Raw genomic sequence first — 139,743 nt, 5'->3', positions numbered from 1 at the left:
AAACACAGAGGTTATTCTAAACTCCCTTATTTGTCAACTTTTAGCTGGCTCACTAGTTTTTATAGAGAAGTAGCTAAACTTTGGGGATTTCATAAACATGCCAGGATTTCTGCCTTCTTTTCCTGAACCAAGCTTAGGATCTAAGTACACATCCAGTGTTTATAGTTGTATTATCTGTGGATTAGAAACTAATGGTAGAAGATCAGTAATATTTCTAACTTGTACTCTGGGCTCAAGTTCATTGAGCCGATGTACAAATTGTTGGAAACTTCCAATGCTCTGGCCAAAAATCAAGTCGTTTTAATGACTTTCCATTTCAAAATACTAAGTCACGCTTTTCAGAACAAATACCAGGCATGCCTCCAACTTATCTGAAAACATTTTCTTTATTTTAGTTTCAAGGGGGTTCAAAATCAGCCATATGTGGGAGGAACTGAAAAGGAGGCTGTTTCAGAACTAGAAGGTAACAGAGAAAAGCTGACACTCAAAACTGAGGTTGTTTTGATATGTCATGACAAACTTTCTTTAGACTTTGCACATCATCCTCTGTATGTACAGACTGTATCTAGAAAATTTCAGGATACAATGAATTTCTAAGCCAGAAGGTTAAAATGAGGCTTTATAGAGCGATCTTCAAAGAAGATACATTGCCTTTGTAGAGCTGCTGAACAATTGTGTCTGCATGTAGCCTAAAGTCATTGCCTGTTCATGGATTTGGCAAGAAAAATAACCTAAAGCTCTTTCTGGAAGAAATCAAGATATTTTATAATACCGTGTTTTCCAGAATTAATCTCATAATGTAGGTGTTATAATAGCTCTGTATTTGTGATCTTTTAGGAAGATAATGGACCCCCTTTTCCTTTTTCAGGGAACAGACATGAGGATATGCTTCAAAATGCCCTAAGACGAAGGAAAGATCTCCTGCAGGAGCTTAGGGTAAGAGCCTTCTGTGTTGTCAGGTGACTATATGGAGAGTGCAGCTTAACGTGATGAACATAGTAGTAGGCTTTGAAGGGTAAAATTAATTGTTACCCTAAACAAGCAACAAAGAGTGGAAGAGAACTTCCCTCTGTTTAGAAGGAGAAATGAAGTGCAGCAAATGAGCAGACTTTAGGAGGCTTTTAATTATCCTGTCATGCCCTGCGAACCTCGTCTTGAGAAACAAGTAGTGATGTTGCCTTCCCTCTTCCCCATGCAAATCTCCATAGTTCTTGGAGATAGTTTTCTAAAACAAGGAGAAGGATTCCTCTGCTGTGGCTGGGGAACTGCTGTGCAACTACTGCTGCTGCCCTGAGACCATTGTGCCTGTCTGGGGACCTAGAGAGGGGAAAGATCTCTGTGGATGGAAACAACAGAAGAGGCCACGTTAATACTGAAGAAGGAAATTGCACAAAGTCTGCACATCCACTATCCATGTGGATTCAGTTCTTTTCTGTCCTTTAATTCTTTGGCTGAGCAGTATTCGTCCTCTGCTCTACTGGACTATATAGGCTGGGCTTGGCTAATCAGGGGGAAGAGCTGAAGAGCAGTATGTTTTTCCTTACTACAGTTAACAAGGCTTGCACTGACCTCAATTTGTTCGTGTGTTGATTCTGTTTATCCTGAACTGCTGTATCATAAGCTCTTGGAGTAGTGCCAAAACGCAAAGTTTGTGGGGGTGATCAACCATTAATGAAACATTTTCCCAGACTTTCAGTGGGTTCTTTTTCCACTATTTTTGGCCCTTTGGCTTACACTGAAAATCTCATGTCCTAGAGGCATGTGGGGAAAAAAACCACTTTCTTTGTACTTGTTCCAAGTCTGGCTGAGTGCTTCTCTACATGCGGAAGTCACTTGTGTTCTGCCTGTTAGATACAGCAGTGATGGGAGTTTCTGTAGCAATGTTTTGGTGAGATAGGCTGCGCTCCTCTATGGGGTTAGAAGGGCTTATCCCAGTTAGTCCAATGAGTGTAACTACATTGTCCTCCTTTCTATGATGAGATTTTCTTTAAGAAGATACTTGATCTTGCAGGAGCATCACCTTTTGGAAGAACTGTCACAGCCGCCTGTGCCAGCTGGAGGATACTGTAAGAACTACAGAGCTGATCCTCAGCACCTGATCTACCAGCTGCCTTTTCCAGCTCCCCGAGTGGAGCCACCAAGGATCATCCAACAGACGGTAAGGAGTCTCCATCCTCATTCCTAGGAAACACTTACTGGCACTGTGCCTGTCAGATACAACTATAGCAAACAGAGGGACCTGGGATCTGTATGGAAACACTCATCCCACCAAAGTGAAGATATGCTTCTTGCTGCTGGATGGGACTCTTACTCATCTAGGTGAAACCTAAGGGAAATCCTCTTCCACTTTAGAAATAAGGCACAAAGTTAACAGAGTGAACGGTTAACCATTGGAACAAGTTACCAAGAGGAGTGGAAGCATTATCTACCTCTTAAGGTTATCATGGCTAGGAATGATTTTTGGGAAGACAGGCTTTAGTCAGAAGCAAGCTATCAGGCTCAAGGCAGGGAAGTGGCTGGCATTCTCTGGTTGGGTTCATATAGTAAGTTAGAGTAGAGGATTTAACGATCCCATTTGGCCTTAAAAATATGAGACTCATCGACTGACAAAAGGATAGTGATAAGGCTTTGGAAATGGTCTTGCTGCTTGACAGCCTTATCATGGATAAATGATTTGTTTGAAGATAGAAAACTGAGAGTGGGAGTTAATAGTCAGTTCCAGCAGCAGAGGAAGGTCTTCAGTGGAGGCCTGCAAGGGTCTGTGCTGTCCAGACATGATGTAAGTGGCTCCGAAAAGAGGGTGAGCAGTTAGTCGATAGTTTACTGCTGGTATTAAATTAGTCAAAATAGTAAGGGCATAACCGTTCTGTGGAAAGATCTTATAAGCCTAAGTGAGTGACTGGGAAAAAGGTAACAGGTGATATCCAGCGTATATAAGTATAAAGTGATGCACAGGAGCAAAAACAAAGCCAGCTTCACTTACAGAATGATGGGCTCTAAGCTGCTCATAACCACTGAGAAGAAAGATCTTGAGCCTATGATACGGAGTTCCATTAAAATATCACCTCAGTTCTCAGTAATGTTCAAAAAAACCAAATCAAGTATTAGGAATTATATCGGGGGAAGGGAAATGTGAATGTCATTATTTTACTATATGTAGTTCCAGCCCCTCTTCTGTAATCACTCCTTCTGACTCACTCCTGTTTGAAGGTGTGGGGATAGATGTTGGGATTTAGTTGTTTGCATTTATTGCTGTGTCTCAGAATTTCCTTTTGAGACTTCTCTTTAGATACTTCTAAGAGGCTCTTAGACAACAATATGCTTAATTAGATCGGTAATTCAGTAGTTGAAGAAGAGAAAGCATTGTGCATTTTGGACAGTATGATAGAGGCTGTATCACTGCATCGTTGGCACTGATGTATTCTGGCACCAGTAACTGCAATAACTTTCTATCTTTAAACAAATTATTTATCCAAGCTAGGCCTGCCAAGCACCATCACCATTTTCAAAACCTGATCACAGGTCTTTCTTCAGTTGATGTGTCTCATAGAGGTTTTTTTGTTAGTTTTTTTTTTGGGGGGGGAGGGGGGTGAGACAGGGAGAAGGATTATTCTCTAATTAACAGAAATGTTATCCCAGCTCTATTAACATACGGTTGGAAGGCTCCTCAATCCTGACTGCAACTCATGGTGTACTTCTTACTAGGAACTACTAACCTTCACTGAGACCCCCCCAGCAAAGTACAGCATGCTGGCTCCAGGTCTGCTGGGCCAGTCCGCAAGTACGTTCTTCCTTATGGCTGCACGCTATAGCATGACACAAAATTTGCTGCCAAAGACACCAGGAGAACAGTAAAAACTATAGGCTTTCCCACCGGGATGCAGGACAGGTTGTACGTCTCGCGCTTCAGTGAGATCTGAGCAAGGCATACAGAGCCTGCCATTTGAATAGTCCTTAGGTCTTTTTTCAGCAGCAAAACAGATACTGTCACAGAGAACTTATTAAAAAAGGATGCACTTTGATAGTGCTACGGGGGATAGCATAACAGCAAATTCGTGTCAGAGGGATATGACAGGGGCGTTAAGGGCTTCCCAAGACAGTTCAGCTAGCTTGAAGCCAGTTTGGAGGGAGTCTGCTGGAAACAGGCTGTGAGTCAAAAGACTACTGGCTCTGGCAACAGCATACCCTCTACAGGCCTCTCTCCTCCTATGTGACAGTAATCTAACGCTACTCCTGTGGCATCAAAGGATCTGCTCAGGCGCCACATCCTGCTTCTTGCTTCCTTCCCTCCCGTGAAAAGCAGCAGTCAGGAGCCAGATATTGCCAGCACAACTCATCCATTTTCGAGTCCATTCCCTGCTGAGGTGAAGCAGTGACCGAGAAAGAGGTGGTTACAGCCTGTTTCTCACAGCTGCCAGATTCTCCCCTTCTTCCCTGTGATTACCCTGGTGCGTATCTGTTCTGCCTCCTGCCCTGCCTCGTGCAGATACCCAAATTAGCTCTAAACAAGGGAGGATTCTGGTAGGTGTTGTGTCGAGAGTTTTATGTAGGATGTTAGGGAAGAGGAGGCTCTCACATGTTTGATGTGATCATGACAGCAATGCCAGAAATTTGCTTTTGCTTAGAAAACAGGTACCTCTGGGTTCTCAGGTGTGTAAGTAGGTTAGAAGATTTTATTTTGTCATTTCAACTTAAGGATGTAAATTCTATCTGAATTGCATGCTTAGCACTTAACCGATGTTTTAAACCCTGTGGTAGGGTTTTTATAAGCATGGGTGAATTATGCGACAGCAAGGCCGGTGGTGTGCTTTCTATTCTATTACAGCCAGTGCTAAACGCCTAAATGCTGACATGGATTTTGGTCTTTGTGCATGCTGTATCCATATGGAGACAGTTCTAGAGTAACCGATGTACTGAATTTTTGCCTCTGACCCAACTACAATATGAGAGAGAACCCTGGAAAACACCTCCTCTTGGGCAAAACGGACAAGGGAGAACAATATGCTCTGAGGAAGAAATAAAGCCTGAATCTTTCAGTATCCAGACATGTTCCTTTCAGGCCTGAAGTGAAAATGCTGAGGCTACACTTAAAAAGCCAGCTTATCCTCTGATAGCTATGACTGAGGGCATGAACAAGTTAGAAATAGTCACTCTGCAGTGACTGCTTGTGTGCAAGGTAACTTGAGGTAGCATCCTCCTGAAGAAGAGCCTAAAGCTCGTAGGTGAGACTTAAAAGGGAGGAGCTGATGAGCCTGTTCACGTACTAGTTCTGCCAACGGAAACTTGCTCCTTGCCATGACCCTAACTCTGATTCATCACACAGTGAGCTTTTTCCTATTTCCTGTGCAACTTATCTTTTACAGAAGCTGCTTAAAAGGGGGGGGGGGGGAGAAAGGAGGGGGCTGTATCTACCTGTTGTATTTCGCTGTGCTCTGTGCCAGAGTGAACGTTCATGCAACGTGCCTACGTGTGTTGTGGTTTGCATCAGTGTGGTTTAACTGTTCTAGAGATCTGAACAGTGCAGCTGCTGGTGTTCTCCCCGGAACAGTGTCTCAGAACAGGCATATGCAAAACTCCCCTGTTTAAAAAATTTTCCACGCTCATTGCCTAACACAGGAGTGCAAAGCTGAGCGTGGTACCTTCAAGCTACTATTTGGACACCCAGTTTGTCTTACTTCATATATAGCTTGGGGTCAGCTGCTGTCAATGTGAAACAGGTGCCAGAGGTGACAGACGGATCAAGATGCTGAGCCCAGTAACCCAAAGATGAGGGATCTGCTTGCCAAGAACAACCTTGACTTTCTCCACTTTCCTTTCTTTCTCAGATGCCTCCGCAACCTGCTACTATCATCCAACAGTTACCTCAGCAGCCCCCACTAATAACACAGATCCCCCCTGCCCAGCCTTTTGCAGCCCCTCACTCTGGAAGCATTAAAGAAGGTAATGTTTTCTCAGTCTAGCAGCCAGTTCCCGTTGCTGGCATCCTAAGAAGGCCAGAAAGGTATCACTGTAAGGGGAAGGATGCATGGGACAGCATCCAAGTTACTTAGCAGTGGTTTGTTTTACAGTCAGGCTGCTGTTGGAGCTGTGGGAATTGTACTTCATAGAACTATATACCATTTCTCAGAGACCTTCAGACAAACCCTTTTTGCTAAAACTAAAGAAAAGAGTATATACTCAGCAACTATACTAAGCTGTAGAGGAAACTTGAGGAACTAAAACAGCTCAATCCAAAATGCTGAGTAATATTAACAAGAATAATTGCAGGTAAAACTTATGCAAACAGATGATTCCAAAATCAACAAACAGGCTTCTAAAAATCTGTTTTATTCTTTTGTTTCCTTTTAATCTGCTCTCCAGTCTCCTTTGAAAAAATATAGGCTTTTATTAGGTAAATGAATGCCCTGTGTTTGGAAACAAGACAGAACAGCTGAAAGTGCTGTTCCAAATGTAGTACTCTGCCAACAGAAAACAGTCTGGTGTTTCTAAGCATAGGTGGATGTTACTGTGAAATAAAACATGAACTAAAAACTGGGCTGACTTCCCTGGCTCAGCCTTCAGCCAAAGGTTTCTGCATGCTACAAAAAAATTTCCAGTCACTAAATTGCAGTGTTTTTTCATGATTTCATAACTTGAGTCTCTGGATTTATTTGAATCAGAGTTTATTTTCATAAACAGACTAGTCCCAATTGATGCAAGTCTCTTCTGCAGCTGATACATTTAAAGTAATCTCAATATGGCCAGTTAATTAAAAAGATTTGCTTTGATTGTTTTAATCTCATAGTTAAATTAGTTCTACTGCATAGGTCCTCATGATCAGGACCCAGACGTGGAGAGTGGTTCTGTTCTCAAGTACACATGGAGTGGATTTTCAGGGTGGCACTGCAGTATCATGTATAGTTGAGGAAGCCTCTTATGGGGGAAGCAATGATCCTGAGCCAAAGCCATGGAGAACGCCAGAAGGACTCAGTCCCTGCTGGACTGAGCTCCACTGGACAACCTTTTTCCACCCTGTCAGTGAGCGTTGCCAAGGGGGTGGGTTTGTAGTGAAGCTAACAGACAGAAGATGCTCAACAACAGCTTCACTGTAGAAGGGAGGAGAAAAGGGAGAGCTGGCCTGTGTGATCTGATTCACAGACAACCATTCTGCGCTGTCTGGCCAAATAATGCTAATATTCCTTTGAGAGTCCCTTTCAGCAGCTTTGTCTCAGTAGCAGTGACCAGTCTGTGTGCTGGAGAGCAGTTCCTACTGAGGTGCCTTTGCTGTTTGTCTGTTGCTGGTAAAGCTCTTACTTTCTTCTTTGGGATGACCTCTTCCCAGATATGGTAGAGATGATGCTGATGCAGAACGCTCAGATGCACCAGATCATCATGCAGAACATGATGCTGAAAGCTCTGCCACCGATGGCATTTGCACAGCCGGCTGGACCCAGCTCTCTCCTGTTTCAGCATGCACAGCAGGTAAAGACACCAGAGTTTGAAGAGCACCCTTGCTCAAACAAAGCAGCGGCTAATCTCCTTGGGAGTGTGTGGGGCCTGGGTAATGCCAACAGGAAATCTGGAACATCCGACAGCTGTGTTCCTCTTTAAATCCCTCACACCAGAAGCCTATCATTGGGCAAAGGACATCCTGGCTGTTTTTGGCTGCACCATATATGGTAGATGTTGCCTCATTTTGAGGTGTTCTGTGTAGCTGAACCAGCCCAGCTGGGGTATCTGAAATTTTCTTCATGGGGAGAAGAGTTGCTTCAGTGCTGCTCCTTAGTAGTACCTGTGGCACATACTCTCTCCCAGCCAGAAAGGGCCAGTTCTGCTGCCCGGTGCCATGGTGTTGCCTGGCTCTGGTCTCCTGCAGGTCTTGCATGCAGTTCTGTTTAGCACTTTGTGGAGACCTGGCAGAAAAATGCCTTATGCACAAGAGCAAACTGGATTCAGTCCAGCTCTGGAAATATTTTTGCCCTGTACAGTTGAACCACTAACAGACTATGTGTGGAAGAGATCTATACTGGGCATCTGCTGCTGCATCTGGAGCCTTAGGATTCTAAAACCTGCTGATTTTCACTGACACAACATCTAGTATGGTGCCTCCAGGAGCTACCACAACACCAGCGATTCACCTCTAGTCAGAATGTAGCAGCAGAGGTTGGCTTTTGCAGGTGCAGGTCCACTTGCTGCAAACAGCAGGGCAACATTGGTGTTACAAATCCCGTCATTTGTAAAATTTGACCTGGCAGTCTAAAATGGGCTAGAGCTGAAACGTGGATATTGTGATCCTACTTGGAGCCCCACTGCGCTAGTTATTGTCCCACTGAAAATCAATGGGTTCCACGTGCCAAAAGGACAGTTTTTAAAGATATTTAGGTGTGTAGGCACCTCTAGGGTTTTTCCAAAACACATCAGTGTCTAGTGCCTAATAAGAGGTAGGTAATTTTGAACATATCCTGAAGGTGCCCAATTCCTAAGCTATTTCTAACAATCTGATATAGATCCGTAGCCTTCTTAAATGCTTTGGAAAAATGTATTTCTAGTCTCTACTCTGAAGAGTTTATTATCTAAGAAGCAAGGACAGTTAATCTTTGGGGAGAAGGGAATGTATCTTGTGTTGCAAAGACCTCCCTTACACTTTTTCACCCTCTGCATATTCAGATTCATGATGACTTTCCCCTGTGCTGTAAGAAAGATTCTGTTTTCTTTTTCTTGGATATTAAGACTGTCAGGTGTTAAGAAAGTAACTCCCATCCTTCTGCAGTAGTTGACCGGTTCACTAACACCTTTCCTGCATGCTATTTGCAAAAGTAATAAATAGCTTAAAACCCCAAAGCCCTCTGTTTAACTGTTGGAGGTAGGAAATACAATACTCCTCCATACCCCATCATTTAGCCCGGAGGGAGGTGACAGTTTTGCACCTGTTGAGACCAAATGTCTACTTTAGACAGAAAGCATTTGGTAGCAGCTGCTGGCTCTCATGTTTCAGGGCACTGAAATCTCAGAAGCTGGCATCGGTCACAGCCAGCAGGCCGCCTGTGACACAGACGGGATAATTTATTTCCTCGCCGACTGCTCCAGGATAGATTTGTTGTGGAGATGGCGGGAGGTGCTGGCGTTGCCACGTCAGAGCTGTGCTGAGTGTTATCTCAGACAAAGGAGGCGGGTACTTTTGGGGTTACAGAACACGTTTTACTCGTATTGAAAAAGCAATCATAACATGCTGCTTGAAAGGGGAAGCCACACCGCTCTAGTATCCTATTTTCCCAGGAGAAGGCTCTCTGATGTCCCCTGTTCCCTCAGCCCATTAGTCCTTTCCGTTTTTCCTTAAACTTTGCTCTCTCTTGTTTCTTTCTTTAAATATTCTTTCTCTGAGTAGTGAAATAGCAGGATCTTATGTGTTGTTTCACCTAACCCTGATTATGCCTCACCATGGGGGAGATTTCTGAGGGAAAAGGTGATTCTGGGTGAGCAAGCAGACTAATATCAGACTTTCTATGAAGCAGTCTGCTTCTAAGAGAAAATAGCAGAGGAAGAGAGTGCATCTCTTAGTCCTCACCTCTATCTCCAGGGTCATTTTGTTCCCATGGGCTTTCGTTGTGTAGAGCAGTGGAATAAACTGTTTTGAGTGGGGCTTGAGTGTTGCCGAATATCTAGGTGAAATTTTGAATCACTGGACATTTGCTGGATCTGTTATATTTGAGCCTGTGAAACTCATCTCCAGCCACAAGATGAAGAACTCTCCTTACTAAGAGAAGACTGAGCGGAAACTCAACTGCTCAGCCAGAGTTGCTGGCACTCTCTCGTTGTGGCGGTAAGAATTTAACAAATTGCCGTTTGTCCCTCTCCAACAAGGATCCGCAGCTTCCTGCTCCCGTGGTTGTGAAAGCAGAAAGGCCCAGGCCATCCACAGTGCACCACCATCACCATTACTCTCCCCCAGGGGTGCTACCCCCCATTGGATATTCTGTGTGGCCCCCAGCAGTACAGTCCGGTCTCATGGGACAGAATGGAGCATTCCCATCCATGGTGCATCATTTGCCCGGAAGCACGCTCCCTGTGGTGCATACGTAAGTAAAAGGGCTGGCACAGCGTGCCCTGTTTTAACCCTTCCTCCTGCAGATGTGAGGTAATAAGATAGAACGGAAAAGCTCATGCCTTCAGGTTACTCTGGCTCTTCACTAAGGCCAGACCAGAATATTGTCCTTAACATAAAAATAGAATTAAGGAGACTTAGACAATGATCTGATAAACTAAATCTTATGAAATAACTTTGCTAAGTCATTAACCCTCACTTACTATGGAATAAACATGAGAATCAGACAAGGTCTACAGATGCTACCAGGTAAGAAATAAGTCTTACTCCCATGTCCAGCCTGCAGGTGGCATAGCCATAGCTCAACAGTGCTGGGCTGCTCCAGTCTGCGATGGCTGTTCCCCTAGGTTTTGGGTATCCGTGAGAATCCAGCTGAAGCCTGCTAAATGAGGGCTGACTGTGATCTACATTCAGGCTAACGTTTCCAGTAGTATTTATATCCTTAAAATACTGTGGAGGCATTTGCTAATCAAAAGTTCCAAAAAAGACTGTCACTAAGAAAATCTGTATAGAGGGAGGGAAGAATGTATAAATAAAGCTGAGCCTTTTGGCACAAGCTTGTGCTTGCAACTGGGGTGTTTTTTTCAAGTGCAGAAATGGATGGACTTCTCCCCAGGCTGCCCCCGGGTCTGTAGAGCCCTCAAGCCCTTAGCAGAGGTAAGCAGCCAGCTCCTCCCAGTGCTCACCTGCCTCTGTCTTCCCTGCTATCTCAGAGCTTGTCTTGAACTGCTTTCTAGATGTTGGCAGATCACTGCCAGGGACTAGCTTTCAAATGAGCAATCCCTCTGCCCACCGTAAGCCTCCCATAAGCCAGTCTGTGAATACCAGTGGCAGGAGGGGACGTTAGCAAGGATCCCAGCAAAGAGAGAGCAATGGTCTTGCCATATGTCTCAGGAAGAGATAGCAAGACAGGAGGCACAGAAGCAGAAGTGCTAGAAAGTGCTCATGTGCTGATGCTGGTAAGGAATACCATTGCTAGAGTGCGGTCTGTGGCTGGGGATTTTGGCACAGGGAGACACTGCTGCTTTTGTCAGAACACAGCTTTTATTTCTGTGCTGCTTCTCTTTCAAAGGCTTAGTAAACAGAAGCCACGGGATGGAGGAGGCTGTATCATCAGGCATGGGGGATCTTCTGGTATGGGTATCTGTATGGCCCTCTTAAGCGTGGGATTTGAATTCCTGAACAGATGTTTAGCTAATGGGATTGTAAAGGCTAAACATTTCTACCCCTTTCACTTTTGCATGGGTTTGTAATCTGTACAGGTACACACCTCTCAGCTGCTTCCAGCATCAGTGCAATTAGCTGTTGCTTACCTATTCGCAGAAATCAGCAAAGGGAGATCTTGTCAAAGCTTTTAAGCTGGTGTCTTTCCCCCTCTTCAGCTACCTTCCATCATGAATTCTGAGCTCCTACACATCTATGCTGTCCTTTTGCAGCTGCAACAAGCGCACGTTCTTGGTTATCACCAAACCCAATAAAGCCATTTTTCTTGTTACAGGTGGCCTGAGTACTGACAGTACGTGTTTCTCTACAAGTGGACCATGGCCTCACTGAGGTCAACTTCCACAGAACAGTTCCTGAATAGTCTGACAGCCTAATGTCTATACAACTGCACGTTGCTGGTGCAAGAAGTGAGCAGGAGAAAGACCACAGATCTTCAGATGTACCACGCACCTGTGGTCAGCTCACCAGTTTCAGCTAGTTCGACTGTTTCTTCTCATCTTCCAAGCCCAGAGCAGCAGCGAATGGTCACCATTCTTTCACCCTCTTTCCCAAACCCAAGAAATCCTGTCCCAAAATGTTCTCCAGGCCTGATATCTCACAGTGGCCCCAGGGCATGAAATGAGCTTAACACCAATATTGTTTGAACCGTTACAAATGAGTATGACCTAGCTGCAGGGATAAGAGTCCCCTTCACATGTGATTCAGGAAAATGCGCTTTACAAAGGAGACAGCTGCCTGCCTCCGGAAAGATAATGCAAACAGACCAAAGGATTCCTGAATAAGGTTTTAGTCACCTAAAGTCATCAGCCTAAAGTGTTCTTCTCTCAAGGTTTTTAGTTTTGCTCTGACTAATTGCCTGTCTGGGGAATCACAAACTAGAGAAACCAGACAACTGCGAGTTACCTGCATAATAGATGAAAACACTGGCATTGTATTTTCCTAAAAATTAAGACTTTCCCCAAACTCTTTGAGTTGCTTTTACAAGGCTTGTAGTATATGGATAGATAAATCTCAGTGGAGAAGAAAAAGAAAAAATCTGTTTCTATTTTTTTTTTTTTCCTCAGGACTGTTGTTTGATTTAAATGTTTAAAATACGATGCCTGCACCCACATCTAACTGCAGTTCACTACTTCTGCCTCAGGAGGGCTCTGACTCTCAGTCTCGTCTTGTATTTGTAATGCTACCCACGGTTTTCTTCTCAAACACCTATTGGAGACTGATTTAAGCAGTCTGGAATTGTGTATATGTGTTTCATTATTCCACAATCTTTCCTTCATATATTCAGGGTTTAGATTTGGTTAAAAAAATCGGAGGTTATTCCTTGAATATTAATGTCTCTTTCTTCAGTGACATATTATAAATCAAGACCTTTCCCTTCTTTACTTTTCCCACTAACTTTCAGGTGGCAGGCTTTAATCTGAGCTCATGCTATCTTGTTCTTTTTGCCATCTTTTAGAATTCCTTGGAAGACTCAGAGTTTCATTCAAGTGACATCTTTTTCATGGCCTTCAGCAATCATTGTGTTTAATGCAAAAAGATGAACAATGGTTAGTAGCACTTTCTAAGTGTCTTGTCATCTTGTCCGTTTTTTAAACGGGATTTATCTGATGCATCATGAAGGAGTTTATTGATTCAGAATGCTGGCATCATCGTTGAAGTATTCCACCAAAATTAAAAAAAAAAAAGAAATCTTTACACTGGTTTTGCCTGATGAAATTTGTGACCAAGTCTGATGAAGAAAACCAGGAGACTTAAATTTTGTTTGGAATGGTTACCCAGAGGAAAAGGTATTACACTGGACATAAATAATCCCCGATTTGTGAAGTTTAGTCTGTTTTACCAAGAACTATTTTCAGTAGCTAAGTTTGGCAGAAATAAGCTGATCTATATCATCTTGGAAGAAAAAAGCTTTCAAACTGTAGCAGTGGTCAGAGTCTCCGTTGCATTTGGGGTATTTAGTTCAGGGTAGGTGAGTGATCCCTAAAAATATCCATCTTTGAAAATGCATTTCCAGATCAGAAGTCAGGTGTTTTCAACTGCATTCCCAGAGAGATATTTTATTAACTGAACAAATAAGAGAGGGACTTTCACAAATGGTGTTTTACTTGCTCTCTCTCCCAAATCTTTTTACTGGTTTAGGTAAAATTTTAGCCTGTTAAAACACTGCACATCTCAATGGATATTCTGGTATGGATGGACCTTTCCAGCATTACAGAGATTAAATGGCTGAGCTATAGAGAACGAGGCTCTGCTAATAATGTGATCTGTGGCATTTCAAAGAAATGTTTTCTAACGCAGGCTTACAGGGTTAGGCCTGAAGCTTCTGCAAGGAACATTTAGCTCTTCCTGACCTTTCATTTCTTCTTAGATGGGTCATTAAATTTGAAATAGTCCTTAAATGCTGGACAATCCTGTGAATATTTATTTCAATATTTAATTTTGTTCAGCTCCTGGTCTGCGGAGGCCTTTTTCTTTATTATGTATTGCTGCCCATTGATGAATTGGATGCTCTCCGCACACTATGGTGCCTCCTGCTTCTACAGGAGGACTGTTGCCTGGTCCACCTGCCCCTGGCCTTCGCTCTGCACTGCCTACACCAGGACCAGGTGGGAGGCAGTGGCAGATGGGCATGCCGGCACTGTGTAAGGGAGGAGCGCGCAGCTTGCACTTGAGCTCAGGAACAGCCAAAATGCTGCCTCCCCTGCAGACACTATATAACCTTCTTTTCCTCCAGTCCCCCTATCCGCTTCAGTTTCCATGAGTGTCTGTTCTGCCTCTAATAATAACAAGCTCTGCCCTTGACATCCTCTCTACCTGCGTGTTTGGCTCCCTCTAAACACATTGCTCTCCCCCCAGAAAGTATTGAAAGATCACCAAGGTCACAGAATCATGGCTGAGGCTGCTCGTGCAACCCTAATCCAGTCATCCAAGGAAGCAGTATTATCAGATCAACTTTAATTACATGATTCTATACTGTGTTATCCACGGGAGATCATGAATTAATTAGCATATCTTAAAATGTGGTTATTAAATTGGTAAGCCACAGTGCTGGAGTAATCTGTAAAGCCTACAGCACAAATATTCAAAGGGTGCTGTGAGTGAGATTTCCAAATAATAACTGTCACTGCTGGAAGCTAACGCTTTGCTGTCTGTGCTCTGAAAACAATTCATGAATAATTTTACTGCTAATTACCATGTAAAACTTACCTTGCTCTCTGGCTTCCCCTCCTCCACTTTCTATGCCTCTTTATCGTATGCAGGCTTTGTGGGTGGGATGAGAAGAAGTGGGCTTGAGTACCAAAAAGGGCAATTTAGGCTAGGCAGGAAAGCTTCCTAACTGTAAGGATAACAGCACGCTAAAATGGATCATCTGGAGAGAGAATGAAATCTCCATCCTGGGAGGGCTCTTAGAGCAATTTAGACAGGTATATAGGTATCATGTAAATAGAGTTGATCCTGCCTTCAGGCAGACTTTTTAGTTCTGCTTTCTTTGATGTAGACATGTTAGCCAATCAGATAGTATAAATCAGTTCACTGTTATGTAGATCAGGGAAAACTACTGGAGCATCTTCAGTGGTGACTTATTTATATGAAACATCAGGGCCCTGCCCGCACTAATAGGTTTTAATTGTCCTGACCAGCCTCACCTAGGGCCACAGGAGCCCCATTTAAGTTCAGCCCTGGGCCTTTGGTCCTTGCCTGAGCTATGCTATAGGTATCCTTGTCTCCTGCATGGTTGCAGTCATGCCTATGCCTTGCTGTGGAGCTTGTTGGTCCAGACCCCGACCCGTGGACTGACTTTATGGCCTGATCTTGGACCTGCCTTGTCATTATGGACCTGCCTGGTGATCACTGAGCTATGTCTGACCCTGGTTACTTTCACTCGGCCTGATCATGACCTGTAGATTGACTTCCTGTCTCGACCTCAGATCTACCTCAGACGTGTCCAGCCACTCAGACTTTTGGTTGATCCTGGCTGCTCTCCTGAGGCCTGCCTGCTTGGGTGCTGTGTGGTGGGGCCCTGGCTGGTGAGGCCTCTGCCCTGCTGGCTGCAGTGTCCTCCTTGGCTCCCCAGATGTTAGGCAGCAGTCTGCCTGTGCTGCACCTTGATGTGCAGTGGAGAACTGTGCTGTGCTTGTGCAGGTTTCTGGTCTCTCTCCTTCGAGGGAACTCTGTTGCTCTGGGCTGTGTATTGCAGGGTTTGCAGTGAGTGGTGGTTAGTGTACACAACTTATGCGTTTTCACTGACTGTTATTGCATGTAGGCTGTAATCTAGATACTGCTGGAGTAGTGGAGAACTGAACTTCAACATGGCCTTAATTCTTTTTTTTTTCTTCAGATCATGGACTGTATTTATTCTTGGATAAGAAAGCATATTTGTCCCCTGCTTTAGGACAAGCAGCATTCTAATGCTTATTCCTGAACACCTTGCGTGTGTGAGCACTCAGCAAAAGCCAGGTGGCTGCAATTCCTCCTGCTCAACACAGGCACAGAGGCTGAATTTTATTGGGGTGGGAGGAGAGTGAAGCTTGAAAACTAGAATTTCTTTACAAATTTCAAAAGAGGCCTTATAACAAAGCCTTGTTAAAGAACACTACAGTCATACTAGGGCAAATGAGCAGCTCTTCATGCAAGGCTCAGTGTGGCTAGTGATATTGCCAGGCTGATTCACTGGGGGTCTGAGGTGGAAGTGAAAATTTGATTATTAACTAGGGCAGAAGAAAGAGGGCATGACTCAGCCACCCACTTCCTTTCCTTTCTCCTCCCCTCTAGCAAATGTAGCACATCAGCAAAGTGAGAAGAGGCATTGGTCTCTCCAGGCACAGTAGCAGTAAAAATTTGCTCCTTGGAGGCTGTCACAACAATGAAGCCCAGTGATAAACAGGGGAAGAAAGTCGCCATTGTCGGAGGTGGTCTGGTAGGAAATGCGTTTTGTCTCTCATTTGATTGCATTTGGCAGGGAGTCAGGGCTATGACAGTGTCGCTTGGTTATAGGTTGGGTGAATGCTCAGTTGAGCTGAGCTTAATATGAAGTTTTCTGGAAAGGCAGCTACAGCAATAAAAGTGAGCTTGTCTATGCAGAGAGTAAATGCAGCAGGGACAGGTCAGTGACAGCTGAGGGAAGATATGCAGATGTTTGAAATGCAACCAACTCCTTTGTCTACTTTATCTTTCTCCTTTGTGTTAGGTTTGCTTGCTCATAGCACAGTTCCTTCGCTGCTTTGTTTTGCAAATTAAGGAAAAAATATCTCCTCTCTTGAGTTCAAATCTCAATGCAACCTTTTTTTCTGCCGTGTTTTTCTTAAAATATTCCTCCTTTGCAAGACAGGGTATTATCAAGGAGTTGGTTGAGTTACCACTGTGGGAGGTAGCAAGACTTTTTGTGCAGCTAGGATGCCCTGCTAAGAGAATTGCTCTTTGAGGTAACCTTAGAGACACCACAGGTGTCTGTGGTAGACACTAGTGTAAGTGAAACACATGTCTGAGCCCAGTACAAGAGCTGCAACACCTTGCCTAGAACGATGCAAGCAAATAAATCCTGCTGCCCGAAGAGTGCTTTTCTCAGGGGAAGGGATTTGTGAAGTGGAATAGTAGTGCCTCAGGTACGCCAAGTTACAGCCCTTGTTTGGGCATTAGGCACATAGCAGCACAGAGAGTCGTTGCACCTTTAGAGCTCTGCTCTTTCTGCACAGCCATGCCACACGTTGGGAAAATGCATGTTGGGTTCTGCCCTTTCAAAAAGCATTAAACGGGGCTAGCTGTGAGATCTTCTGGCCCCTTGGCTATTTCTGGTTTTAACCAAGTCACTTGCTAACGTGAAATGCTTTACAGGGACTGCGACTTGGTTACCTTCCTCCTAACGTAGGCCTATAATTACTGGGCTAAGAGAAAATACTGTCCTCTGTCCACTCTTTGGGCACAATTTCCTTCCTTTGCTAGCTGCAGAGTGGACTGACTTTAAAAGACAGCATGGAGTATCAAAACACCTAATTCTCTCTTTGGACTTTTTATTTGGCCATTGGCTTCTTAGTCCCCATGCTGCTGGAACAGAGTCCTGAAATAAAGAATCTGTAGTTCCTGTTCTGACATGGATTAACAGTGAAAATTAGAAATTCAGTGAGGTGGAATATAGTGAAAACAGTGGCATACACTTAAATAACAAGCAGGGCATATGTATGCTGTTCTTTTTAAGGTAATATTTTGCTTTTGTACAGATAGGGCTTTTTGGAGTCAGTTTGCAAGGAAATGCTGCAGCACCCTGGATTCTAACAAGGAAGATAAACGTAATCCACAGAAGAGTAGGGAGCTTGCATGTACACAGAGAATTGTTCTGTACCCATGAAAATCCCTGGTCCTTCTCTTGTAGGTGGGTGCATTAAATGCCTGTTTCTTTGCCAGACGAGGTTTCCATGTTGATGTCTATGAAGCCAGAGAAGGTAAATCCAGCCTATTATTGCTTTATTAATAGGTTGGTGTCTCTTTACTTATAGCAATTCCTGAAAAAAGCAAAAATGGAACTGCATGAGCACACTGGAACCAGAAAAAGAAAAAAAAATCCTAAAGTGTTGTTTTTAGGATATTCTTTTAACTCTTTCTTTTAGCTTCTGTGCGGAGGGGGAAGCATTTATTTGAAATATGCTGTTTTGTGTGGATAGAACCTACAGTTCAGTTACTAAATCAATCCTCTTTAAATATTGCTTTAAATCCTCACCTTTGAAAGTTGGTCTCTATGTTAAGAATTATAGGTTGGTGCTATTGACCCAAGCTGAGTCAGAAACTTGAGCAATCGCTTTTGGTATATTAGGGCTGTTGTCTATTAGGATTAAAAGCACTGACTTGACTTATAACCACTGTAATCGGTGGGAAGGAAGGCATGCTGGCAGCAAGAGTGGAAATGACTTCAGCCAGAAGAGCTGTCCTGCATTCTGTGATTAGATGTCACGAATCCACACTGAGTAAGTAGGTTGACCTTGCCTTCTGGTGAGGCTAGCGGCAAAGGCTATCACTGGAAGAAGGCTACAACTTCAGAAACCATTATGAAGGAAGTGGAAAGACTTGTGTAAGTGTGACAGCCTCACTGTTTTAAAAGAGTATTGGCACGGAGTGGAGTATTTCCATTTCTCAGAGCAATCTTCCCTGGCACACAGAAGTGTGTGATCACCAGCAGGGCTGTCTGCCTTGGTAGAAACATGGCAGTGTTTGTATTTCTTAGTCAGATGATGTCTAAGGATCTGAAAGATCACAATTCAAGTTCAGAAACTCAGGTAGTACATTGAATAGTCCATGCTCATCAGCAGCACCCTGCAGAGTGCTGTGCTCTCTGCACGGAGCTGGTGCACTGCTGTAGTGGTGTCTGTAGTGGCAAAAGTACCCCTCAGTAATGGATGTTTGCAGGACCAAGATCTTAGGCTGTCAGAGGAGATTCATTCTTGTTCAGGTTATTCCTTCATGTTCTTCGTTGCAGCTTGTCTCTGTGGGTCCGCAAGTGATGTATGGAAGAAGCTGAAGGTGATAGAAGAGGCACTTAGACATGGGGGAAACAGCGGGTAGCACTTGCCTCTCTGCTCTGAGCTCCAGCTGTAGCAGAAGGAGGACTTTGCAAATGGAAATTGTAGTGAGTACTAGGGGAGTGTGCAGCAGCGTGACACAACCCAGGGCCCTTTATTTCCTTGTGGGTGTGTGGACACCCCATCATTCCTCTGAAGTGTCCCAGACAAAGAGCTCAGCTGGATGAGCAGTTGCCCTGACTTCCAAGGGAGTTGTCAGGAAAGTTAGCATGGATGTGCAGCTTGTACTTCCCATGGCAGAGAATTAGTCACATCCATTCTGAGGCTGGTTGTAGGACTAACACGTCCTTCAAACTATCAGCCTGCTTAGCCACCACCATTGCTTAGCTTCAGTAGAGGGCTACTGAGATGATTAAGGGACTGGAGCATCTCTCATATGAGGAAAGGCTGAGAGAGCTGGGACTGTTCAACCTGAAGAAGAGAAGACTGAGAGGGAATCTTATCAATGTGTATAAGTATCTGAAGGGAGGGTGTCAAGAGGATGGGGCCAGACTCTTGTCAGTGGTGCCCAGCAATAGGATGAGAGGCAACAGGCACAGACTGAAACACAGGAAGTTCCATCTGAACATGAGGAAAAACTTTATTGTGAGGGTGACAGAACACTGGAACAGGTTGCCCAGAGAGATTGTGGAATCTCCTTCCTTTGAGATGTTCAAAAGCCATCTGGACGCAATCCTGGGCAATGTGCTTTAGGTGACCCTGCTTGAGCAGGGGGTTTGGCCTAGATGATCTCCAGAGGTCCCTTCCAACATCAACCGTTCTGTGATTCAGTGACTTATGCCACCACACTGCTCTTCTCCCAGTCTTCCTCAAAAAGTGGCCCTGTTTAACTGGGACCATAAAGGAAGATTGGGAGCAACAGTAGCAAACCACTTTTTTAATCCACTGTTAAGTAGCATAGGGTCTTCAGATAGCTTCTCACCTCCCTGGAGAGATGGAGAGCACTTTCAGGAAGCCTCTAGCTCTGCAACAGAGATAGTTGAGCCCAGGTGCTGGCTAAAAGGGAGAAAAATTGTTTGCTTCCAGTATCAGCTCAGAGAAATAAAGCCTGGACAGAGATGACTGGTGAAAATGGGAGATGAAAATGATAATACAAAGGGTGAAACTCAACTCAGATGAATGTAAACTGAGGCACATGGGAAGAAGAATCCAACCTTACATATAAAACGCAGGTTCTGTCACAACTGTTACTGCTCAGGAAGACATTGGGATGGGCAGTTCTGTGAAACTGTTGCCAGCTGCACAAATCCCAGATGTGCCCATCCTGAATTCTGGGCACAGTTCTGGGTCCCTCTTTCCCTCTTTGCAGAAAGGATGGGTTACAGCTGGAGAAAGTTCAGGGAAAGGAAATGAGGGTGATCAAAGGTGCAGAATGGCTTTCTTATGAGGAATAACTAGTCAAGCTGGGACTCTTCAGTCCAGAAAAAAAAGCACATGAAGCAGGATATGGTAAAGATTTGTATAATCAGATGTTTGCAGTTCCTTCTAGCAGAAGCGGTAGCAGGCCTCAAGTGAAGAAAGTAGGTTGCAGATTCAAAACAAAAGGAAATGGTTCTTCTTATGTTAACTGTTAAACTCTTTGCTGTAGGATGTTGTAGATGCTAAAGGTTACATGGGTTTAGAAAGCCTCTGGATAAATTAATTGAAGACAAGTCCACCCAGCTGTCATTGCAAGGATAACACTTCTCCCTCCTGGAGTCCTAGCCTGCAAATGTTTTTGAGGCTGGAAGAGTATTATGAGGAAGCAGCACTACATGCCAGTCATGTTCTACTGTTCTTGAAACACTAAATGTTGCCACTGCCAGAGACAGGATCTTAGCCTCCATAGATCTGTGGTTTGTCACAGTATAGCTGTTCTTGCATGAATTTTGAGTCGGATGAATTTTGCTGCTCAGTTGTTGAGTTTGGCCCCATTGCTTTCACTGAAATGTAACCCATCTTGAAAATTACTGGGACAAGGCTCTGTGCAATAAATACATCCTTTTGGCTAGACAGTAAGGCAAATCTGAATAAATTCATTTGAAAGAGGAACATGTCAGTGCTTAAACATTTCTATCAGAATTTTAACAGCAACCAAGAATGTGACCTGGCAGTTTCCCGGAAAGTATGAGTTTGTGATGCTCAGCAGAGGATGAGAAGTTTGCAGGCATAAATTATTCAACTGTCTTTGTTCAGAGGGGGAAACGGGTCTTACTGACAACATGTCCTATGGCACTTGTGCAACTGTCATGATCTAGCAGTCCCTTCACAGCCCTCAGCAGCAGCTGTTTCTTTGAGACTAGGAAAGGCACTGAGGAAGTGGTTGTCTGTGGTAATTTTCCTCCCCAATTGCTCAGCTGCATTCCCAACAGCTCAATGTGCCTTCTAGCATCTGCCACCTTTGCTGGATGGAGGACATAGGAGGCAGCATCTTTCACAAGGCAAGGACATCTCTGAGCCAAGTCCTCTGCTGTCTCCTAATCTCACCTCTGCCCTTCATTACCAGGACCCTTCAATGTCTCTTCTCTCTCTCTTGCTTTAGGATTCCTTTTTTCAGATCTACGGACAAAGTTCTCCCCTGGGCATGTACTACAGAGAGGTTGTATTTGGATCCCAGTGTGCTGGAGCCACATGCATAGTCTCCTGGCACCTCAGAACGCTTCAACTACTGTCTCTGGCTACTGTTTTGCTGGCATATGTCGGTAATATGGACTCTCTATCCAGTGCCTCTTCATGGAAGTGAAACCTGGTATCCCACACTCCCTGCAGGCCCTCCAGAGCTCCAGCTGGCTCAAGCATGTCCTTCCCAGTGCTGCCATTTCTGGACACTTTTGTTAACAGTTCGTATTGGGAGAGACAGGGACATAAAAGCAGATTGTTATGGGTAGGATTTCTAACACACTCTTTTCTTTGCGCAGCAAGAGAAATATACAGGTCCAGAAGAGAAGTTCTTCGTACCATCTTCTTAGTACAGTCTCCTTCATTTCCTGCTCTGCTTTGAATGGGGGAAGTTTTTTTCCTTAATAGGGAATTAGAAAACATTAGTGTCTCTAAAAACATACAGATATTCACTTAGAGACTGTAGGTTTCTCTCTGGCATCTCTGCATTGTATATCACGCCAGGCAAGACTTGCGCCATGCACCTGCCTTCCAGGAGGCCTAAAGACAGCACAGTTTTTCACTGTCTCCCTCAGCTTTCATAGCGTAGCTTTGATAAGAGTGGAGTGTAGATACAGTGACCATGCTAAATGCAGTGTAAGAAAGAACGCTGTTTTTAGATAACACTGTTCAAAACCCACACATTAACAACATCACTGAGCCTTGGGGAAACCTGTGGAGGTTGTGCATTGCAGGCTTTTGAGAGATGACAACAGAAGGGCGGGTGATTCTCTGCTGGAGCCGTCATACAGGTAGCACCACTGTAAATCAGTAAATGGTGCAGGTGCTGTTCAGGATCTGCTTCCACCTCTGCTGCAGCTACACCATGGGATTGACTGGTGGTACTCTGCTTCACACCAGGCCCATGAAAGAAAGAAGAGAGCATATGTAACCTCTGAAATTATTACCTTCATAGTCAGGCCCCAGCAGGCAGAGTTATTCTTCTCCTAGCTGCTCTGCTCCTGGTCCAACAGCCATGTCTAGCCTTTGCAGGGTGGGTATGAGAAGCTCTGTTTCTTCAGTGTCGGAGCTACAATTGTAGTCCAACAAGGTTGTGCGTTCAGTCACTGACTTTCCTCTGGAGCTGCCGTGACTGCAGACCTCAGCCTGGCCTGGTGTCACTGGAGGTTTCAGGAGACGCAGTCCAGCCTGGGCTCTGGCCTGAACAGGAGGTTTTGGCATTCATGTAACTCACTCCCCTTTCTCTTCCTGTGCAGATATCCGGGTCGCCAGTTTTGCCCGTGGCAGAAGCATTAACTTAGCGCTCTCCCACAGAGGACGCCAGGCCCTCAAAACTGTGGGGATGGAAGACCAGGTACCCTCCTCCTTTCCAGTTAAGAATCTGTTAACTTAGGGTGGTGACAGATGGGCGCTCTCTCTTCTGCTCCCTAAGCACCGAGGTGTCACTGCAGGGGTAGGTCTGCTTTCATGAGGGCTGAGGTAAACCTCTCCTGCTGCATGCCAGCAGCCTGGCTCTCCACTGCCTTGTGGCATAGGGCTGGTTCCCCTGCCCTAGGGCCTGGAACCCTGATCCCCAAGTAGCTGGGGCTCTGCTGAGGCCTGCAGACTTCGTGACAGAGTGTGCTTGCTGATCATGGCGTCCCCTGTGAGACCACCAGACTAATAGCTTCTTCTGTTGTTTACCTCTCCTCTGTGCTCTTTTCCCTCCTGGAGGGGGAAGGCAAACATGGCAGAAGTCAGTGGAATCACAAAAGAGCTGGAGTGCCAGCAGGAAGTGACAGAGAGAAGCTGATTTCACCTCCAAAATGCCTAGATTTGTATTTTCTCATAAATCCTCGGGCTTTGGGCCTGCCCTTTTCACTGCCTTCATCAATGAACTCTGGACTGGTGCCTGGGTGTGCCACGATTTCTCTGTGCTACGTGGCTCAGAGCCCAGCCTCTTCTCCAGAGTGCTCAATACCATTTAAAATCCAGATGTTCGCACTGATGTGATCTTTAAGCCTGGCCCCTGGGTCCGCGTAGAGAAGGAACCCAGGTTTTGACAGCTCATATCCCAGCACCAAGATGTAATTTGGCTCTGATTTCCCCCTGCTCCTATACCCTGGGGTTTTTCCTTTCAGTCCAAAAATCACACCCCTGATTTTTGTGAGAATGAGCTTGTAAATTATCTCACTAAAATGCAGTGACTTTGTGTCCATAAACTTTGCCTTAGTAACTTTGCTAGCGACACAAAAACATATGAGCACAGAGCATCCCATTTTGCTGGTTCTGGCTCCGTTTGTCACACTGGATATGGTGTTTGGGGGGAATGATCTTAGTGGTTTGTGTCCTGGCCTTTAGCAACTCAGTTGCCAAAAGATTGAAGCTTGTTCACTTTCAATTTTAGATTGTGTCCAAAGGCATTCCTATGCGGGCAAGGAGGATACATACACCTACAGGGAAAAAGTATTCAATCCCCTATGGGAAGAAGAACCAGGTACTGGTGTCCTCCTGTCATTCCTGAGGTACTTCTAAGAGCAGGGGATCTTTGAACTTGTTTACAACTGTGTGTGTTGGATAGCAGTTGCCCACAGAACAGGGATTAAAGTGCATCCACAAAGACTGAGGTAACAGCATTTCAGAAAGAAATTCAGTTACCCCCATCTCAGGATTTACTGCTACTTCCCTGTCCTGAGAAAATAGATGGTATTCATTTTATGCATCATCAGATCTGCAAGCCTTTGGCTGATGTGGCTGCTCATGCCTCCAGACAAGGTTTTCTTTTTTTATTTTTATTTTTGGCAAACATAAAGCGCACAGATTTTGATTCCCATAACTCTTCACAAAGCCTGCCTCAAGAGTACAATCATTGCAATACAGTTGGGTCATCTTGTTTCAATTACCTTCCTCTTCTCTCCCCCCATTTCATAGTAAGCAGATCACTGCTGGAAAATGTATCCAACCTGGTGGTCACAGTCTTAGAAAAGATGCTGTGGGAAGGGAGAGGATTGAAGTACATGTCCCAGTTTCAGTGGGGCTGTCACTGGAGCTCTTTCAGGAGGTTGTTCTTCTCATATGTTTGTGCAAAACAGTCTTCAGAAACACTTCCTAAACTCTTTGTTTTTGCAGTATATTCTCTCTGTGGACAGAGCAAACCTAAACAGAGAGCTTTTAACAGGTAAGTTTCCAGATCTCTGTGAATACTCGTACTCCCTTTTCACTGAGAAGTTAGGGTTTGTCCTGAGAATGAAAGAAGTAGAAGTTTGCTTTAAGAACCCATTTTAAACACTGTTGATCCAAGAATCAAATGCCTGACAGTCTTTCTGTTCATGGAAGTGAAAACAACAGATATGAAACGAAATACAAGCAAGGGGCTGTCTTTTGAGGTTAGGGAGGTAAAGATTTGGTGAGGTTGTTTCTTCTGTTGTTAATTATGTGCTCTGCATAGGAGTGAGGTGTATAGGAACAATAAGCCATCTTCTAAGTGTGTGAGGTGCTAGTTGAACAGTTTACTGAGTTTGGACTCGCCTGATGAATTCAGTAAGAAAAACATTACTCCTTTTACCTTTGTGGTTAGCCAAAACACAGTGTCTGGGAGTTTTTTTTAATTTATATGAGAAACTGCTGTCTTTGATGCAGTCCTCTCTGTTTACAAAAATGTGAAAGTCCTGTTTCCCTGAACGCGTGCTTTCCTCAGAGTTGTGCTAACCAAAGTTTCTGCAGCCGCATCTGGTGCTTCTTTGCTATCTTCTCTTTCTCCCTCTGTGCTTTTTTTCTGCTGCTTTTCTTATACAAAAATATATTAAAACAACTCCCAGTGATGCCTTTCTGCATACACAGAAATTCCTGAGCAGCTTTCGTTGTGTTTGCCCCTCAACTGGAGGGCCCTGTTGTTTCAGTTCCCTGAACCCTTGCAAGAGTTTGTTATTCAGAATCATTTGAGCTAAAGAAGGAAAGATATCTCCTCAGCTTCTCCACGGTCTGTGGCATTTTCTGCAACTCGTGATAGTATTATTTGAGTAAAAATTGCAGCATGTGGCAAAATGTGAAATCCGTGCAGTCAAGGCCAAATTTCCCCAAATTTCCCATTGACCACAGATGCTGCTTTCAGTCCTGAAGTACAGTGGTAGTGATGATGGAGACAGCTGAATATTCATGTCATTATGGGGAAGAGAGCACTCTTGTAGAATTTATTGCACTTTATAAATAATTTTTACCAGCTTTAACAAAATATAGCTCTAGTTCATGCTGCCCCCCTCCTACTATTTCTCTAATAGTAAAAGTCCTTGTAATTTAGGGATCCCATGGAAATATTTTGGATCAGTACAATTCTCTGTTTTCTTGTCTTTTCTTTTCACAGCTGCAGAGAAGTACTCCAATGCTAAACTGTACTTTGGACACAAACTCCTGGAGTGCAATGCAGAGTTAGGGACATTAACCATAAAAAGGTAATCCCTATACAAGCCTGGGATAAAGTACTGTTCTCAGTTACTTTTTGCTTAATAATTCATAAAAGCTCAAACAATTGAGCAATGTCAGTTTAAAACTAGTGTTATTCCTGAGTGGACACAACTTGGCGTCCGCTTTGGGAGGTGGAGATGTCAAAGCAGGGTTCACAGGGAGGTTGAAAATGCTTAAGCAACTCCCTAACCTCTCAGTGGACCGACATTAAGCTAGATACACATATTTGCTGATCTGTGCAGGGAATAAGTGTGCTTGTCTTTGCAGCGTAGGTTTTCAGGCTCTGGCAGGGACAGATTACTCTTTAGAGAGAGCAGGTGATGACCTTGTTGCATAGTTGCGTTAAGTTCTGATTATGCTCCCATCTCAGTTGAACAAAACCAGCCTGCTGAGTCTCTAAGGTGTGCGTCCTCTTAGGAAACTTAAATGGCCATTTTTTGAAACTATCAAATCATTCTAACCAGCGCTGGGATGTTGTATCAAACCCAACAGAGCTCAGAAACTCCACATTTTTGTCATTAGTGCAGACTTGTGTGTGACAGGCTTTGGAAAGGTTAGTTTCTTAATTTGAAGTCTTGGGATCAGCTTTGTAGGACCCTCAGGGTCCTGGGAGGCTACCTGCAAATACAGGCTCTGTGAAATAACAACATTATACCAACAGTGTTTGTTACATGTTTGGATATATATGGTCAACTTTTTGACAGCCTTTGACAGTCTACAGAATAATTATTTTTTTGTGACACTGATCTTCCTAGTTAGTGAAAACCAGTCTCCCCATACCCTAAAAGATTAAAAATGCTGCAGGTCATCCAGTCATTTTTGCAGCAGAATTACAAAAAAACAAATCCACTGTACTCAATGCTGGACTGGTATGCTGACCTGGCCTAGCGTTTATGGCAGGATTATTCCAATGGACTCTTGCTTCTCAGTTCTGACCAGCTGCCCATGGAAGTCACTTATGATCTCATTGTGGGATGCGATGGAGCCTTCTCAACCGTCAGAAAGCAGTTCATGAGGCAAACGCGCTTTAACTACAGTCATGAGTACATTCCTCATGGCTATATGGAGCTGACCATCCCCCCCAAGGATGGAGATGTAAGTGTGTCTGTCCCAGGGGTTGCCACAGCTGCCTTAGGTGTGACACCTCATTCTTGTTTCGTGATGGCTCTGCTAGAGCAGCTCTAGAGAACTCATTTCTCATGTGAGGCTCAGCCCCAGCCTCCCAAGAGATTAAAGCTATACAGTGAGAAAGCAAGCATCTCTCTCTCCCAGTGGTGGGGCCAATGTTTCAGACCAGGCTGCAGAATTCCCTGATACTAAAGGGCCTGCCCCAGGCTGGTGAGGGTTAACTCTAGCTCTGAGAGCTCAAGGAGATATGGGAATATGTATGTGGGGACATCAGTGATGACAAACCAGCCTGTTTTCCATACTCTTTCCTCCTGCCATGTGTTTCACTGAAGCATCAGGTGCTTTCCCACTGCAGAGGGGCCCTGTGATCATCATTGCATCCTCTTTATGGTGTAAGAGGATGGGAACTGGTGAGCTGATACAGAAGGAAACCAGTGGATGGTCTGGGGAAGCTGAGCAGAGCTGGTCAGGGGCACTAAGTGATTATTTTTTTGTTGTTTTTTTCCTTTCAGTTTGCCATGGAACCAAACTACCTCCATATCTGGCCAAGAAACACCTTCATGATGATTGCACTGCCTAACATGGTAATAGTTCATGGCCACGCTCCCTTGGGGCATGGGATGGGGCTTGTGGAGATGAACTGGCTGCAGTGGCAAATACAGCATGAGCTGGGGGCCAGGAGGGATCACGTCTGCTTGAGGAGTATTCCCAGACTGGAATTCCAGCCTTTGCTAGGCATTTGACAGCCTGTGGATGGGTGCAGTGCAGTGCCCCAAGAACTGGCACTGATCCACTGAGCTAGACAGGTATCTGGGCAGCTTCTGTCCTCCTTTACCCGTTCACCCTCACCCACAAGAGCCCACCAGAAAACCGGTGCTCTACAGCTGAATGATACAAATCAGATGCAAGAGTGTCAGAGTGATACGCCAAGCCCACTTGCTAGCAAGTCACATGCTGCTTTTCTCTGCTTTCCCCCCACTCCTTTTTTCATGCCTTCAGCTTGGTGCTGTCTAGCATGTATAAACACGTCATAGGAAATGGGGCTGCTGGGTGTTTGTTCCCCTCTGCGTGAGCTGGTCGCTGTGATTCCTGGATGACTGACAGACTGGGCACTGTACTGTTGATCCAGGCATCAGATGTTCTCTGTGGCCTCTTGGTTCTTTCTAAGTGTCCTCTCCGACTGGCAGGACAAGTCCTTCACCTGCACTCTCTTCATGCCCTTTGAAGAATTTGAGAAGCTCACAACTGGCGAGCAAGTACTGGATTTCTTCCAGACCTACTTTCCAGATTCGATTCCCCTCATTGGAGAGTAAGTGTTCTCATCTCTTTTTCTTGCTGATCAACACAACACCATAAAAGGCAGGGGATGTGTCCATACAGGCCAGGGGGTTACAAACACTCCCTTGAGCTTCCTGGTGAAGCTCCATAGCCTGTAGGTCTAAAAGAGGTGGGGAGTGAACAGACTGCCTGCGTTGTTTCTTCACTGGAATAATGAGCTTGTGATATGGCAGGGACTGGCCCTGTCCCCTGAGTGTGCAGATGATGTGTGAGTGGTGCCTTGCACAAAAGCTAACAGGCCAGACCTTCTGCTGCTCTGTGGTCCCTCTCTTCCTCAGACAGGGCAAGGTGGCTGGGTAGTGGCTGGCAGACCCCTGCTGCCTCCAGGAACAACATTTTTAGACTTGCAACTCTTAACCTGGCGCTGGAGAGGAGCCAGAAGAGCCTGTCCCATGCTTTAAGGTGCTGTCAGCTGGGCCAATGTATCATGAGAATATAGTGGCAATCAGTGATCCAGAGCTAGAAGAGAAGTATCCTGGGATACGTATCCTCTCCCAGTGTGTGTGGTCCTCTGTTCACACTGCAGAGCTTTAAGAGGAGGCAGGCCATCCCCAGTGAAGCTTGGGAACTTCAGGGTGTTGAGGGATACTCTCTATGAAGTTTCAAAAACTTACCAACGAAGCTGTTTTTAAACTCAAGGGATGCTATATGGATTAGTTGTTCATGAGCTGCGTTTTTCTGATGACAGAGTCGGGTGGGTAAAATGACTCCACTAAAGCTGAGTAAAAGGTTGTGTGTTGAAAACAGCAGCACAAAGGCAGTCCTGCCGTTCAGATAGTTGGGCAAAATGTTGAGATTTTGACAAACTGAGAAAAGCTGGGCTAGCAGGTATCATGCTTGGCAAAACAAAACAAAACACTGGGCTGACTAAACAAAGTCTGGCACTTATCGACTGCAGGGCTAAAATAAATATTGGGTTTGTGAGGTATAAGAGCAGGTGGTTCCCAGCAGTGTGCTACTCCCTGTGCAGTGGGGGCCCTGGTTGGCTCTCGCTGCTGGGCAAACAGCACAAGGGCAGCAGCATGGAGCCGGTGCTCTGCCCTTGGGTGCAGCACATCCCGCTCCTCCTGAGTTTCCTGACGGCAGTGAGGACTGGGACCAGCGTTTCCAGCCCAAGTCCAGATGGCGGTTTCTCTGTTCAGTGTGTCCTCATTCCCCTGCAAAGAAGGAAGCTCCACAGCTGCTGGAGCTCCACCCAGTGTTATTAATACTTCTGCTCTGTAACATAGCTATTATGAGCTTTCTTCAGCTGATATTAAGCTGTATTAAATAGCTTCCTTTTCTCTTAAGTAGTCTGTAACATGGGCCTTCCATATAAATTTAGGAACTTAGATATCCTCTGGATATATCCTTCCTACAGTGACAACATCCACAGGTGTTCACAGTAAGAGGACTGATGTCATTGAAGCTCTTGCTCGTAGGCAAGTTGTGTGTGCAGAGCTTAACCTGTAGACAAAATATTTGGTCCATTTGAAGTCCAACATTCATGCATGTGCACATGCACGCACTGTGTGAGTATCTGACAGAGCATTTAAAGAGCTACTGAAGTCCTGTTCCCAGAGAACCTTTAAGCACATGCTTGATCCTCATTAGACCCAGGTTTTTGAGCAGATGTGGCATTTGCTGAATGGAGATGGTTGTGCTTACACAGCCCCATCTTTCGCTGTAATCCTGAGGTAGGAGTGAAGAGTAAACAGTGTTAGTAGAATCCTGATCAAGACTGGTCTGAGTGTATTGTGGTGTGTTTGTGGGAAGCAAAGCTGTCTGCTTTTATGAAATCACATCACACCACATACCTATTTCATCCTTGCTTAGCTCATAGTGTGAAGTTAAAGAAATAGATGTTCTGGCTTCCACATTTTTTTACACCACAAATATCCCAATGAGTAGGTGTGGTTTTTGCATCCCAAGGCTGACTGAATGCCAGTGACCCTGGCTTTCTGAGCTTGAACACAGCATGATTTGTTCTTATTGCCTCTTGTGGTACCATCAAGTGAAGTATCTGTTGTTTTGCCTGAAGGCGAGAGCTGAAGCGTGATTACTTTTTGCTGCCAGCCCAGGCCATGATATCTGTGAAGTGTTCTTCCTACCACATTGCTTCCCGGTGTGTGTTGATGGGAGATGCTGCGCATGCTGTTGTGCCCTTCTATGGGCAAGGCATGAATGCGGTAAGTTCATGGTCTTCCCTGGGCTGCATCTGCCGGGTCTTCACTCTTCTCATCCAGAAATGCCTGGTTTTAGAGTGTAACTACATAGCATTTGAGGGCTGGCTTGTCCCATGGTCTGGTGTCCTGTGGGTTTGGCGGGTGTTGAATTCCGCCCAACTATCTGTCAGTTAACCCGGAGATCCAGTTGTGCTCTCTGGGGAGCAGAGGACAGGGTGGTGCTGCCTGCTCAGGAGGCAGGGACTTGCCTGGGAGGATGATCCAGCAGGGGAGCCCCAGGCTGTAGAGAAAGGCAAATCCCTACCATTTTTCTACAATATCCTTGGTGATGTGGCCTGCAGGAAGAATCCTGCTCTAAAATACAGTGGTCAGTGTGATCCTGCACATGTGAATAGGTTGTGCTTGCTAAGCATCCATGAGGGTATTTATTGTGAACACAAGATTCCTGCTGTTTACCTACCCTCCAATTTTTCCCACAGGGCTTTGAGGATTGTTTGGTTTTTGATGAGTTAATGGACCAGTTCCACAATGACCTTGGTGAGTGAGACCGCAGGGACAGGAGTGAGAGCAGAGTAGGAGTCCTCTGCTGTTCAGAGCAGACTGGCAACCCTGTGGACTTAACTGTGGTGCTGCTTCCTTTTCCCAGGTATTTGCCTTCCCGAGTTCTCCAGGCTGAGGGTGCCAGACGACCATGCGATCTCAGATTTAGCCATGTACAATTATGTAGAGGTAGGCGAGCAATGCACAGACTCTGCCGGTGACGGGGTCTGTGCATGCAGTGACACACTGCCTTGTTAGTCAAGGAATCTGCACTTGGGCAGAGAGAAGGAAGAGCAGAGCAGCTGAATCCTCCCAGTGCTGCCAGTCGTACTGTGCGAAGGAGTTTTCTGTGTCTGCGTGTTTCCTTATAGTTCTGTGTTGGGGATGCTCTGCCTCTCTACGGAGACCTGAGTACTTGGGCAAAAGGAGATTTGACAGCTAAGAGACGGCTTTGGATGCCACTCTCCTGCTCACTAATGCATGTGCATATCATCATGCAATGATGGCAGGGCAGGTGTGGGCACCCTTTTCCCTGATCTTGGTTTCCCAGAACCTTTGCTGAAATGAGGAGGGAAGCCATGGTGGAGGAGCCTGAGCCCAGACCCAGTTCTCCATTTGAGTGGTGAAGAGCAGGATTGGGGAGAGCACTGTGGAGGCAGAGCAGGAGCACTTGTCTGGAAGCTGAAACAGGTTCCTGGGTCTTGGCAGGACTGAGAGCATGACCGCATTGGCCTCTCTTTGCTGCCCTGATGGGACGCCTGCTGGGGCACCAAGTAGCCTGTAATGCTCTGTAGGCTGTGGCAAGGATCTGGGCAGGAGCTCTGGTGAGGCCAAGGCCGTTCACTGCTTCTTCTCAGCGTTCACACGCAGGATGGCTCCTTCACACTGGCTTACCAGAGTTAACTGATTTCAGATATTCCCTTAGACCTTCTAAGAAGGGGAGTGATGCACTCAGCAGACTGTGCCCTGGGCTGCATGTCATGGTTCACTCACTGTTTGCTGCCACAATTGGCAGTCCTCACACTAATGTAATTTAGCCTAAGAGCTTTTGAACGACCCTAGGGCTGGGGAGGCTCTGCTCCCTGTAGCATTACTGCCTGTGATAGTGAGAGCGCTGGGGAAAGCTAGCGAGGAGCAGGGATGTCTTCCAAGAGACCTTGTAAACCAGTGATTGTTGGTCTGTTGCAGATGCGAGAGCACGTGAATTCAATGTGGTTCATTTTCCGAAAGCACATAGACAACTTCCTCCACACCCTCATGCCTTCCACCATCGTCCCGCTATACACCATGGTAAGGCCAGCTCCTCTGTCCCTGCTTCCCTGACCTCCTGCCATGAGTTATTCCAGCTTGCTCTGAGATAGTGACCTGCTGCTGCTATCTATTCAGGTCACATTCACCAGAATTCGCTACCATGAAGCATTGCAGCGCTGGAAGTGGCAGAAAAAGGTTAGTCAGAGCTGGTGTCCATCCTCTCTGTGCCAGGAGCCTCGTGAGCTCTGTGTCCTGTGTGCTAGCACTGCTCAGTTGCGAGGATGAGAGTTTTGATTGTGGGATGTTGCCAGGTGGATGCTAAGCAGGGATTAAGGCTCCCCGGTTATTTGAGAGCAGCCCAGAGGGCTCCACACTGCATGCAGGGTAACACACTTTCCCTGCATGTGTTTCGCACCCCCTCACTTGTAGCTGGTGCAGGGAGTTCCCTGCTTTCGGAGCTGCTCCTTTACCGTGCATCGTTGGTACGGCTGGTGTTGTCCTGACGCTGTGCTGGGCCAGGGCTGCTATTTCAATTGGCGTCAGGTAGAGGAGTGCTGTGGGGCTGTTCGGGTGGGAGGTTTCCCCAGTCATTCTGCCCTAGGACTTGTTTGCAGTAGGGGCAGAAGGCCACGCAGTATAAAAGCAGTGGGAGGTGACCTGTTTTTAGCTCCCCATGCTATGTGCAGCTGTGTGGCAGCTCTTGGTCCTGTTTGGGAAGGAGGAATGGAGGTCTGGAGCCTTCCTCCTGTGCCCACAGGCTCTGCGAGAGCTGGTTGCAGGCCCTGAGTGCTGGCAAGGAGCCACGTATGCTTGCTTCAAGCGACTTGCACATGTCTCACTTGGTGCCACAGGGTAGGAGCAAACTTCTGACAACACCTGGATTTCTTCTTACACTTGCAGGTAATTAATCGAGGGCTCTTTGTCATGGGGGCAGCAGGACTGGGTGGCATGTACCTGCTAATAAAGCGGCTGGCACGGGATACTGACTTCTCCGTAGAAAACCTGTGGGGCTGGTCCTATTATCTCAAGAATATTGGAACATTTTCCTTCAACACACAAGTGGCTTAAATGTAAGGGGAGCTCCTACATGAAATAAAGTGACAGCATGGGCTGTTGGCTCAGTTCAGTGATGTTGTTTCTCTTGGGACATGACCTGGGAATTCCTGTAACCCCACCTTCTCCTCCTCTCCCTCTGAGAAGTGGCAGTCCCTCTCTGTCTCCCTTGGTAAGAGGAGTTAGTCAGGGGCACAGAGTGCCAAGACAGCCTATGCAGGACCCAATATTTTCCACTGATTGCAGCAGCCTTGCTTCTTGAAGTGATGTTGCACATCACAAGCTGGGCAAGTGATTTGTGTTCAGTAACAGGGGGAAGTGTGTGCTAGAGTGTGGCTGCCCAGCCCTCCCAGCCAGCAAGATGACCACTTAAATTGGTCAGGGTGTCCCAGTCTGTACTACTGAGTTCTGTTCTTACCAAAATCCAGTCTTTCCCTCCTTTTATCTCCCAATATGCCTTTGGGAGTAGCTTATCTCAGTGGGTTCTTGACTCCCAGTTGGCTTGGAGATATCTTCAGGTATCTCAGGGTGATAATCGTATTCAGGAGGTTTGGTTCACAGGTGTGAGACTGCTTGATGCACTCGCACCTCTAGCATTGAACAGACTCATAGCATTACAAAGTGTCTCTCCAGGATGGACATACCTGGTCAGAAGCTTCCTACTGATTGTAGACAAGCATTACCTCAGGAAAGCAGTAGCCCTGACAAGAGTGGATTTGCACTCCTGCATTACTGTTGTCTTCTGCAAAGTCATTCAGAGCAATTTTTAAGCCTCATTTTAGGGCACTCTGGTCAGTTCCCTCCTCTTAAGTCGCTCTGTTTCTGAAATAACTTAGTAACATGAATCTGTTGAAGGAACACATCCTTGTTACATTGTTGATATTTCCCACATAAATTAAAAGATGGAACTCACTTTAAAAATGCCTATGTATTTTGTTTACAATTTTTGTATTTGAAAATATTATTTCAAATTTGCAGCCCTTCTCTTTTGCTTTTCCATCAAGACACGTTTCTTAACTGTGCTGTTGTCTGTCTGCTATGCAGGTAGGCACTTCCATGGTTTCCTTAGATCTCTTGTACCCCCTCACACTGAGCGGTCACCAAGCCAATAAAAGCAGCTTTGTGCTTTCGGCTTGCATGTGTGTGCATGAGCATGCATCTATGTACAGGCTAGTGTGTTCCAAATTGGGCTTAGACTTGCTATATTTCAGGTGAACTTGAGAACATGAACTACTTGGGACTCAGAAATAGTGTTTGGAGGGTTTTTGCTTGAAAATCAGCCAGTTTCCTTTCTTTTTTCCACCCCCCCCAAAGTCAAAGAAAATACAGTTCATTTACTCTTGGTGGAAATGAAACAACTTTAAGCAGGTTCTGGGACAGGGCTTGAAACCTAGAGAAAGGGCCATTTCACATCTGGCTGAGAAATATTTCTGATTTTTGCAAGCAAGTCTCCACAGATTGCTTGACCAAGTCTTTGGGCTAAAACAAAGACCAATAGGCCTGAAGGACTCTCCTAGCTCATTGTTTCCCTGCTTGGCTTTTGTGAGTGTCCTAGCATGTATGTTTGTCTAATGCGATTCCTGATCACATTCCTCTTTTAAATGGTCTGAATCCCTGCATTTGCATCCCTCGTCCAAGCTCTTTAAATGCCCTCCTAAACATGTATATGTTTGTGCTTACACTGCAGAATCTATATCAGCAATAAGACCTACAGCCACTGGTAGGGGAGATGTTCTCTTCATACTCAAGTAAACAAAAACCTCTGGTTCCCTGGCAATGGACACTGCATGTGAGCCCCAGGGCTGAGACCCCGAGCCCCAGCGGGTGCTTTTTGTGGTGTGGTGCAGCCGGTTGCAGGGCCGTGCTGTGGCCGGGCTGGTGGTGCCCTCGGGCTGGCGGGGAGGAGGCTGGCACCACATGCCCTGCTGGAATTCCAGCTGCCTTTCAGAAAGAGGAAGGGATGGCTGCAGCCAGACGTAGGATGGTGTAGAGGCTAAAATGGTTACTGTTTCAATCACAGAAATACAGAAAATAGGTCTGGAAAGGAACATTTGCAGGTGACTAGGGCTTTTCCTTGGCCAGGCAGAGGGTCAGCATTGCCTGTGTCACCCTTGAGCAGTAATGGAGACCCTGCATGCTTTCCCAGACACTCTGTGCCAGGGCTACCAGGGCTGCTAAGGGTGAAACTGTGTATTTCTTGGTGCAGTTTTAGTTCCCTGCCTCTTGCCCTCCCTACCAGGCATGGAGAGCTGATCTTTCCATTCTTGAAGACTCTTAATACATCCTGCTTCAATTCTCTCCTCTCTTGGCCATCAGTCTAGCTCAATCAGCTTAGCTGAGTCATTTCTCAGGAGTTCTCTAATCTGCCTGTCTCTCTCCCCTGAACCATCTCCAGCAACTCCGTATATTGCTCATCTGGTTCTGGCCGCGTCTCATGGTGGTTTGGGGAAGGAGTGGTGGGTATAGCACCATTCAGCATGAGGAGAGATGGTTCGTCATTCAGCAGATGGCTCTGTGACCTCCCTGCCAAAGCATGACATGGATACTAAACCTTTGCAGAGGTCTGAGGCTGTGCAAGAAAAATCCTCTGAGTGTTATCGAATGCATGGGAGCTACACTGAGTCAGGGACTTCTTGAGCTTAGAATAGTTACAGGCTGGGAGAGTATTGAGGGATGTGTCAGGAGGCTTTCACTCTTCTTACCCTGCCCTAGATGCTCGCTCACAGCCACTGTTAAAGAACAGGAAAATGGCCAAAATTAACCTTTGATCTGACATGGTACAGCTGCTGTTATGTTTAAGGTAGCTTATGTATAACCTGTCAGCAAGGAAAAGATCTGGCTTGCATCATTTTATAAGTCATTTCTGACTTGCATGGGAGCACCTTTTGGGACATAGCTGGGAAATTTTTGTAAAACAACTTGTTTATCTGGTCAGCGTGTTCTCCAGGTACCGCATCTGTTGGAGATGCTGGCAGCGATGATGGAACTTTTTTGTAGTTTCCCTGATGAGCGCTTCAGCTGCTGCCCTTGCACCTGATTCATAGCAGGACATATGTATTTACTCTATATATTAATTTTTATTAACTTTAATTGTATTCCTAGAGCAAACGGAGGTGTTACATAATACAAATACAGCTACAGGCAAATTATTCCCAAACAAAGTAATAAGGTACAGGTATTTCACAGGAATGACCCCACAACATTAAAAAAAAAATTAACTATTGTGCACTGTTTGAAATAGCACTGAGTTGAAGATGCTCTCTGGTACTGCTGGTTGTTTTGTATGCCTGGCCCTCTGTGTGTCTGATGGGCTTGCACAGAAAGGAGGAGATCTAGCCCTGGGGGAGGAAGAAGCTATGGCCAAGCAATGTGTTTGAAGTTCTTTGTTCCTCTGGCTGCTAATGTTTCACAGTTCAACTAGTTGTTTCTTTGCCACCCTGTCATGCAGAGGGCTTGAGGCCTCGTGGAGGTGAGCAAAGCTTGCAGGAACCCAACTATAAACTTGGAGGACCCTGAGGTAGGACTGAGAGCAGAGCAACACTGGGGAGCAGCTGATGATTTGGAAAAAAGATTCAGTGCATGTTCCCTGGCTTCTCTTCATCTCCAGGCACAGGTACTCACTAGCCCTTGTTGCCCATCAGTTCACTGTAACCTCTGGTGCCTTTGCCAGAGCAGATTGCTAGCTTGGGGGACCCTCCACATCAATTTAGCAGTGAGTGGTTTAGAAAGAGCTGCAACATAACACAGCAGAGAGCAACACAGTAGGGAAAGATTGGACACAAAGTAGCCTTGGAGCAGAACTAGTTAGAACAGAAGGGAAATGGCATTTTTGAAATCCCAGCTCCAAATCAAAGCTGGAAGCACTCTGTACATTAAGCTGATTTGGGGGCTTGGCGTGAGAAGGTCCTGTCACAAAGCAAAATTAGCATCACGACTTGAGACAGATGGTGACTGACACAGGAGCCGTTGCCTCTGCCCGCTGTCAAAATCCTACTCTGTAGAGCCATCCACAGCAAAGCTTGTGCTGTTCCCTTCTCCCAGCTCCACTAATAAAACCAGTATAAACTGTGCAAGGAGACAGGCACAGAGTGATCCCTTAGCCAAAGCCTGACTTTTGCTTGTGACCTCTTGGAAGAAGGGAACAAACCAACAGGATAAAGAATAAGAGGTGGAAGCCTTAGTTTGAAATTTCCATAGCTTGGCATTTCCTTATTTAAGGGTGGATCCTAGCGCTGTCCGGTGCTGCCCCATTTCATTCTCCATCGAATCTGGGATTCACGACTGTGGTGGTGGCACTTTTGAACAGAGGGTTATCAGCCTGGTGAGAGAGAGAAAGGGAGAGATAAGAGGCACGCGTTGTGGTGCTGTATTGGATTTCTGCATGCACAGCCTTGGTCCGTTTGGCTGTCCAAGCAAGCGTTACAGAGGTGGCTGCCCCCCACCCTCCTTCAAATGGCACAGACAGTGTTGGCAGAAGAGCCCACAGGCTGCTCTAGCTCCCTGCAAGATCTAAGCAGCCCCCAAAGCCCGGGTGGCAGCAAAGGCTCAGGTCAGCAAAGCTCTGCATGTTGTCAGGCAGTGGCTGCCTACAGAGAGGATATCCCCTTTGGTTCTGACCTCCCGGCTCCTCCTTTCAGCCCAGCTCTGCCATCATGCATTCCCGGTGTGGTGCCTTCCTGCCCACAGGGATTTCTCTGGTTTCTCTAGCAGATTTCTCTATTCTCTCCAGCTGCACTGCTATGGCAGGGCACTGAGATGAGCTCACCAGGGCCCACCCATGTCACATGTCCTCACATCAGTGACATGTCATGCCCTTGTTGGTGGGGTGCTGGGCTGCACCTAACTGGACCCAGCTCAAGTGAAGGCAGGGAGAGCAGGGGAGCAACTCCACAAGTGGGGAGAGAGTCTTTGTTGTGAATTCTACCCCATCACCAGAAAAGAGGTCTCTTACATCGTTCCACTTGGCCTTGGACTTTTCCTTCTCGAACCTGCGGTACTCCCGGCGGTCAAACAGCTCTGTCAAGAGCCGCCAGATGAGCAGGAGCACCAGACCGATGAGGGCCACGCCGGCGATGGTGCCACCCACAATCAGGGCAATGTTGGGAGGCTCCGGGCACTCTGCAGAACAAACACAGCAGCGTCTCACTGCAGCCTCCTGCAAGGTCAGCTCCACTCCCTGCAGCGCTGCTGCTCACATCTCTGGGCCGCATGAAGGACACAGGTAGGTGCTGACTGCGCTCAGCAGCACATAACCAGGCCTGGGCTCTCAGATCTTTGCAGTCAGCAGCAGCAGAAAGAGGATATGGTCTGGGAGTGCAAAGCTGTAGGAGAGAGAGCAGCAAGTCCTGGGCACAGTTGTGGCTTTGTAGCCCTTTGGTCCCTCAGCTGAGTCCAGATTTAGCTCTTTAGTTCGAAGAATCAACGTGTTGCCTTTAGTGCTTTAAGGAATTGGCATAAGCTTGTAGCTTGAGAAGATGCAGCAGCCTGTGAGCAGAGGGAACTGCATTGGTGGGGAGGAAAGGAGGAGGCCTGAGAACCTGGCTTGGGGGGTAGGAATGAATCGGGCCTCTGCGCTGCTCTGGCAGTCATCCATCTAGTGGGTTTCCTGACTGCTTGCATGTGCAGGGCTGTGTTTGGATGGGTGGAGGGAGACAAGAAAAAGGTGATGCATGCAAGAAAGAGGAACATGTGCTGGCTTCTCAGTTTTGTTTGTGGCAAATACACCCCTTGATGTGCCTGTAACACGCTCTCAAGGGCAGATCATGCCTTTGGGAAGCTGGCCCTGGCAAGGGCAGGCTCCTCTCTTTACCTGCCTGCAGAAGGTGATGAAGAGCAGGATTTGACTACCTTTTGTAGGATCAACATTCACAGTGTATATCTCCTCCCCATCCTCCTGGAACATGCGGAAGGTGATCCAGCAGTTCTGGGAGTCCTTCTCTCTGCACTGCCTGCTTCCTGCTTGCGGCTTTTCAGAAATATTGATATTTTGGCAGGCTGTAGAGCAGTTCTTTTCAAATGGCCCACTGAAGAAGGCCTTGCACTCCACACAGGAACTGGAAAACATGCACAGGCATGGCTTGTCTCTGAAGTGACAGGAGCCCCAGGAGCAGTCACTGCATGAGTGCCCAGTTGCACTGCTCAGGCCTCCCATGAGGGGAGGCATGACAGCTAGCAGGATGGCCAGGTGGCCCTAACAGGAAGCCACCTAAAGGGGAAAACATGGATCCAGGCCCTCCCTGAGGAGGGCTGAGGGACTTGAGGTGTTGTGCGGGCTGAGAGCGGTGCAGCCAGCTTCTCTTTCCCTGTACAACCATTCAGCTGGCCATCAACAGCACCAAGCTTATCAATATAAAACCAGCCATCTCCTTAAGAGGGGAAGACGTACAGCAGTAATGTCAGCCAAGATGCTGACTTGCCTGCCCCAGCCCAGGGCAGGGAGGAATGTGCAGGATCCCGTGTCCTCGCAGACCCCCACCCTTGCTGGCTCCGTGCGCATCACTCACACATATCTGCCACATGGCGATGGGCAGCCGGGGCACTCTTGGCACAAGGGGGGCTGGTAGCCCCCCCTGCATTGGCATTGGTTGCAGTGGCATTTCCCACGGTTGCTGCACTCGTTCCCGTGAATGTTCAAACAGCCGTCTGTCGACTTCTTGCACTGGCATGCACTACCCTGATATTCAGATGTGCATTTGCACTCACCACAGTCACAACGCCCTCGGTCTGTGGGGAAAGTGGAAACTTTTAGAGCTGGTTTCTAGCTCTTTGCCAAACCTCACAGCTGGGGCACACCTGGAGCTATAACCATTCACCTGGCTGAAGACCAGCGTCCTGCCTGGAAGTCGTGGCTGGCTGGACTCCTGCCAGTCTCAGCAACTTAAGGCCTCATCTGTTCCCCCACAAGAGAAATTCACTGCAGTATGGCATGGTCTCCTGTGCTGCTCTGCAGGACTCGGAGGATCCGATCCATAGGAGAACCAGGAGACCTCTCAAACAAGATCCTGCAAGTGCCTATAGAGAACCAGTTTGCAGGGAGCTGCTCTGCCAAATCTTGTGCCCTTCCCCACCCCCATCTTTCTGCATTTGGCAAAGAACACTGCTTGGTCCATCAAAATCATACACAGGGACAGAGACAGAGGCACAGGTGTCCTTCAGAGGTGTCTTCTCTGGTGCACTGAGGATGGGGGAGAGAAAAAAGCTAGGAGCTGGTCAGGCTTTGCCAGCTCATACCACATCCTTGCTTGGAATGAGCTACTGTCTTGGGCCTAGGGCTCTCACCTGGGCCACCACACAGGGAGTTGTTGTAAAACTCGCAGTTCATGTTGTCACATTCACAGAAGGTGCCGTAGATCTGCCTGCCAGGCACGTCACTGGTGTGACAGATGCACTGCCCACACACACAGTCCCCCAGCCCTGAGCAGATGACAGAGGTGTTGTCCTTTCGGCAGCTGCCTTCCAGCTCTTTGCTGGTCTTGCCTTTGGTTTCACACTCACAGTTCTTCCCAATGTAGCCTGAATTGCAGCTGCCGTAAAAGGAGAATAGGGAGTCTGGGTCAGCGGCTGCAAGACATGCCAGTGCCAGGAGTAAACCTGCTGTGCCAGGTTCTCCAGTCGCCAGCCTGGCCAGTAATGCTGTGAGCCCTGGATTTGTAAGCATGCCCTTATACCCCGCCCAGGTACGTACACACAGGGCTAAGCTTAGGATCTTGGCTGAAGCAGAGCAAATCTGGGACAGCCTCACTGAGAACAAGTGAGTCACCAGGCATCTGCACTAGCATGTGGTTGTGCTAACTGTGTTCGAGCAGAGTGCTTAACCAGTAGGAAACCTCAGAAACGTTGCTGTCTAGGCTGGTTATTTTTACAGTGCTAAATGCTTGCCCGGAAATTATTATTATATTTATAATTTCCAAACACTTGCCAGGAGATCTGAGTGTTTCCTGAGGAAACCCAGTCTTTTCCTCTCTCAGTCTGTGAGGGGCCATGAAGTGATAATTATCTTTGTTTAAGGACCTGCATGAACTGCAGCCCAGAAATGAGTTTTTTATGGAGATTTCTACAGAAAGCTGCTGCTGCTTGATGGATGGATGCCCTTAGGAAAGCAGCAAAGACTCCACCAAGGGTGATAGCTCATAATGTTCCTTGTCACCGGGAGATTAAGCTGCTACTCTAAACAAGAAAATTGGTTCAAAACTTCAAAACTTCAAAACTGAGCCATGACTGACTGTCTAATGTAAACATCTCTGCTGGGCCTTCACCAAGCCTCATGTTCTCCAGGCACAAATGTGCTTGGAGACACCAAGCACAGCCCACAGCTGCCCTTGGCTTGGCGCATCTACCCTCTCCCAGTGCTTCCCCAACTCTGGCAGCATTTGAAATAGCATTGTCAGGACACAGAGTTTACCTGCAAATCCCACAGATGATATTGCCTTTCCCACTGCAGTCTTTTGGGTCAGGCTGTTCGCTGCAGTCGCAGTTACAGTTACTGTCCAGGTAAACAGTAAGCGTGTCTGTGAAGCCCAGTGGTCGGATGGTGAAGGACTGGCTTTTGATGCACTCCTTTGCTGTAACCTTAACTTTGAAGATGACCTAGAAGATGCAGAGTGAAAAAGGAAAGGGAAGCACCAAAGGTCAGCAGGTAGTTTCAGTAATCAGAGGGATGCTATCGACACACATGTCCAGCGCACACCAGAATAATGTATGATCTCACTGTCCCCTGGCTCTGGGTGAACCACCTCCCAAAACATCTCACTTTGAAGGACTGGCAGTGGCATTTTACAGGAGCACAGGTTGTGGAGGGCCACCCCCTTTGCATTTGACCCCAGCAGCTCCTCACAGGCAGGAAATTCCCCCCAGGAAGTGTGGGCAGTCCCAGTTTGGGCATGTGCCACTGGCTGCTTTGGCCAGCCCAGTCAGACTGCCCTGAGTCACAGGGCTACCCTCCTACCCCAGGAGGTCTGCTCCATAGGTCTGCTCCTGGTGCCCTTTCAGGCCTTGTTTTTGGCCAGCACTACAGCAAAATGTCTAAAGATGAGTAGATTTGGAAATACTGAAATGCAGCATTTTGGGCACTCTTGGCCTTAAATTCACATGAATAAAAAGTCTGGAGCAACAAACCGGGTTTCTGCCATTAAAAAGAGAAGATGCCAGCAGTGCTATGGGCTCTGCAGCATTCCCAGTACTAGGGAACATACCTCATCGTTTATCTTAACGTTGTCACACTGCCCTCTTGGTTCATCCAAGACTGTCTTGTCTTTATTGCATATGGAGTCATATTTGATATCTAGGACATCTGACAGAGTGGAGTGGTCCAGGATGATTCGCGAGGACAGGTTCTGTGAGGAAACAGTGGAGAAAATGCTGTCAGCCCAAGAAGAGACTAAACCAAAGGAATGTGGTTTAGTGCAATTCATCCTGCCACACAGGGGTAGCGGGTCAGTGTTTCCCTGTGGGGGAAGCTCTGCTGTTCCTCTGGCTCTAGGGATGGGTGGCAGGGAGCACCCCGAGCTGCAGTCTCAGCTGCCTCCTCATGGTTTGGGAAGGCAGACAATGAGACTGGAGATGCTGAAACTTGCTTGCTGTGGGCAGAGGAACTGAGTGTGTCCTGTTCTCAAAGCCCCAGGCTCACCCGCTCTGTTCTGTGATGATGAGGATACATGATTGGAGCTTTTCACAGCTCCAGTCCCTGTTGGACAGGCAAAATGTGTCTTTATCTAGCACTTACATTGTAGGCCACCTGGATGAGTTCGATGACATTGCTGGAGTCTTCATTCAGCTCCCCCACTGCTGACTTTGGGATCATTTCACTGAGCTTCTGCCAAAAGACAGCAAACACATGAATCATCTCCCCTAATGCTTGACAGTGGAGCACAGAGCAGACAGTGCAACTCGCGCTTGGCCCAGTGCAAGGACCTGGTGGTGGGAAGACACACACAGCCATTTTTGTCCTCCTGGGGGAGGATGTGAGGCACCTGGACCATTCAAAATCTACTTACTTTATAAACATTCACCATTTTACTGGTGACGGCAAAAATGGGCTGAATGTTATTTTCGGCGAGTTTTTGAACCAGCTGGCCAACAGATGGGTAGTCCTGTGTGAGGAAAAGGATGACAGCTTTCAGTTCAGACTCTTTCACCAGCAGAACAGAGAATATTTTTGCTTATGTGACCCCTCTGTGGTCCCAGTATGGTCAGTAGTCTGTTACAGTGAGACTGCCTGGAGGTTGTCTCAAGCCCAGCTCTTTTTAGATTCGCTATACTGAGAGGAACCTTGTGGTCTCAACAGCAGACTTTTATGTGACATTTCTGTCTATGGGAATGACGCTGGGGTAAAACACAGGGGAGCTGTCTCTTGAATGCAGATGTCTCTGGTTTGCTTGTATTACCCAGGAGGTCAGTTCAAGGCTTTTGCTGATGTGGTCACTATAAGGAAGACCAGATAGAGGGTCCCAAGCCATGATTCATCACCTGATGCCCAGCAGTAACACAGAGGCATCAGCAGGGGAACCCCACACTGTGAGATGATGCACCTCCACTCCCAGGCCACACTGCATCCATGGCCCTGTGGCCAGTTGCCAGGACCTCTGCAAGGGCTGGTGACTCCTGTTGCAGATGTGACAGGCAGGGCCAGTGCCCAGGGCTGGGATGGGATGAGCTGCCAACACAAGGAAAGGGTGTGGAGCCACCAAGCAGCCCCTGCGGAAATGGCACTTTGGGCTTGCATCTCAACCGGGGTACTTACAAACTCATTGCTCTTTTTGTACATGTTATCCTCCAAATGGCACTTGCCATCGTTGGGGGTGAGGATGGCCCCAAGTTTGCCATCACCAGCGAAGTGGAAGCCATCATCAGTAGCATACACCAGCAAGCGGGTCACGTTGCGCCAGCCGATCAAGTCCTGAAAGCAGCATGGACAGCACTCAAACCTGTCCCGGAACAGGGGCCGGGGGGTGACAGGGCCAGCCAGGCATGGCACAGCCTCAAGCTTCATCCTGACGCGAATGCACAGCCTTTTCCAAAGCACAGTAAATCCTCACATCAGCCACATGCGCAGCTGAAGGCAGACAGCCCAGAGGAGGCAGGTTACAGATTAGAGACAGAGGCTCTGGGGTTCAGAGACTTTCTCTGTATCCCCCTATTATAACCTGCTCTAGTACTGAATTGGGGTTTTTACATGGATTACAGGCCTGAAAATTTAATGGGCCTCCGGAGTCTGCCTGGAGAGAGACAGAGCCAACTCCTGATGGACAGGCCTTGAAACACAGTTAAGCATCCCTCATGTCTGCCGAGCAGTTATCCTGGCAGTGAAAAGGATACAGGGCAGCCCTGGCCACAGCACCAAGGAAGGGACTCACCCCACACACTGCTGCCTGCATCATTGCATCCAGCCCCCCCTCTGGGGCATCCAGGTTCCCAGAGATAAACTGCTTCCCCACTTCACTCTCGAACTTTTCGGCATCGTCGGTCAGCGAGAGGATGTGCTTGAAGGCAAAGGGAGGCTGGCAGTTCTTGTCTTTGTTCGGGCAGGGGTTCTGCAGCTTCTCCGGGTGCGTGTTCACAAAGGGCAGCACTGTCTTATCCACAAAGGAGCCGAATCCTAGGGTGTTTGGGACCAGCAGTGTTAGGGGGAGAGGTGGGCAGAGACTGGGTGTGTGTCCCTGCAGGGCAGGGCAGTGCGGACCACCTCTTGGCTCCGATGCAGAGAGATGGGTATTTGTCCATGCACAGTTCCTTAATGGCCCATCCCTTGCCCTGGTGGACTCTCCAGCCTGGCGGAGGACAGGTTATGCTGCCCACTGCCTGTGTCCCGCTCTGCCCCTGTGCTCCCCTCTGGTCTTGTGGCTCTTCCTGATTCAAGAAGAGGCCGTGCCAGGGCCTCATGCTAAGGAAACACTCACCTATGCGGCGAGAGGGGGTGGTGGTTTCCAGCGCTCTGAGCAGTTCCCCTCCCAGCTTCTTCACCTTCTCCAGGTCATCCAGCATGGAGTAGGAGAGGTCCATGAGGTAGTAGAGATCAATGGGGTAACCCATGGCACGACGAAACCTCACCTCGAATGTAGCGGGCTGGCCTGCGGGACAGAGACACCGCAGCCCCAACACCAGGGTCAGACACTCTGCTGTGTCTCACATCTCGCCCCATCTCACACCCCTCCTTGGAGCCTCCTGTCTTTAGGAGGAAATCAGGATGAAGCATGGCCTGTGGCGTGCTGCCGTGTCCCTGCACAGATGGGAGGGCAGCCTTGCTGCTGGGGGAGCCCACTCTCTCATCTACCCTCTCTCAGGAAGGTTTTCTCATCTCCCCTGCATTTCGCCTTCTGGGGGATGTCTGGCTTTTTGACTCCCCTGTCTGCTGATCTCCTCTGTCAAACAGCTTTCCTCTACTGTACTGTTTGTTCTCTTTTCTCCCTCCTGTTCCTATCAGCCTTCTCTGTGACTCTTATCTCCCTCTTCCTCCCCCTGCAAATTCCCACTGTCATCATCAGAGGCCATTTCTCTCCTGTCTGCAGAGTAGGTCCATCAGCAGACCAAAGGCTGCTGTGCTTGGGTTAAGGGGTAGCGTGAACACAGGGTTCCCCCACTGTCCATCTGTGCTCCCTGTGCCCCCAGGCTAGCTCCCAGCTGCTTATTCCTCAGGGCACTGGGTTCAGGTGCCCAAAGAACAAGTCCAGACAAAGTGCCCGTGGCTTCTGTGCTGGAACCCATCAGCTGCAAGCTGGTTCACCAGCACCTTTCAGCCCAGCCAGGTTTGCTCTCCTGCTCACCCAGCTCATGTATCCCTCCTCTGTGCTGCCTCCACTCCTGCCTGGCTCCGTGTCACCCACCAGCGCCTGTCATTCAGCCTCCCTGGGGACCTGGCTTACCTTGGCTGCCCCATCTCTAGTCCTTTCTTCCCCCCGTCCAAGTGCTCTCTATTTCAGGGCTTCACCCAGTTGCTCCCTTGACTCGCCTAGCAAACTCTGGTCTGCCATCTCTCCCCAGCTCCAGTTTGCCAGCCCGTGGCCCCAGCCAGACCAACCCCCTCTCCTACAAATCCTGTCTCTTCTTTCTCAATTCAGCCAACTTCCTAGCTCAGCAGTTCTGTCTCTCTGGTGCTACAGTTGCTGCCTGTAACCCAGACTCCGTTTGCCCTCTTGGCTTCTGTTCTCAGGACCCTGCCCATTTCTTCTGAAAGAAACTTGCCTTCCTTCCGCCACAGCCCTCTCCTCCTGCCACTGCAGTAGCAGAGCTGTCTTGCCTAGGGTCCCTGATTCCCTGCTGGGGTCTGCAGGGAGCTCTTCCCTCCTGGTGGCCTTGCACTCGCTCCCACCACACAGGAGAGCCATGTTGGAGCCTGTAGAAGACCACAACTTGCCTCTCTGCTTGTGCCCCCTTATCTCCAACTGTACTGTGTCTATGGCCTGCCAGGAGTGTCCCCCCACTTCTGCTTTAGACCTCTGCAATCCTGTCTCTCTTGCACTCTTCTCAGACTACCTCCTAGATGAAGCTAAGAGCAGGTTTTTCCATCCTTGTCCTCCCTGAGTTGTCACTTGTCTTCACATCCTCACCCATGCCTTTCTTCTGGGGCACTTGCCTTCCCTGAGCTCTCATGTCTCTCTCCTCTCTTGCATCCTCCTCCCCCTCTATACTTTGTGTCAGGCGATCTTCCCCATCCACACAAATTCAGTCACTGTCTCGAGGTGGACAACTCCTCAGTCTGTTCCCGCACTTATCTTTTCTCAATCTAGGAGTGGTCATGAAGTTCCCCTGCACTGACGAACTCTTGACATCAGACACTTCAGTTCTGGGCGAGTAACATATGCAACTTCTATGGGCCAGCTCTGGTTGCTACCCAGCAAAGACTGAGGGATGAGCTGAAAGATCATTATGGATGCCTGGCAAACCATACCTATCCTTAATTTCAGGTGCACCTCTTGGGGAGTCAGCTGTATCTTGTTGCTTAAGGCACTGGCTTTTGTCTTTCTAAATTCACTGACTGGAAACTCAATGTCGCCACGTGGGCATCCCTTCTGCTCCAGCTGCTGTATGGTGTCACAGCGGGTAGAGTCTGGTTCTCCGGCTTTGGTGAAATTCTGTGTGTTGCAAAATCAACAGGAAAAATCAGAGGAGTGGGAGGAAAACAGACATGTTACGAGATGATCCAGCTCCCAAACTAGGTCTGCTACAGCTCTGAGTTATTGATGGAGAAAGCAAGGTTGAAGAGGGCCTGCCTGTCAGATCCCTCTTGGCCCCATCTACCAGGTAGGGCGTGAAACACCATTTTGCTTTTACAGAGCAGGTGAGCATGCAATAGTGTCTGGCAGAGGATAGACGGTTGCTCCTGCTGCCTACCAAATGGTCATGGATGCTGGCAGCAGCATGGGCACAGGGGCCACAATCTCCCTCCTTTGCAGCTTGCTGAGCCTTGGGTCACTCCCTCTGGACCTAAGGCAAGATGGGAGAGATGGGAAAGACTGGCTCACCACCACCGGCAGGGCTCTGCCCCCAGAGCTCCTCTGCCCCAGGGTGAGACAGTGGAGCACAAGCTGGGATGCTGTCCCCTCCCTCCACCACAGGGCACGGCCCCGTTGGTGGAGCGGGCAGAGAAGCTACCCCGCTGGCAACTGCCCACTGGAGGCTGATGGCATCAGAGGACACGCAGACCTACCGGCTTCTTGCACCAGGCACAGCCGGGGCCAGACTGGATGCAGTCCTTGCATGTCCCCACCTTGATCTTGGGGCACTCCATGGCAAAAGCTGAAATGGAGAGAAAACAAAGATGTCTTGCTTGGGCACCCCTAGAGAGACCTGGTCTACAGTGGTGGCAGCCACAGGGTGCTCTGACACCCGACATGAGGCACCCATGTTGTCCTGCTGGCCTGAGCTCGCTCTGCCTATAACCCCCCAAGCCCTTGCAGCAGGCAGTGTCACAGCCCTCACCAGCATTGCTGTCCCTTGGCATCTGAGGGGCAAAATGCCACCTTCCAGCCTAGCAATGCAGCCACTGGCACCACGCTGCGGGCTGTGCGCATCCCACCGGCCACCCCAGAGCACAAGGGGCCAGCGAGCTGGAAGCAGGGCTGCTTGCCTCCTGGATGTGCCCTGGGAGCAGCTGGGCTGGCTCCCCTTGGGAGCTGCCACATGTAGGATGCCAGGAAGGGTAGGGCTGACCCTGCGCGGCATTCAGTATCATGTTCACACTGTTGTCTTTGGGTTTCTCCCCCTCTGCCACTGTTTTCCTGCCCACAAAATGTGCTGGGAGGGAAGATGGCAAGGAAGGCCAGGTAGGACTCACCTGTGGTCAACAGCAGCAGCACCCAGGTCACCACCAGCAGCTGGAGGTAGCAGTCACGGGGCATTTTCTGCAAGACAAAAAGCATCCCTGTGACAGCCCAGCACATGGGAACTACCCCACATGGGAAGGGAGCCCTTGAAACCGTATAGAAAATGGCTGAAAAGGAATGGGCTCCCTTCCCCATGGTGATACTCGTGCCAGATGGATGTACCCTTCCTGGGCTTGCAAAAACCCAGCCATCCCACCGCGGGGAAGATGCCCGAGGCTATGACACTGCCACAGCCCAGAGCTGAGCCCGAGTGACTCAGCCCACCAGGACCAGCGCAGCGACTGCCCAGCACTGCAGCTTGTGCAAAGAGCTTGTGCTTGCTCACAGCCAGACTTTGCAAAGTGCCTGACGGAGCAGGAAGCCCAAAAGCCCCACCAAAGCACTTTGGAGAGCCTAGTCCATGCTGCTGGGCATGCAAAAGAGCTCCCATATCCTGGTCGTCTCTCCTGTCCCCCCTGCTATTCCTGCAGGTCTCCATGCCATCTGAATGACCTTGCCCAGGCAACACTTCTATAAAAGATATAAGACTTGTATAAAAGACAAAAGATCCTGTTTGTATTCTTTAGTTACTTGTCCGAGGTCTCTCTCATTTGCTGGTGACCATAAAGTCCCTGAATGGGTGATGCCTGGAAGCCAGGGCAGCGTACTGGGGAAATACCACTCCTCCCTCCTCTGCTACTGGGCAGAGAGGGGGTTCGTGGCTGAACGGGTGCGTGGGCTGACTCAGGATGGCAGCGCTCATGCGCTGACGAAAATAAGTTGATCTGCAGTTAAATATAGCTTTGGGACTAAATGTGGAAGTCAGTAAAGCAAGAACATACACTGTGTCTGTACACATTTAGTTAAACGGCTGCATAACTTGATGTACTATTCATCCAGACTTTTTATACATACACACATGCACATACATACATAAATTTATTTAATGAATATTTAATAGTTTTACTAATTATCATTTAATAAACAATATAATTATTTACTAAATAATATATTTATATATTATATATATAATGTTGGAAAATGTCCAATGACACATTTAGGTTTTACCAGATGAGAGTTTTGTTAGCTTCTGCATCGAGCTATATTTGAATGGAAATTGGAATCAAAATGAACAACAGGAGCATTTCTATTAGTTACCTAGCAATGTATGCTAGGTAAATGGAGAAAAGTATATGAGTATAGACCCCCACCCCACTTTCACACTACCACCTGGTTTAACTTTAAATGAGCTGAATTTCAAAAAAGCCAAAATGATAGAAACACTCTTTCTTCCCCTACAGAAAGTCTTGCTGCTCTGAAGGATGGGTGACACATTTCAGTGCCATCTGGATTCAGCCCTGCGATTTCAGCTGGTGCATTGCCTTTGCACACATGATGGCTTCCACAGTAAGCAGAAATTGCTTGGGTATTATTTTTACATGGAATGTGAGTGGTTGCAATAGATTATAGTAAATTTAGGCCCTAACTTAACTCATAGATATTTCTGTCTTAGCTGCTGTCATTTTAAAAGGGAAACGTGTTTCAGAGTTGATACGGGCGACTCCAGCACCCCTGTGTCTCGCTCTGACTGCGCACGTCCCCGTCCGTGTGCCCTCTCCTTCAGCGGAGGCACCCGGCAGAGCGGCAGGGGCAGCCGGCGGCGCGTGGGGTTTTCTCCACGCTCCCACGCTTGGCTACACCAGGAGTGCCCCGCTCCCTTTGGGCACCTGCTGCTGGCGTTGCACCAGGGCTGAGCTGCCCGAGGACCAGAAGGGACCCTTGGGCATGGGCACCGACGCTGGCGTTTCCCCCAGTGGGAGCGGGGCTGCCGCCACGTCTTTGCGGTCGTACCCCACACAGCCGTTCTTCCTGCCGGCAACCTCCGCGTCGCCCTGCGGTGGCGGCAACATCCCGTGCAGAGGTCCTGCTCGGCGCTTGCCGCGCCACGTGGGCTGCACCGCAAGGTCTGACGCAGGGCGGCCAAACTGGGTGGCATTTCCCTGCCTGAAAGAGGAACTCCCCTCCCCTGGCCGCCCTTCCGCGGGTGCTGCGAGCACTCCCCCTCCGCGCGGCTGTTGGCGGGAGAAGGGCCGTGGGGGTCCCGGGGAGGAATATCAGGGACCAGCTGGCCGTGGCCTGGGTCCAGGCAGCTCCGAAGGAGGCCTGTTCCTGCCGAGGGAATGGGGGCAGAGCTGGTGGGGAAGCGTCAAGCTTTTCTTGCTGAAGGAAATGATACAGTTTCGAATCCAGATTGAGAAACTTTGCATGAATACTTTCTTTCTTGCCTTGTGGTTTTGCCAAGGTCAGATTTCACCAGATTTGCCCCCCTCCCTCCAGCTCTCCTCCCCTAAAAAGGGGTACCCCACCCCAAAAAAAACAAACAAACATGGGAGGAAGCATGAAGGGAGCATGGGTTACCAGCAAACAGAAAAAAAGCCATCCAGAAAGTTTCCTTGTTCTTACTGGGGCATAGGAGCCTCCATGTGTGTCCGAGCCTGGTCCTCTCCTGTCAGAGAGGTTCAGTGGCCTTTCCTGTGTAATACTTGCCACATCGCCCTGGCGAAAGTTACAGGGGGTGATTGCAGGCAGACATACCCACAGGGGCTGCGACCACCAGCCACGGCCTTCTCCATGGCCTGCCAAGGGCTTGCTGCAGCTGGCACGAACCAGGAGGACAGGCACGTCTATAAGTTCGTACAGTGCTGCTGTGGCACGTATGCTATACAGCATGGGTCAATTGTGTCCTAGGAATGCCTGTCTCCTCTTGTCGCCTCGGGAAGGCCAACAGAGGGAAGAGGAGAGGCCCTCTCCCGATGGCATTGCGTAGGGTTCAGCTTGCCAGTGTGGCTAGTAACAGGCTGGCTCTTGCACAAGAGCACAGGGCAAGGAGGAAGGATGGGGTGTTGGCGTCAGACCTGTATCATGCTTTGCCCTTGGGGGGGGGGGGAGGGGGAAGGACGTGGGTGTGGGGTTTTGACCCAGGGGGCTGTGGAGGCGATTGCAGAGGTCCTACAAGTGTGCAGGGAAGGACTCCCAGCTCGTCCCCCAGTGCCCCTCCAGACCCCTCAACCACTTGCTATCCTAAAGCCACCACTCATTCTGTTACGCTAGTGTTTTAAAGCATGATAGAGATCTTGTTCTTCACAAACATTTTCCTAGTGCAAGTTGTCCTAGATGCTCACACTGTTCACTTCTTGCCCTAGGAGACACGTCTCCTGAGCCCAGAAACTTATGCTATCCATACAGGTGGATAAACTGTTTTCAAGGATCACCAAAAACGCTGGTTGCAAAGTAAGCAGAATGCAGCATCCCAGACCATGTCAGAGGACATGGTGGAGGTCTGTTGCTCCTATTTGTAACTTGCTGAGGCAGGAGCAAGTTGGATTTTAATACTACATTGGTTGGGCTCTAGGGCTAATATGAGGCCACATCTTTCCTAATATGGCCACCTTAGCCTGCACAAGGAACAGTGTTTTTATGATGGTGTTGATGAAATCATGTTCATTAACACTGTTGTGTCTTGTAAGGGCTTCCTCCCAGCACAGCCAAGGAGCAGAGTCATGTCCCAGCAGAGCTGTGTCCATTCTTATGGCATGGACTCACACAGGGAAGTAAGAAAAGAGGAATTTGTTAAAAAAGGAATAAAAAAGCATAAAGGAACAATGAGCACTGCCCTTTTTAGAAGTATTAGACACAGCATGAGAAAAACAGGTCATAGATTTTGAAATAGCTCTTATGTTGCCCTGAGCCACAAATAAACACTCCCTGGCTCCCTGCAAACTTTGACTGCCTTGCCCTGTGACTCTGCCAAATAGAGGGCTGAGCTTAACAGCTACCTAACTTAACAGCTCTGAATAAAAAGGAAACGAGAAAACGAGAAACCTTTGAAAGGCATTAAGGCCAAACCAGTATATATGGCTGCTTAGATCTGTTTCTGAGGCATAATGATTTTTTTTAGCTCATCAGCCACTGTAAGATACCTGACATATTAATAATATTGCAGGTAAAGAATGACACTAGTCAACTGTAGAGCATCTTCCTTGAAAAAGGTCTGTTTTTCTCCTGAGGGTAGAAAGAAGAACGGTTGCACTCTGAGCTAGAAGGGTCTAGCAAAAAGATTTGCAGAGAGGGAGGGTGATAGAGAGGTGTCATTTTCTCTCACAAAGTGAGAGTAAAGCCAAGCCCAGCTGTGTTATGGGTCTTGCAGATGTGACAGGACCCTTCCGCCCCATTAGCAAACCTGCCTCCTCTAGCACCGGCTGGCTTCCATCGTTGCTTATGGCAGCGTTGGTCTGGATGTAAAGATTTGCAGCCATAGGAAGCCCACCCTGTCCCCCGGCAGTGCCAGGGGACACAGCCCAGCTGCCACCACCTTCGCAGACACAGCCCAGAACCTCATGCTGCCCTACCTGGCTGCGGCCAGCCTCTCATGGCTAAACAGAGCCCCTCTTTCAGAGACACCTTCTGGGGACCCAGCTCTTCACATAATCCATCACATCCTTTGGTAAGTTTTTAAGGGCATTGTCTATCTTCACGGTTGAAAAGTCTCACCATCCTCTAGTCTCATGGCTCCAGCTCTGGCCAAGACATCCAGATCACTGAAAAAACCCAGAGATCAAAACTCTTTTGCCTCTGTAGATCCTTACAGGTCACAATCTAATCACCGCCTCATCAACTCCTTCTTAAGCTGAAATGTTGAACAGCCTCAGTCTCCCACTGTAATGTTTTCCAGTAACTACTGTAACTCTTTTCCAGTGTGTCAACAACCTCCCTGAAGTATGTACAGCAGGGCTGGATGGTTAGAAGACCATACTAAGCTGGCAATGGACTCAGTCTTGTGAAAAATAAGTCTCATGAAGCAAACATGCCCTGCAGTCAGCACAATCCTGCCGGCATCCATGCTGCCCTGCTTCTGCATGGGGCTCCCCATGGGGTGATAGGGCCAAGGGTAGAAAGGGCCTGGCCCCATGGGCTCCTGCCTGGGCCACGCGAGCAGCGAGTCTTTGGTTCTCCTCTGAGTTATTGATTTCCCAAAACGGGAAACATGTGGCCTGTTCCTAATAGAGGAAATTGTGTTTAGCTATTTTTAAACATCATGGTAAGGTATGAGCTTAGCCTGTGTTACAGCATGGTCTTCCTCATTCAGTGGATGTGATTGGCACTTGGGGTTGTTAGCTGGCTGGACGTTTGTGTCACCTCCAAATTCTGCCAGCACTGTGTGAGCTTATAGAAAATGGGTAAAAGCTCTTAAAACAGGGTGGAAAGCAGGTGCCTGCTGGACCCCCTCTCTGAAGGATACACAGCCCTGAGCACTGACTTTGATCACTCATTTTTTAAGGCCAGCTGTTTGCGATAGGGGGTGAGTATGGGCAGCACTGTGGATGCAGCCTGGGCTCCCTGAATACTCCTCTTTGGCATGGTTACCCTCACCAGCCAGACTTGAAAGATCTTCCAGCAGCAATGTCACATTTCTTGGTGAGACCTGCTTTCTAGTACAACTATATTTATTATTCTGTTTACTGTATTTATGGTTTTCATTTGTTATTGAGTGTTCCTTGTATCTGCTTTGCCATGAATTTCTCCTGGACTAGTTTCAGGGTCACTGGCTGGGAGTTTTTTCAGGGCAATCAGTTTTCCTCTTGACATACTAGCACAGCACCAACGTTGCCCAATCCTCTAGTTCTTTCTTAGCTTTCCAAAATGTGTGAAATACAGCAGTGGCTCAGAGACACCCCACCCAGGATTTTTAAGAATATTGAGTGCAAGTGATGTGGTTCTGCTAATTTAGAAAAGCACTTGCTGATTAACACCTGTAGTTCTCCCACCAGAGAAAGCTTCCCAGCCCTGCAGTAAGCTGCAGCTGCTTCTTTCAAGGTAAGACAAATGTTTATTTCTTTGCCCTTTCCTGTGGTATTAATGACAAATTTGTACTCCCTACCTTTGTGAATACTACCAGTAGAGATCTTTTCTGGTACAAATGCACTGAGATGCAATGGAAAAAGGCATTTTCCACAATTTGGCAGTCAACAGTTAATTAGAAGTACCCTGGGCCTGGGGATGCAGAGAGCGTTGTGACACTGTATGGCTGCAAAACCCCACAAGCAACAGGAGAAGGGACTCAGGACCAGGAAAATGGTTTCTCTCCGAGTAGGAGCTACCAGTGCTGAGAGGAGGGAAGAGCAAAGCTTCCCACAGAGTCTCTCCCTCCCTTGTTTCCTGTAACGGTCATGTGATTGACACCTTAAATGTGCCTAAGTAGGCTCCATCACTTCCATAAACTGTTGCCCAGAGTTGCCTGCTGCTGCTGAGCTGGTTCTTTTCTTTGTTTCTGCAGGTTAAATACTGTATTAAAAGGTGAAGTAAAGGCCTGTACATGTTCCCCTACTGTTTTTTTCCTGTGTGTAAAGCTGACCTAGCTCTGGGAGAGCAGAACTGCTGCAAGCTGAAGGTATCTATCCTCTGAGGAGGATGTAGGTGGATGCCTGGGGGAGGGAGATAATGCTGGCAGCTGCTCTATAAAGATGTGGGAAGTTTGATGACCTCCCATCAGGCGAAAGGATTCAGCTACGTGAGCTCAGGACTGCAGCCCTCAGGGTCTGGGTGCTCTGCAGAGGTAGATAATACGAAGAACGTTTTTCCTTTTACACCTACTGTATAAGTTATCTCCTGCCAGGATTCACAGTGGTCGTATCTCTCTCCTGCTTCTTACTGAGACACGTAATGCTAGCTTCCTCACTCAGATGGAGGACCAAGTCTGTAGCTGTGCACAAATATGTGTCTGGCTCAACCTGCATAAGCCTGGAGCTTCTTCTATAGTCAAGGATTAAAAAAAAATCTGCTCGCTCAAATTGTGGGGACCTACCCATGGTCTGGATGAACTCTTCCAGTCCCATGTGCCCAAGATTTGTAAATACTTAATTCCTGCTGCAGTGCCAAAGCATAGGGCAGTGGTGAGGTGGACTGAGACTCTGTGAGCACCTCATGCTTGGCTCTTGATGTACCATGCTGGAGACTATAGGTTCATCGTTATAGGTTCATATCATTAAAGAGAACAAATACTCAGTTACAACTGGACTAAAAAACCTCCCAAACCCCAGAAGTCAAATGGGAACCTTGACACATGCTCAGCTCTGGCTGCAATTGAGTTCTCTACCATAGGGTTTGTTTGGGGGTTGGATTTGGATGCCTTTGCAATCCTAAAAGGGGTTTCTTTTCCCCACACAGGAATGTAAGCACATCCCGATACTAGGGGAGAACAACGGAAGAAAGCTTACCGCTTTTTTTTTTCTGTTGTAGAGGGAAATTATTCACTGTTATGTTGGTAGATGCGTGTATATGTGATGCAGGGTGACTTTCAAAGGGAACAAATTGGGCTTCTGCTTTTGTCTACCTCCTTACAGTGCTCAGAGGAGGGTAAAACAGGTTTTCTGTTCGATTACCTGCGTTAGCAGTTCAGGCCTGGCCCCAGCAGAGTTTACTCCAACCCCCTTTCGCAAACTCTCCTTTGCTCTGTCCTGCACTTGTACTGCGCTGGCCAGCCGTGTCTCCTCAGCTGCTACAAGCAGCTTTTCCCTAATTCCTTGGCAGCCTGTCACAGTGCGTGTCCTCACACAGTGCTGGAGCTAGGAGGGCGTCTGGCCGCGACTGACAAAGCTGCAAGGCGTTTGCCGACCAGTGGAGCCTGCCCGGGGCCCGCAGTGAGTGGGGAAGGTGCCTGGGCGCCAGGTGTGGGGGCGCAGGGCTGCGCCCTGCTGTTCCCTGCTCACAGTGCCCCTGCTTGCTCTCCGCTCTGTTCCTTTCCACGGAAACACTCTTCCCCCGGATGTGGTCTGCCCGTGTTGTTGGTTTTTTTTTAATGTAAAATAAGACAAGGCTTCTTTCTAGCAGGAGGTGTTGGAGGGCAAGCGGGCTAGTTCAGCCCTCAAAGCAAGGAGACTGCAAATAGTGCACCTTCCTGCCCTGGTGCAAAGGAGCAGGACTGCAGAGCTTTAGGCCTGCCTTCGCATCAAAACCCCTCTGTGATTAACCACTTCTACCTGGGCGCTTTTCGAAAAGCAGTCCTAGCCCTGTCCAACACGGTCATCACGCATTTGGCTCGCACAAGCCAACTGTGAAGTGTCCCAGACACAGTACCACCTGGGCTGGCTATAAGTTTATCAGCAGCTCCTAGAAAAACCTTGACTCTGTAGAGATGGGTGACACCGAAACACCACATTTTTGTCGCGCTGCTGCTTCTCCCAGCTTCCTCCTGAACAGGAGTTGGGCAGCGCAGACCAGCTGCGGGGTTCGCGCAAGCCCCCTGCCAGCACCACCAGCTCCCAGGGCAGGTCAGCAAGCGTGGCCTCAGCTGGGAAGGTGCTCAGCAGTGCTCACCATAGCCTGCAGGTGACCCGGAGCCATGTGCCAGAGTGGCGATGTGGATGCTGAGCCAGAGAGCAGCCCTGCTGAGTGGCAGGGGGTGGATGAAGGGGCCTCCATGTGCCTGGAGAGGTGCAGGGGAAACCAGGTCTGAAAACAAGGAGGAGAAGCAGCAGATCGCTCAGGGGACCTTGCAGTGCTGGTGTAGATGATCACAAGTCACTTTGGCAGAGAACAAAGGTTGGAAAGTGCTGCAGTCTCCATGGCCATTGACGGCAAGAGGGTGACAAGCAGCATGAGACCAGGGAGAAACTAGATGATGGAGCAGAGGTGCACAAAACCAGCCAAATGGGTGCTGTGGGGGCAAAGCTGGGTGTTAGAGGCTAGGGGGAGAAGAAGCATCCTTAAAACACCTGCACCTGAACCATCACGTATCAAGAAGTCATGGAAAACTGTAGCCTGAAGTGGTAGCCTGAACTGTATGCGCAATCGTTTCCATGTCCCCTGAGATCAGCCACCTCCGAGATGCAGCTGCCTCCACAGATGGAAAGGGGAGTTCCAAGGCACAGTTCCCCCGCCAGGGCTACGAGGTGGCAGTGGGGGGAAAAGGCTGAACCCCAGGCCCGGGGTCCTACATATAAACTGTTGACTGCTGGGCTGCAAGCTCCTTGCCATGCCGGTGCCTTGGGTGGCTCCAGCCACCCTGTGTGACGGACACCCAGGACTGGGGCACCACTTCACAGAGAGCCCTTTGGAGAAGCCACCAGAGAGCCGAAGGGTATATTACATTTACGGAGCTCCTCCTGCTTGCCCTGTTTTGTAAGTGTGACATGGCTTGGTCATGGAAAGATGCTCCTAAAGGGTTTGCAAGCCAGAACATCCAAAGGCGACCTTGGAGGAAGTGCACAAGGAAAGGCTGGGTGCTGCTGTCTCGCGGGCTGGCGGAGGCTGCAGGTAGGGACCAAACCTTGTACATCCCGGTGTTTGCAGGGGCACTGGGCTCAGCGGAGGCGCAAAGTATCTCACAGCGCGCTGGGGTGTCTCTGAGCCCCTGCAGATGCAATAGGTCAGGGCAGGTTTCTTTCCAGCGGTGCTGCACAGCACGGCGAAATGAGTCAGGATTTATAAATAGGGCTGAAGGGGAAACGTTGAGACTCACAGCAATCTCACTGCTGTAAATAATAGACAAGCATTCAAAAACAGAGCTGGGTCTTGCAGTCTTTTAGCCACAAGTCTCCTTTGCTGCATTGCTAAATATCAATGTTTTCTTGCAAAGTGGAAGGCTGCAATCTCACGCCTAGTATTTGAGGAAGCCTCTTTGAGTGTTTGTGTCACCCTCTTATAATGGCGAGGTGCTGCTAGCTGCAACGCCGATGCCCTGATGCTCCTGGGATGCTTCCTCAGTGCTCTTATGTTTCCATACGTGCCTGGCACTGTGCCACCCTACAGCCATCCTGCTGCAACGGAGACGTTGGGCATCACGAGCAGCAACTGTGCTGCTTCGCTCTCGTTCTGAGTGGCCCCAGCTTCTGTGTGCTGGATATAACGAAGCTGCGTGGTGCATAGTGGGGAAGGGAAAGTGGGTGCTGCTTCGCCTGCTGCCATTTCTTCTTTTGCTTAGTTGTGCAATTCTGATAAATCCCATGAAGGCAGACGGCCATACACAGGGTTTCCCTCTGCCTGAGGCACCGATATGCCAGTCCTTACAGAATATCATACGATATGTATGTGTATATATGGATTTTTATATATTTTATAGACTTTTGTATGCATACATATATATAATATATATAAAAAATATGTGTTTGTACATCCCTATGCAGGGCCTCACAGGGTCTGCCTGGATCACTGATCCCAGTCTCCCGCTGTCACTGGTGCTTATGTCCTGTGGCACTTGTCAGAGATTAACCAGGGATGTATTTACCTAAATCTGCCTTGCTGAGTCCTGTTCTCTTCTTATAGGTACAAAAGGTCGCAATGTGGACAAGTGTCCTGAAGTCACAGAGGTCCTCCGAGCTGCATCTGCCACTTCCTACACTCACACCGCAACCTCTGGTCCAGGCGCAGGTTAGAAAAGCAGGGCGATGGCTGCTCAGGATCCCTCGCCAAACTGCCGGCAGCGAAAGGCTGCTTGCTCTCAAGATGTGTTTGTGGGGGGAGCGTTTTCCTTCCAGCAGCCGCAGGGCGTTTAGGGGAACGGACCGTGGGATGAATGCTCTCCGGTGCACTTCGCAAGCCTCCTGGCACGTGCCATCCCGCAGCTCTCGGAAGCTCCAGCCTTGGTGGAGTCCTGGGTCTTTCTGGACATTTGGGAGCAGTGGTGCCCGTTTCTTGTGTCTCCAGCTGCTTTTTGAATGACGTGAGCCTTGCAGCCTCCTCCTGGCAGGCACCACCTGCCCCTTTCGGCGAAGGCACCATAAAGCAGTGCCAAGCTGGGCTGCTTGTCCCTAACCCCATGTACATGTGTGATGGAGCCTCCTGCCTGAACACCAGCCCTGACCGCTGTGCTGCAAGTGTCATGAGAGCTAGACATCCAGTCCCCGGCACTAGCCCTGAGCCACCTTCACTGCAGCGCAATCCTAGCCCAGGGGGTCACATGGGAATCGCTGGCTACAGGTCTCAGTGTTGTGTTGTGCAGGAGTGACAGGAGGTGTCACCACTGTCCCCTCCAGCCTTTTGGATAGTGAATTGAGTTGTTTCTCTGAGAAAATAAGTCATTTTGTACCATACTCTTGCGCACCCTGAAATCATTTGCATTAGAAATAGCAATGGGATGGAGGGACAGGCAAAGTGCAAAACCGCTGAGCAAAGCAGGATGTGACAACCATGGCAGAGCTATACGTTTATAGCTTTCGCACACTTTTCAGAAGTCATATGTGCCTGTATGAGCTGCAGGGCGAGATACCTCTGTGAAAATTCACACGTTTGCTTTTCGTCTGCCTGAGAGGCTAGGAGTTGGGTCTCTGGCATTTTCAAATGCATCAAAACCAGCGGTCAGTGTGGTCTTAAACAGCCTGATGCTAAAATTAAGAATGGCTGTTTTTCCGGCCTTTCCGTTACACTTGGGCTATACTTCATGTACCCTAACTTTCTTCTTTGCTGTGTTAGAGAGCAAACTTTTGCCTACGTAAAGGAGACTTTGCAAAGCACTTGCTCTCGCACAGGGTTAGGTTGCCTGCAGCGGCCTGTCGTCTTCCCAGCCTCTGGCAGGTGACAGCCTGCCTGCTGCAGGGCACGAGGGTCTCCAGGAGAGGAGGCCTTGCCCCTTCCTGCTCTGGATTTTCAGTCAGTATCAGCACATAATTTGGTGTCAAGTGAAGGCGGAGTAGAGCAAGGGTCTCGTCCCCTCCTCTAGATCTTCTTCCAGGGCTCACGTAGGCAAAGGTGCCCTAATTTAGCAAGTGCCGATGCAGCGTAAATCTGGCAGCAGGCACGGGTCCCAGCGGCACTGCCACCGACCCCTTCTTACAGCAAAGCCAGATTCGTTCCCAGGTACGAGATGTGACGGAGGAAGGATCTGCGCTCTCGGAGGTTTGGGGCTGGGTTCTGCCCCCACCAAGCCCAGGGGCTTCTGCTCTGCCCTGTGCCCACGCGGCGTGTAGGACCTTGGGGAAGGTCCCCACGTGCACGCTTGTGCACACTGACGCATCCGCGTGTTGGAGGCGATGCCGAGGCTGAACTTCTCGGCAGCCGGACCCCCGCGGCGCTCATGCCGTGCCGCCGCGCGCCGGTTCAAGGGTTAGTTCCTCGTTCCCGTATGAGCTGTTACATCCTGCAGTTGCTTTGTGGGTATCTGCGTGCTAGCGTCAGAGTCAGCCCAGGAGGGAGAAACGCTGCGTGTTTGTTCTCCGAAATGCAGGACCCCACCAAGACACTGAGACGGCAATGATTGCCTGCAAACACCCTAAAAGGAGATTTCCCAAGTTTGGGGCGAAATCTCCTTTCATCCCGGCCAGGGGCAGAAATGGGTCTGCTCTAAAGCCAGATCAGCCCTCGCAGGCTGGTCCGTCGCCAGTTCCTACGTGGGCGGCTGACGCCAGCCTGCCGCTTCCGTGCCCGCTGGTGCTCCTGTCTACCCCTCAGCCCCAGCCCTTTCCTTCGGCCGCGCTCGTGGCAGAGCTGTGCCCACCTCATGGGCCGTGCGCCCCACGCTGCTCTATGAGTCTCCTCGGCAGCCATTTCCACCTGTGCTGAGGGATGCAATGGTGGGGGCACCTCAGGTCGGCGCAACAGCGAGTTGTACCCTCTCTATTCTGGTTTCCAGGCCTACGGGAGGGTGATGAAGATGCTCTGTTGGGTTGGACACCCCCCGCTCCAGTAATAATCTGCAGTTCCAGGCTTACTTCTACCTCCAAAAGCAAAAAAATTACAGACCAGTCAAGCCTGTCTTTGCAAAAACTATGCTAGATCAACCACCACTTTGAAAGACCAAGAAATGAGCAATGTAGCAATGCGCTGAGCTCTGATAAACATCTAAGGACGCAAGCATCCACCTCTCAAGAGATTAGGTCAAGCAGTAGAAAAGAAATTCATTGGAAACACCACAAGGATGCCAAATTCCTTGCCCCCCAGCTGCCTCCTGCCGAAAAGAAGGAATATAAAATTCACCTCACATCCAGTTGTCTCCTGGGCTCCTGTGTTTCAGGCTGCAGTAAAAGTTGGTCTCGGCTAGCTCTCGAGTTCCTCCTGCTCGGCTGGAAAAAGCGGTCAGTCATCGGGAGCTCTGCAATGTGCTCTGCTTTTTTCTTCCTATTTCTGTTTTGCAGTCGGCTGGTGTTAGAAAGGAGGAAGTCAGAGTGGTGGCTGTGGGCGGGTCAAAAAAAAAAAAGAAAAAACCCCACCAGCCCAACTAACTCTAGCCAAAGCCATCGCTCTGCCCTCCAGTGCTGTCTGTTGGGTGATTTCAGCAGCAGATACCGCGAGGCTTCAACCCACTCTGGAGTATTTGGTCTCATCCTCCCCTGCTAGGGCCATCGGGGCTGGGGCTGGGGGGGGTGTGCGAACCCACTGCGCAGCGACCGCAGAGCATCCTGCCCTGTGGGGCTAGGTGTTAACCTCGTCCCGGACCGCACGCGGCACCAGGGAGAGTCCTCTTTGCTGCAGCCATCTCCCCTCGCAGACGGGTGCCACACAGGGGCAGTGGGCGCAGCTGTGCCGGTCACCGACTGGCGTAGCGTGAGCTCTCTGCATGGCGTCACCTCTGCCCAACTAGGGAAGGGCTGGGAGAACTCATGGCCCATTCCTGCACCGGGTCCTGTGTGCACTGACACCGGAAGAGACGCTGAGCCCAGACTGCCCACGGGAAGCATCAAGTGCCTCATATGTGCAATGCTGTTGGGAGCAGAGGAGCTGTCGGGGGATATATCCTGCTGCTTCCCAACGGCTCTGGGGGCATCCTGGTGGGCTTGCAAGTGTGCTGCTGCTGGCCTCTCCGAAACTCAGCCAAAGGGGAGGCACTGAGCGACTGAGCTTGTCTTGGTGGGGTTGGCCAGCGTTTGGGCCGGAGTGGAAACAGGGTCTGACGGGCTTGCCGCAGCCCGTGTTGCAACGTCTTGAGCCAGGACGGGTGTCCCCGGGCTCTCTGCACACCAGGGTGACCACGAAGCCCTGCTGAGCGGGAGCCGGTGGTTCATGCCCCACGGGCTGCAGTTCCTAGTCGGTGGGAGATGGTGATGGTGAGGAGCCCACAGGCGCTGTCAGCTGTGGCTGCGCCGAGCAAGACATCGCTGTGTCTGCAAACGTCGCCTGGGGCTTTCACGTGAGTGCTTCGAGAGGCTGTCCTTAGAGAGCATAAACTGAATCCTAAAACTCAATCAAACTGAGCCCTGTTAAGCCAGAACCTCACAGTCCTCCACTTGGCCCGGCCACTGAGGATGAGCAGCCAGGCAAAAGCCAGCGGGATGCTGGGCAGATTTGCTTTCCTTGCTTCATTCCTCCTCTGTGGCCCTTTTCGGTCCCGAGTCCGGTTCACGGCCTTGCTAGAGACCAGCCTGGTTCCTCAGTGGGCGGTGGGGGAAGCTGGAAAACGGTTAGTCTGGGAGCTATTTCTAGCCCCCAGCTGCAGGGAGGATGGAGAGCTGCCTTTCCCCCCATGGCTTGCGTTTCGTTCTGCTTTTTCTGTCTCAGAGGCGATTTGTTCGGCGCAGCAGAGCCAGGCAAGGCCTCCTTGCTTAGCAGAGGCTGCGAGCGCAGTGACAGAGCTAAGGCTGGGTGGTTTTTTCTGGATTTTGTTGTGCACACTGTAATAACTCCTCCCAAAACACCCACAGCAATATTACCCCAAGCAGAGAGGAACCGGCTTGTGGCAACTATCTTCAAACCTCTTTAGGGCACCGAAATCAGCAGAGCTGTTTAAAAAACACGCAGTATCTTAGATTTTTCAAGATAATTAATGGGCGACTCCTGTTATTTGCTTTGTAGCTTTAAAATGCCAGGGTTGTATCTGTTAGTCTTTCAGGAAATCAGTAAGGACCTTCAAAATCCGATTGAAAGCCGTAACGGCTCACACCGGGTACATCTGTTAAATAACAAATGTATGTTGGAGCACCCAGGTGTTTCGGTTCAAGCAAGTTAACATTTAACAACTGTAATGCATTATATAACATTTATGCAATTCATGTGCTGCTGTCTTACAGTAGCTGGGTTTATTTTTCTTGAAGCTCTTGGTAGCGAGCAAAGAGAATCTCAATGTTAGCAGTAAATTTCTGAGCCCTGGTGAATGCTAGGTGCATTTCTGTTTTCATTAAGGAAGACAGCTACAGAGCTCTGGGCAGGTTTCACTGCCGCTCAGCCTTGGGTGTAGCTACAAAGCACCTTAGCACTGTGCTCACAGCTGGATGGGAGCAGCTATAATCTAGCTGGTGTGGGAAGCAGCAGGACTCGGAGCCCGAGGATGAGCCTGCTGGGAGCTGTGGGACGTTGTGGTCTCACCTCCGAATCGCTCAGCGCCTGGTGAAAACGTGGATGGCTGCAACCGGCAGCTGCCCAACAACACCCTGCTCTGGGTAGGGTGGACCAGAATGGATTAAGCTGGGAAAAATGGTACGGCTCCCTGCCGCCTTTGCAGGTTACTGATCTGGCGGAGGAAGCAGGGGCAAATGAGAAGAGCTGCTGTAATTTTTGCTTTCATACTGAGTACGGCGCGTGTAAGTCCTCATTGGGCTGCCCTCTTTGCCCCTATAGCTTCCTGTATCCAGTGCTTCCGTCGACCAGTTCTGCTTGTGGCACAAAGCTGTTCCAAAGCCGCTGACAACTGCGCAAAACTGAGCAAAAGGGCTGGAAAAGCTCGGCAATCTGCTGAGCTGGCAGCTGCATCCGCGCTGACGGGGAGTGCCAGGACACCGGAGCGGGAGTACTCCGGGGGTGGGCGTACGGCGGGTCCTTCGAGAGCGACACTGAGGCAGTGGCAGCAGGCGCTCGGTCGCTGCCCAGGCTGAGCGGAGGCGGGTGGAGGACGCCCGTCGGGCACCGGCGGCTCCGACAGGGGTTTTCAAAGCCACCGGAGCCATGTGCTGGCCTGCTGCCACCAGCCACATGTCTTCCAACGGCTGCGAGGGCGTTAATAGTTTTTCTGTCCTTAAAAGTCTTCCTGAAAAACCCTGCTTGGCCTGCTTTATTATGGGCTTGAATGTAACTTGCTCAAGTGTATATTCTTTATATTTTTCTGATTTGGGCACAACTTCCACTTTTTGAAGGGCGTCTTTTTACTTCTGTGGGTTATTTCTCTTTCTGCTGCTGTTTAACGCTGCTGGAGTTGAGGGGATCGCTATCTTTAGAAAAATATGTGTTTAGTCCTAACCCATGATCTGGGTTTATTAAACATTCTGTAAGTGTATTAACCTTTTAAATCTTCATTTTTATTTCCTTTTAACAATTGTCTTTACTTTTATTAGTTCCCCTTTTTAATTTAATTTCACTGGAGCGGATTGTTATTATTTTTTTTCTCTTCTGAGCGGGGCTGACTATGAGGCTGTTGTGGTTACTTTTGCAGAAGGTCTCTCGAGCAGCCAGGGTGGGGAGCAGGACCTGTATGCTGCTGAGGACGAAATCAAGAGCTGTGTCTTCAGGTGTGTGTTGTCTGACCAGTTGGTCCCAGAAGTAGTTGATTTTGGTAACCAAAACAAAGTCGTTTCAGTGCTGTGCTCCCAAGTGACGCTCACCCAGTCTATAGCAGGGTAACTCAAGTTTTTCCAAAGTTATTTGCTGTTCCTGACAGATGTTAAATCTTCCCTGGTGTGTCCCAGTCACGGGCTGAATGAGCAATTCAATGGCAGCAGGGACCCTGGTGGCTGTGGGATCTTCATCCTTGCAGCTATTCAGAGCTCACTTGGACACAGCCCTGAGCAACCTGCTGTAATCAGACCCGCTTTGAGTGGGGTTTGGACTTCCAGAGGTCTTTTCCTACCTCAATTATTCTGTGATTCTATCATTGCTTAACACTATACTTTTAAAGGGGCAAGACATTTTGCCTGTGCTGGTTCTTGCTAAAATGGAGGCTTTGTGGGTTACCCCCCTCATTTTGCAAACTTCTAGCGTTTGCAAAGAGGTACCGTTGGTTGTGAGCAGGTACTGAACCTGGACTTTGCATCCTTCCAAACAGCATTAACCTCCCCAGGAACCTCTTTCCCCCATTTCGTATGTTGTTGGTACCCACGAGGAGGATCACCAGCTCCTCCCTGCCACTCACTACTCACTCGCCTTGACTTGCTCCCTTCGCACTGTGCCAGCACATTCCCATGCTGCCCATGCAAACCCCAAATCTCCCGGCATGAGAGCCTGCTGCTGGCGACAAGAGGATACCAAGCTGATACGGAGGAGAGAAGGGTTCATCTATGCTAGTCTTTCCAGTGGAAGCAACTTGATTTTTCCCAGGACATGCACTGCCTCACACAGGTCGAAAGGCAGCATTGCTGCCTTGGTTTCACTCTCATTTTTTCTGTCGATTTTTCTCATAAACGTTGCTTTCAAAAGCACTGGTGAGAAGCAGCTGCTGCTTGGCCACCACTTGGCAAACTCTCACTCATCCATTGGCAAGCCAGGGCTGAACCAGGACCTGGGAAAAGGAACTTCTGATCAGTATAGAGACGTGGTGAGAAACTTGCCTTCATTTAAGAAACCAGTTACTGGCAGGACCTGGGCCCAGAGATGCGGAGCAGAGAACCAAAAAAGAGAAAATAAAATCAAAACCCCTTCCAAAATTTCAGCTGGGGAAGCGCAATCCAGCCACCTCGAAGGAGCCCCATGTCCCCGGGGTAGAAGTGAGTCTGCGGCATCTGTGGGTGTTTGAGCAAGAAGGGCAGGGTTGGGAGGCGAGCGCTGTCACAAGAGGTGCTGTTTCCTAAGATCAGCTGCATCTATTTTATGAGAAGTCTTGCAGGAAGCTATGACTGTACAAGCATCTGTAGAGAGGAACGTGTGAATATGAGTGTTCTCGGTACGAATGGCAGAATGGCCTGCCCAGGCCTTGCCTGCAAGGACTTATCTCAAAGCAGTCCAGTCCGTCCAAGTGCTATTCATTTTGGGAGCCTGCAACAACCACTCAGTGACTTCAGCTAACTTGCAGCACTCCAAACATCTAATGACATTGCTGCCTCTGTGATGACCACAAGCAAGTGCTGCAGACCTGAACTCAGGCTTCTGGCATGGGGTCAGTAATGCTGGGGCTTGGGCAAGTTCCAAGCTTAATGCTTCTGCAGGTTTCCAGGTCCTCTCCTGCATGTGCCGAGCTGTGCAGAGGACAGCTTGTGTGGCGGCCGCCCTCGCTGCCAGTATCCCCCTCGTGCAGCGCGCAGAGAAGGCCCTGGCATGTGACATGGCCCACAGCTGGTGGAGGTCAAGCAATGCTCCCTCGCTCCTCTCACCTGGTGCCCCGCAGCAGAAGGGGAGAGGCGAGGGGCACAATCTGCAAGAGGAGAAATGCCAGTTAGATATTAGGAAACATTTTTTTCACCATGAGGGTGGTGCAGGCTTGGGGCAAGGCCCAGAGGTGTGCTTGGGCCTCCTCTTGGGTGATCAAGCCACACTCTGATCCAGCTCACCAAGACTGAGCGGGGCAGGACTACTACTAGCCCACGGTACCGTGGCCACATCAGCAGCTAAGGATTGCCAGCATTTGATGCTGCCAACATGTGGAAGGGGACAGACATGCTGTCCTGCTGCACTGCCTTGCACTTAGTCCCCCGGTCTGCAGGACCTAGGCTTCCCTTCTCCTGGCTTTGGCCAGGGTAACCTTGGTAGGGGCACTCCTCCCTCCTCTACCTTGTCCCCATCTGCAGAGCAGGGCTCTTGACCTAATTTAAAGTCCTCTGAGACGTGGTGGCTGGGAGGGAGCTGGGTGGCTCTGAGATGCTGGGAGGAGGGGACTTACAGTTCTGGGAGGAAAGGTGCCATTTTGCGGCTGCTGAGTTTGCAAGGACGGAGAAGTGATAGGAAAGGAGTTCAGATGAGCGCAGAAAGACCAGGCAGGCCCTTAGGCTATTCCTTAAAATACCAGACTTCAGAAAACAAAACTAGGAGAGACAAATGTTGAACCTAGAGAAATGCCAGCTGAAAAATGAAGATGCATTTGCCAAAGAGCAATCCAGCAGGATTTTCTTAAGAGTATTTTTGTTTTCACAGAATTTTGCTCATTGCTGTAGCCTGCAAAACCTGCCAGGCCTTTGGGAACCCCCACGCCTCCCACAACCAAATCCCCAAACCCAGTGCTACTGCAGGGGTGGGAAGGTTGCCCACCCAAGCTTATACTGCGATCCTGAGTACAGAGTCAGGAAGACCCTTCCACCGAAAAAGCCCTTCCTTCTTCAGGCTCTGATCCTAGCTTGTCCTTCACAAGAAGAGGGATTTTTCCTGTGGTTGCTGACTAGGCAGCCGCGGATGCTGTGATGGAGCCCCGCAGGCAGGTGCTCAGCCTGGGAGAGCGGCAGGGAGCTAGGAGAGAGCTGGTGCTCTGCAGAGTCAGCAGCGGAGGCAAAGGGAAGCAAAATCCCTGCAGTTTATGAGACTGGAGCTTTTTATTTTCCTGGGGAGAGAAGCACCTTTGTATTTCACCCCCTCACACACCTGGAAACAAATAGGTAGAGGGCTGAATGTTTTTTGTCGGAGGTCTCCATCTGCAAGGCTGGCTGATTATATGGTGAAACACGTGCTTGGACTACAGTATGGTGAACCATTAATCTTCTGTCTCAGCAGTCGCTCTCTTAAATGAACGAGAAAATAACGATGTAGCAACTCCCACGAACATTAACAGCAGCAGCTGTGATTTACACGGTGCCCTGAAAAGAGGCTCTTCGACGAAGAGTTAATTCGGGGAGTTATGCCACCATTACAGCTCTTTCTCATTTCTGTTGCGTGCTCCGTTTTCGTGTGGAAAACGCACACTCCAACTAGTAAATCCTCCGGGGGAAAGTCTCGTGGATGACGGGCTGAGTCAATGCGCTGATCAATCAAAGTGTTTTGATTTGACAGCGCTCTAAACGTTTCCCTTTTCCCAATTCCCTGGAGCATGGAAAAGAACTGACAAAAGTAAAACTTCCCGTAGGAGAAGGTCGCTCTCCCTCCAGCTGCAGGAGCTGATTTCGCCTGGTTCCTTCCAGGCTTTCCACAGTGACTGGGCTCAGCATCCCCTGGGAGCGCGTGGCACCGTCGCCATACTGTGCAGCTCCTGCGATTGCCACATCTAGGGTTGATATTTTCTTGTGCAACTATGAAAATAATTTCTGGAAGAGGGTTTCGGAGTTTAGTTTTCTATCCCACTATGGTGTCGTGGCCTGCAGGCACCCATCTCTACGCTTTGGTGAAGCTCTTCAGCTGGGTTACATCAAACTGTAACCTTTTCTCAGGTTCTCAGTGTTTAACCCAAACGCAACAAAACAGGCTGTTTGACTCCTTCCGCAAGCAGTCGCTACCACAGAGCTGCCCAGCTCAGGAGCAGCTTTAGAGTAACCAACTCCCTGGCTAGGCACCTAAAGGAAAGGCAGCAGCATGCCGATGTGTTTAAAATACCATCATTATGCTTCAGAATTAACGGGGGGGGGGGGGGCTCTGAGGCACGCAGCTGCCACAGAGCCGCTTCCCCAGGGGAGTCGCAGGCGCCAGCACGCTGACTCGGCCGCGCCGCCGCCTCAACGGCCGCGCCGCCCGCGCGCCGCCCGCGGCAGGGGGGGAGGGGGGGGGAACGCAGCGCCGCGGGAGGCGTCCCCGGGGGAAGGCTTAAAGCCGCGGCACAGCGCGGCCGCGCCCCCTTCCGCTTCCCCACGCCGTCCCAGCCATGGTGGGCAAAGCCAGGAGGCGGCGGCCGCTCCACCAAGCGGCGCCGAGGCCCAAGGCCGCGCGGCAGCCGGAGCCCCCCGGCCCCGGCGCGGGCAGCGGCGGCTGGAGCGCACCTCCCGGGAAGGTACCGGCGCCAGGGCCCAGCGGCCGCGCCGCGCCGCCGCGCGACGGGGGGGAGGGGAGGGGAGGAGGGAGGTGCGCGCGGCGCGGGCGTCACGTGGCGCGGGGGCCCGCCTCCCGCACCGGGGGGGGGTCACGTGACTCGTGACGAGGAGCGGTGCGCGCCGGGCCGTTGCGACCGTTGGAGGCGGCGGTTGCGGGGCGCGGCGCGCGCAGGGGGGAGGCAACGGGCGGGCGGCGGCGGGCCGAGGTTTCGCAGTCGGCTCGGCTTCGCCGCTGAAGGGACGTTTCCTGCGATGGAGGCGCTGAGCTCCGGCCTGCCGGAGACGGGGCGTTTCTCCGAGCGGCTCCGTGGGCTTTCCCTGTCTGACTTCGTGTGCTGGGCTGCGCCCCGCTTCACGAAGGAGGCCCTTTTCTTGGCACGGACCCTGGTGATACCTGGGGATGGGGTCTGCTGCTGGTTAATGAACCGAGAGGAGATTTCTGCGTCCACCATGAGGTGGAGTTGCGTTAGGGTCCTCTCCCCCTTATAAGCTTTTCTCTTTCTTCTCTCTTATTTTTTCCCGTACATCTTTTCAGTTAATCCACTTCAGTTTTTCTTCTGTGCTCCCATGCTGAGAGCTTAATGGAGCATGTGTGCAGCATAGCTGCATGGAGAGACCAGACGGTTCTGCTATCCCTTCACCCTTCTCTCCTCCTTCTCAGTTTCTTGTTGGGATTGTTGCGTCCCATTTTTTCAACTTCTACAAGCATAATTCTTAAAGAGTGCAGCAGGTCAGTTAGCCTAAAGGCTAGGTTTGGCTAAATCGGTGACCTCTTTTTTTTCAGATCTCTTAAGCAGGTTGTTATCTGCCTTTAAAATATTTATTGAAGGTTTAGATTTGACTAGCTGGTGACTGTTCCTATGTTGCTTCACCATCTTACTGTCTTAAACATCAAGGATGTTTAATTACTTTGCCTTGTAGGTTGACAGTGTTTTCAGTGAAGGAGCGGTATCATGTGATAAGTTTTTCATTGCTCTCTTCTTTACTGAATGAGACCAAAAACATTTCTGTGGAGAACTTGGGATGAACCCCTCATATCTCGCCAAGCTCTGTCCTTGTGTGCATGAGGGTTGAGCAGAACATGTAGCTGTTACAAGTCTCAAGGCAAAGACTGTGGCGGTCCCGTGGGTAAACAGCTAGTTTTGCCACTGCTAATAATAGACCTGACTTCTAATAGGTCTTTCCTGACTGTTTGTAGATAAGTGATTCTTCTATTCTAGTGAATTTGATTCCTCTCGTTTGAGCTGTGAGTGCGAAGGATTGACATTTGGGGTTCCACCAGCGGTCCTGGTCAGTCTCTTTGGAGATCTTTTATGCTTTTGGGGTGCTGTGAAATTTTACACGGTGACTTTGTCATGCTACCTTAAAAAGTTACCATCACAAAGTTGGCTAGTTGTTGACCTCTTGTTAAGGCCAGCAGAGTTCATTTGCTTCTTCATGCAAGGGGCAAACACATGAAGATGTTCTGCAGCTCCAGGCTTAGTTTAGCAGCAAGGTCTAAGGCAGTGGTCCTTGATGTCTTAAAGTGCTGTGATACAGGGCTAGTGCTAGTTAACAGAGCCTCAAAGTAGCAAAAGATTGAAAGTTTTTCCTCCTTTTTGTTCTTAGAAAAGTCTGTGGCCTTGATGCTGCTGTTATGGCCTTGAAGCTGCCTCAGGACTCTGTTTTGTGGGAGTCTGCATAAGCCTTGCACTGATTATTGCTAGTATGAGCATGCTGAAAAGGGCACTGGCTCTTCAAAACAGACAGGGAGGCGAAACAAGGCATCCTGGCATAGTGCAGTTCGACCCGGAGCTTTGGAATTCCATTGCTTTCCCGTAATGCCCAGCATGCGCAGTGCGAAAGTCCCGGAGCGCTACCTGCATGGTTGCTCTGGCCACCCCCAGAATCATCAGCCAGTATCTCACATCTGTGTGCCTTTAATGCAGGCACGTGTGGAAAGAAGGAGAGCCTGCTTAGGGAAGTGGCAGGGATAAAAGCATGCTGCCACCTCTGCTAGTTAAGGGAGAGGGTACCCTGGGTGCCTCTGCTGCCCTTCAGTAGGGTAACTTGGAAGCAGCAACGGGGATCATTATCAGTGAGCATCAGGAATGGAGATGTTAAGGACTGCTTGGCTTGTTTTGCAGTGTTTTCTTTTGATTTCAGGTCGTGGCAGGTGGCGATGAACCATCAGTTTGTACATAATCATTTAGGAAATTTAGACCGTGTCTGGTTACACCAGTTGTACTACTAATACGCAGTTCAGGTTAGAGCTGGATACCTCTCCCCCAGCCCTTCTGTTGCAGTAAGGACACAGGAACAGTAGTAGAAGACTTTTATGTGCCTCTTGCTTTCCTGGTAAGGAGAGAGAAAGAGGCTGCACTATCTAAAGCCATTTTTATAACACTATAGTGTTATGTGTCCGTGCTGAGAGAGATGGCACGTTTTAGTCTAAAATAGTAAGTTCTTCTAACCAGACCTGATAGTCCTCATGCAACTTTGCATTAGCTTTAAAGTATTGCATGCCTAAAGGAACTAGATGCTGAAGATTCAGTGAGTAAGTTGCTATGAGTTGTTCACTGAATCTGCTTAATGTCCACTGATTTAGGATTTAGACTCCCAGTCTTCTCAGTTGTTGCCTGTCTGTATCATTAGGTAATTAACATACCTGTTATAAATCTGGCTCTTCCTAAGGCTGCAAGTCATAATTCTCCTAGGAGCGATATATGAATTCAATGGAGTAAGATGCGATTGGATTGTAATAGAAATGTGCTAGAAATAATAACAGTTTGGGGTTCCAGAACTGTGAAAACGTGAGGGTCTGTCTTTCTGAGACTTTCGGTTCATCTCCTGAATAAAAGAGCCTTGGAAGGCCAGGCCGGTGAGGTGGCTTAGTTATGCCTGCCTGCTCAGGAGAGGTACCTGCACTTTGCCATTGGAGTGTGCACCCCCCCGGTCCTGTCTGGATGGTACTGGGCTTTATATATCTCTCTATATATCTATATCTATATTTTAATGAGTATTGATTGCACTGAAAGGTGGTGTTGATACTGACTGCTGCTTAATGTTTCTTTTGCATAAGGACTGGGACTTTGCGTCGTCTGATGTCTTCTCTGGGCTGCAGATTGATCCTGATACTCTGGTGAAAAAACTGGATTTGGACTCCAGAAGCATCATTTCATCCAGAACAGGTGAGAGGCGGCGTGGTGGCTCTGTAGGTATCTGCAGGGGTTCACTAGCCTGAGGGAGAGGCTGTGCGTGTCCAGCCAGGTGGGTTGGCAGGTACTGTGGTCACTTGGTCAGGGTACTGGGACTTAGGGTCCGTAAAGTCTGTCGTACTAGGGCACCCTCCGTGATGTGCGGCTGGTCTGGAACTGCCTCCTGCCTGAGCACGTGCTATCAAGGTGTGCCTGGGAAAGCCATCTGTTCTGCAGCATGCCTTTTTACTTGTAACACTCCTTCTGTTGGGTGGTTGTCAGGACAGAAATCGTGCAGTTAACGCAGGATAAAAATACACAGTTTGCTGAGCTGTTGCTTTTTGATTAAGTGCTGCATTATGTCGTGAGCAAAGGCCTGTTTGCCTCAGTTATGTTGGGACTGTATTTGCAGCGTTTGGCCTGGCAGTGACTGTCCAAACGAATGCAGGAGGACTGAACCCGGAGAATGCTGACCCAACTGTGACCTTCCTGTGTTCCTGCGGGGGCTTTTAAAAGGGATTTCCAATCGGAGGAGGAGGCAGCAAGCCGTGAATGCTCCGTATGTGCTCAATGCTCCCTAGGTGGGGAGCTAGCTTCAGGCTGCGTACGACTGCTGCTGGCCTGTACTGTGCGGTTGGAGCCCCCGTGCGCGGGCTGTCCCTGTGCAGCCCAAGGCTCCTGGCCCCGAGAGGCTTGGGAGAGCAGAGCCCAGGCTGTGACCTGATCTCCAGGCTTTCCCTACGCTGCTTTTGCCTCACTGGGCAGCAGCCGTTCATGCCCCATACTGTGCCAGCAAGTTGTGGAGGCTTTGTCTGTCCTGTCCAGGCTGCTTGTCCTTGTTGCACCTCATCGCTGCTTTACCCGTGGCAGCCAGTTCTCCCCTCCGGTCCTTTGTTGTTACTGGGCTCCCAGCTCAGAGGCTTCTGGACAAGAGAGCTCCAGCTCGCCAGCAACCGGACTCTCCGGGCCAAAGCAGCGGGGTTCTCCTGGACTTGTCCCACCCTGTGTGGACCAGCAGTGCTGGAGGGGAGAAGTTCAGTATGGCTGTCCCACCCTCAGTAGTGGTTGTGGTTGCCCCTCTGCAGGGTTTCTGTTGCTGATGTGGCAGGGAGGGATTTATAAGATTTTACTGGTGTTGCTGGTTGATGGAAACTACGTGAAAAATTTCCAACATTGTGAAATTAATAAAGCGGAGCTAATTATTACGCAATATAAAACAAGGAAAATGTGGGTGGAGGGGAAGAGGGGCTGTACTGGTACTTGGCCTTTATCAGGATTTCTGGGGTCTGTCTCCAGTGCTGCAGCTGTATCCCTACCTGAGCTAGAGTGGCCAGCAACGCCAGCCAAGTAGCTCTCCAACTGTTCTTGCTTTGAGCCAGCACAGACTCAAAGGACTGAGTCTGAGTTGTGGTGATGAGAAGCTCCATTTTTTATTTTTTATTGTCTGTGGTCAGGAGCTGTCTCTGAAGATAATAGATATGTTGCCAGTGAGCTTGATTTCAGGCCTTAGCCTGCGGAAAGAAGCATCTTGAGTGAGACAGGGAACCAGAAGGAGATGATGCAGCTTTTGGTTCTAGTCCCGCAATAAAGAGAGATTCCCTTTAGCTGCATAGTGGAAGAAAGAGCTTTGTACTTGAAACTGTTCCCCCTCTCTAAATGGGAACTGATGGCACTGACAATCTGTCAGGGCGCAGGAGTCTGTTTCTTGGTGTCTGTGACTCCCAAATACCTACTTTTGCCAACCAAATTAATTTATTCTGTCGATGCAGATGAATACTGCTGCAGTGACTTTGCCTTCCTGCACCATACAGCCAGGGCTATAAACAAACCCACCAATGGCCCGAGGGCTGAGTGATGGTGAGCTGTAGCAGCAGTAGCCCATCAATCCCATTTGAGCTGTGGAGTGAGGGAATGGGAAGGTTGCGTGAGGACACATTTGCCTGAGATGCGTGTCCTCTGCATAGAAACCTTTGTGAAATGGCGTTGTTTTCAAAATACCGAGCTCCTTGTTCGTAACTCTGTTGGGAAAAGGACGTGTGTGCATGCACGTGAACATGGCCATCTCTTTAATTAAATTAGACAACGTGTTGTTGAAGGCTGACAGCCTGCAATCCTAGCCTTTCATTGTAGGCTACAGCTGTACATGTCTGGTTTATAAATAGACCTGTGCTGCTGGTCCCTGTGCAGTGCTGCTGATGCAGATGTGCAGTGCCTGGCAATGTTTAACCCTCCCTTGAGGCTGCGTTCTGGCTTCTTGCAGACAGCGATGTGCTGCCCCCGACGCTTTGTGCTCCCTCACGCTTTTCCTTTTTGCTGATAGTATGGGGGCTCAAAACTGCAATTCAACGAGGCAAAAAGTGATTTGATTTTTTTTTAATCTTTCCCAAGCCCTTTCATCTTGTATAACTGTGGAGTCATGTGGAGGCTTTTTCATTATGGAAATCGATTCACTTTTTTGTGTTAATTCAGTGAACTGTGACTAGGCTGTGCATACAGTGACAGACATCCTGGCGTTACACGAGATATTCTAGGCAGACATGCTTTGTCTCCAGGGATCTCTGGTCAGTGGAGAGCCTGTTCAGCAGGAAATTCAACTTGATTTTCCCCCTTCCTCGCCCCATCCTCCCCTTTGCTCATTGCATAGGGCAGGAGGGTAGGATTCTCCTACACATTGTTATTTTAGGATTTAATAGAAAGACAAAGAAGTGTTTCTCTCCCACTTGCTTTTCAAGCACTGAGAAGGTCAAGTTGGCAGACTGTAGGTAGGCTTACTCTCCCATGCTTTTCGCAGCTGAAGAAGATTTTTTTTTTCCTCTGTCAAAGATGCTATGTGGCAGTTGAGAAATCTGATATATTTGTTCTCCTCGTGTGTATAGCTCACAAAGCTTAACGCTCTTTAGGATTGATGGTATCTCTGTGATTTGTGTAAAATCTGGCTTTGTACTGTGGAACGCTTTAGAGACAGCCAGTAAAACATGTGTGAGTTGAAATGGGCCTGCAGGGCATGAGTGAAACAAGGGAGTCTCAGGATTTGGACCTGGCAGAAAACGCTCTGCTAGGTTATCAAATCCAGTTAGTAGCTACTGCTTTTGGAACTGTTATCTCTCTCTCTCTACCCTGCATTCCTTTGCTTTTGGAGATGTAATTCGCAGAAAGCCAGCACCTTGCTCCTTGGTTGTGTTTCCGTGGCATTTCAGCTTGATCAGAGGTGTCTGCCTCAGATGATTCCTGGTAACCCGTTCTACCTTCCTTCTGCTGTCCTTTCTCTGTTCCTTGCTCCAGTGGGCTTTCACGTTTTGGTTTCCTGCTTGAGCTGCGGCCTGACTGTTGTCTCGGCAGAGCTGTAATACAGAGATGGTGCATGCTGGAATGCTCTCTGCTACTTCTGGAGTTCTGAGACTGGGAGCTGCCAGAAGGATGCCCAGGGTTGAGAGTTTGCTTGGTGCTGGAAAAGTAAGGAAGGAGAAGTGGTGATGTTGGCATGTTAGCTCTACTTGTTAGTGTGTTCTTTCACTCCTCAAGAGGGGATTTTGGCTGGCTGGATGAGGAGAAGAGACCTGGAAAGCATAGCTTCACAGAATGTGGTGCGGGGACAGAAGTTGCATCTGGCCTGGTGGGAGGTGGTGGGGTTAGCCGGCAAGAGCCAGCCTGGCCTGCTTCTGTTGGGCTGCCTTGGAATACCTGGAGGGTCGTGGAGCTCCCTTCCCTGTCTTGTCTCTTTTTCTTTCTCTGCTTGGGATGAGCAGTTGACTGTGAGGGTGCCTCTGCTTGGCTCCTTCTCCCAGGTTCCTTGGGCTCTTCCTTCCATGCCTCATATGCCCGTTCTGGCTCCCTGCTTTCTCTGTATCCTTTCTTTGTGCCTCTTTGGCTTTTGCTTGTGTGGTTCCTTCCTCTTCACCCATGTGGTGTTGGGTCTCAGCGCATCTTTGGCAGAAGCTCTTCACCTTTTGTCCAGCTGTGAAGGTATCAATGCTCATGGCAAAGTGTTCTTCTCCTTTTTTTTTCTGGGGTATGTGAGGTGACTCTTGGTTCCTGTCATCTTTTTATTCCAACACCAGGAGTTTAGAGAGGGAAATGATGACTCTTAGTCTGAAGCTGGAAGAGATGTTTCACTCCGCTGTTGTGTTCCTGTGTCTGTTTTGTCCACTGCCAGCCATAGGATGCTCAGATTCAGGATGACAGAGCCTGTGAGCTGACATACCCTACCTACCCTACCGTACTGCAGCTCTTCTGAATTCCTCGGATTTCAGAGGTAATGGAGAGCTAGAGAAAGCAAAGTGCTCCTTTGATAGCCCCACAGGCTGTCAGTGGTTGGGACTAACGTCTCCTAGCCTTGGGTAAGGCTCATCTCACCCAGTCTGGCCTGGAATAGCCCTTGTGTCCACTGAAGTTCATGTGCTTCACTCCACAGGTGTAGCCTGTGCCAAATAGGATCTAGTCTCAGAAAGAGCCTGGAATTAGGGAAGATGTCAGCTCTAAGCTCAGCAGTGGTCAAAAAAAAGCATACTGAGTATTAGGAATCAGGAGGAAAGAGAATGAGTCGGAGAGCATTTGTTACACCACCTTATAAATAAATCTATGGTGCATGTAGATGTTCCATACTGTGTGTGGTCCTGGTCCCCTCTTCTCTAAAAGGGTGTAGGAGAACTGGAAAAGGTTCAGAGAAGGGTGGCAAGGATGTTCGGAGGTCTGGAATGCCTATTTAGTTGTTCCTAATGCAAAACCCTCGGGCTTTTTGGGGAAAGCAGTGAGGGAGGATACAGTGGAATCCTGGAGAGTTACGTGGCGAGGCGGATGGGTGCCACTTTCCTGTTGTGTCTTCCAGTGCAAACTGGGAAGACGGCAATGAAAATAGACGGTAGAGGCACACCAAAATGAGACGCTTCGCGTGTCACGTGGTGAGGAGTTCAGCTGCGGGCTCCTTATCCGTGAAAGCTCACGTGGGTTCAGAAGGGGGCTGCACCGATTGATGGATGATTGATGGCGTTACTTAAGGAAAAGACTCGTGTTTTGGGCAGTGTTTGAGTATTGGGGGAGCGCGGCTGTCCCGTTCTAGCTGGGCCGAAGGCCTTACGGAGCAACAGCGAGGAGAGCGGTGGGATACCCGAACGGTGGCGGAAGGAGGGGGCTCCATCCCCCCCCCCCCCCCCCCCCCCCGCGGGTGGTGGCAGTGGATCCCGCGGCCGTGTCCCCGCGGGACCACGGCACACGCCGGCGAGCCGCGAGCGGGGTGCTGTCACTGTGCCGCCAGGGGGTGCTGGGACGGCAGCGCTGCCGCTGCGGCGCGCCGCGGGTGGGGCTGGCGCCGCAGCAAGAAGCGGGGGAGCCCCGGGGAGGGGGGGGGATAGGGGATGCGGGTCCACGCGGCATCTGGCGGAGGCTGGCTTAGTGCCCCGGCAACGTACCTGCTAAACTCTGGATGTCTCTTGTTGCTCTCGTTGGATACAAAGTTGATTCAGTGTGTTTATTGTGATTGGTGCAAGGTATCGGTTTAGGCTGTTTTGGCATGGTAATTCTTGCAGCATGAGAAGGAAAGGGTGGAATCTGTAACTAAAGAAATTACCCGAATGAAATTCACTTCAGGGAAGCCTTGCATCTGTGAGGGCAGAAATTCAGTGCTCTAAAATGGGAAGTATTTTAATGTAGGGAGCTCTGACCATGTCCTGCTGTGAAGCAGACAAGCTGCAGCTACTTTCTCCTGCTCTGCATCTTGTCTTTAATCATTAGCTCGTCTTAACACTAGATTCCAGATGATTTCCACATGCTAGTAGGTAACAAAAGCCAGCAACATCACTGCTAACACTGGAATTAAGTCCGTGAGCTACTTGCTGAATGATTGCTTCCTATCAGTACGGTCTCCTTAGCCACTGACGTAATGTAAATCAAATGCTTTGCCATAATCTAATCCATGCGAAGACCTCTGTTGTTAGTGTAAGTGAATAAATCTCATCTGGGTGAGCCTCTGTAGCGTGGGAATTAGATGTTTCCAACTAAGTCAGAAATAATGGCCTGTCATATGGGGAGTGTATGTGTTTTGTTATTATTTTTTAACTGTTGCTTCAGCTTTCCTTTCTTGGGATTTGCTTCTTGAAGCAAGGGCCTGTTCAAGTGCGGCTCTGGCAGACCACTTGCCTGGGAATGCCTTTTTTTTTTTTTTTTTTTTCCCCGAGTGGATGATGAACAAGTTGTGGAATGATATGAACAACTGGATTGGCAATTTCCTGCTTTATTTCCAGCTCCTTCAGAAGGGAATTGCCACAAGATGTTTGTTGAGAAGGTAAAAGCACAGCAGCAGCAAGTGTTGCCAGTTCAGAATCACCTGAAAAGCGTTAGCTTGTTACCTTGATTTCTTAGATTGTGGCAGGAGTAGCTTTTCTTCCGGATTTGCTCTCGCTTTTTCGCTGGCACTGATGAGCCAGGTAAATGTGGAAGGCAGAGCAAAACCATTTCCTGTGTCTGGTCATGGGCTGGTCAAGAGTTCTCATCCTCTAGAGCCTGCTTTGATTGACTACTCTTTTGCTGTAGGCTTGTATGTCTTGATTTTAATATTATTTCTCTTTTATGAAAGGAAATAATTACTAGAGATTAAAGATCAAAGCTTTCTTACGTTCTGCTTCAGGTTTACTATCAAATCAAGCTGTGCATTTAAACTCTGCTTGCCCAATTCTGTCCCGCACCTCCTTGTTTTGTGTATTGATCCCTAGATTGCTGTATTGCTGTCTTATGGGAAGGCCAAGCTGACTTCTTAGTTTAATTTCCTAACAAAAGTGGATGGCATGGGCTGCGTTCATGTCTTTCACCTTGGTCAAATTTGGCAAGGGATTTCCAGCGGTCGGAAAGGATGAATTAGTGTTACTGTGCTCAAAGATGCGATCCAGAAAATTCAGTGAGTGCTGATAACTGGGCAGAAAGGAGACCCAAACTGTCACCTCCACTGCAGCACAAGCTCAGCAACTCTGCTGCGTTTGGCCTGCAGATGGCTGATGAGCTCAGTGCATGCTGCCTTTTGCCCACCTGGTATCAGCTGCCTAGAGCACTCTCCTGGCTTCGGAAGGGCTGATGGTAGCTTGTGTGGGGAATGTCGAGGAACTGTGGTGCTAGGAGACCGTAGGGAAAATGGCAAGAGTTACTGAGGTGGGGACACAGTGATAAAGGACATCTGCCTGAATAAATGTGCTGGGCCTTGATGTTGTCGAAGCCCGGATCTGCGCAGCCTGATGTAAAGATGTGGGAAGGTTTCAGGCATGTGTGATCCTCCAGTATCTCTGTTTTCCCCTTCGTATCTTGAGAGCTTTTCTCCTTTGATAAGCAAGATTCCCTTGCAGAGCTGGTTTGGCAACGGGAGGAGCAGAAGAGTGTAATTACGCAGCTTGTGACAAAGAAAAAATTCCTTTCTCCTGCTGAAGAGGAATGTCTTTTCCTATGGGCTGTGAACTGTAAAGGCATAAGCCGATAAAATCAGACCAAGCAAAAACCTGACCGCTTGGAGTTACTGGAATCTGCAGGCTCTGTCACAGCCTTGTTTTTTCCCCTTTTGTAGATATTCTGTGCGTTCCTTTTGTCACCAGGCCTCCCTCTGCCAAAGCACTGGCTCTCCCCTTCCATTTGTGTCTCAGCTTCAGCTCTCATGTTCCGAATTTGCCATGCCTATCACACATATGCTTCTCCTTGGGCTCTGCAGCTACTTGTCTGATCTTCTCCCTTTGTAGCCTCAAGTCAGAATCAGAAAAGCTGTGGTTTGTTGACTTTGTGGTCGTGCCATGGGACCATGCCCTAACCCCACATGATGTGATTTGCCTTCCTGGTTTTGTCTGCCTTTTTGATGGGTGATATGCCAGAATCCTTATCAGACCTGTCATCTCTGCTCTTCCAACCTCTCTGTTCCTATAGTGTCTGCACTCTTCACCACACTGCAGTGACTCTGCTCTCTGGTTGCTTGCACAGTTGCAGCTGTGGCCAGTCTAGTCTAGTCTAGCCAGTTAGTCTTCCAGGATCATGGCAGGATCCAAATCCTTCAGTGCCCCAAAATTTATTCCTATCTGTTCCTTCAATTTCTGTCTGTTTATTGTCTTTAAATACTGCAATTCTTCCTCAGCTATCCTTACCTCTTATCATGGTTCTTCATGAAACACTTCCATGCAAATCCTGGGGTTGTGCTGTTGGTTGGAGCAGATTGCTTCTTCTTGGAAGATGTTTGCTGTGTTGCTCTGCAGAACACGGTACCTCCCTAATCTGTCCAGTCCTTGCATTGTATGCTTTCTTCGGGAGACTTTTTGGTGATGTGATGCTGTAAGAACAGGTCAGAGCTGTGAACAGCGTGCCTATTGCACACCTTTTGGTTATGGCCTTTTTTCCGTCCCCCATATAGCAGGCTGCCTGCCACATCGTGTTGTCTCCTTTGGGGAAGCAGCTGTACCTTCCTCTGTGTTGTGCAGTGCCTTGACTTGCGAAGTAGGAGGGGTTTTCTTGTTTTGCTTTTTTCTGGCATGTTAGAGCGTTTAGAAATCAAATAGTATGCAAACATTTTAATCCTGCTCTGTTTTAATGAACCCATCCTTTCTGAAAGTCAGTTTAAGCCTTTGCTGCCTGTTTTGTTTTTTTTAATACAAATTTGGGATGTTTTTTCAGTCTTCTGCCTGTATTGGTCATTCACCGTGTCCCTGGCGCAGAAAGCTGCTGGATCTTCAGGATTCTGCTACTGTTGGTTTTCTTCGGCATTTAATTCAGTGCTGGCAGCTGTCATGCCTCTCTTCTGTTTGTTTTGTGTGGAGTTCCTTTTCAAGCTGTTCCCTACTGTAACGCTTTTCAGATGGAAAAGGGTGAACGTGGTTTGCTCTGCAAATTGCGGATGACAGCAAGTGGCCTGTGAGGAGTGGCTGTAGCATCTCCAATGTAGGCATAAAATGCAGCATGCTGCAACAGTCCAAAATGACAAGATGTTCCTGCTCCATCTGTCTTTGTTATTAAACTGCCCAGGCACAGCTTTGGTCTGTGTGAATTTTGGAAGAATTTAAATGCTCTCCCTTAAGTGGTGCCAAAGGTAGCTCCCTCGAGATGCCCTCAGTCGGTTGTATTGCCCTGAATTGATTTTAACGTATTTGAAAAACTCCACTTGGCACGCAGATGCTCCCCTAGAAGACACCGCTATTTGAGTAGTGTTTGAGCTGAGATTTCTCGTTCCCACAGATGGGGCCTGGATATCAAGATGGCTTCAAAACTGGTCACCCAAGTACTGTTGAAGGAGCCTTCAGCTGTTGTAGCTTGTAAAAAGCTCAGTCTTGATCGTTTGAAATTGTCCTGCTGCAACTTGTGCGGGGCCTATACAAATGAAGCGCTGTGCTTCCTTGTGTGTTTTGTTCATAATACTAAACAGCTTGATTACTGCAAATGTCCGCCTGTGGCGTGTGCAGCTGGATTGTAACTGTGAGTGTGAACAAGGATAGAGTGTGCCGTATCAGGTGTTCCTTGCGGTTGTGGTCCTTTTCCCTCATAAGGAGTGACTGGGATTTGGGAGTAGGAGAGTCTCTTGCTTTAGGGACATAGGCTCTGCCTTTATCCCAATTGGTAGTTTGCTGCCGGTTTTGGCAGAGGCAGATCTCGGTGGAGCCCAGGCAGGTAACTAGTCGTAGCTCACAGTAAGCAGGAACCTGCATTGAGCTAATATGTGCTGTGCCCTCCTTGGGCCATGCTTCCTCCACTCCCTTGCTATGGCACCTCTCCGCAAGTGGGAAGGGGTGGAGTTAGCAGAATCATGGCAGATGCCTGTCTGTCTTCCAGCTGCGGCCGAGGCATCTGACACTGGCAATAGCGAGAAGGCAGCCGGTTGTAGGAATTTCAGAGACGCCCCTGTGCTGTCCAAAAGTCTGAGGAGATGAGACCTACTCACTAGTTCGTAGGTACCTCTTCAGCAGGCTGGTGGGATAGGCAGCTTGTGAGATGCTGCACAGCACCAAGGAGGGGGCCGAGTGACTTGAGGCCTCGTAAACGGGAGGTGCCAAGGCTTTAGGCTGGGTTCAGGCCGATTAGGTGAAAGGGTGGGGGCTTAAACCAGAGCTCCTGACCTGTCCCACCCATCTGCTGCTGTTGGTTTGGATGGTGGCTGCTGCTGCTTTCTGGGATCTTGGGGGTAGGTAGAGCAGTTCTGCATGACCTTCCTGCCTGTTGCCCCAACGGACTGTGAGAATGATAGATGCTGGTGGGCTCCCAGCTTTTGGTAAAGAACAGTTCCCCTTCCTTGCTTGGGCTTGAGGAGCACGAGGGGAAAAAGGGTTCAGGAGAGCCAGTAACCATGTCAGCAGTTCCCTGTTTCTCTTTCATGTTCTGCTGTCTACTGCATTTTTAGCCCCACAGCAGACATGAAGAAGAAACATAGCCACCTTCTTGTCCCCTTCAGTCCCAGAGCACTCTGTCTTCCAGGGTAGGTGTTTGCTGCGCACACCTGCTTCTCTGCATGCCTCTCTCCTCCGCACCCGCGTATCTTCTGTAAGGTGTCCGTGTCTTTTGTGTAACCTGTGCAGATCCTGTAACCTGCGTTTTCCCTGACATCCTATATACAAGTGCTTGAAATCCCCAATGAAAGAATTTGTAAGAAAGCAAAAAGCCCCAGTAAAGGGAAAACGCTAGATAGGGATTTGTCTATCAAAGTGAGATTCTTTCTCCCTTTCCTCTGCCCCGAGGTTAATGAGCAGGCATCCAGAAGTGGCTGTGAATGACACTGCATGTGTATCTGTGTGTTTGCTACATTAATTGAGGGAACAGTTCCTGTCTGTTTGCAGCAGAAGTGCAGTCGATAAAGCGTTGGTCACTTCCATGCCTTGAAGGGAGCTGTAACTAACTCTTTCTGTCATTGTGCCCTGGCTTGTGTGAAACGCTGCAGCAAGAATCTAAATTGGGGAGACGGAAGCAGCAAATATACCCTGTGCAGACCATGCCGGAGTCTGGTAATCCCAGGCTGCTGTGTAAGTGCTGGTGCTGTGGCATCTGAAACCCTTAGCTGGAGCTGTGACTGGCAGCTGCCTAGTGGATCCCTGGTGGTGGGCATTAGTGGGTTTAGCCCTTGACTCCATGGGTACCGGCATTAAATAGGTTGGTCGTACATTTTTCCCCTGCGTGGCCTCCAGGGTGCTCTGTTCCCTCTCTATCAGCAGCCTGCATGGAGCAGAGCACTGATTGCAGCAACTGGGAGCCCAGTTCCTTTCTCGTGCAGCAAGAAGCAGACAACGTGAACCTCCTGGAGAAGGAATGCGTTTAACAGGTCTACAAGCTTGGCAATAGCTGAAAGGATTTTTACTTCCAGCCTTAGGACTGCTGGCAGGTTGCTTAGGACTGTAAGGAGACCATGTTGTGTCTTGAGTTAAAGAGGAGAGAGCATGTGAAGATCTAGGAACAGTGTGTGCTGGTTAAACTGGCAGAAGGAGGTTACATCCAGAATAACCACCGTGGAAGTGTTGCAAGGGTTGCTCTAAATAGCAATTTACCATACTTTCCTACTTCATTGCTTTGTGGCTAAAACTTTTTGATTTTTGGCTGCACCCTTAGGAACTGCTCTAACAGTGACAAAGCCAGATAAATTTGGGAGCGCTGTTTTGGTGTCTGTGGCTGATAAGCAGGCCTTTTTAAAACTGCATGGTGTTTGTGAGGAACTCTGACAGCGACTTGTGGTTTGGAAAGCCTCAACCAGTGAGATCAGAGGATCTCATGCTACGTAATTACTCAAATAGAAGATTGTAGGTCTCAACAAATCACCTCAAAGCCAGAGGACTCTTCTATGACTTAGGTCCAGTGGATGGAAATCAGTGAGGCTTTATTTCAAGAGGAGAGTTGTCCAAGTCCTCTGGTAGACATCAACACAGCTGTGGAGACAGCTTGAAATGGAAAATAGTGACCTGCTGTGGGTTACTTCTGAGAGAATTTGAAGTGGGAATCCTACTGAAAGCTAAAGATGCTAGTGCTTAAAAGAAGTCCACACTGCTTAAAATCAGTTTGCCAGTTTACTGTCTGTGCAGCGTGGTGCCTGCTGTTAGAATGGCTGTGTGAAACTCCAGCTTAATTAGAGGCAGCGCAATTAAATGAAAAGATCTAAGTGACTGTCTGCAACCTGCACTGCTTCAAGTGCTTTGACTTCTCCTCTGGAAACAGACCATCTTCCTGTTGTGCAGTGCCTTCTGCCAGATCACGGAAATCAGTTGTGTTAATATTTATGGAAGTAATTAACTTTTTTTCTTCCCCTCCCTCTAGCTGTGGCTGAGTTCTTAAAATTAACGTTAAAAAAAAAAAAAAAAAAAACCAAACCTCCAATTAGCTAGTGGTCATGGATACTCGGCGTTATACAAATATAGTAACATTTTCCAGGGTGCCTGAAGCTGCCAAGATGTTAGCAGCCTGCTTTAGGGAGAGGAGGCAGTCAGTGGGAAGAGCCTGAAATGAGTTTGGGGAGTTTGAACTGTGTAGTCACATTCTTCTTATGGCTGTTTCTTGTCACTGTGCAACATTCACCATCGGTGGTGGTGGAGGAAGTGCACGCGCTTACCTGGAGGCGAGGAAGGCTTATCCCAGTAGTCATCACAAGGTAGAAAGCTAGGCTGCTGTGGAAGAAACCCTCCATGCCACTTTTTGGACTTTGAAGAGGCATTCAAACTGTGCGGTTGAAGAGGGGGGATAGGGTTTCACGAACAACGGATTTGTGGACTCGCTTGGTGGGGTTTGCATTCGGAGGCGCTGTTACGTGTTTCTGCAGAGACAAATCTTCCAGCCTTTGCAAAAGTTGAGCACTCAAGGGCATGCTTTTTAGGTCAAATATGTTAGTCCCTTGTGCCACTGAAGGGCTCTACTGAATTGGGGACAGCGTACCTCTGTGCTTTCCAGCTCGGACGTGGCGGAGCATGGCAGCTGCCACAGGATGCGGTATCTTCCTTAGTGTGACTGTTTTCCAAGGTTTTAATAGGAAACTAATCTAGCATGTTTTCTCCTGCAATATCAACCTAATGTGGTCAGACTTCCATGCTTGCACAAAAATAAATCAACTCTGCTTAGGACAGTACTGGAGCTGCAGTGTTATAAAAGAGGGTTATGAACCAAAATTGATGTCTTTGCTATTCTAATGTTATAGCTTTGACGCAACTGAGTTGTTATAAAATTATAAATAATATAAAGAGAGAGCAGGCATAGTTGTGCACCTGTGGCAAAGATATCACCCAGCGCAAGTCCCAGGAATGAAGCTCCCTCGTGGGGTGTGAAAGGAACAATTAAACACTGAGTGCATCTAGAAAGAGATTCCCATGAGGAGGGGAAAAAAGTGCTTGGGGAGAGGGCCAAAGTGACAGCTCTGGAAGTTAGAGCCCTTCCCTTGTCACCAGAACAGCTAGAGTTGTGTCAAGCTGTCAAACATATTTCTGAAATGTGCATCCTGGCAGTTTAATATTTAATATACACTGTGTTTAGAAAATTGGTAGAGATTGATAAAGGGTAGATGAGAAGAGAGGTCTTTTTCTTTGGGGTTGCCCGTTCTGCCTTGCCTTGACATGCTTTTGAGGTGCAAAAATAAGTCAGTCTCCTTTCTCCTCTGGCAATACCACCAGGAATGCCCATGTGAGGAAGGATATTTTGCTCGGATATTCTTTCCGAGGGCTTCTATGCTGTGATTGTCATCTACGGAAATTAGATTGCCGATTTATCAAGGGATAAATCACTGCCCTGCTAATGTGGGTCTTATCTGAACTACAGGCAATGTATTTAATGGTAGATCTCTCAAGAGTTGATGTCTATAATTCAGACTAAGTGGGATCTAAAATATTATTGTATGTAAGTTATCCTTTAATGGAGTAGTAGCAGTTCTAGCTTGCCTGAGGTTTATCGTAAGTATACGGTCTGTTAATAGGGGCGCTCCCTCACAGATAATCTGTAATCGTTCGGTTACAATACTGATGGCCCGTAGGTTATAATTATGGGAAAACCTGATATTCTCCTGGAGCCATCTTTTTCTCTCAGTCCATCCCCAGCTGCAATGCCCACTTAAGAAACACTATGTAGTGCTGGTTTCTGTGCTGAGATCCGTTCTGCCCAGGAGATCCCTAGGACACCGACATATTAAGAGCCTTTGTGAACAATATTTCTCTTTGCGCTTGGGTAAAAATGTGTGCAGCAGCTTAAAGTCTGTGTTTCCTTCAGTGTTCCAAGAGTTACTGATGCTCAGATGTGGCATAACTGGTAATGGTGCATAATTTGGGTTTAGCTTTTTAGCCAAGTGGCTAATGGAAGGGAAAAAAATTCTTTGTTTTTTATTTTTGGAGTTTTTGAGGGAGATTTACACTGTAAATCTTGCTGGACACGTGGTCTAAGCTAAATGCAGGAAACAAAGAAGAGAGGTTAATATGCAAGGATTAAATGCCATGGGTGCTGGAATACTCCGGGTAGTTTGAAATGTTAATTTGGACAAATTTAGATTGAATCAGCAGTGTTATGAATGGGCCATGAAGCTAACAATAGAATATGGATTCTGCAGGAGAAGCTGGGTTATCCAAGCAGATATCCAAGCAAGCAATGACTTGTCAGCTTGAAGGGACTCTCTGCAGCATTGTACCTAGTGATTTTGGCAGCCAGCTACAATATGATGTGGTGTTTCGGAGGGTCTGGCGGGATATCCCAGGGAAAATGGGAGACTTGTTTCCTGATCCTCTGGTGCTGCTTGCACACGTGCAGAATGCACAGACAATTGACAGATCTGGTTAAAGACTTTTGACTTGTGGGAATATCACGGACATTCATGCCTAGTGTAGTTGTGTGTGTGCGTACTCTAGGCTGATTTGTTTCTGACGGATTTTGTAGTTACACAGCTTCTTGTTTGGTTTTACTTATTTCTGTTTTCCTCTCATTCCTTTCAAACTAAAGTTTATTTGTAAATTTAGGTCGCTGAGTGTTCTTGCATACCTGGGAAGAATGGGCTGCTTTAACATGGATAGGACATTCCTAGCTGCTATGGATACAGACTGTGTCTATACATGCAGTAGTTATTTTGCAATGTGTTTTGAGTTCGAATAACCTAGATGTGCCTGTTGACAGGGAGGTACGTGAAGGCTGTTCCAGACTGCAGGAATTCTTCTGCTAAGAGAAACCAGAATTTTGAGTTTGAGTTGTTTCATTCGGCGGTGTTTTTATCTTTAAAGTTTGATTCTCAGTGAAGCCATCACTCTTCATTCGTCATAGGTGATTCTTGATTCCAGGGCTAGGCCCATGTGTTCTCTACAGCCGCAGGCACGTGTATTGCTTTAATGCCTCTGCCTGTGCTGTTTTATTTATGGAAATAGCATACAAACATGTAGATGCTGTTTATATGCAATTATTTTAACTTCTGCATGTATTTTCTTCCTCCAAAATGGAGGGTGTGGGCCAACTTACTCTAGTCCAGTAAAAGTTTTGATTAATTTCAGTAGCACGTAGAATTGTTGCTCTGTGGCTGTTCCTGCGTCTTTCCTGATGGCTCTTCTAACTGTGTCTGCTGAGCATTATCCAGGTGCAGAGATACCTTTGCGTGAGTGAACTGATTTCCTTTGCTGTAACTTGTTTTTCATTAAGGCACCCAGCTGCTGAAGCAGGTCCTTTCTCCATGTCAGTGTCATACCTGTAACTTCATGATTTAGTCATGTTACGGATTTGTAGCCTTGACCTAGTTTGCGTGATTTCTTTGAGAGCCCATCTCTTGTGCCCTGTTAGAGCCCTAAAAAAGGGAGGTGGAACTGAAGGACAGGAGGGGTGGCCTTTGCTGTCTCTCAGTCGTTCAGATTTGGGTCACTGGTCTGTTTGGATCAGATGCACATGAGCCAGTTAATTTCAGTCTCCAGTCCAGGAGACCATCATGGAAAGTGAAGAGCCCTGGAGTTGGCAGATGTTACCTCCCAAGTCTGTTATCTTAACTCCTGGCTGTTGGAGACTAGCTGGAGCTGCAAGTCATCAGTCCTGCCAGTGACTTTTGTCATACCGAGACGCTCCAGAATTAGGTATTGTCTCTTTTTCCTCTTGCTCCTTGCTGAGTGTTTGTTCTTGGCAACATCCTTGGCCCTTTACGCACTTTAGTTTCATATTACAGGTTACAGTATCTTCTTTGTTCAGTTGAATAAAGAGATTTAACATGCGAAGAGGGTCCAGAAGGACCCAAGGATGGGACATGCAAGCTGAATGCAGAAAGTGCGTTCCTCATGGGAGCTGCAGAGATAGGTTGGTATGCTTGCTTGGGTCTTAAAACATGAAAAGGTCTGAATTAGGAACTTCTCCCCTCCCCCTGGTATTTGGGGAAGGAAAGGGGAATAGGACAGGGCATGATGATATATACCCTGGTATAAGCTTAGAAAATTACAGACTAGATCTTGGATCCGACCAGATATTTGTTCTGCATGTCTTCGCTGTGTGGGATGTGCTGTCTTGCTCCAGCTGTGACTGCATTGCTGACGACTGTAGCAGGAGAGGAGGTGCCTGTGGCAGAACAGAACATCTTTTTTTGAGCGAGTGCTCTTTTTTAGATGTTAGATGTGCTCATTAGAGGGCAGCAGAATAACTCTTGCTTTTTCTAGGTCAGTTCTATATTTTTAAATGGTATTTTTCTGCTCTGCAGGACACGCAAACAAAATTTTCCAGTTCCTCCTTCAATTTCTCTTAGTGCATTAAGTATATGAAACAGCAATGTTCATATTAAAAACTTCATCCAATATAAATGAGCGTAGAGCAATAACAGTAAAAACTTGCTTCTTGGAAGCTTGTAAGTGTTGCAGACTCAAAGGAGATGCAGCTTCTTCAGGATTAAACCACAAACGGCTAGCACTATATGTGAAAAGCATCCGAAGGAATGTTTCACAGCTAACTTGTTTTTTCACTCAGCCTAATTCTTCTTTGACCTATATGTCCATATGCATCTATTGATTGTGTGCTGCACCCCAGCTGCTGCTGCAACCTTTTTCTGCTTGAAGAAAATATTAAAGAACCAGACTCCTTTTATATCTAAAAAGTAATCTTTAAATGAGATCTCATAGTACCCCTTCTCCCCCCACCCCCCTGTTCTCTGTAATATAAATACTATAAATAATTATGGCATAGTCTTTAGAGGCTAAGTGAGGCTTGGATTTGGAGCCCAACATCACGATACTTAAATGCATTATTTGTTATGCAGCGTTCATAGAAGAAGGCTGTAGTGCTGTTTGGCTTTGCAGCTAGTGTATTTCTGGCTTCAGAAAAAGCTGTGCAGAAATCCTGGCTAGGAGCGAGCATCTCCAGTGCACGTTTTGTTTGTTAGCAATATTTTGCACACTGTTGACCTCTCCAGGGGAATGTGAGTTGGTCCAAGGCAGCTGGAATAGCAGGAAAACCGTATATTTCAGTTTTAGCAGCATCAGCCATTGGTTTTTGACAGATGGCTCTGATTTTGCAAGGTCCTCGGTGGAAACAAACTGCATTAACAAGAAGAGAATGAATATTTCAAAAGATGTACAAATGGGCCTTGTATATTGAGAACCTTTGCAGAATCTTCCGTCGTCTTTCTGAAACTCCTCGGCCTAGAACGGTAGAGCATGTCCGAGGGTTGGCTGCGGGGCAGAAACCCTTGTCTCTCTCCCAAAGTGTGTTGGATGTTTTCACGTATTGCGCGTTTTCAGTCCCTCCCTCTCCCCCACCCTAGAGGCATTTTGCCAAATGCTCTGCTGTGGTTTGAGCTGCAGGTTCCTCAGGGTTTGGTAGGTGCTGCGTGTTCCTCACAGGGATTGGAGAGGCTCTAGCGCAGCGGGGTGTACTTGGCTGCTTTGTTCATCCTATGTTATTTTTTTAGGGTGGCAGTGTCCAAGCCCACAAACGTCAGAAGCGGAACAGCCTTCTTGAGACTGGCAAGTGTTTTGCTCCTGGCACAGTAGCTTGGACCAGTCCCACCTCCTGAAGAGGTCTTGATTCTGCTTTTCACTCTTTCTTTGGGGTGTACTGAGAAGTTGGCATTCTTCTTGTCTCTTAGTTGTGACACTTTAGCAAAGGGAGGGCTAATAGGAAGCTTCTCACCAGGAAAGGAAAGTGGAACAAAGCCAGAAAGATGTGACATAGCACTTGGCAGCTCTTGGCGCATTAGGTAAAAATTAATACGCTGTCAATAGGATAAAAAGGTTAAGCTCAGTCTTAAACTAAGTGAGGATACACCAGTGACGGGTCTGTAGAAGGTATAGCTACCTTCTACCTTATAGCAGGTATACTTCAGGCATGGTGAGCCTAAATATTTCAAGACTATCATTTGGGAAAGGGTATGTAGTGCGGTTTGTTGTTGTTTTTGATCTTGGGTCTTTTTCAAGGAATGCTTTCTTTAGAGGAACAATTCCAGGTGATGAATTCTTACTGGTTGGTTGGAGTCTGCCGGCACCCCTGAATGCTTTTTATAAGGGACGTAGTTACCCTGTTAGGGTGGGGGTTACTGAAGCACAGAGAAGTGAGGTGATTTCCTGAAGCTCCCGTAGCTGACAGATCTCCGGGCTCTCTGTTTTGGTACTGCAGTCTTAGATCTGTGAAGATCAAGGCAATGCCAAATGTCTGGCAGCTCTGAAAACTGCTGGCACGTCAGATAAGCACCTACTATGTTTCGGTCCTCCTCCCCCCGACGCACGCTTTCTTTTAATAACATGGGTGTTCTTGCGACAGCTTTCCTCCAGCAGCTGCTGATCTCATCAGCGCGCGGGGTAGGTGGAACAGTGGTGAGAGCACCCGTTCGTGCGAACGCGGAGGCATTGTAAATGCTGTGCAGTAGTGCGTGCCGCTTGCTGAAGCCTGTTACTGTCTGTGTGTGCTGCTGGCAGAGGTGCGGGGAGCCTGATGTATGAAGTGGTGGAGCCCTTTCTTTCTTTTTTTTTTTTTTTTCCCCTAATTTCCTTCCTTTAAAATAGATCCTGGCGTGAGAGAACGTCATTCCAGAATGGGCGACTGATCCTGTCTTGCAAACTTCGAGATAAGGGAAAAGGGAGCAGGTGATGGTGTGGAGGAAAAAATAGGTTCCGCCTGTCCTAGAGGGGACCAGATTTTATTTTACTTTTAAAAGTTTCATCTCCATTTAAGTGAGCCAAACAGGCATATCTGAGCTGAGTGGCTTGCTCTAATTTAAGACTTGTTTGAAAAAAGGAAATTGTCTTATGTGAGAATCATTATGGGAAAGATGAAGAGTCCCCGGCAGGGTCATAAAGTCCAGCTTTTGGCAGGAGATGAAGAATCCTGTAAGAGTGCTGTAATGATGTCATGATCACAGTGGCTTGTCCAAGGGCTTGGTAAAGCTGCAGGACAGTGCCCGTGTTTTTCTTGGAGCCAGGCAGAAGAGAGAAGTGTGAGGGAGAATAAAGAGCTGGCCAGAGTGGAAGACATTATGAGACTCCAGTGTGTTATGTAAGATGGCAGAGGGAGCGATCGTATTAGTACCTCCGGACATTTGGGAACTCTAAATTGTTTGCTCAAGCAGAAGAGCAGTTGAGACGGAACAAAAACAGCAGCAACCAGAGATGGCGCCTGGAAGAAGTGTTGAAGTAGTATTTAGACCAGTTCCACTTATGGGACAGCCTGTGTACCGATGAGCAGGGAGAGAAATATGATGTGAGCTTGGGCACCTCCTGGGATGAGTGTTTTCATACTCAATTCCAGTTCACCCAGATGAAGGTGTTGTGGGTTAGGCTTGTCAGGGTGTGTATTCAACCAAAAAAAAATAGGTAATTTACTGTGTCGCTTTTGAATACTAGAATTAGCCAGAGGTTTTCAAGCTTAAAGGTTCGTTATGGTCATGTGGTCTTAATACCGGCACTGGATCACCTTTGTCTGTGCTTTAGGGACACCTGCTTGACATCTCCAGTCTTGACCTGATGGTGAAGCATTTACTTCCTGATGTTAATCAATTCTACTGGGCTGCAAAGAAAAAGGCGCTATGTTTCTGGCCTGGGTGTAACTTGCCTGTTCCTTCAGCTGCAATGGCGGTGTGCCTGTGTCTGCCAGGAGAAGACACGCAGGTACAGCAGGCTCTAACCTGTAATAGATGCTTTGAAACTGGGATCAAGCTGCCTCTTGACCCCATCGCGGACCAGCTGCGTAGCTTGGATTACTCGTTTTTGTACTTCTCCAGGCTATTTCATGTATAGCTCCTTTCTTTGAGTGTTTTCCAGTTTTTAAGATCTGCTGTACATGCTCCAGGAGGAGGGGAGGGGAAGAAAGCGCCATGCAGCTCCAGCTGTGCAGTGCATCGCCGATACCGCATGTCACTTCTGATGCCTGACTGCACGTGGGCAAAGCTGAATGATGAATTAGGGGCTGGAGGCCAAATAAGTGCCTGTGACAAACAATTTGGGAAGCTTTCCCAGGTACTTTCACCCTCCTTCCTACTTCATATTTATGTCAGTGTTGCAGTCCTCCGCGTGCAGCAGCTTCTAAAGCCACTTATCATGCAAGTGGTGTTGGAACTGTCTGATCAAAATGTGATCAGGATCTAGCTAACGATTCTTAGATTATGTAAATAATGACAGTCTGCAGGCGTTATGCAGGCTGTGTTACAGAGCTCTTTTCCACGTCTAGAGGTTCAAATCATCTTGTATGTGTTGACTGAGCAGGTAGGTAGGTAGAAGAAGCTAATACCGTAAAATCTAAGGTAGATGATATGGTTGCCTTTCTAGTCCCTTGATATTCCCAAACTGTTAGGTGTTTGGATTTCCTGGTACGCAGGCACTCTGACAGCTGCAGATGGCTGGATTAACTCCTTGACGTATGGTTGTGCAATAGATAGGACGACGTGCGGGGGGGAGCGCAATACGCTAATCTGCAACAAAGACTTAAAAATCAAGGGTAAGCTCTGACATGATTACTTTTTTCATTTCCCTGTCAATGCATGGAAAGTTAGTAGTGGAAAAAACCCCCCCCCGCATAATACAGGGAGCCTAAGAACAGACATGTTAAAGAATCCAAGGAAATCTGCCAGGAAAGTAGAATTAATCAACAGTTAAAATAACCTAGTGGAAATTTTGCTGTGGTCCTAAGGAGCTCTGAGCAAGTTTGAGTAATTACTTCATGAAAACTCTGATCAGAGCGGTAAGGCAGCATCTCTGGAAACTCGGCTCCTGCTTTAGTTCCGCGGTGATTCGGCACTGTCTGAGGGCTTGTGGCTGTAAAAGCGTAGAAGGTGATGTCAGGGAACGCCGAACGTCTTTAGCATGGGGATGGAAAAAGCACGCATGCTTTGATCACCTTGAAGGAAAAAGCTATTAGCCAGCCTGGAGATGTGAACTAGTACCAGTGTTTGCAATCAAACGCAGTCCTTTCTCAGCATTCATATTCATCTGTAGATCAGTTTTTCAGCATTGATGTTAAAGGCATGGAATATGAGCAGGGATTTAAATGCGTTAGAGCTGTTTTGTCTGGAAGTGATGACTGTCTGGGAATAGAGGAGCTGATGAAATTTTATAAAATCTGGACTGTCACGGAGGCAAATAGAGATACACTAGTTCCCAGTCTCTTCCAATGAGGTAACCAGAATAAATCAAGTGAAATTATAAGCGGCTGGGTTCAGGATGGGCAAAGATCCTTCAGGCAAAGGGGAGTTATACTGTAAAACTCCTTGACCATAGGTGTGGCAAATTTCTGGCATGCAGATGGGCTTCAAAGCAACTGGTCAAATTCCCCCAAAGAAAAATACGTTGGGGTCCTAAAGGTGCCCTCTCTAAACTTAGGCATTGATAGTTGGCCCTGTTGGAAATGCGATACAGGCCTACGTCAGCCTTCGGTCAGGCCTGGTATGTCGTTATCCCAATGGGACAATTTACAAATGATAAAACTGGACACCAGGGCTCAAGCTGAAGTCCTTGAAGTACCTTATGTTAAAGCTTCTGAGCTTTTGTGTGTGGTTCCTGCTGATACTTGGCCAGAGCAGCACTAACTCCCTGGCCAGAGAGAAGGGCCAAGGGGGTGCTGAGCCCAGCTCTCCCAGGGTGCCTTGCATTAGGCTGGGCCCATCTTTGCTGCAGTTCACATTTGGGAGTTTGCATCCCTGGCTTGCGGTCCCAAGCGAGGTGCTGTGCCTGCTAACTTCGGCAGGCTCTTTAGCCGTGTCTGCCGCCTAACTGGGCAATTGGCTTTGTCACGCTGTGAAGGGAGCTTTTGCTTTTTGAAACACATGGGCTGCTAATCTTGAATTATAATAATACTGATCAATAATGTTTGCTGTTATATGAATCTCTGGAGAACCTGACAAAGAGGAGATATTCAGATAAAAACAGCCAAAAGGATAAAGGTGGCAAGGATCCTGGAGAGGTAAAAGAGGGGTATTTGAGACTTTTTTAGTTTCCCTGTATTCAGCTAGTTAGTCTTTGCACCCTGCAGTAAACTCTGTCTTTGCAGCAGTAACGGTTGTGTAGCCATGCACTTCACAGCACTGATGCTCTTGCCATGCTGTGTGCTGCGAAGAGCCCTGCAAGGACACTGGAAGTTCTCTCTAACCTGCAATTTTAGCTGTTTTTTTGTCTCCTGAAGTTACAGAAATCTACAGCAGGGGATTGGGAGTCATGGGGAGGGTCAGGGGCACAGCTCAACAGCTCCAGAGTGAAATTTGTAGTTTCTCTTCTGATCCCCATCCCAAAAATGCATATGCAGTAATTCTGTAGTCTGGCTGTATTAGCACGAAGCTGTCATTGACTTTAAAATCTATGATTTCTAGTGCAATTTAGGAACTGAAATGAAAGTGTTAATCTGATCTTGCACGACTGCCTTGAATTCAGTTCTATAACAAGCCTGCTGGAATCAGGAAGAGGTGATTAAAAGTACTTTCAGGGGTATAAGTTACGTTTTGGGCTTCTTTCTTCCCTTCTGTCTGTAGCGATCTTGCAGATGGCTGAAAATTGTTAAATCTTACCCGTCCGTTCTGCCGTCATTACTACGTACTTCTTTTCTCTTCTCCTGGGCTTCCTGCTGGGCTTATGATCTATCATGGAATTAGTTAGCGAGGAAAAAGAACAGGAAAAGAAGTTTGTCTACCAAATGATAGGAGTTTGCTGGCTGTGCTGTCTCGGATGAAGTACAGAAGTGTAAAACATTGCTTTTCTGTGAGATACAAAGCAGTGCTGCCAGTTAAATGGTTTTATTTATTTATTTTTTCCTGAGATCTGTTAAGCTGCTGGCAGAGGAGTTTCAGATGGTGACTAGCTCTGTGCTTGTGCAATGCAGTACCGCTGTAGCTCTACCGTTCTTATCCGCGTGCATAGAGCCGTGGCTTTCCCCCATATTTCAGAATGACCTGAAATCAATTTTTTTTTAATCCTTTTCTGTATTAACAGCATTCTGTATGTTTTACTACATTAACAGGTGCTAAAAGTCTGCCAGAGGAGTTTGGTGCTAGCGGCCACGTAAACAGAGTAAAGCTGAAGTCCCTGAGCTGTGTCCTCACCGCCCAGTCCAGGCATAGAGCGGTGAGAATGTGGTCGTGTTTTGGGATACTGGAATCAAGTCTCACAGACAGGGCTATGATCTGCCCAGCCTCGAAAAGCTACTCTGCGGTAACTTGCTAATGCACAAGCTTTTAGTTAAGCCTTGAGGAAAGAATGCATCTGTTCCACGGTTCTTGCTACAAGACAGATTGTGCAGATTCTGTCTGGAAAATGAGGCCTATGGCCAAGACTGGAAACGTTGGCTACTGTAGCGCTGGGGAGGAGAGGAGAGATTACATTTAAACAAATGGGAAAATATAGGGGACAACAGAAATGCTGACCCTGCCAGCCTGAGAAAAGGGTATCTTGAGCCCAAGTTGCTGAGAAACAACTGCTTGTCTGAAGGTTGGGTGGAGAGTAGATGCGGAGAGTGAGGGACTGGATTAACTACCGTGGCATTGAAAGCCAAAAACCTATCGTCTGTTATTCAGGCGCTTCCCTCATGAAAATAAGACAGGGCAAGCCAATTTTTTTCTCTTTATTGTTTAGTCTCGCCCAGGATCAGGCACCGGAACTTCCTTTCAACTTGTACAAAAGGGATTTGAACTTTCTTCCTGCCCCTCTTTCTGCGCAAATGATCAGTCTGGTTAACTTCAGAGTTTGGCCCTTCCTGGAGCCTAGGAGCTTTGCTTTCCTGGGCTTGGGACTGCGTTTGCGGGAAAACAGAGTAGCTAGTTCAGCCCTTCTGGGCAAGGGGAGCTTAATGTTCGGCTTGCTTGCAGGAAAGGCTGTTTCTTTTTATATGAGGTGATTTGTCCTGTGACAAGCCTTGACCTGAGAAAGGAGAGGCTTCCCTGTCGTGTCCCCGCTTCTTCCCCTGCCGTGGTGTGGGATACCAGATGAGAGAGCTGTCTCACTAATAGATTTCTGCTCTGTAGCATACGGTAGGGTTTCCGCAGTAGTTCAGGTCTGGTTAAATGCTATGGCTGTGTTGTCAAGGCAATGGTTTTTAAAGTACTGTATCGCTTAGTCTCTCTCCAACATCAAGCTAGCGGTAGGAAATGCCCTTCAGCTTCGCTGTTTCTGTAGCCATGTTCTCTGCTAGCTTTAATAATCACAAAATCCTGACTTGTTATCCCAATTTTCTACAGGATTATGTAGGACTAGATTTTAACCCATTCTACGCGGAGGTCTGATCGAAGGAATAGGAAGCTGCCTAAACTAGCTGACACAGCAGTTGTCCACATGGTTACTCTGGTAAATGCAGTTCTGATGCTCAGTCTCTGCACACCACAAAGTCTTGCAATTATTTTGCATTTATTCTGCACTCTGTGTGCCTGGGACCCCTTATGAATTTGCTGTTTGAAAACACGGGACATGTAACACCGCACAGCCGTGTTAGGCTGCAGAATTAGGCCGGTGTGGGTCACCAAAGTATTGTGTGTGTCTGCTGCATTTTATTTTTTGGTGTTGCTGTCGTTTTCTTTCCCACTTTTCTTTTTTCCTGAGGCCCCTGTGGGGGAAATTAGTGTCCAGACAAAGCCTGCAGAAGACCGAGGGGCTTGGACCTCCTGTTGGGCACTCAGCTGTTGACATGCAAGAAGGAAGGAACCTGTCTCTTATGGCAGCTGGTTCTGGGATCAGAGCTTGCATGTAACTGAAACCTCTGCACATGAGGTGCTCAGATACTCGATGCAGACCTACTGCATATGCTATGCTTGGCTTACAGAAGAAAGAAGCTCTCTCTGGCTGCCTGTTTTCTTCACTTCAGCTGGTGTCCAAGAGCTTGGACGCTTTTCTCCTTGTCGCCTATATCTGAAAGCTACAGTATCCTTGGATTTCTTGTACAGCCTCTCACTCCCAGCTTCTAGGCACAGGCTTGAGCTGATATTCTTGCCCTGTATTGTTAGTCTTGCTGGCCTAATCTCTGACCTAACTCTTTCTTTTGGTTATCAATGGGCAGGTGTTGACACCCCAATATCTCTAGAGAGTGAGCAAGAAAAACAGAGGACTGCAGAGATGGCAGAAAGCTCCTTTGTGGAACAGTTATGGGCCCCTAGGAGGAGAGGAGAGGCACTTGTGCCATGAGAGACTTAGCTCTTCAGCTGTTACTCAAGTAATCAGTGGAGGAAGAGGAAAGGGACGGGATCCTATAGCAGTGTTTGTCATAACTGTTCAACAGATAGATATTCTGGGAAATATGACCTGGGATCACCCCCCAAAAAACTCTGTTCAGAGCATGCATTCAAATATTCCTGTTAGGAATCCTCTGCCAGCTGCTCCCCTCTCCTTAACTGTCCCTGTGCTCTAACAGTATGACTCTTCTGGAGTCAGAACTGAGATAGTGTCCAAGTGTGGCCAGGAAAGTGTCACGTCAGGTCCTGCCACATCTCCCCCTCTGGTTACCTGCCTTGTCCCATGCTGTGTGTTGCCTTAATTCCCTGCTGGAGTTGTAGAGCATGCCTTGTGGCTGTTTGTTCTTCTAATTAGGACCTCCTGAAGAGGCAGAACACAGATGAAAAACCTGTAGCCAGAAACATTAAGGGAAAAAGTGAGATGAGAGAGGAAGGAGATCTTTCAGACTGTTGACGTGGTGGTGTTAAAGCAGGTCAAAAGCAGCTGGTTTGATGCTGAGGCCCTGAGGTGTTTTTGAAGCTACTTCTGTTTTGTAATTTCAAGCTGCCATTGGCAGTAATTGATGCTGCTATGTCTGATCAGGAGCGTCCTTTCTTCACCTCCGTGTTTGAGGGTGAGAAGCATGTATTTCTACGGCTCCTTTGGGTAGAGGAGCTGTGCCTAGCAAGGAAATGGGTAGGACAGGTTGGCCAGATTCTTGGACAGTCTGGGCCGCTTGTCATCAGTGATGCAGAGGCTGGACGTGGTCTGAACAAGTCAGGGCTCCTGGCCCTTTGAAACAGCACAGTGACGCATTTTTATCGCTTGGTTTGAATCAATCTAGAAGAACCTTTAAATGAGGACATTTTTCAGGATCTAAGTCAGCCTTGCTGTTTCTTCTGTCCTAAAGAATAAACAGCATTTTTACACCTGGGCTCATGGCAGCATGCAGATAGCAAAAGAGAGGGCTGCACTCTGCCATTAGAACAGATTTATCTCATGCCATGACAGTTCAGCTGATCTACTTGGAGCAATTTAGGCACAAGACCATAATATTCCCAGATTAGTCTTTCATCCCTTTGTTATTATTTTAGTGTAAGTTTAGTAGATCATTGAGGGTTTTCTGATTTAGAGAGTTCTGCGAAGAAAGTTTTATAACAAAAGATCATCTCCGCTAATCGAACTGCTGAGATCCACTCAGAGTCACTAGAAGTGACTGTACTACTTATTCTAGGTATTCATCATCCTTTTTGCAGAACCCGCGACATTGTACTTTATATTCCCAGGTTTGTGCCCATTGCTGGAATTACTGAGTTAGAGCTCTAGGCCAGAGGCATGAAGCCGATTTCCATGTTTCTCTTGTTTCTCAGGACTTGGCGAGTGCTGTCACTGCCAAATCTTTTATTGCGGCAAGATCCTCCCCCACCTTCCTACTAGCCTCCTATATATGAATAGGTGAACTAGGTCAGAACCAAAGGAGAGTGAGGTTTGGCAAGCCTGTCTTTGGACAGTGACCAGCAGCGGAAGCCTGGGCAATATAGCAATACTTTCCTCAAAATATTTCCCCAGTCTTGAACAATTTTGTAGTTTGAATATTTTTCTGAACCAAGGGATTTCTCTTTGTATTATGATACTTTGTCTGATGCTATTTTTTTTTTTAAGCAAAAGTAGTTAATTGCTTTTTTGAACCTCTGTATATAATTGCCATTCAGAATATCCTGGGACAAAGAGTTTCACAGATCAACTGTGCATTATGTGAAGAAAACATCAGGGGATGTGGTCAAAACAAAATCCCAAAGGAGGTGGTTCATTTGACTCTCCCCGTTCTTACGTTGGAAGAACTGTCTCCTAGTCACCTTCTCCGTGCAGCCTTCATTTAGCAGGTCATAATGCCTAGTACTCTGTTTCTGTGTGTTGTGGCTTCTTCTCAGAAGTGTGGTGGCAATCTAGATAAGACAGTAATGGCTGACCTTTCATAAGGAATGTTTCCTCAAGCAGCCCTGTCAGATATGTATTGAAAAGACATCTCAATGAATCATGTATCATGTGTATTATTGTACTGCAGCTGGGCACTTACGGCCTCCAGGGCCTAATAACGATTATGAAAAGCAAACTAATGAGCTAAAGAAGTGAAAAGCTGTAGCTACTGCCAGTGCCAAATCCTTGGAGCCCTCTGTTCCCCCAGCCGCAAGAATTTCTGCAGAAGCTCTCTCTGTCCTTGCATGGGAACCTATTTGAGGAAGGTGGAATGCTCTTATGCAAAGTCAAGTCGGACTGGAATAAAGACAAAAATTGGCCTAGAAATGTGCTGCTATTGATATTTTTTAACAGCAGTCTAAAATAGACTGTGGAAGCTTTAGACCTCGGGCAAAGTCTGAAAGATCGGTTCGGCTCTCTCAAGCAACTTGCCACTGCTGAAAATGAGCAGGCCTGCTCCCTCCTTCCTCTGCTCCTGACCACACGGTCTTCCTGGCCCTGATGCTGCCTAGATTTGGATCAGCTCACTAAACTAGCAGAAAACTCACCCAGGTGGAAGTGTGTTAGATTTTTCTGCTGCAGGTGCACACCAGAGCTAGGTTAGGAGGGTGTGGGGGGCAGGGGAGAAGGGGGGAGTAAGACTTCTGCCCCCCATTGCAGCAGCAAGCTCTTAGATAAGCTAAACTTCCATTTGCCTGCGCCCTCAGCTGCTCTCTCCTGGAGTCTGCCCGCTGTTTTATCTGTGCCGAGTTTCCAAATGTCATGTGTTGATAATGCCGCTGGTACCGATACTACTGCACATTGCATGTCGATCTTTCCAGAGGAAACTGCCCTGTCTCTTTGTCGTTAACAGAGAAGTCAATTACAATTGATTTTTTTCTCTAGTTCCATTAGAGACAAGCAATACAATATTCCATTCAGTATTCCCTGAAGCAATTCGATGCCTTCCAGACCTCTCCCTTCTCCCCAAATTATCACCGAGTTTTCTGCCATATAGCAGAGTTTGAGAAGTATGTCTGTATAGATGGGTGTCTCCTCTTTTTCATAGACTTGGACTCTTGGCAGAAAGCCGCACTGAAGACATTTCTCTCTTCCATTTATGTTGAAAGTAAGTCACTCTGGTCTTTAAAGTGAATGTGAGGCCCCTGAGTTTCGTGCAGAAGCAACTGGCCTTGCTGTACTGATATGTGCTTGCTGATTGATGGGCACAATCCTTTTAACAGTAGGTGGGGCACTGGCATATAGAAACCTTGAAGTGGTGTGCTGGAAACATTGCTTGTCCAAGCATGTAGTGGAAGATGCTGCCAGTGTGCCAAGAAATTGGATTTACTGAACGGAGAGTTTATTAAATTAAGTCAAGCCTCCTTCTCTAATGCTTAAGTCTAGCAGAGGCTGAGGACTGCATACCTGAGGCGTGGCTGGCTCCACTTCAGGCTTGCCGTCTGTTGCCTGACATGTTTTTCTGGAACAAAGATTTTGGTAGAAGCCCATGTTGATAGATGCTTAAGGATTATATCTGCTTAGTGAAGGGTCTTTTGGGGTGGGAAAGCAGAGGAGCTAAACTTCAGCTTCCTTGTCACATGTCTGCTGCTATGCTCTGAACTTGATGGCAGACTGAGCAAGAGGCCACACACCTGCATGGACCATGGAGACCAGATGGTCTTTCCTACAGATCAAGTGTCTCTTCTGCCTTCCGAGAGAGCAGACCTGACAAAAAGGCACCCTGAGATAGATACTTACCATGACAGTATTAAAGGAACAATTCAGTTATGGCCATCCAGTAGATCCCTTTCCTTAGGGCTAAATTGCAATGTTTAGGGCAGATCTTATGCTTCTACGCAATTGTGGAAGGCAATGCAGAATTTATATGGTAATTTTATGAATCTCCCAAGGAGAGGCAGGGGGATTGTTAGCTGTGAAGAACACTTGTGTGGATTTTAAAGAGTTTTCCTAAGATTTCTCCCAGCTTTTTTCCCACATGTGCTTCCTGTGTTGCTTACTGAAACAGAGAGCTTAATCGGGTATTTGTATTTCTGGACACATGTGAAGCAGTGTGAGGGCTTCAGGAATAAACTTTGGGCAGTCCTCTCCTGGTTCTGGCAAGCTCAAGTCTGTAGTCCTCATTGCTGCTGGAACAGTGGCTGGCACAGGGAACAGCTGGGATGCAGAGATCAAGCTTGGATGTTACTTTTGGAAGGCATTTCTGTCTCAGAAAATAATAGAAATGGATTTTTTCTACAAAGCACTGGTAGGCATGAGCACAGTTATTTCTGAAAAGTAAGATGTGGGATGTAGTACCTGATGCCTCTGGCGCTGGACTATGCTAGAGACTGAGGAAATAATACATGGGGAAAAAAAAAAATTCTCTCCCAGCTCTTCTCTGCCTTCTGTTTTGTCCATCTAGGCTTATTCCTTAACCACCAAAGAAAAGACAGGATAAAGTTTATCTGATTTGTGCCCCATGGGGAAGAGAAGGCTGAGCGGATGGCTTCTTAAAGTCACAAGGCTGGGGACTGAAATGATCCTTCTGCCTTCCTGAAAGCATTGCTTTTCCCTGTCTGCCCAGATGGATTTTCTGTATGCATTGATTCCTGTGTCATCAATTGCCTAGGAGCCCTGGACCTGTCTGTCAGAAGACAAACCTCACTGTACATTTAATGGTATCTTGCAGGTGGCTAGCTACAATTAACACCTGTGTTCCTGTCCCCTCTCTAGCTGTTCTTGCTTTTCTCTCCTTTCTCTGTGGGCAGGAGCTCCATCCTCTCCTTCCTGTCACTCGAAACTATAATTTCAGACAGTTCTGACATTCTTCTCTTGACCTTCACAGCTCAATTTTGCTGCCTTCTTCCCTGTGGAAAACATCTGTGATGTGATATGATCTTTCTACTCTGCACGTGCTGCTGAGACTCCTGTACAAGCCCCAGTTATTGCTGTGCTTGTGATGTGTTTTTTTGTTTGGTTGTTTTTTTTTTTACCCTGAAGTTATGTATCTGTACTGTCTACTCAATTCAATTTCTGCCCAAGATAGTTGTATTGCCTGGAAATATAATGAAGTATTGATCACTGTGCACACAGCAGTCAAATTAGTTAATATATTATGTGCAACAGTGTGTCATTTCAGTTATGTTTGGTACCTACCAGCTTAAGTAGTGTTTTGTGTGTGTGTGTTAAGGGAAAGCGGGAAATCTGTGCCTAGGGACCTATGTTTTCCTTCATCCATGTCTTTTTAATAGTTGAGTCCCTTGGTCAGGGGTAACCTAGGCGTTACTAATTTGCTGGTGCTGTTGTTACTGGCGTGTTCTGGCTGGTTATTTGATCTCTGCTGGTCATAAATTTCCAGGAGATGCTCTATGCTACCTCTGCGGTTACTGCTAAATTTGCTGGAAGCCAGGTTTAAATACTTCCCGTTAACATCTAGCTTTCTAGGGGCTTCCTGGAAAATGCCATCTTCTCCCTAACTCAAGTGGAGTGAGTATCTGCCAATGGTTGACCTGATACAGGAGCTGGGTAGTTGTTTGCTGTGAGATGCCTTCCTCTGCCAATTCTCCACATCACGGAGGGCACAAAGAAGTGAAAATTGTCCTTGGGCTCCCTCGTTGTCTCCTCTCTGGTCAGACTCCTGTGCTTCTCATGGACCTACAGTGGGACTACAGAGATCCATTGTGGGTACACTGCTTAAGAAGCACAGATGGAAAAAAAAAAATGTTTCTTTGCTGTGAAGTCTTGGTACCAATTCACACTGGATTCTATCCATCAGAAAGGTCTGAAAACCTCTGGTCAAAGAAGACCTTCAAAACGAGCCTTGTGCCTAACCTGAAACTTTGTCCTTGCTGGCTTACCAAGTACTACAAATAGCATAAAAACATCACGTAGCCTGACCTTAGTCAAAATGGAGAGGGATACAGAGCTTTCCCCTCTGTGTCCTTCTTGCTTAGTTGCTCAAGTGTCTGTGATGAGCTAAACCGTGTTTTGTTAGGAAAGTTTTAAGATGTTGAGGATTTAAATGTTGGACTACATGACTATGTGGCTGTTCAAATTAGCAGTTAGTGTAGCAAGCGCCTGATGATCACCTGTAAAGACATTTAGGGGTTAAAACCATGTACTGTTACATCTCTCTGAGGTGGAGTATCCATTTTTGGTCAGACCGGAGGATTCGAATAGACCTGCGAAACATCCTGCCAAGTGCCTAGTCAAACCGGCTTAAATTAGACGGAATGGACTGCAGAGCTGAAGGCCATACTATCTGTTGTGGCGCATAGCGCTCCATACGGAGCGTACTTGTGGAACATGAGTGTAGGGAAAGCACTCGGGTTCAAAGCTTGGAAATAGTCCTAACTGAAAGGCAAGCTTGTGCGCTGCTTGGAGAAGGGTGGAAGGGTCTGGCAGTAGAAATGTCATCTGTAAAATGCTCTCCTGGATAATTCTCCCCCTTCAGAGAAATGCTGTTGATGACTCGGGAGATGTCAGAGTGAGCTTTGCCTGCATAATGCTGTCTCTGTTTTTGTGCATGTTTTCCAATTACAGTCCTGCACTGTCCATAAAGCTCAAAACTTTGTGTATGTATATATATATTTTTATCCCAGTTGTGCAGATATAAAAACTTCTGTGTTCTATGTTTGAGGGGCAGGAGCTGCAGGATATCTGGTTACTGCGAGACAATCTTAAGATTGTTTGTTCTTCATAGAGACGTTTCTTATTCAAATTTTCTAATGAAAAATTTGCCTGAAATTCCATTTCTAGTCCTGAACTGTTTGCAACAAGAGTCAAAGAAAATGGGGGGGGGAGGAATTTTTGAAATGGTTTCATTTTGCAGCATTGTGTTTTCAAAATGAATGAGTTGAAGTAAAAAGCATTAAAATGATTTTGATCCAGATATTTTTATAATCTCTGTTAATGCTTCCTTAAATTCTGAACTTGTTCAAATTCGGGAAGTGCCAAATGTCCCAGATCCGCAAGTATTTTAGCAAAAATAACAAGGTACCACGTGTTCCTGAATGAAGAGAATACAGTGTTCTAGAGGTCAGCCCAAGGGCGCTCTGCCTTACAGAAAATGCTGTCGGCTAGCTGCAAACTTGCATGGCCTGTGGATGCCAGCACGCTGTCACCGTTGCTCTGTGGCACATTTAAATACATGGCTTGTTGTGCAATTCTCTAATAAATTTTCTCTACAGAAGGGATAGAACGGGGCTTTAGGCCTGTAGGAGACTCAAGTTGCTTGTTACCTGCATCTCTTTTGTACAGCTTGCTGTATTTATGTGCGTTTACATATAGTAGGGTGCAGAGGGAGGGTTGGAGGTGCAGCCTTGTCGTGGTTTTTATATAACCTTTAGCTTTGTGACTGTTTTTTGTGCCTCATTTTTTCACAACTCTCCATGGTGGTAGAGCAGACTGATGCCTTCTCTTGGCAGCACTGGAATAGCTGAGCCCTGGGATTTTTGCCTCTTTTTTTTCCCCCATTCCCCCCTGAGAAAAAGATGAGCTGCAGCTCTCTCTGATTTCATCCTCATGACTTACCATGCAGGTGAGCCAGAGGTTCTTGCAGGAACTTGTTTCACTGAGTCACCTGGTGTGAATGCTGTCCAGTCTGAGGTGCTTTAAAGAAAATTTCCAAAGATGCTTTCCATCTCCTGTCTCTCCCATGTCTTACCAATGGAGGGAGAAAAAATTGCTTTAGATGCTAAGCCTGGATCATGTGAATGAGGAAAACTCAAAAAACAAAAACAGACTAACCTATAAAATATATTCCCCTGAAAAGGGAGGGGGAAGTGTGGAACTCCAGGTGTAACACGTTGTAGCATCCACTGTAATTACTGAGTAGCAGGAAAGGACTTCACAACTCATTCTGGGGATTTTCACACAAGTCCTTTTTTGGCTTTTAGTGCTGCAGTGGCAGCTGAAAGTTAAATATTTGTCTCATCTGCTTTGGAAATTTCATTCTCTCTACTTTTACTATTCCTGAGCATCTTTAAGTACTTATTTTTTTCCCCCTCTTCCCAATAATTTTCTGCCCTCTGCCCTCTACCAGCATACTGTTTTAGCATTGAGAGAAATGCAGCATTAAATGAGGCTCTGTGCTGTGTATTTTGAGAACTCTTCCTCAATGCCTGTGGTTAAAACACAGTTATAGAGAACGTATGAATACGTTCATAAATATGAAAAGACATCAGTGTATGTGCATATCTAAATCTCTCATGTACAAATTGCATGAGTTACAAAATTGTCTGAGGGAGGAGGGGATTCAACTATATAAAGGTGTTAAACAGTAAAAACAGTGTTTTGGATAAAAACAGAAGTCTCTTGTCTGCTGTCCCATTAAAGGAACCCTTCAGAAACTAAGGACCAAACTGGAGAAACTCAGATGGGAAATCTGCCTGTTGTCAAACCTAGGGAAGGAGTTTCGAGACTGCTTGGTAGGGTCACCGCTAAATCCCTGCCTTGAGAGTGTAATAAGAGATAGAGCTGAACAGAACTGGCTCTTCTAAGGAGCTGAAAGAGCATAAAATGAAGTAATAATTTGGAAAAGAAGTGCCAGGTACCAAAACAGATGTAAGAGAGGTTACAGGAGCCAGAGACTGGAAATGGAAAACAACTAAAACTGGAAACTAGGCACAAATTCTCAACAGAGAGATAACATATCGAAGGAGCAAGCTCTACGGGAAATACTAATTCTCTCTCTGGGAGTATTTTTAGACGGCCCTCGTAAAGCGGGTGCTTTTTGTACCAGCTCAGCATGAGGGTGAAGATAAGAAATTCTGCTTGTAGAAAAGTAGTGTTTTTTTTTTTTTCTCCGCTCTAAATCTAACAATGCCCATTGCTTTGTTCACCAAAAATGACTCTGGGCCACAGCATAATGCTCCTGAGCAATTGCGTCTTTATGCTCTCTTTGCCTGTACTTGGAGCACTGCCTCCACCAGGAATTTGAAATGGAGTGTGGGGAGAGAATGAGAAATAGCCCTTTTGGTTCCGGTAGGACACTTGCATCCAAATGCCATATCCTGGTAGTTCTGGCACGTTCTGCCACCTGGGAGATGATGGAGAGTTTGGATCCCTGCATTATGCGACTCTGACCAGGCAAATCCAGAAGGCCATTAGTGTTCTCTGCAGGAGCTCTCTCCCACAGGCTGCTGCTTCACTTCCTCGCACGTCTTCACAGCAAAGAAAGCTTACGTGTCTGTGGGGAAGAAGGCTCTGTGCCTCCTGGCCCAAGAAATATATTGAATCATTGGACGCAGTGGGGATTTTTGGCTTGCTGCCCTGTGGAGCCGTGCGTAAGTGTTGCTCAGCTCTAGGCTGTGTGGCCTTTTTGGATAGCGGTGACCTCGCAGTGAATTCATGTCTCCTCATTTCCAGTATTTGAAGTGTTATTTAACTGTTAAGAGCTGAAGATGAAGTTTTAAACAATTACATGCAAGACTGGCCATGCTCAGGTTCAAAGCTAAGGTAACGACCACATTGATAAGCAAACTTTTCAAAAGAGAATATAGACAAATGTAATCTTATTAGTAGGAATGGAAAGGATATTTTGGGGGAAATCTCTTTAAAGTACAAGCCTGCAAGGCATTGTCAAAAAGCATAGAGATTTTTCACTCTTCTGTCTTCCTTAATAAGTCCAAAGGAGGGAATTTACCCATTGGTAAACATGAATTACTTTTGGTCTCAGAATAAATCTTATTGTACTTATTTGCTGTTGTTTAAGCTTTTATAGAAATTATATTTTATTTGGTTCCTCTCTTCTACCCACTGCTCCATATCCAAACTGTAATATCCACACAAATCTCTTCTGTGTGTATTTTTTGTTATTGCTAAAACAGAAGTTTTATTCTCTGTGGAAGGGGACTTGTTTGACTATCCAGAGTATGCTGTGCCCTGGGCTCCCTGGAGGTGTCAAAGCATGGATTACCAGGTAGAAGAGGCATCATACCTTCTGATGACTGACCAGTAACTGATCCAAACAAAAGTGTTTTGCTAGAGCCTGGTGGCATTTGTGGAGATATGGATTCAGCACAAGTAAAGAAAGCTCATTCATCTTGGTGATGTTCATGGTTTTGTTCAAACCTGAAAAACACTTGCTGCAGGAGGTGAAGGCAGCTCAGAACTGCACCTCCCTATGGCCCTCAGTACCTCGTCTTTAGGACGTGATGACAAACCTGTGATTCATTGCCTTGCAGATGCATGCTCAAAGGAACTCTGTTGCCAAGGTGATTTTTCAAATATTGTTTTTGCAAAGGCAGGTCTGTTCTGGCAAAGGAGCTGCAGCTCTGTCTGCTTTCCTCTCTTCAGAAAAAGTGAGGGCGGGTTCAAAAGGGGGATAGACCCATCCATTCGCACTGACCAGGCAGGAATATAGAGCATGAGATCTGACTGGGCAGCTGAGAAGCTCCTGCTTTTCCTCCTTTTAGTGCAGTTTCCTTTTGTTAGAACTAGAAAATAGAACCCCGCTACCCTGCGCAATCGACTTGTGTTGAGGCTGGAGTTGAGGACTGATGCTCACTCAGCTTGAGTGTTTTGCTGGTGGCATGGATCTTGTTTGAAATCTTGTCAACAGCAGCTGAGGGCAGGGGTGAAAACTCTTCTGCAGTGCTTCCTTCCTCGTGCCATGTCATGTGTGCGTTTCATGGCAGCGTGGTGCGTGCAAAATGGATTTTAGTGCTTGTTCTCTCTGCCTTGGAGTGCTCACCTGGGCCCCGACAGCCAGGAAGCTCTGGCAGTGCAGGGCTCTGCACAGGCTGCCAGACCCGTTAGTGAGTGCTTGGCTGGTTAGGCCAGACTGGGCAACGTGCTGTGGTGGATGAGCTGCTAGTTGACTTAAGCCTGCTCGTGCGTGTGTCTCCAAGCTGTTGTGTGGATGCATGCGTGCCCTCGGCCACGGCTTCCACTGCCTTTTTCCCCTCCTGCTGCATGACTTTGAGGTCTGTCTAACCCTTGTTCCTCTAACTCGGGCTTTGAAGAAGATTACCCTGAGACAGCATCCTTTCCCCTGTGACAGCAGGCTGTGGTGGTGTGCAGGATAAGTGACAGCGAAATACCGAGCAAGTGCAGCTTGAGCTCGTTTGGGATACTTAAGTGCTCTTAACTGCTCACAAGGTGAGAAGCTCTGAGTAGAGCGGACCTGATCAGTGTCCCTGAAACATGTTCTTGTGCCTCTAAGGTCTCCCTCTGGACAGTGTTTTGGTCTCGGTGAGACCAGTGGTGGTGTGGTGCTGGTCAGCATGAGTAAAACACCACAGCTGGGGCCATGGCAAGTAACTTACCCAAAGGGTAGAGGGCAGGCAAAATAGTTGGAAGTAGATGCACATGTAAAGGATGTCTAGATTTTATTTATTTATGTATTGTTAATTTTATTATTATTTTTTTAGCTGTTGCACATGGTATTCCCCTGGAGAGAGTTGTTTTCTGTGAGCCCAGTCTCATAGTAATGAGGTTCCATTTCTTAGAAATCAAAAGAAGTGGAATTTATAAGAAGATAGTTGACAGTGCAGAGCAAAAACATTTGGATTTTTTCAGAGCTCTTGGACTACTTGGATATTTTTTGTTTCCCATTTCATTCATGGTGCCTCCACTCACCTCCTTAAAATAACAACATTAGAATAGCTTAACCTGTCTTTGATAACCCCCTTCTGATACTTTTGGTTTTTGTGTGTGCAAGTAGGGGTAGTGGGACAACAAACAGGTGCTGTCTCTACTGCCACAGAGCAGCTATTCTCTGCTCATCTTGAATCAGGGATGCCGTAAAGTGAAGCCATTGCTGGATTCCTTGTAGCCACCACAGATGGTATTGGGCCTTTTAAAAATATTTTTAAGCACTTGTTTTTTCACTTGATGCACCCAGTGATGCCTTGTCTGCTGCGTATGCTCAGCAGAAGTATGTGACATGGAGGAGACAAGGCAGATGGAGGAGAGACACCGATGAGGAGGGGAGCAGCAGCACTGGCTTATTAGACACCCCGTTTGCAGAAGGCTCTGACAGCAGCTGTAGGTGTGCGCACTGTCAAGGCCCTAAGGGGTCTGTTGGGCCTAACCCACTTGGCTTGTTTTTGACCTTTCTCACTAATTATGCGGGGATCTTTCTTTTAATTAACTGTGGTATAATTTCACATCCAGTTCAACGGGAGGGATTCCAAGTACCCTGTGGAAGTGTGCAGCCTGCCCTTGCTTTAAAGTTTTCTCAAAGGTCAGTGCTTATAAATGTGAGCGTAGTCTCTCTATCCTTTCCTCAGCCCTTTTGTAGCTGATCTAACACTCAGGGCTTTCTTCACTTCTTCTACCAGTGGCTGACCTGCATGTGTCTGTCATATTCTCTCTTCATGTAAGAAAGCATGGTTACATTTGTCAGTCGTGTTTGCACAAGGAAAGTGTAAAAAGTGAGGTCTCCACGTAAGCTTCTTTGTGCCCAAACAAGCAATCTGGAAGGTGATGTGGATATTTAATTTTGGTTTATTTCACTTTATGCATGGCATTTGAGACTGCATGCTAATAAGAGCGGAGGGCCTGAACTCCCAGATCTCTGGGGATTTTTTTGGAAACCATCTTCTCTACAGAGAGCAAGTGCCAGCCTTCTTGCTGAAGGGAGCAGAATCTTATTTTTCGGTTGCGTTTGAAGAAATGTCAAATTGTGCAAAACTTGAGGAAAAAACTAGGTCAGAAGTGTCTGCGGCAGAGAGGAGAAGAACATGGTAATGAGGCTGTTCTCAGTCCTAGCTTACGCCAGATCTGACCTGGGCTGCAAATGCATGGGCTCTACCATGTAGAGCTTCCTCCTGGGAAGAGGGGACACCCTAAGTTTATGTGCTACTTCACAGACATAGTGTGAGTGCAGGATGAAAGGGGGAGGAGAAGAATGACTTGCTAGGTTTCCAAGGACAAAGGAAGGAATGGGCAGTGAAAAAGAGACACTGGAGGTTCTGCTGGACCAAGTCTTGTTCCCAGTGGGAACAGGGAAGCAGTTATACTAGGTATACTTTCAAGGGGCTTTATGTACTGCTCACTTGCAAAACTTTCACTAGGACTGGGTACAGCAACTTTGGGAAGGCTAGCACCTTTGGGGAGTGAGGACTGCCCATGCTCCCAATGCGGTCGTCACCCTTGTGAGAGGAAGAGTTATGGGCTTTGCATAGCACCAGTGTCCCCTAAATCTGAATTACAACAAAGGAAGCTGCTTTCCTCTATTGTAATGCTTGATACTAGTGTTCAAGCTCACCGGCTCTCTAACCAGAGAGCTGGCAGAGTTGCACTTGCCTAGGTTTCTTAAGGGATATCTTGAACAGATCAGACTTGTTTCTGTTAAGTGAAGAAGGGGAGCGCGTGGTGACTATGGGGGTCCAGACTCCCCTGGTGCTCCCTGAAGCAGCATTTGGCCTCAGCTCCAGTCTTACACTTCTTGGAAACTTCACACTTAGACTTTGAGTGCAGTAGAGCAAAGGCAGCCTGGCTGTGTCTCTTCTCTGAGGTGACCAGGGCTGTGAAGTTGCCCTCAGAGGCAGGCTGGTGGATTTTGTCTGCTTGATGTAGGGAGGCAGAAGGTTGGAGAAGGTCAGATTTCTTGGCTGAGTGAGGAAGAACCAAGTCTCTGCTGCAAACCTGAGATTCCTCAGATGAGCTTGATCACAAGAAGACGTTGCCCTTTGTTCTGCCTTGCATGCAGACATGACACATTCTCATCTTCTGTGGCTGTTCTCCATATGATTTGCTGTGGGGAACTCTTTGTGAGACCTGAAAAATCTCTGAGACCTGAGGTGTTTGGAGTGTCTCAGATATCTACTGACCCCCTAGCACCTTGATTCTCTTCCCTTGGGACTGTGTCTCTTTTATAAGTGTAGAAGCTGCAGTAGCACTTGGTGAGAATTGCTGGAAATAAAATTTGCTAGTTTTGCTGCTGTGCTCACAAAAATTTGCATTGTTTTGGAGGCTGCAAAAAGCAAATATGTGCTAGAAGAGGAAGCAAAGAAAAAGTCAACTTTTTTGACCTTGTGATTTTTTGACAAATAAGAATCTCTTTCTTGGGCTGTAGAATGTCAAGATACTCTTGGAGGACTTCTTCCTTTTTTGTTGAAAGGAATGTCCATTTACTTGTTACATGTGTGAGACCCATTTTTTCGGTGGACATGAAAAGGTGCAGGGGGGATTGAAGTGTCTTTCCTTGAAAGCAGACTATTTCTCCCAAAGGTGGAAAACTGTTTCTTGAATGAGATCACAATTGGTCGTGCAAAGTCCCTGAAATGGCATGCGTTTCCCAGGACACCTCTCTGTCAGTGAGACCTGCTTGTCCAGCCCGTGTTCTGCAGATAGTGCAAGGAGCAGAGCTGTTGATTGTTTGCTGTTGAAACCGGTGAGAGCAGCTGAAACCTGAGGCCCTTCTGTTAATTGTGGATTTCCCTGGTGTGTAGTGAGCCTTTCTGCATTTGTTTTGTGCTTTTTGAAGTGTCACAGCTCTTGAAGTATTGAGAACCTTTTTTCTCTGGGTGCAGAAGAGACATGCGGGGGAGGAAGTAAAAAGTAATCCAGCATCTTTGCTTGCAAAGAGGTGTTGATTCCTGTGAGCAGATTGAATCTGAATATTGTCTGGTCATGCGTTGAGCTGCTAGAATCTGTAGCAGTCATCTCTAAAGATCCTGTGTTTTCCAGATAAAAGAACCTATTCATGGATTATAACAAGTTTGTTGGGCCCAGAGGTGTGTTTGACTGTTACTCACTCTAGTCATCCAAGACTCCCTGGGAAAGGCCAGCCAAATGTGCAGGCAGCAGAAAGAGGCAATTTCACCCTACTCTGCATCTGTGGGGAAGTTTCCTTTGGAGATGGACTGAGGTGAGAGTTGGCTTTTACTGTCTCCTTCATGTGCTTTGGGGTTGACTGGATGACAAGGTGCTACTCCGTTTGGTAGCCCAAGAAAGGTAAAGGTCCCTGCAGCCTGTATTGGTAGAACACTGTTGCAGTAGTACCTGATCCTGGCAGTCTGCTCAAACCAGGATTAGTACTTGGGCGGCAGGGAGACCCTGTCCTGCGAAGTGCTGCTCCCCCTTTCCCGGATTTGGCTCGCTGCAAGTTTTGACTTGCTTCTGTGGGCCTACAGCAAACTTGTGCCTCTGTCCTTTATGCACAGCTGGCCTTAAGAGATGGGGTTGTGTAGAAACACTTTTAACTTGGGATGGCAGCTGAACCATGCAGTGTCGGCAGCTGAGCCAGGCAGATTCACCACCTGGCAAGCAGTAAACTGAAACAGGACTCACCTCAACAGAGGCTGTAGGAGAAAAGGATGCTGAGTGATAGCACTTCTGTTTGAGCAAAAGAGTATGTCTGCATATAGTTTTAAAGTTTTTTCCAGTATTAAAAAAAAAAATTTGAAAAAAGGAGACCTGTCTCCTAGCAGAGTTCCCAAGAAGCTAGCAGACATTGAATGGTTACCGTTCATCCCCTTGCATTTGCTTCAAGTAAGGCTTTTTGGAAGACAAGTTCAAGGCTTGGTTCACTTTGCCTGCTGCAGGCAAGTCTTCCTTTTCCTGTAGGTGCCAGCAAACACACTTCTATAGCTGCTTTGTCTCCATGGGTTGCAGTTGCATCTCATAAGTTTCCTGCTTGGGAAGGGGAACAGCAGCATGGTCTGTCTGATATCAGACAGCGGCACTGTCTGTCTGTGATCCTGTGTTTCATACTCCCTCTTCAGAGTCTTCCCAGCTCTGCCCAGTGACTCAGCAGGATGTGCTGATAGTCAACTTTTTTTTTTTTAAAGAAACTTTCCAAGACTAGCAAAATAAAAAAAGCAGGGCTTGGTTTATTGCATTGTCCTGGACTAGTGATGTGTCTGACCTAATTTGCTGCCCCCCAGGGTGTTAGCAGCAAGATGGAGACAATACAGTAAAGGCTGCAACAGAAATCCATGAACAAAATGGAGCAGAAGCCACATGGCTGGCTGTTCCCCCTCAGTGCTACTCATGTGGATGTTTTTCCTGTAAGCAAGCTGCATGCTATGGAAGAATCACGGGTGACTATTTCTCCCTCTGATCCCACCGTGTTTGTACCTGCCAACGGGGATGGTAACTCCTGAAATAAGCGGATCTTCTTTTGAGTGCAAAAGATAGCTTTTTTTCCAGGAGGAAGCCTGAGACCTGGCAGATCAGAACAGCTCCTTGTGGCAGCCATGACTTCTCCATCGCAAGGTGGTTCCTGGGGTCTGTCCATACCATGGACTGTCAAGGTCAAGCACCTGGCTGACATAAGGCATTTTGCAATCTTTGTGGCACACTCTCTTCAGTAATCTAGGTTTCCAGTGACACCTAACCTCTTTCTGCCCTGGTAATGAAAATAACCTTTGTCTCTGTAGCAGGTTTGAGGCATCTTGCAGGCAGTCTTCAGAAGTAGATTTAAGGACGGTGACTCACTGGGCCACCTCGAGTATCTTGTGTGCCTGACAGAGTTTGACCCTTGAAATATTAATCTTTATGCTGGAGAAGGCTGCTGAAACAAGTGTGGGTGGGAAGAGGAGGAACTGAGGGCTTCTGAAGAGTGAAAAATGTTTCAAGCAGAGAGCGAGGTACTTCTAAAAGGATAGCTCTTTACCTTGTGGCTGAGGCTGAACATTATTGTAGCACCTTAAAACGTTCCCGGGGAGGACAGGATTTGTCCCCCGAGTTGCCTTTCACAGACTACTGAGCAAATTCGGACTTCTCAGTAACCTCCTGAGGGGATCTGCTCCAGCTTCAGCTGGCATGTCACTTGTGCGCTTATGTGGCTAACTAAAGATGAATCTCGGCTCTTTCCGCAGAGGGAGGTTTCATGCCCTTGCTGTAACTGGTCGGAGCCTGAGGATGTTTACCAGGCCTGATGGAGGTGTGACCTTGGTGTGAGGACACGAGTCACACTGCTCCTCCGAGTGTCTGATGGGGAAGCAGGGCTTAGCAGTATGCTCCGTTTTAAATAACTGGGTGCTTCTGGAAGGGGTGAGAATTTAGATCCTGTTTTAAATAGGATGCCTTCCTCATTAGGCGAAGGAGGAATGCTTGTGTGCTGGAGTAATGATTAAACACTATTAAAAATAATGTAGCTTGTTTTGGAATATAAAAGCAAATGCTGTATCCATGGTGAAACCTGTCCTGTCCTATCAGGGCTGTCATCTTCTCTTTTCAACATAGTTTCACAAGCCTACCCAGAGCTGCAGGGCTTGGACCAGGTAAAACCTGACTTCTCCCCAGCTGTGGTCCCTGTGCACCAAGTACAGGCTACCAGGCTGCCTCTGGGGGCTTATCTAGGAGTAAGGGGAAAAGAGCCAGAACATCAGCCCTAATTCTGTCCTTGCCATCTCCAGGTCTAGCTCCCACTTGTCCCATGTGATCCTGGCTCCGAGGACTTTTGCAGCCGTGCTCTCTGGGGGAGAGGAGGAGGGGAGCTGAGCTGTCAGATGGGGTGGGTGGATGAGGCTGATAAGCCCCTGGGCTGACTCCTGTGGGACACCTTCTCTGGCAGGCAGAGAGACAGCAGCACCACTGTGCTGGAGGATGGCTTGGCTGGCTTTCTGCCTAGCTTGCGTTGTCCGTGATCTCTTTTCCAAGAGGAAAAGAGTACCATCAGTGTTTCTGCATTGGCGCCTGTCAGGTCGTGCGTGAGACGACGGGAAAGGCAACCGGGGCGTACCGCTTCCAATCCCTTTCAGTGAAAAAGGGTCTGAGACAATTTACAAGTGACACTATGTAATTAAAGAAAAGAGGAAAAAAAACCAAAAAAACCAACCTATTCCTCTTCGGTGTACTCTTCACATTTCTTTAGTGAACTCATTATTCCACAGCTGTAGGCATATGCTGCTTTTTTTTCCTCCTGTTATACAACTGAGGCTAAAATTAACACATCTGTTGTTGTTTAACTTCAATTTATATGGTACCCTGTTTTGCCAAAATATTGTGTTTCGAGCAGCAACACCCTTACTGCTATGTATCATCAGAGTTCTGGGAATAATACTTAAACACTAAGCGCTATTTTTAATAGCTCTTACCAAAGGGGGCTTGGTGCTATATTTTAGCTGGCGAGGGGACAGGGGGCAGATAGATGTCTGGTGCTGGAGAATCCTCTTCTATTACAGCATAGTGTGGCACAGGAGCAGATTTACGACTGTTATTTCTGCTTGTGGTAGAGTCCTTGAAGTAATGTGCTTTCCTGGAGCTCTTTCAAAGTGGAGCTGAAGCCCGTGTTTTGGCCCTTTTAGTTGTGCAGTCCAACTTGAAAAGTGGGATCTTGGGGCTTAGAGGAGCCTGTAGTGTTATGGCTTTAACGTAGTCTCTTGGTTGAGCAAGGCTTGTTTATGGATGCCTGGAAATGCTAAAATGGGTATCCTTTTAAGGTAGGATATATATCTCTCTCACACACTTACTTTAGACTTAGACATATATATATGTGTGTGTGTGTATATATATATATATAAATATATAAAGTCTAAGACCATGACTGCAGTCCTTCACCCAAAAAAAACCATACCACCATTTCAAAACGAAGGAAGTAGTCCTGAAAAATTCTGCCTGTCTGCCTTGAAAGCAGGATCCTGAGAATTGCCAGGAGTAGTAACAAGCATTTGATGTAGGAGGCAGAAAGTCTTTTTTTTTTTTAATCTGTTTATGTTTAAAATGTTTTGTACTGCACAGATCAGAGAAAATAAACACATCCTGACTAACAGGAGTAATTGTCAGGTTTACAATATGTAAATTACCCTCAGCTAATGTAAGTGGGTTTTACTTAACCCTTTTTCCTGTGAACAAGGTTTCAAAGGCAAGCGTTGTTAAATTACATGTGGAATGGGCTGAGGGGGAGACCCAAGCCCTTCTGATTTCACAGGAAAATAATTAAAACAGAGCTGCGGTCTGCCTTTGATCTCAGAGGTGCTTGCAAGCTAAATAAAAATAAAGACTACCTTGGGACTGTGGGTGCTGTGAATTAACTAGCTAGCTACTAGCTAGCTACTAACTAGCTAGCTACCCACTTACCTGCCAGGGGAGACACCATGATCCAGCAGGTGGTTTTCCCAGGGCGAGGCTCATCCCTTGTGCTCCGGGTGTGCTGACCCTTGCAATTTCCCCAAATGCGGGAAACTCAACTGCATAATTTGTGGTAGTGGGGGACTGTGTTTGTGCTTAAAAAAAATGTATTGTGCTGCCGTTCAGAGAGACCTGGACATGCTGGAGAGTTGGGCGGGGAGGAACCTCGTGAAGTTCTACAAAGGCAAGTGCAGGGTCCTGCACCTAGGGAGGAATAAGCCCATGCACCAGTACAGGTTGGGGGTTGACCTGCTGGAAAGCAGCTCTGCGGAGAAGGACCTGGGAGTGCTGGTGGACACCAAGTTAAGCATGAGGCAGCAATGTGCCCTTGTGGCCAAGAAGGCCAATGGTATCCTGGGGTGCATCAGGAAGAGTGCTGCCAGCAGGTCGAGGGAGGTGATTCTCCCCCTCTCCTCAGTCCTGGTGAGGCCACATCTGGAGTACTGTGTCCAGTTCTGGGCTCCCCAGTACAAGAGAGACATGGCACTACTGGAGAGAGTCCAGTGGAAGGCTACAAAGATGATTAGGGGACTGGAGCATCTCTCTTATGAGGAAAGGCTGAGAGAGCTGGGCCTCTTTAGCCTGGAGAAGAGAAGACTGAAGGGGGATCTTGTCAGTGCATACAAATATCTAAAGGGAGGGTGTCAAGAGGATGGGGCCAGACTCTTTTCAGTGGTGCCCAGAGACAGGACGCGAGGCAACGGGCACAAACTGAAACCCAAGAATTTCCATCTGAACATGAGAAAAAACTTCTTCACCGTGAGGGTGACAGAGCACTGGCACAGGTTTCCCAGAGAGGTTGTGGAGTCTCCTTCTCTGGAGGTATTCAAAACCTGCCTGGACGCGATCCTGTGCAACGTGCTCTAGGTGACCTTGCTTGAGCAGGGGGCTTGGACTAGATGATCTCCAGATGTCCCTTCCAACCTCAACCATTCTGTGACTGTAACTAAATTCTGTTTCCTGCATGTGAAGCATTCTCCAGTGAGTTTCCAGCGGCTTTGGCACACTGCACGGTAACTGGGAGTTGCCAAACACAACTTGGCAACTTCCAGCAACAGAAAAACCTTCTGATGGGTGGGGAGGGATGTAAAATGAAAATCTCTGTGGCAGATGCAGTGTGACTCTTGCACAGCTCTGACTTCCAGGGTTTGGTGCATAAGGGCAGAAACAGGCCCCCTCATATATCGTTTGTGCTAGAAGGAGGAGTATCTTCTCTGGCTGATGACTTCTCTGCAGCTTTTTGTGGGATGGATTGAAGGACTGGCCTCAAAGTCTTGTTCACCTCTCCAGGTGAGGGCTGATGCCAGACTTCTGCTGGCTGTTTATGCCTCTGTGGTACGTAGGATGCTGAAACCCTGGCAAGCACCTCGCGAAGAGCCCGTTCCAGCCAGAAGGCTTTCGAGAGAGTGCTAGACTTGTGCGCTGGTCAGGAATCACCAGTGTTAAAGGCCTTTGAATTCGTGCAGCTGACTTGGCCTTGGGGACCTTAACTGTTGCCTGACGATACTATTTAGATGTCCTGACTAACATGAGGTTTTCTGGCTGTTGTCCAACACACTCCAGCTTCATCATCCTCATGATAAACCCCCAAACATGTAACATCTTCAAGCTTGATATTGGCCCCGTGAGATTTGCTGTTGTTCCCCCCCCCCCACCTCGCCACTAAACCGTGGGTGTATTAGGTTAGATCATGGGTCCACCTAGGCTGCTGCCTCATCGGCAGGATGGGAATACTTCCCTTCCCCCAGCGCTTCCCTGGTAGTCTGCAGCTTAAGGACTCAGTGCTGGGGTGTCTGTCTTCCCGCCTGCCTAGAGGTTGGGCTCTTGCCAAGAAAACAGCTTTTGCCTTTCCTTAAATATTCTGCTGCTGCTTGGAAAAAAATATCTGAATTGCTGTTATTACTAGAATTGGCCAGCTGGCTAAGGGTGGGTTTTTTTTTTTCATTAACAATTCACACCAGGCGCTGTTTTCCCAATGAAGTAATGAGCATGTTTTCAGACAAGGGGGGGGACCCCCCCTCCACCACCACCAGCACCATCCCTGAAGTCTGGAAACGCTCAGTCAGTGTATGCCAGAAAGAGAGCGAAGGTTTCTAGTCTGGGCAGTTGCTCAGAGATCACGGGGATACGCTTTGCGATTCTCGTTTTGGCCTCTCATCGTGCTTCGTCCTCGCTTCCCCGGCAGTGAAGCCACAGGAATTTGGGGTGTTGGGGGGGTGACAGCGAGGAGCTGATTTGGGGGAGCGTGCGAGTTGGAGCTGCGAGCTGGTGCCTTGCCCTGTGAGCGCGTGCTCTCCTTAGCCTGGGTCTCTGTCTGCGTGCGGGGCAGGGGCAGAAATGAGGAGCATAGCTGCTTCAGGCTTCGCCTGGGATCTTTTCCTTTGGGAAGGTGAGCAGCTGACTGCCGTGGGAGCTTCAGGCCCTCGGTCTCTCCCTTGAACGGAGAGGGAGCAGAGGGAACTGCAGTCCCCATTCAGACATCTCGGTGGGGACGCTCGGGTGAGGTACAAGTCCCCCTCAAATCACCGGGAATGGTTCATGACGATTCACATTTTCATGAAGACTCAAATTAATATTAAGTCGGTTGCTTTAGCACCTGCTTTGGTCCCACGGCAAGTGGGTTCAGGAGGTTAACCCTTAAAATGCCTAGGGTTTTGCCCATTTTGTTTGCCGTGGGAGAGGAGGGGCTGCAGGAGGAACCCTGTCTGGCCATGGCTTCCGCCCTGGTCCTGCAGCGCTCAGCTGGGCCCTTGGCGCGACCTAGGCCTGGATGTGTACCCAGCTGAGGGTGTGCTTGATTTAGTGCTGTATGTAGGTGGGGGAAACATGGACAGTAGCTTCAGTCACAACAAATGCTTTAAGACAACCCTGCGCTTTGTAAATAAGTGATAGCTTCTAGGTATGGTTTTATTTCTGGCTTTTAGGTAGATAAATCACAGTAACGTCTTTTTTTTTTTTCTGGGATAAGAGATAATGAGAACTGTAGCTTCATTCTCCTTGTCCTCTAGAAACTCGAAACTTTTTGTTGTCGTTAGCGTTATGAAAAAGCCCCCCCCCCCGCCCTAAGCAGGTTTGTTCTAGTCTTAAGGCATTGAAGTGATTCAATTATGATCCTGCTTTTGTTTAAATCATCCCGAAAGGTTCGAAGCTTCGGAGAAGTTCTCTTCAGTGAATTATTTTCAGAGTTGTATTGAATTCCTTTATCCTGTTTCTTTGATTACTGTTTGAAGGGGGAGAAAAGGGGTATTTCTTCTTTACCACACTTAAGAACAGCCTAAGGTGAGAGGAGTAGCGTTTGGGGAGATTCTTCCTCTATTAGCATTCCTGTAGCAATATTCCCAGGACATTTCAGTAGACTGAAGTCTTTTTTTTTTCTTTTTTTTCTTTTTAAAACACTAAAGATAAGATTTTATAGTGTCTGTAATGAATCTCCAGTAAAAATATTTATGTCTTTATTTTCCTTGCTATTGGATATCAGCTGGTCTCCAAGTAGTGAATTCAGTGTTTAGTTGTTGCTAGCCTTTATTTACAAGCTATTAATAACTGGCTGCTCTCTATGGGTGCCATATACCTGGATTTTTCAGAACATTTCCACTCCTTTCCCTCCCCACTACATATTGGCTAAGCGGAAGTTGAGGACTTTGGTGAACTGCTTGCCATTACGTGGATGCCCCATAGCCCTCCCAGAACACTGTTACTCTTTATATCTCCTGGATGTCTGCAGTCTGTGTTGCTATTTTTTTTCCCTAGCTTTATCAGTCTGCATATTTTCAGTTTGAAACTTGCTTTCTGCTCCCACTACTGGAATATTTAGGTCCCTCTGAATTTGTCCTCACTGGTTTGTTAGATTTATCTTAGCTTAGTAATCTGTTGCTCATGCAACCTCAAAAGGGAAATAGAACTAGGCCTAATTCAGACCGTTGCGGCAGCTCATCTTATTGCATAGATGTTTTGGGAGTGATCAGCACTTGTGGCTAGTTTTCAGAAGGAAACACCAGTCTATTCAGGCCAGATTCCCGCAGGAATGTAGCAGATTGAGAGTAAAGTTCTCTTGAAAAGCATTGCTCAAGAACAGCTACTTAGTCTGAGAAAACAGGGCCTGGGCTGCTGCTGCTAATCTAATCTTGTTCCTTATTTCTTACTTCTCAGCTGACAGGGAGCCAGTTTTGATTTGTTCAGCTATGGATTGAGATGCAGCCTGTCTGACACGCTGACAAATTCAAAAGTGGAAAAGGCTGAACAAAATTTTATGGGCTCTGCAGTGTTATCTTTATGAAGTGCCCGACACAGCTGTATGCAGTAGCCAGGCTCCATCTTACATCTCTTTTTTTTCTTTTTTTCTTTTTTTTTCCCCCCCTCCAGGTGTAGAAGAGAAAACAATTCTTTCAAAAAAAGAAAAAATGAAGCTGAGGAAAGAAAGATGGCTACAGAGTAAGTACTCCTCCAAAAAATAGCTGTGTCACGTGCATCTCACAGGGTGACTCTATTGGATTTCTCTGTAAATGAGGCGTGTTGTGTGGGTGGAAGTATTGGGCAGTGTCAGAGCAAAGGCTATAGGCCGTGGAGGCTGAATGCTTCTCAGAAACCTTCAAGTCTGCTCCCCAGTACATGGGATAGAAGTCCCAGGTGTTGTCTCTCTTTCCAGAGGGCGTTTAACACTCAGACTGAGTCTTTACCTCAAAGCTGTTTTTGATCTTCCTCCATGTGTGGTATAAGAGACTACATAAAGCCATTCACATGGCCTCCAGGTAAGACACTGTGCCACTGTAGGGTTTAACTTGTTGCTCTGTACTGTTAAGGATGCAGTAGAGATACTACTAGCTGTACAGTCGCAGCATGGGCTAGATGGCTCCTGAAGAGCTGTATGGATGGTAGGACAGCCTGAAGCCGAGCCCCACACAGCCAGCAGTTAATCCCCCGTCTCTGTGAGCAGTTGTGGAAGTCTGCAGTAGGGCCTTGTGCCCCTTGATAAGGAAAGCGTCTGGGGAATACTAGTTGTGCTACTGCTCTTTCCCATATGCCACGGGTCAGTGAACCCACCTACCAGACAGTTTTGCCTTTCTAGAGGCTGTGAAATAAGAGCCAAACAAAACCAGCCCATGGCAGAAGTGCTCCTGTTTTCTGTGGGAATTGTTTGTATTTTCATTTCAAGTATTGCAGTACAGTAAGACTTTCAGCTGTGGTACTCTGAGGTACTCTGTTTTCTTATTAGTTATGTGCTACCTGTCCTAATGTACTGAATCACTTAAAAGCTCAGATCTTACTTTGTTGCACACCTGTGTGCCTGGCACCCATTTCAGGTGCCAGTGGGAGCAGGGAGTTGCAGATGAGAGTTGGGGGGCCTCCTCCTGCAGAACAGTTCAAGGTGGTCTTGTCTGAGGACCCTTCCAGAGGGCAGGTGAGATGGCTTTGTCTTCCTTTCCAAGTGGAGTAGGGAACGTGGCAGCTTCTCTCTGACTAGTAGCTCTATGCTTTCAGCAGAAGGAGCCTTAGAGCATCAACTCCTGGGGCTCTGCTTTGGTATGTATGGGGTGTAGCAGGAAGATTCCTCTTACCACCTGGAGTTGTTCTTGGGGCAGGCTTTTCCCTTAACACCTATCTGCCCGGCAGAATTGCTGCCAGACTGTGGGGGGGGTTGAGCGGTGTGTCTTTCTGCTGCACCATATGTTCTCTGCTCCTGAGCTCTCGCTGCTCTCTGAGCTTGAGTCCATCAGCCTGTGATTTCACCAGTCACAGTTAAGGTGTCTCTGGCTTCCCTTACATAAAAAGATGGCAATTTAACACAATGAGTGCTAAGGAAACTTCCTTTCCATCACCAAACTTCCAAGTTACCTTGACATCTGCAACCCTCAGTCAGGCACAACACATAGATGGTTGTGATAGTCCTGACATCTGGCCTGCTGGTTGCAATTTCAGTGCTCCTAAAGTGTTCTCCCTGTGTGTGTATCTGATACTATTGTGGGAATATTGGAAGGGTCTGCTGGAGCACAACTGAGCTTTCCCTAGTCTAATATCCTGTCTCTAATCATGACTGGTAGCAGATGCTGTAGAGGAAGGAAGGTTCTCAGCAGCATCTTAATGACAGTGAAATCACAGAAAAGGGGTACACAGAATTCATGTCTTGCATTTCCTGCAAGAAACAGAGGACGAGGTCTTGGACTTTGATGCTACTGCTCCAATATTCAAGGTCAATCACGCTGAAGATGGGGAAAGTCCGGAAGCAGGCTCTCATGTGCTCTCAAACCTGCCCTCCTGCATGTATGTCTTTACGGCAGCAGTCTTTCTCAAGATGACATATTTTGTTTTGGCCCTGGCACGGGCTCCTTTCCCCTCTCTTGGCTCTAAAATTACTAAACTGAGTGAAGGGAAATGAAATGCACAGGCTTTGCTTTGGAGAGAACCCCAAGATAGAAAATTTCAGCCTAAATTATCTGTCTGAGAAGATGCTAGGTATTGGAAGTGCTTTACAGATAGGGAAGTACCTAATTGCTCGCCCTCTTTTCGCCCCCGCTAAACTTGCAGCCAGTTGGCAAATGCCAGCATTGTCTTAGCAAATGCCGTACTAAGGCTAGCCAAGTCCCCTAAGATATCTGTAAAAAAAGTCAGCAAGTGTTGGTACTGGGTGTGCAGCTTTTTATTGAGACAAAAACTGAATAGCTGGAAAGAGCCTATATACATATCAATAAAGAAACTGATATTATTAGCTGTTGGAGCGAAATGAACTCCTGTTTCCCAAGATGGTGTTTTTTCAGTGACACTGAGCACTTTAACATTGTGATAACTGACCTCAAAGAGCTTCAGTGAACTAAAACTGAAGCTTATTGATTTTGTCTGATGCCGATAGCTTGTCATTTTTATAGTGGGTTTTGCGATATTTGCTTGGTCCTCTCCCCTCACCCCCAAAAAGAGAACTCAACTTTACTGAAATTGTTATCTTTAAATCTCTGTTTTCCTAAATCTTCCCAGGAGTTTGTTGTTTCTTGTTATCCCAGGCCTGTTTTTTTGACATTGGATGCCAAGACCCTGGGAACTAAAGTTCAGCCCAGTAGTGCAAATGCAAAACTTGGAGATTTCTTCCATTCCAATAAATCATCTCAGGAAAGACTAGAGCGGGGAAAAAAAATTATGCAATGCTTTAGATATTAGAACTATGTGCATTTAAAAATATATATATCGTATGGCTCCAAGGATGAAGAAGACTTCATAGGAAAAGAATTTGGGATGTTTGCTCAGAATCAGGTGTCTGAAAATTTTGAGCACATAATGTTTATGAAAGCTCTAAAGTAGCCAGCTTCATAAAGCCAGACCAAAAAAAGAAGTGATGCAGAACAGAAAGCTGTGTTCTTGGCAGGGATTCCTGAGAGGAGAAGCATTTACAATCCTGATTTGTCACAAACATCCATGTACAGCAAAAATTGCAGTTCATCAAGAACTGTTGCTGTTTGACTCAAACAGCTTAGTTGGGGAGTGAACAGGACAGCAGTATTAAAGGAACAACCAGCTATCCAATGAATTGGAGTGCTGCTTTCTTGAATGGAGCACCAGGATTAGACCCAGAATTCCAGATGGCGTCTTGTCTGTGGTCTGTAGAGTGGCACTGACTGCTTTTTGTTTCCACCAAAAATACTTTTGCTGATGACAGTCCTGCTTCTGTGGCCACATTGCATCGACAGCCATAGTTCTTCCTGTACTGACTAACTTGGCCGCGTGATTGTTGTCACTGTGCTCCATAATGTCCATATGAGGAGTTCTCAGCTTAGAGCTGAATCTTGTCCTTGAAATGCATTCATACAGTGTTGGCCTGGTTGAGGGGAAGGATGGTGGCCACGGTAAAGGAAGCACAGTGCTGACGAGCTGGCTGGCCTCGATCAGAGGGTCGGGTTTTCTCTGAGGAGTGCAGAGTATGTTTGTTCAAAGCTGTAAGCAGAGGCCTGCTCTTCTGCTGTGGCCTTAACTGAATGCACCATGGGAGAAGTAGAGTTCTCCATCATGTCCCCCACCGTACTGGCACTCCTAATGGTGTCAAGGCAACGTAGCTAGTTTCTAGGCCCAGTGATCGTCTGGCAGAAGGAAAGGAAACATGTTGATCATGCTGAGCTCTAGCTGTTCCTGGTGGCATCATCCTGGGACATTTGGGACAGATTGGTGGATCCTGGAGGTCATCTGGAGGCTCGTAGCAGACTCCTGTGCTGTGTTGCTGTGAGCAGTGAACAGTCTCACATGCCATGTTGCAAGGAATGGAAACAGTTCAGACAAAATGATTCTGGGAATTCCACTTCCCATTGCAAATGCTGATAGAGGTGGGTGCAGTTATAGGCAAACAAAGGAGGGAGGACGACCCAGCTGCATTATTTTCAGTCTTTCCTTGTTTTAAATGACTACTTATCTGTTGTCCCTGCAGAGAGTGAAACAAATTATAAATTTCGGAGATCAGGGAGTATCTCTTGGAAATGCTTCCCCTTGCCCCCACTAATGTACTGTTTCTGACTCAGAAATAGAAAGTGTGAAGCTAGCCAAGCAGAAGCAAAAAGCTGAAGCCAAGCGGAAAGCAACACCTGTGGTGGGAGACATGCAGCCACTGATGGAAGCCCTACCTGAGCTCTTTGACTTGACCACAGGTGGCAGGGGCAAGAAGCCACCCAAGAGGTATGTGTCATTTGGGGATGGGCCATGTATTTTCCTTCTTCACACAGGATAAAATGCCCTGCAGCTCAGTTTGTAGCTACAGGCAATGGAAGTTTGGTGCCGGCAGTCAGGAGAACAGGGCCTCGTTCTCAGCTACATTTCACCTCTTTCCATGTTTCACTGGCCACAGGAAAAGGCCTAAATGGGCCTTCTGAATCTCCAGTTAAGAGGGGAACTGGTTTCCTCAGATGCAGCTTAGCAGGAGACAAATTGGGAGCAACCAACCCTCTTGGGAGCTGCAGGATTGACACACAAGCGTCCAGAGTGCAATACTGCTGCGCTTGCTTGAGAATTTGCCCTTGAAGTGTGTTTTATAATGAAAGCTGTCCTGAGTGTCACCTTCAGCGAACAAAACAAGAGAAAATAAGAGAAATCCTTTCTCTTCTTGCAGGTTCTGTCTGCAGCATTCAAAGGGAACTAAGGTGGTGGTTCTTGTTTTGCAAGTGGGAAAACAGAGGGGTTTGACTTGCCTGTGTTCACACAGCCGTGGTGCAACAGAAGGGCGTGGATTTGGAGAGCCAGGTTTCAGAGAACAGTGCTGCCTGCTAGGATTTTTGGCTCCCTTCCCATGTGGGCCTCTGGCCACCTTGCAGCCTGCTGTTCTGTCCTTCCAAACCTTCAGGCTTTCTCCTGAGGGAGTTTGAAACCTTAGAACACAGCTTTATTCCTTGGCCAGACTCTTTGGTTGCCCTGTTGGCTTGGAACGTGACTTTGGACAAGAGCAGAAAGATGGTATTTGCTTTCTGTTTATTGTACTGGAAGAGAAAAGCTGTTTCTGCCTTGCCAGGAGCCTGCTAGGTACCTGACCCTGTGTTTTCTCCTCTGCAGTTGCCAGTTAAGTTGGTTGGAAATTGCACTGGGTTTGCTCCCTTTGCCATCTCGGCACTGCTTTGTAATCTACTGTGTAATCTATATTCCCATGCCTCTGATCCTGTGAAACTCATGCTTCAACCATCCCGGCCAGCCCTAGGGTGGGTTCTGATTGCCCTTTTGCTTTCTCTTTTTAAATACAGTGCTCGCCTGGCCATCTGGTTAGTACTGCAGCTGCTTTTTTGTCCCCCAGTGCAGAATAAAAGAGCTCTGCGTGCTGCATAAGCGCTTGTCCCTCTTCTCCAGTTGCTCTGTAGCGGTTGGAACTAGAAACTTGTTTTGACCGTAATAAGCAGGCATTTGGATTAGAGAACAGCCAAGTATAAGGCTATCTGGCAAAGCAGCCTGTTCTTTGGTTGCAGAGCAAGGCTGAAGATACCATGAACTCTCTTGTGACTTGCCGGACACCCCAGAAATAAACTCTGACCCAGGTGGGATGCTCACCTACAGAGTCTGGCTGAGTTGGCAGTTCCTTGTGCTTCTAGAAGTCTACCCCTCAGGCAAACAGCAGCTATGTACCTAAATTGTGTCTAAGCAAGGGAAAATATTTCCTTCTTTAACTTGGCTTCTAATTCTTTGAATAGCATTTCTTTTCTTTCTTTTTTTTTCCTTTATGCAGCTATTTACTAAGTCTGCCTTCTCTTTCAGTGGGAATGGGCAGCAGAAATACTCAGAGTTTCAGGTCTTCTAGAGCACTGAGGTTTGACTGGATGGAGCTCTGTGCCATGTCTTAGCCTAAGGATAAATAGGTGTTTTTGCCCTCTTTGAGTGGTGATGTGGCACCCGACTCCAGAGTGTGTTCAGGCATTGTTCCCCCTCATAATTTTCCCCCTTCTCCCTTGGAGGCTGCCCCCCTACTATCCAGGAGAATGGCTTGCAGAAAGTACATACAGGTGAGGAAGGACAAGTCAGGTGCTTCCTGTGGGGATTCTTGTCCTGGGTGGCTGCATAGTTTAGTACAAATTCCTGGTGTCCCTGCAGCTTGCAATTCTGGGCTATCTCAAAAGATAAAGTAGAACTGAAAAAGATTCAGAGAAAGTCGACGAGGATGATGGTCAAAGGTCTGGGACAGCTTCTGTACGAGGGATGACTAAGTGAGCTGGGGAGTCCTCAGCCTCAAAAGGAGGTGGAGACAAGGAGGCTTGGGAATGTAATAGTCTATAAAGTCAAGCGTGATATGGAGAGGAAGCGGTTCATCTTTTTTTTCCAGTATGAGAAATAGGGGCATCTAACAAAGCTAGTGAATAGCAGGTTTAGTCCTAACACAAGGAGGCTCTGTGCTCTGAGCAGCTCCTTGCTGCAGGATGTCATGGCTGCGTGTTCAGGCAAGACCTGACAGATCCGATGAGGAGAACTCCACTGAGGATTACTGCACGCATACACGCTGCACCTGGCTCAAAGTCTCTGAGTTGCAGATGCTAGCGAAGATGTAGACATACGCTTTCCCTATTATTATGCTCTTCCCTGGCCATCTGCTATGGGCTGCTTTAATGGAGAATACTAGCCAAAATGGTCCCTCCATCTGATCCACTACAGTCAATCTTCTGTTTCTGTAATATATTTTATGGCAAAGGACGTGCAGTACATGTAGAAGCTTCCTGTGGTCTTACACAAGCTTTTAGCCTGATATCCTCAGAGCAGTGCTGTCAGCTCCATCTCCCTTTCTCTGTCTCTCCAAGATCTTTCTGTGGGACTCTGGCAGCTCTTCTCTTCTGAAAGATTGAGCTCGTCTTCTGGCTCTGTTTTCACTTTGGCTGCAAGGCTCTATTATCTAGAAAGCCTGGTGGGACTAGGGCACAGCAGGGTAGAGCAGCACTGCTCTGGCTGAGAAATTTGGTGTTGGCCAGCACTGTCTGCAGTCAGTACAGCTGATGTGGAAGTTTGACATGGGCTGACATTGCCTGTGACATGTCAACCAAAAATCAGTCCCTCTTGCAACTGGGGTGGAAGAGCTACAGTGCTCTTCCCTCCATGGAAGACTAATCCCCTTGCTGGCTTGTGGCTTCCTGTACTGCATGAGGATGTATGTGCATAAGTGTTTGAAATAATCAGAGGAGGTTTTTATAGGATTTGAATCATTACATAAATGAAGGGTAATACTCTGGTGATTTGTCAGCATTATTAATAAAAGATTAGATTCTCCAGGAATTTGATCTCCTGCTGGGTAAGAGAGCATTACAGTGAGGTTTTTATTCTGATTTATAATGAATGAAGGCAATGAAGCGTAATGAAACAGGGCTACCATTCACAGTCCGAGTGAGCAGGCAGTGTCCTGGTGATTTGTTAGGGGAAATTCAGACAACAGGCTTTTGAACCAGTCAGACCAGTGGGGCAGAGGTGTTGCGTGGACCTGAAAAGCCCTCAAAAGCATCCAGCCCCTTTAAACAGTGATGCGGCTCTTCCCAAAAGCAAAAGTGGACTTGGCACCTTAAAGCAGTCCTGCATCCTTATGGAGTGTCCTAGAGGAAGCAGTCCTGCATCATTATGGAGTGTCCTAGAGGAAGTTGTCCTGAGAGGCACAGCCTCTGGAACACGTGATCTTGTAGGGCCCAATGGTGCACTCTGGAAAGGCTTTTCTTTGAGCAAGGTTACCATCTGCAGAGCTATTTGAGACCTACTTCCCTTTGAAAAAACTGTCATGGGGACTTGGGGGCACACACAGGTTTTGCAAACCCCCACTCTGGTGATTGTGGGTTGCCATCTGACTTTGGAAGGGATTTCTCTATGCTGCCTTGAATGATTTAGGCAAACTGGGGCAGTGACCAGGAAATTGCTCCTGCGCCAAATAGTTAATGAACATAAAGTGAGTAGAGATGCTTCCTGCTCTTGCTGTGTAGTGTAATACCAGTGGATACAGCAGCATGAGGGGGAGCTGCTCAAACCCCTGTAGCTGTTTATCTGCTCTTGCTGCTTGCACTGCCTCATGACTTCTCAGGCCTGTTACATAACACCAGCAGTACCAGGGTGACCACGGCAGGGACAGAAGGGTAAGTGAGCAGTGTGCAGGCATTGATCTGCCTGGCTCCCATTTCCTGAATAGCTTCCGCGCTGCAGTGGCTGGCTAACAAACATCCATGTTGTTTGGATTCATCTGGTTCAGCAGGGAGCTTGGATACTGGGACGTGCAGCCCTGGGCAGAAAGTCAATCAGGTGTGAAGGGGATAGTGGTGAGAACAGCCCTCATGAGCTTGGGTCCTCCAGGATCCCCCTTGAGGAAAACTGATACGGATGAGGATGGGAAGGGGGAGAGCTGAAGAAAAGGAGTAGGAACTAATCAAATAGAGTGGGATGATGAAACTGAGTGGGGTGAAGGAATGTGGGGCAGGGGAGGAGAAAGAAAGGAATGATGGAGAAAAACAGAATAAAAGGATGGAGGGTAGAGGGTCAGAGGAAAATAGGGAGTGGAGGTCACTGTAATGCTGCCAGCAAAAGGTCATATCCTGCTATCTTGAAGAGAACTTGAAGAACTGTTGTTTTTCCTAACGTTGAGAGACCTGAAGAGCTCTGATACAGATCAGGTTGGGGAGGTGCTGGGACTGGCCCCGTGACAGATTGGTCCCTGGCTGCAGGTGCTGGCAGGGTGCTCCTGAGCCTCGCTCTTTTGCAGATGCTGCCTGCTGTGGCTAACGTGTCATTGCTTGTCTCAGATCCAGATGTTGCAGTTGTGAGCCTAGTCAGCTGGAGGGGAGCTGCTCTGTGGGCAGTCTGTCTCCTTGTGCTCATGTGCTAAGATGCCACTGGATAACCAGGAAAGTTGCTTCCCACCCTGTTCTCTGAAAACATTTGGCACTTAATTTTTTTTCCTCCCAATCTGCACTTAGTGAGATGCAGCAGCAGGCCCCACTGAGAGCCTGGTAGGTATGTTTTGTGCTGCATCAGGGTCCTGCCCTTTGGTGAGCAGAGGAAGAGCTTGAGCTGGTTTCCCCTGCATTCATGGAGACTGACTGCCTAATCCACTGGGCCAAATTCACAGCTGTTTCTGATGGGGGTTACAGGACTTTGACCAGAAACTTCTTCCTGTGAACAAGAAACCTCTTGCAAAGCGTTCTTACCAAGACTAGCGCTGTTCCAATAATACATATTTTCAGTGGTTTATTTTTGCCATGTTGCTCCGAGCATTGTCATGGGATCCCTTTGTAGGAGCATCTGTAGGTGTTCAACTGAGTGCAATCACTGCCTTGGGCTGCCCCGGATTGGTTGTCATCTTCTCAGCCAGATCCCTCATTCCCCCCAGGCAAGTCCTGCTTTTCTCCCATCTCAGAACACTTGTACACAGAAGCTCTGATGTCTGCCTACTGCTGCTGTTTTCTAGCTGTTCTAGTCTGGTGGCTTTTTGTCCTACTGAACAGGCTGGTCACTTCTGAAACTGCTTTCCCCCTTGCTTCTCCTGTTCATCTCTATATCCATGTAATCCCAAAGGGTGGAAGTTGCTTCTCCATTTCTTTATGTCCAGTTATACCAGCAACTCTCCTAGCGCACTTCAAGTCCCAAAAGCCACTGCTGCCCTTTCTGCATGTCCCTTTCTTGGGCTCTGGGGTTGGCTCTTTGATAAACTTCTGCTCCTGGTTGGCATGGGATGATGACTTTGGTCTCCTTGGACTTTACCCAGAATTAAAAAATGGGTGCAGAGCATGCAGATCTATGCTTGCCCCTGTGCCTCAGCTGCACGTTGTACATCATCCTGTTATTGTAGATTCATGGGAATTTTTAGATTCCATGTTTCAGTGTAAAAGCTGAAGCTCTGTTGTGCTTTCTGTTTAGCTAACTGATTTGCAGTTAACTTCTCTGAGCCAAAGGTTTGCCTGTTTGCGTGTTCATAGAGAGAAAGGAATATTGCCATTCGTTACCTTAAAATATAAGTGGCACCTTGTACTCCAGTGGCCCCATTGCAAGACCTGAAGCAGAACTGGTCAGTAGCAAGGCCAGCAGCTCCTTCTTCCTTGTTGAGTAACTGTGGTGATGTCTATAACTGACATGTGCCAGTGCTGGAGCTCTGTAGTGTTCGGCAAGGAACGTGAGACGAGCAAGGATGACACTAGACAGGTGGGGAAGGGAAGTTCAATGGATCTCTTCTCCAAGCAACAGTGTCACTTGAATCTGGAAGTTAGCGATAAGTAGAAAGTGATCCAGGCATGGACAGTTAATGACCAGTTCTAGAGTTAAGTGATCCTATTTTTTTCAAGGGCATTTACCTCCTGCCCTTGCAGTCCTGATTCCTGAGCTCTTGTCAGCGTGTTGCGGAAAGAGTCTGCATTTCCCTTGCTGTCTGGCTATGGAAATAATTGCTTTTCAGGACCATTTCTGTGCAGGGCAATTACCTATACTTTCTGGGAAGGCAGGTTCAGAATCACTGGACTCTTTCCATCTCCTCACCCATTGCTAAATTGCCTCTCCTCTATAACATTCGCTCACTTGTTTTGTATCTTCTCTCCACAGCCATGTGAAAGCAAAGGCAGAACCAACAGACTTCTGTCTCATGAAACCAGCTCAGAAATGCAGGCTCTTGTAAGTACCACTCATCAGAGTATCTGGTCCCTGCTCCCCATAGATCTTCTCAATGTTGCCTTTCTGCTGGACTTTCTGATATTTTAGTACACCTTTATGTGTTCAGAGTTGCTGCAGCCTTTTGGGAGATGCCTGGACTTCCCTAGTCTTCCGATTGGGAGTGACTTGGGAACTATGTGATTCTCCCCTGTGGGTGCAGCTTCTCCCAAGTTGTATGCTTGCACAGTGCAGGAGGTGCATGAGCACAGGCACATCTGATGCTTATTCTGCCTTGCTGTCTGAGACAGGACAAGCAGTGGGTTACCTGGATTTTGGGCCTAGTGCTTGAGCCCACGTACCTAATGCTGACATAAGTCTTGCACACCTGCAGGCTCCAGAAAAGAGGTGGCAGACTGCAGCTTTGAATCTCCCCTTTGTGTGCTGTGGGGTGTTTGGGGGTGCCCTTCTGTCATAGTCTCTACCAGGCTCAATCCATTCCAGATGAATTTGGTCCACTTCTGCTTCTGTCTTGCACAGTATCTAAGTGAAGAGAGCACAGGAAGATGGGCTTGCTCCTTTAATAATTCACCTTCCTGGTCTCATTGAAAAGAAATTGCTGGCTTGGGCCTGCTGTTTCTGATCTCTGGGGTTTCAGTAGAAGCCCAGACCAATTATCATCTTGTCCCTACTGACCATAGTTGTCTTTGGGGATGGATTGCCACTCTGGTTCCCCATGTCACCACTTATGGGGACATCTGGTTCAAATCCCACTGCCCCATGAGTGCTTCTGCTCCTCTGGGAACATATGTGTTCTCCTGCAGCCAGTACTTCTTAACTGGAGACCTTTCGATTCTGACTCTACAAAGTGAACATGCCTGTACTGTGTCCCTTTGTGTGACACAGACAATGTCTTTATCAACCAGGTGGTGCGTTCCTTCTCTCTCAGCTTGCTGAGTTGCAGCTGCCAACATCCAGCTGTGACTTAGTCTCCTATGACACCAGGCACACCTAGTTCTAGCTGATACCTTCTGGGAATGCCTCCAGTGGTTGTATAGGGGAGGAGCTCCTGAATCCCTGCATAGCATCAGGAGCTACAGTGCTCTGCTGGATCACCTCTGGAGTGATGACTTGCAAGCCTTACATCCTTTGTGGGGTCAGCTGTATATTGGCACCTGCCACAACTTTTCTTGTAGAATGAAGCACTGAATGCTTTTGAATAATTCCTGGACTTCATTAAGTGGCTGGTAACTCCTTGCTCCTCTGTATAATCTACTAGATATTTTATTCCACGAGCAGACATCAAGAACTTCACTTTCCATCAGCACAGCTCTCCTGGAGCTAGGCACTGTCATCTGGCAGTCTTTGCTTTCTGTGATCTGTGCTTACAGGTTTTGTCTGTCAATTCTAGGCTGTTCAGCTTCAGGTGCTGAGGAGAACAAGTCTATGGATCCCAGCATTCTCTTAAGCGCAATCTGTGAATATCCTCCTCTGCCTGGAACTGGTGTCAGAGTCTTTTGTTGTTCAGGTTTTATACTCTATGTTGGGCTGAGCCACATATACTCTTCCCCCCATGCTGATCTGGCTGTCTCAGGGAGAAACATTTAAACCAGTTGATCCACTCAACTGATACAGCTGCTTATCTAAAACAAAGGTCACCCTCCGGTCCCCTTTGTGTTGAGCTAAAGTCAGCTTTCTGTGCAACAGCTGTGGTTAATAAGTCACACCCTACATTTTTCCTGAGCTTCAGGGGTACCTTGCCCATTTCCTCTGAGCCTTCTTCCACTGTAGAAGTTTATTGGTTGGTCACATTTGGCAAGTGTCCTTGCTGGGGTGACTTTTTATCTCAGCTCTGCCTTTCTGGATAAGTCCTTCCTTAGCTCATTGCAGAAGCCCAAAGGTCATGGCCTGGAGTGCCACCAATGTGCCATTGTTCTGGAGCTCATGGTTGAGAAATGCTTCTTGAGTTGGGACTTCACAGATCAAGAACCGAATGGGCAACTGCACCACCATCTTCTGTATCAGCAAACAGGTGTGAGATCACTTGCATGTCCTCCTGTCTTCTCCTCTGCACAAAACTGGCCACCTGTGCTGAGTACTGGCATGTATCCTACCGTAGTGTTCTGCACTGTTTAAAGACTGTGGTTTCCAGTAGGGAGATCATGAGGTTTATTTTCTAGGACTTCAGTTAGGACTGGAGTTTCTCCAACCTCCACCTCATTGCCCCAGCTGTCACACCCTGAGCTTCAAGTTTGGCTTTTCTCTCTGTTTCTCTGGTAGGGATAGGGCTGGCACTGAAGGGAAGGGACATACTAGAGAGAGGGAGTAACTGCCTGCTGCAAGCTGAGGAGCATTCTGCTTATCCACAGGAACTGCTGAGAACGTGGAGATGTGTGGCTGGCTGGGCCGTGCAGAGCCTGGGAGTCTGTCTGGAGGAGATGGGGAAATCACAGTGGCTTATATGAAAACTCAGCCTTTTATTTATTTATATATTTATTTATTTATATTCCTTCTGCTCTGTTCTTGTTCTTCTCCTGAAGCAATAGCCCTACTTGCTTTTTAAGACAAGATCATTTCCACAGCAACCAGCTGTGATCCAAGTATACAGAGGTAATTCTATCATGCTCCTCCCATGGTGTCTAACTAGTGTTGCAAGTAGGACTACTAAGTCTCTGTGTTGAGCAATACACAGAGCTATGAGCTCTTAAATGCAGAATCTGCTTTTGGGCTGGTGCACTCTGAAGCAGTTTTCATTCTTAGAAGATTTACTGGATACCCACCGTCTCTTGTTCCTGATTTACTATGGGAAAGCTCAGAATTTTCCAAGTGATGGTGGACACTAACGTGATTGTCTTTGCCTTTGTGGCATGAGATCAAGTGTCTGGCTCCCATGGAACTGGCAACAATTTAAGCTTTGGCCTTGGGTGAATTAGGTCTATTTCTTGTACTGTTTCTTTTGAGGTTTACACCAAGGATAATTCTGTCTGTACAGAAACCCGCTGCTGTATGGGCTGTGTTCTTATCTGCTCAGTTCCTTATGCGTGAGGCACTTACCATTTGTGTGTGTGTTTTTTTTTCTCTTTCCAGAGAGGAGGAAATGGCTCGATTTCATGAGGTCATTACGAATCCCAAGTACAAAGCCAACCCACTCATGGCCATCAATGAGCATCTCTCCAAGAGGCTAAGGCAGGAGGAAGGTAAACCCCTCTAGGGCATCAGCTGGGACCGAACGTGCACACTGGAGCCAGTGCGAGGGCTCCAGGCCATGAGCGAGCACAGCACCAACATGGCCTCTCAGCCACTTCAGTCCTTGGAAGCAGTCCAGCAGATTATTAAACCCAACAGTCCTGTTTTCTGTCTGCAGGAATAATGCAGTTCTCTCCTGATGGAGGCAGCTGCTCCTTGGCAAGTAGCCTGCAGAGAGCAGGGTGTTCTGTGAGATCTTTGTGCAGACATTAAGCTTCCTGTGAAGTGTCTTGACACCTTCTGCCTTCTTGTGAGCAGGCACAATTTCTTAAATTATGCCACTGGCAATGTGTCTGCTTTTTGTTCTCTTTCTCCCTCTCTCCGACTCTTTGCTGACAACTCTGAAAAGAAGTTCCCTGGTGCTCTGTTGCGATTGTTCAAGACCCCAAACCCTGGAGCCTAGAAGACTGTTGTAGATCTGTGTAAGGATTGATGCTGCTGTTCATTGTTTTATATGAAAATTTAGCTTTGGAATAAATGCACTTTCACACAGTACTGAGTTTGCCTGGGTCTTGTTTTGATAACTACTAGTTAAAATACAAGCTTATTCCAATCACTGAAAAAATTACTTAAAAGAATGTTTTTTTTTTTTCTTATATGTTTAAAATTAATCATGAGACTGCTGCTGCAGCATGCAACAGAAGACACTTGAAATCATTGCAGATCACATCTAAGTTAGACTTGTCTTTCCGCTACCCTGGAAATGTGTGCTTTGAGCGGGTGATGTTGATTTCTTCTAGCCTATGTTGTGTTTCTTGCTTGGCTTGCCATAAAGGAAGCATCTGAAAACATCCAAGTGCAGAGAGTAAAGTAATGGAGATGGTTAACAAAGTCAAACTCTTTGTACTGCTGCCGTATTTAGCAATATTTAGTTGGCACCAAAAAGGGGGTGGAGTGCCAGATGTCAGACCAGAATTCCTATTGGACTGGAGGTTCCAGCAGTTCACAGATTTAAGTTGGAGAGCTTGCTTTGTAAGGCCAGCTGTTCACCTCGTGGCGGTTGAGTCCAGGACTAGCCATCATGTATGTGATTATTAAACTGCGCACTTCTCAAAGTACCCTCAGCCTTTGCATTCTCTCTGCTTGATTGTCTCTTGGTGAGGGAGATCTGGCCCAAGTACACAGTATTGGTACGGCTAATCCTTTGTGGAAACAGAACTGCATGGGAGAGGCTGTTCCAGCCCGTAGCCCCGAGTGTCCCCCTGCTCTTGTTTGGCAGGAAGGCTGGGGCTGGTTCAGCTTTTGGAGTTGAGCTCAAGGAAAGCTTGGTTCAGCCTGTGTTCAAACATGAGTGGAAAGAAAGCTCCAGGAGGGTTGTTCAGAGTTGAGTCTGGGAGTTTCTGGCAGCTGGTGAAATCATGGATTGGTTTGGTGCAATGAGTGAGGGAAGTGGACACTGGTGTGGGACCTGCTGGGAGGTGAGCTTCCAGGCCAGTGATGAAGGGGATGTGGCTACCAGACATTAGTAGGCAGGAGGGACCACAAGGAAGGGGCCTTCTTTCGGGGTGGGATCTTTGTAGACTTGACCACAAAAGGTGTCTAGGTTGTTAGTAGAACATCCTCTTCGTACAGAAGACCTGGTTCTAATTTGGGGTTAGTACTGTGAGAACCTGTTTCAGCAGGCAGTGTGAGCAGCTCTGAATGAAGGCCTTCTCAAGCTGATCCTTTTCCAAAGTCCTTCAGTCCTCTCCCCCTGCCTCCCTAAGCTGGCAAGGGACACTGCCTCTATTCTCCTCTGACTTCTCTTCCCCACCATCTCTCCTCTTGCCTTTCCTCAAAAAGTCTGTATTAGCTGCCTCAGATTGCTGTCTCTTCCACTGCTCCAGTAAGTCTGTGAGAGGCAGCCCAAAGCAGTGGTCCAGATAGCCAAGCACACCTTCCAGATGGCTCTGTACCATGCCTGTCTGTCCCGGTTGCCACATTTAACCAATTCTTTGTCCCTCTTCCCTGTGCTTGTTTTACTACTTAGCTAAATTGCCCTTTCAGTGACTTGTTTCAAAGATTCATCTGGTGGTTGAAAAGGTGTGTTCCCAGGGAAAATGAGAGGTTTGATGGACATTGTCTCTTAAATTTTCTCCAAGTGAGTACTTGCTGGCCATGATTAGAGGGATTTTTTCTCCATCTGATGTGATTGTGAAGGTTGTTGTGTCTGAGGAAATGAGGCGAATTGAATGCGTTAAGAGGACTTTTCATGGCTAAACATGTTTAAAAGTGTCAGGTAGAGCAGTGAATGCTGGGATTTGTGGTCTGACAGCTGCTTACCTCCCAAACAAAGCAGTCCATAGAGAAGAAACCTGAGTTCCTGCCCTCCGTGTGTCTCGTGCAGCGTGCTTTTCTCCACGCCCTACTTTTCTCCAAGCCCGAGAGTGTTCACGGAGAAGAGGGGACTAGAAGAGGCCACTTGTGACGATGAGTCTGTTGCTGTGTGGACACCCCAGACTGAAGGGGGAGCTCGGTGGGGCTGGAGAACATGCTCTGTGCAGATGGTGTGATTTTGTTGCGAAATGGTTTATGCACGTCACAGAAGTGTAGGCTCTTGAGCTCATCCTTTCATTTATGTGGGGGTTTGGGGCTGACTGGAGCGGAGGTTCAACCAAACACCCATTTGCATAAAGCTCAAGTGAATTTTTTTGGGGACAGCTGAAGGCTTGGCTATTCCCTATTTGAAATAATCCTGATTTGAAACCCCGGAGCCATCAGCGCTGTCTCTTGAAACTAACAGCGTCTTCAGACCCTGGAAAAACAACCTACATTTTTGGATCAACTCTGAGAAACATCTGAAACCCTTACAAAAGAAATTCATTCTGATGCTCAGACAAAGCGTGGAAACTGCAGCCAACTCTTATCCAAGTTGGTGCCTAAAATCAGCTATAATGGGAAGTGGCAGGCGTCCTTAATTATACATGTCTATTGCCTTGCTAATAATGCTGCTTTTCTTCTTCCTTTAGGCTGGGACTAACAAAGGCAGTCGTTTTTAATGCCTACCTTTTAACCCCGACAATGCAGATGTTACTGCTGATGCTACTAGTTGTTAGAGAAGTTGCCGTGCCACCCCTCCTCCCCCAAAGGCCTGGCTGGAGTCATGCTGGCAGAGGCCACAGACAGATGCTGGCTGTGTCCCATCCTCCACCTTGTTATTCTCAGACCAGGAGTGGCCTGGCGGTGCTCTCCTTTCATCCGACAACAGAAGAGTGTCTGGCTCCTGTGTCAGTGCTACGAGGTGAATGTGCTTTGCTGTTCTCCAGCGTGCTCTAATGCCCTGCCAGGTCCCAGGCTCTGGAAAGCAGTGTCTGTGAGGGCCGTAGGTGGTATCAAACAGCTCCAAGTATCTCCCCAACTTCCGTTCTGTTCCTGCTTGCCCTCTCAGGGGTGTCTGGCTGCTGGTAGATTGTGTTTCTTTCAGTCCATCTTGGATTTTAAGCTTTGAACGCCAGCCCTGTCTGCGGTCCTGCTTCCTGTGCTGCCACTTGCTGTCCCTGTGGGCCAGGTTGGGCGCCACGGAGGAGAGCACAGGCTTGTCCGGTCCTGCTAGATAACTCTGGCCCCAGCTCTGACGTGCTGGCCTGCGGCTGCTCTTGCTGCTCATGGCTCTCAACAACCCATGGATATAACTAAGCTTAAGCTAAGGTTTTCTGTTTTTTCTTTGCAAGTCTGCTGTGTTCCATTCACTCTTTTGTAGCTGGCTGGCTTCTGAAAAAGCCATCATCCTTTTGCTTAAATGGAGGGAAGGTGAGACGGATGAAGGAGGTGAAGACATACAGGTACAGAGCAAGATGAAGATTACTTATCCTACTGTTAGTGAGCAGGGCATTCAGGGGGATGTAGAAGTGTGTCTGGAGGGCAGGAGGGAGGGAGGAAGACACTCATGACATGTTGAAGGATTTAACTTTTATTGCTCTTTCCTTCTGTGCTCTGTGGGAGCTTTGCAGCTTTTTTCAGTCTTGTGTTTTTTAGAAAATACATAACACATGAAGAGAGTCTTGACCTCCTTGCAGGGCTGGATCGCACACTAGCCAAGCTGTGCCCTCACATTTCCCTTTGCAGCAGTGGGGATGCGCTGTCCTGCGCCATTGTGAAACTCTGAGTTAGTCGAGGAAAGCTGCAGGCAAGTTTATAAAATGCTATCCTGGGTTGTGCACTGTGGGTTGTGATCTGGCTGCCTGCATCCATCCCCTGGGAGATGCATACTGTGCATCATGACTGCCAATTTCCTGTGCGCCATCTATTTAGTGCACTGTACTTGACCAGTGGAGACCATCTTTTAAGGCCTCTGAAGAATAAGTAGGATGGTCCCATGCACCTCTATTCCAAACCAGTTC

The 139,743-nt window shown here is 47.7% G+C and overlaps 4 protein-coding genes and 1 non-coding gene across 9 annotated transcripts in view; 4 read left to right on the top strand and 1 right to left on the bottom strand.

The window, feature by feature from the left end:
- Window positions 1-12,584, top strand: part of C6H21orf58 (chromosome 6 C21orf58 homolog) — a 16,275-nt gene extending 3,691 nt beyond the window's left edge. Inside the window, exons 4-9 of the mRNA XM_013952112.2 lie at window positions 869-936; window positions 2,012-2,158; window positions 5,826-5,940; window positions 7,322-7,461; window positions 9,841-10,055; window positions 11,580-12,584. Coding sequence (XP_013807566.1) covers window positions 869-936; window positions 2,012-2,158; window positions 5,826-5,940; window positions 7,322-7,461; window positions 9,841-10,055; window positions 11,580-11,595 — 701 coding nt within the window. The 3' untranslated portion in view covers window positions 11,596-12,584. The remainder of the gene's footprint in view (window positions 1-868; window positions 937-2,011; window positions 2,159-5,825; window positions 5,941-7,321; window positions 7,462-9,840; window positions 10,056-11,579) is intronic.
- A 3,505-nt stretch (window positions 12,585-16,089) lies between these two features.
- KMO (kynurenine 3-monooxygenase) lies at window positions 16,090-47,355 on the top strand. 3 transcript variants are annotated; one of them, XM_067298688.1, is made up of 16 exons: window positions 16,090-16,223; window positions 17,673-17,742; window positions 22,728-22,825; window positions 23,858-23,947; window positions 24,580-24,628; window positions 25,811-25,898; window positions 26,841-27,006; window positions 27,552-27,623; window positions 28,227-28,348; window positions 30,398-30,545; window positions 31,022-31,079; window positions 31,189-31,271; window positions 32,271-32,372; window positions 32,469-32,528; window positions 33,091-33,233; window positions 47,285-47,355. In XM_067298688.1, the coding sequence occupies exons 1-15, from the start codon at window positions 16,170-16,172 to the stop codon at window positions 33,187-33,189; spliced, it is 1,359 nt and encodes a 452-aa protein (XP_067154789.1). In that variant the 5' UTR covers window positions 16,090-16,169; the 3' UTR covers window positions 33,190-33,233; window positions 47,285-47,355. The 3 variants fall into 3 exon arrangements, with proteins under 3 accessions (XP_067154789.1, XP_067154787.1, XP_067154788.1); XM_067298686.1 differs by lacking the exons at window positions 33,091-33,233; window positions 47,285-47,355 and adding an exon at window positions 33,234-34,287; XM_067298687.1 differs by lacking the exon at window positions 47,285-47,355 and having other exon boundaries at window positions 33,091-33,316.
- On the bottom strand, window positions 36,490-61,969 carry ITGB2 (integrin subunit beta 2). The gene is made up of 16 exons (XM_067298685.1): window positions 61,649-61,969; window positions 48,655-48,721; window positions 48,028-48,116; window positions 47,269-47,452; window positions 45,281-45,451; window positions 44,738-44,979; window positions 44,125-44,280; window positions 43,379-43,474; window positions 43,108-43,197; window positions 42,578-42,718; window positions 41,788-41,972; window positions 40,665-40,909; window positions 39,890-40,109; window positions 39,234-39,439; window positions 38,338-38,504; window positions 36,490-37,704 (listed from the first exon to the last, which is right to left on the bottom strand). Exons 2-16 carry the CDS (start codon window positions 48,716-48,718, stop codon window positions 37,639-37,641), a joined length of 2,322 nt encoding a protein of 773 aa, XP_067154786.1. The 5' UTR covers window positions 48,719-48,721; window positions 61,649-61,969; the 3' UTR covers window positions 36,490-37,638.
- Window positions 61,970-69,279: 7,310 nt separating this feature from the next.
- On the top strand, window positions 69,280-135,919 carry SLX9 (SLX9 ribosome biogenesis factor). Of its 3 annotated transcripts, none has more exons than XM_067298682.1 (6): window positions 69,280-69,431; window positions 72,533-72,641; window positions 121,505-121,573; window positions 125,635-125,788; window positions 132,134-132,202; window positions 135,266-135,919. In XM_067298682.1, exons 1-6 carry the CDS (start codon window positions 69,306-69,308, stop codon window positions 135,387-135,389), a joined length of 651 nt encoding a protein of 216 aa, XP_067154783.1. In that variant the 5' UTR covers window positions 69,280-69,305; the 3' UTR covers window positions 135,390-135,919. The 3 variants fall into 3 exon arrangements, with proteins under 3 accessions (XP_067154783.1, XP_067154785.1, XP_067154784.1); XM_067298683.1 differs by lacking the exon at window positions 69,280-69,431 and adding an exon at window positions 72,289-72,419; XM_067298684.1 differs by lacking the exon at window positions 132,134-132,202.
- LOC136992358 (U1 spliceosomal RNA) lies at window positions 117,084-117,242 on the top strand. The gene has a single exon (XR_010884621.1). It is a non-coding gene; the product is annotated as a U1 spliceosomal RNA (small nuclear RNA).
- Window positions 135,920-139,743: the final 3,824 nt, after the last annotated feature.

Source organism: Apteryx mantelli, chromosome 6 (assembly GCF_036417845.1).
Source record: "Apteryx mantelli isolate bAptMan1 chromosome 6, bAptMan1.hap1, whole genome shotgun sequence".
In the NCBI taxonomy this organism is placed as follows: Eukaryota; Metazoa; Chordata; class Aves; order Apterygiformes; family Apterygidae; genus Apteryx; species Apteryx mantelli.
This window is presented reverse-complemented; position numbering and strand designations above follow the sequence as displayed.

Bases quoted from the DNA above. Each gene is read 5' to 3' on its own strand.
- KMO (XM_067298686.1), top strand. From the start codon at position 16,170: ATGAAGCCCAGTGATAAACAGGGGAAGAAAGTCGCCATTGTCGGAGGT. The intron at 17,743-22,727 runs GTAAATCCAGCC...CTTCCTGTGCAG, and splicing joins TGTCTATGAAGCCAGAGAAG to ATATCCGGGTCGCCAGTTTT. The intron at 23,948-24,579 runs GTACTGGTGTCC...TTGTTTTTGCAG, and splicing joins CCTATGGGAAGAAGAACCAG to TATATTCTCTCTGTGGACAG.
- ITGB2 (XM_067298685.1), bottom strand. From the start codon at position 48,718: ATGCCCCGTGACTGCTACCTCCAGCTGCTGGTGGTGACCTGGGTGCTG. The intron at 47,453-48,027 runs GTAGGTCTGCGT...TGCAACACACAG, and splicing joins GTGCCTGGTGCAAGAAGCCG to AATTTCACCAAAGCCGGAGA. The intron at 44,281-44,737 runs GTGAGTCCCTTC...TGCTGCTTTCAG, and splicing joins TGCAGGCAGCAGTGTGTGGG to GACTTGATCGGCTGGCGCAA.
- SLX9 (XM_067298682.1), top strand. From the start codon at position 69,306: ATGGTGGGCAAAGCCAGGAGGCGGCGGCCGCTCCACCAAGCGGCGCCG. The intron at 125,789-132,133 runs GTATGTGTCATT...TTCTCTCCACAG, and splicing joins GGCAAGAAGCCACCCAAGAG to CCATGTGAAAGCAAAGGCAG. The intron at 132,203-135,265 runs GTAAGTACCACT...TTCTCTTTCCAG, and splicing joins GCTCAGAAATGCAGGCTCTT to AGAGGAGGAAATGGCTCGAT.